Source organism: Panthera tigris, chromosome A2 (assembly GCF_018350195.1).
Source record: "Panthera tigris isolate Pti1 chromosome A2, P.tigris_Pti1_mat1.1, whole genome shotgun sequence".
Classification (NCBI taxonomy): domain Eukaryota; kingdom Metazoa; phylum Chordata; class Mammalia; order Carnivora; family Felidae; genus Panthera; species Panthera tigris.
In genome coordinates, this window is record NC_056661.1 from 72,113,515 (window position 1) to 72,257,693 (window position 144,179).

Genomic DNA, 144,179 nt, shown 5'->3' on the forward strand with positions numbered 1-144,179 from the left:
TGTGGAAAACTCAGAGAAGCACCAAAAACCAGCCTGGCAAGGACAGGACGTGGTTGAGGGAGTGAGGGCAGCAGTGATAAGGCAAACTAGAAGATGAAGGATGGGCAGTGTTAACCAAAAGCAGAGGGAGGCCAGAGACCAGAGGACATCCTCAGAGGTCTGCACATGTGGCAGGGAGGACACTGGCAAAAGAGCTAAGGTAACGAAAGGGGCTTTTCACGAAGCGCTTGGGAAACCTCACGAGACCCAGTATTTACCGCAGGCTATTCTAATGCACAATAACCCCACGAAACGTTCCAGAAAAGAAGAGGGGTGCTGGAGTTCAAATAAGTTTGGAATACAGCTGGTATTGATCATACACACTACAGCTGTGCACAAGGAAATCGGCTCAGGCCTTCTGGGACACTCCCCTTGCCCACGGCCGTCCTAATGTTAACATTCTCTGGAAGTCCTTGAGAAATGCAAAGACAGTCTTCAGAGGGCACTGATGTAACAACTAGATATTTCTAGACAGCATCTGTATTCTGAAACGGTAAATACCTGTGTGTATTTTTGTCAAAAGTGTCCAAAGAACTGGAGTCACCAGTGATGCTGCATAAGGTCCTCGTGCCAGGTGCTCCCCACAAGTACCGAATCCGAATCCCCGGGGCTGAGTTCCCAGCTTTGGGATTTTCCAGTAAGCTTCCCAGGTGTTTCCTGGGTTCGCGGGTTTGAGGCGCACGGACCAATTCCGGTGTCTGGAGGCGGGAGCACGCAGCGAGAACTGGCCAGGGCCCACGCGCAGTGGCGATGCATTCACACCACCGGGCACAGCCACTCCTCCCTGGCAACCAGCACCTCGCCACACAGGTGTCCCTCCCGCCAGAGATGCCGCGTGACACAGGGTCACACTCCCACTCCCGAATCTGCCTTTTCTTTCCACTTCCTGCGGAGTTGGTTCTGGGTGTCAGCCCACTGCACGTGGCACTTTATGACAGCCTCTGTGACAGCAGGCACCATTCCCTGGGCCCCAGTGTTCCTCCCATCCTCACGTGCCCACTGTTCCCTTTTGGCTCCCGGGCTCGGATTGGGCACCACCCCTGCCCTCACGGAGTGGAGTTTATCTTGTCCCTTGTTTCATGGTTCACCATCATCGCCAGCCTGAGCAAAGCCTTCTCTGGTTTATTTATTTTTCCTCTGTGTTCCTCAGCCACGTCCAACCCCGACTCACAGCTCCTGCCCAGGCACCCTCTCTGCTGCATGTGGCCTTTAGTTTTTGTGTGTATTTTTGAAACACATATGCTGTTCTTTTTCATGAATGTATTATTAATGTGCACAAGTGATACTGTGTATAAACGGAAATCTACTTTCTACCTTTTCGCCGATATGGAGGTTTTCATGCTTGTTCCACGGTACTGTGTGTAGATTTCATTCTTTCCTGCTGCTTTGCCTTACGATACCACATTTAGTCACTTATTCCAAAGGGACAGTGTAACTGGAAACTTATTCTCTCAGTCACGTGGGTTCTCAGAGGCTCAAACACCCAGGTCTGAGTTTATCAGATCTGAACAAGATGGAAAAGGAATAACAGCTCCTTAGGCGTGAAACACACTTTTTAATTAATATGTACCACAATTGATAAAACTTGTTAATATCTGAACCATGAGTGAAATTACCCAGGAAGTGGGGATCTGTTTGTGATGTCACCAAGGGGCTGGGATGAGGGATGACACCGTGTGTCTAAAGGTCAGAGATCAGAAAGAAATATAGCTGTTTCCTGATGGTACTGTACCAAGTTCACCCTATGTGGTAACCTAATTATAGGTCTGGTGGTCTATAAGTATGCACCATGGCCAATATCACATCTTTTATTTATTGCTCTGACATTATGGTGTATCTTAATATCTGGTGGGATACAACATAGACCTTATCCTTTCAGATAAAATTTAAAATGAGCTTGTCAAACCCTCTTTCTATTCCCCCAATATCCTGCTGAAATTGTGCCTGGAATGTCACTGAATTTATGGATTAATTTGGTGGTTTTCAATTGACTCTTCCAATGGGAAGGCCTCCTATTCATAAATATTTATTGGGGTTTTCTTTTAGATCTGCTCGTAGACTTATGGAAATGTCTCCACAAAGGACTTTAGTAAATCTTGGTAGATTAATTCCTAGATGTTCTGTAGATATTGATCTCATTTTAAATGATGTGCTATTTTTTGTCATACATTCTAGTTAGCTATGCTTATGTCTCTACCTCTTCTTCCCCTAGACTGGATGAGGTGATGTATCTGTGTTCATATTTTACCCTTGGTAAAACCCCATTATAGAAGTGATCACATGGGATGGGACACGCTTCCTGTTTAAGGTGTCTACTTACCTGACTAGACTGTGAACTTTTTGAGGGCAGGGATGTTCTCTTGTTCACTTTTGTACCCTCAGCAGCAAACACAGATATACACAGTTTTCAGTGTGTTTTGAATGTGCATACAAATGCATACAACCATTATGTTACGGTGATATGACTAAAAATGGAAATGCCATGCCCACTCTGGGATTCATCTGCTAGGTATGCAGTTCTGAGGTAGGCATTAATATCTATCTCTCCTTGTTTCTTTCTTCCTTTTATTCTGTTTGAAGGATTCTGTCAGGACAGTTCACTCTACTGTCTGGTCTTTGTCCTACTAGATAGGGGAGAATTAATCAGTCACTCTCTCTTTTTCTTTCTCACCCTCCATCCCTATGTCATTACTGGAAGACAACATGTGGTTCCAGAGACAGCTTCCTTATGGTGGATAAATAAAAGGCATCTTGTTATAGAAATGGCCCAAGATGTCTTCCAGTCCTAAGGGATAACACGAAAAGTCATACTCCTATATTCTCTGCTTCTACGACACCCCCCTTCTCAATATAGTCTAGTAGTTGTCTAAATCCAAGTATTACTATTTTCCCATCAGCAAATCCAAATCAAGAAGTCAGAGTTATAGGAAGCCATTGGTAAAAATAACCCATTTTGTAGATTTTAACTGATGTTGCTCCTTGCATAGTCATTTGGCCATATGTTTCTCATTATATCCTAGTTTTGTATATCCTAATTTCAAATTTGATGATGGTCCAGGATTCTGTATGTAATTAATTAAAATTTACAGAGTGAGGTATCAGGAAATAAATGAGCAAAGGGGAGGTAGGAAAGCACATAACAGTAATTGAGGAGGGCAAGCCTCTGATTTAATAAAATCTAGCTTCAGATCTCAGGTCTCCTAGGGATACTCCCAGCTGTCATAATTCTTAGGTCACTACCCTTGAGGAGAAACCAGACTGAGACCTTGAGTAAAAGGTCTAAAAAAACACAACAAGGAAACAAACAACAACAAAACAGTCCCATGGGGACAGTCATCAACAGCAAGAATAGAAGGAAATTGCCCTTGTCTACTCACCCCACTTTACCACTAGGAGCCTCTCATCATTACCTCTTCCTTTGGCCACCGCCTCTGATCTTTCTGTCCCTAGTAGGGAAACATGCAAATAGAAAAGAATTCAGACATCTGGAAATGTTTTCGTTATCACAAATTTCAGTAACTTTTCAAAAAGAAACATAAAATTGAGTGAAAAGTCAAACAAAGATTTTGGCTCACTAGAGGGGTAAGAACTTTCCTCCTATGACCTGGTTCATCACTCATTTAGTTGATGGGATTTCCCAGGAAATACATTGCTATTTTGATTTTAAATTGCTCTAAAATACGTGACTACATTAATGCAATCCAGAGTGAATCTCTGCAGAAAAAAAGTTTGGTAAGGATGACTATTTTATCCCATTTATTCATTCTCTTTTTGTTCCTTGCATATGCCATGGAAATCCATCCATCAGTATTATCATTTTGGGAAACCATTCTTGAACATGCTATTTGAAGTATCCATTAAGCCTTGGGTAATCTGGCTGTCACATGTGGGCTAACAAACCAAGTTCTAATATCACCCACCAGCCCAATTTTTGCCAAAATTACTAAAATAAATGAGTGTTCACACTGCGTTCCCTTTTCTTGAAACTTAATACGTATGGTATAATTTTCTGGATTTAAGCCTAGTCTCCTAGCCACCAACATGCCTGTACACAGAAGCTTCTCATGCATGAAGTCTTCTGGGTCCAGTTTTACTCCTAACTAGCTGGCTGACACTGAGCCTCCATTTTCTTTTCTCCAAAAATAATGGTAACAAAAGAAATAATGATACTTAACTCCTAGGTTTATTATGAACAGGAAATGAAAGAAAACAGAAAAGTAATTAACCCAGGTCCTAGCATCTGCTATAACAATAGTTGATAGAACTGAAGAGATTTTCAAGAGCATCTAGTCCAAAGACTATAGTATTTTTAAGTAGAGAGTCCACAAATAATTCCCAGAGGAGTTTGAAACTCTAAAAACTTAAGAACCATCCGTCAATCTTCTCATGGACTTAACCTACATACTCAATTTATTTGCTAAAATAGAAACCTGGGCCTGGAGGTGGAAAGTCATTACCCAAAACAACACAGCTCCTTAGTGTAGAATAAGAATTAGAGGTCACATGGGGGCCTGGGTGGCTCAGTGGATTAAGCATCTGACTTAGGCTCAGGTCATGATCTCACGGTCTATGGGTTCGAGCCCCATGTAAGACTCTGTGCTGATATCTCAGAGCCTGCAGCCCACTTTGAATTCTGTGACTCCCTTGCCCTCTGTGCCTCCCTGACTCACTCTCTCTCAAAAAATAAACATTAAAAAAAAAAAAAGGAATTAGAGGTCACGTTTCCCAGTGCTATGCCCAATACTCTATTCTATAATTGTAATTGTCAAAAAAAAAAAATCAATGAGAGAGAATGAAGAGAGAAGAGCATTGGTGAGCATCTATGGGGGTATAGCACAAAGTAAATGCCCCTAGCTCAAGGATCCTTTGAACGAATTTTAATAAGATAAAAAGCAAAGTCCCTGCCTCCCTCTCTTGTCCAGATAGCACTAATACAAGTCAGACAGCAGGTGAATTGTTCTCACAGAGGCACAGAGGGTGAAGGGGAAATAGGAGAGGGTGACATTCGTTCCTACTGGAGAGGTGGGCTTTTCTACTGTGGTTGCATGGGAAGAAGATAGAAACATCTTTCAATGTACCATCTTGGTCCCTGGATTATTATGATGACTGCTTTCCAATGCCATAAAGGCATCCAATTTAGGGTAAAGGAAAAAAAATTCAATGTAATGTCCTCATTTCTTGTCAGTTCTCCCCAGGTGCTCTTCCCTATTAGCATAGAAAACAATTAGTACTGATGTGGTCTCAGCTTCTCCCTTGATTCCTGTTGGCTTTGGAATTTCTCTTCAGAGAAACCTGCACACCATTAACCATTATGTATCCTTTTCAGGCCCTAAACTGTTTTCAGGGAAAGGTCCTTTCAGGAATGTTCTAGTGCATGTCATGTTATAAGAAAGGGTTGAGATTATGATCAATAAATTTGACCATGAAAAAGTATAATAGTAAATGGCCTCTAAGATGACATTTATATCTAAAGTAATTATCACAGTAAATATAAGAAAGTTCTAAGGAAGGAAACATCATAAGCCAGTGACACACACAGTGGCCATGAGTTTGGATGCATTCCACTGAGTGTGGGCAAGCAGCACCTGTATCCTGTCTCCCAGCAGAGCAGACCTGGCTGGATCTTCAAACAGTGGCATAGATAAATCCCAAGAAGGGTGAGAGATCTGAATTAATTGCCCTCCACCAAATTTAAAACTATAATGTCTGATTATTATGTGAATGCTTTAATGACTTTTCTGGAAATAAGAGGGATCAAATGACTTTTTGGCAGAAACTTAGAGTTTTTCCATCTCAGAACCAGACTCAAAATCCCATTTCTCTACAAAGATTTCTTTACTAATCTGTTGACCTTTTCCATGATACAGATAAGCAGTCTTTCTCTGAACTCTAAGAACTAATGCAGACCTTCGTAGCATTGGCCAGAAGCTGGAAGTTGGGCTCCTGATACCATGCTACTCCCACCTGACCATGTATCTGCCAGACAATGGGCTTCCTCTACTAGACCTCTGTTTCTCATGTCTGCAACCAAGAGCAGAATGCAAAGTTCCTCTCGGCACTAAGATACCATGATTTCCTAGATGTTTCCCTAATAATTAATGGACCATCTCTTTTTATTTTTTTTGTAAGTTTCATTGAGTTGTCTCCAGAGAGTTTTGTTGATATGTGAAAAACAGGTGTGGTAAGCAGAAAAATGGCCCTCCAAGATGTTCACATCTTAATCACTGGAACCTGTGAATCTGTTACCTTATCTGGCAAAAGAGACTTTGCAGATGTGATTAAGTTAAGGACTTGAGTTGAGATTGTCCTGGATTACCCAGGTGGGCCCAGTGTAATCACAAGGGTTCTTATAAGGGAAAAAGGGAGTCAGGAGAGCCTTTCAGAGAAGGGGATGTGATGACAGAAGCAGAGGTCAGTGATGTGATTGCTGGCCGGAGGCCATGATCCAAGGAATGTGGCTGCTTCTAGAAGCTGGATAACAGGGGATTCACTTACATTTTCTTCTGTTTGTTTTTTTTTTTAATGTGATATTCAAAATCTTTTGTTAACACTTTTTATTTGTAAAATCTGCGTCCTCAGGAAGGAACATATTCCTGAAAAGCACTACCCCCCAAAATATTGCGTGTGTGTGCCCATATGCATGCATGCACATGGTGTGTGTGTGTGCATGTGTGTGTGTAATAATCTTAAGAAACCAGTTTTATTACCTTCCCCGTAAAATGAGAATACTACTTTAGGTTTAGCTCAGGAACATGGCAAATTAATTGCTCAAACTATAGACACTGTGAATAATGACAAGGATGTGGATGAAGACAGTGATGGAGGAGGTGAGGAAGTTGGTCACAACATTGGAGAAACTGAGAAATCCCTCACCCTCCTCCCTCATCTTTCTGCCTTGAGGAAAAAGCAAAACCTTTGAGCCTCCTCCAAAAGAGAACCCAAATGTGATTGTGCGCAAAGTTCTGGCATCTGCCAAGGCTTGCCAATTCTTTCAGAGAAGGAAAAAGCAGTGTCCTATTGTTTTTCCTGGCTCCTGTTACCGATATTCTCAGGGCGATTTTGTGTCCTCCTCTGTCTTTATCTCTGTGAAGAAAAACCTAGGCCTGGAAATCTCTTAAAGAAAGAGAGAAAGGAAAAGAGAACCTTAGGCTTTTGAGTAATGGTTATTATGTGGCTCCCATTTGCTGTCCCCCATCAGGCCAGGCAAGACCACAGTAATCCTTACAACACTTTTTAATGAAAAGTCCCTTGTTAAAAGGACTAAAAGTGATCTATCATTTCATCTGCCCCAACACGTGGTAATACGTGAATGTATTTTGCTTACTTTCACTGAAGATCGTATTGTACTTTCTCTCTCCATTTCAAGAGTGTTAAAGACCTATCTGCTCAGAAGAAAACCGTGCCAGTCATCAGTAGGCTTGCAAAGAACAGAAATATGCCTAATAACCATCTTCCAAAATGGCTGATGCTCATGTGAATATCCCTAGTGACTCAATCCAGCAAAGCAGAGACGGTTGTGTGTGTGTTTTTCTTTACAACTGTCGTTGTAGAAAGCATGCTATAAACTGAGACCAGCTATAAAATAGGAATAAGCACACTGCAAACATGAAGTGCCACACAAATAATTTAAATAGTAAGTAGCCCCCTGGCTAGTGTACAGCATGGTTCATAAGTCTATTGGTAAGACACAGTTGCCAGGGGAGATTGCAGAATGTAAGAAACAAACAGACCTGGGTTCAAATCCTGACTAATCCTGTCTGATTAGCCTTTGAACCTTGAATGCATTGCTTAATCTCCCTGACCTTCACGTTTCTTGTGGGTAAAAGTGGTGCTAAACAATACCTGTCCTGTAAGATTACTGTGAATCTCAAATTAACTAGTTGTCTACTCGGTACTTGGCATATAGGGTGGCAAGTTGAAGGTGCCCTGAAATGCAAGTCTCCTCTCCCACAGGCTAGATGACAAAAATTACTGTCTAAGAACTCTTGAGAAAGAAATTTAAGGGAAAAAAGGTCAAAGAAAAAGCAGAAAGAAAAGGGGAAATAATTAAGAAATTGATACAAAGACCATGATCATACTTGCACACTAATGGGTGAGATGGGTCTTAAGATCTTGACTTCACCCAAAAGTCACCTTTAGGCTAGAAAATTGACTTTCTTTTCTTGTGAATATGTTCTAGGATATACTCTCTGACCACTACCCCAAATGCATCTTCTTTATTTTTGCTTCAAAATTTTTATTAAAAAGCATTAAAAGTCTTCGAAATTCCACTGCAGCCCCACCTAATCCATTCTCTTCCCACCCCAGAGAAAGCTACCAACCTGAAGCTCTCATGTACCCTTCTCCTTTAGGACTTTTAGCTTTTACACATACACAATATATGCATAATTCATATATGTATTCATACATATATGTTCATACATAATATATAACATAATGCAATTTAAAGATACTTATATTCATGGTATATTATGAGTAGCCTGTCACAGATTTTTGTCCATGTAACCTATTTTCAAGTTTTATTCATGTTGATATACATAGATTAATCTTTTTATTTTGAATGCTACACATCAGCTTTCTTAATAAGCACAATGTATTTTCCTCATGCCTCTATGAGTGAAGATTTAGTTGTTTCTGGTTTTTGTTATATATGTTATATATGTTATAGAAGATTGTCCTTGGATATGCCCTTTCCACACGTGTGCTAGAACTTTTTAGGAAGTGGCAATGCTGAGTTGTATGGTCTGCACATCTGTAACTTGACCAGATATGCCAAATGACCACCTGAAAAGACTAAAGCAACTGACACCTCCACTAGAAATGCATCTGTGTTTCCTCGCCCTATGTTCTCATCCTCACTTTGTATTACCAGACTTTTAGATGTTTGACTAAAGTTTAGATGACAGACAGGGTGGGTGATAACAGATATATCGGTATTGTTTTACTTTGTAGGTATCTGAGCATTAGTAATGTTAAGCATCATTTCCTATGTTTGGGGACATTTGGGTTTCCTCTTCTATAAAATGCTCATATCTTTTGTCAATTTTTCTTATTCTTTAAATAATCTGGAAGACAATCACAAATTACTTTTCCTGTTTGTGTTATTGATTTTAACTTCGTTCAGGGTGTCTTTTCTAATACAGTTGTTTTCTATGTTTTTAGTCAAATTTATCAATACTTCTGCTGTGTGTTGTGTTTTATTTCTTGTTTAAGAAATATTTGCCAACCTCAAATAATAAATATATTCTCTTGCATGTTTGCTTTCTAAAATTTTAAAGTTTTGCTATTATTGAGTCTTTAAACCATTAGAATTCATTGTTGTTTGTATATGATTTATTTTTTTCCCACATGGATTGCTAATTTTTACTGTATCATTTACTGAATCTTTTGTTCCTCCCATTGTACTTTGTGATGTTACGTCTCTTAAAAACAAGTTTCTATATATAAGTAGGCTTATTTTGTGACTTTCCAATCTTTCCATTGGTATTTTGTCTATTCTTATGCAAGCTTTATAAAAATCATGATTCTGCATGGTGCATCTTCCATTATTAGTAGTATTAAGAGTCATCCTGACCTGGCACCTGCGTGGTTCAGTTGGTTATGCATCCAACTCTTGGTTTGGCTCAGGTCATGATCTCACAGTTCATGAGTTTGAGCCCCACATCAAACTCTGCCGACAGCGTGGAGCCTGCTTGGGATTCTCTCTCTCTCCCTCTCTCTCTGTCCCTCCCAAGTCTCTCTCTTTCTCAAAAAACAAAACAAAACAAAACAAAACAAAAAACGAATAAACTTAAAAAGAAGAATTATCTTGGCTCTTCTTGGCAACACTTTAATATAAATTTGAGATTCACCTGGTCAAATTTATTTTAAACTCCTATCAAAATTTTTATTAGAATTCAGTCTATTATCCATTAGAGAGAAATTTATGATACTGAGTTGTCCTTTTCATGAATATAGTATATTATTTAATTTAGTTTCTTCTGTTAGTTTCATCACAAAGTTTTATATGTATATTTTACCTATGGTCTCACACATCTCTTGTTAGTAGTCTTTATAGTATTGTTGATAATTAGTTAGGTATTTCTATATACCTTATACATTTTGTAAATATTTGTGAATTACAACACTTATAAATGTTGAAATTACTATTTCTATATAGAATAGTATATATATAGTATATATATAGAAATAGTATATATATTATTAAAGCATAAATTATTAAAGTATAAATAGTATATATATAGAAATTACTATTTCTAATTGTTTTTATTGGTATCTATTAAAACAACTGATTTTTGTATATTGATATTATACCCCAAAAGTTTACTGAAATTTTGTTAGTTTTAATTGCATATTTATAGATTTTTATTTTTTTTCTGCTATTTCAATAACATTAAGTAACTACAAAATTAAGTGATTTACAATGCAATTACAGAATTCAGAATGCCTAAAGCCAGAAGACAGGAAAAGGCTTGGAGCTTAACAGACCTGGGTTCAAATTCTGGCTAGTTCTGCCTCTGATTTAGCAGGTATCTTCGAAGTGCATCACTTAAAATATCTGAGCCTCAGATTTCTTATATATAAAATGGAATAAACTCTATCTCTATCTTACAGAGTTTCTATCAATCTTAAATTAACTAGTAATAATAATTAATGTTAACACTAATAATACCTAAAACGCATGCCCTGTGCCAAGTCTGCCAAATACTTAGCATAGAGGCTGGCACATTGAAGGTACCCTAGTATCTTCTTTTCTTTTTCTATCTCTGTCTCCCGACACACACACACACACGCATGCGCGCACGCACACACACACACACACACACACACACACACACACACACCATTTATGCTGGCGAAATGTGCTAGAGGAAAACAGACAAATATCAAATATCATTCCCCAAGGGTTTGGTGGGAAGAGAGGGCTGCTAGGGAGGTTAATACTCAGAAAATGATTCAGGTTCAAGATTTCTAATCCTACCTTAGCCTTGTTTGGCTCTAGTAACAGTGTGGATCTCTGAAAATTCCAGGAAATACTCACCAAATCCTTAACCCATCCCCACCTCCAGCTTACCAAAAGCAGTCTCTTGAGGCCCTCTTTTGTCCTTGGAGGAGGTTAAACCATCAGGCCCCATGTGAACACAACTGAACTTTACCTCACATGGAAACTCTCTGCATATAAGGTGAAAACAATTCGGTGGAACTAAGAGGAGTCCCAGCATTGACTCAAGCAGCTTTCAATTCATTTGTGGAGGGGACCCAAACTTTAACATCATTATTAATGAATGAGGAGTTATGAAGAAAGATAGAGGAGGGATTGAAAAGGGAAAACATTTCTGAATTTCAAAAACGATGTCAAAAATCTATGTTTGCAAAAGGACAAACATTCAACAAAATGGTGGTAGTGTGTTTGTAGTATATTTAGGGTGATAGTGACCATGCGGAAAGTAAAAGTGAGTAAGTCTGATTTCCACCTGGGCTCTTGATGTATCGGCATGATCAATACCTGTCATTTATCTCCTCAGGAGCATTTAGCAGACAACAGCCCTGGGCTTGGTTTGGGGGGTTCTTCCTCCTTACTCTGACCTTCCCACTTGGGCAAGTCTGTAGTCTGGGTTGAGAGGTGGGACTGACAGCTGAGACTACCCTGACCACAGAGGCTGTTATGGTGGTCACATGATGACTTTGACTGCTTCAGAGCAAGTCCCTGAACTTCTGTGGAAACACGGAGAAGACTCTCTGTCCCTCAGCGCAGTTGTGATAATGTGACCCTGTGGCTGCTGCAGCCAAATCTATTGTATTAGTTTCCAGTGTCTGCTGTAACCAATTACCACAAACTCTGTGACATAAAACAACAGAAGTCTATTTTTCCACCGTTCCAGAGGCCAAATTGAGATGTCAGTAGGCCTGCGCTCCCCCTAAAGGCTCAAGGGGAGGGTCCTTTCTTGCCTCTTCCCCAGCTTCTTCTTGGCTTGTGGCTACATCACTCCAATCTCTGCTCCCATCTTTACATGGCCCTCTCCTATCTGTATCTTTTCCCTCTTCTGACTCTTATAAGAAAACTTGTCATTGGATTTAGGGCTTACTTGGAGTGATCCAGAATGGCTTCATCTCAAGGTCCTTAATTATATCTCCAAAGAACCCTTTTCCAAACAAGGTGCCACTTGCAGGTTCTAGGAATTTTGATGTGACATATCTTTTGGGGTGCTACCATTAAACTCACTACTGCCACCATAAAGGGAGTCTATTCTGAGAAAGTAGCCAACTCAGAGGAAGTAGGGCCAAGAGATGGAGAGAGGAATCTTGGGGCCTGTCACCCACGTAAAGACCTGAAATCAACCCTTCCCCTGTGGTGTGAGCTGTCGGATTCAATTACTTTTCCCTTAAGTTGGTTTCAATTGGGTTTTTTTGTTCATATCCTAAAGAGTCCTCACAAAACAGCAGACTAAAGAGAATATTTCCCATCGGGAGACCTATTTTTGCTCTTTCGAGCAGAAGGAATATCTGTGGGATTCTACGTAATTGAGGAAGATTCAGAAAGTTTCCCTTTGGTGACACACTCTGAATGTGCTCCTTCATTCCCCTGCCTTCTGCCTGTATGGATATGCACACCCCAAAAACAAGCCCCTACTGCTCTGGGGCTGACCTGGGGCAGGATGTGAAGTTTCAACTGGGTATTGAAAAAGAGAGAGAGAGAGAGGAGACAGAGGGAGAGAGAGAGAGAGAGAGAGAGATGCTCTTATCTCAAAAAGGCAGGGTGGGATGGTGAGAAGGTGAAGATTTTGGTACCAAAATAACCTGAACTGGAATCCAGTTCTGCTGGCTGCTGGCTGTGCTGTGTGACAGGGTTTGAGCCTTATATTCCAAAAGTATAAAATGAGGACCTTCTTAACTGCATCACACAGTGATTCTGAGAAGCAGAGATACACACATATAAGAAGAAGAGAGGACGCCCCAGGTATTCTCCTTGCCTCTTGACTGTTGACCCAGGGTGTCCTGGAGGGACAAGCAGCTGGTGAAGGTCTCCTGAGTGCCTTGGAGGTGCCAAGCTGTGGGCTTTGCTCTCCACTAACGTGCTCAAGTAGGAGGTAATCGCTGCATCCCATAGATGAGAAACCTGAAGCTCTGAGCATTATGTAACATTCCCAGTTCACACGGGTAGTAAGTGGCCAAGCTGGAGTTTGAACTCAGGTTGGTCTGACTTCAAAGTCTGCACTGTTTACATTACTCCACCCTCTCTCATGATACCTAAGGAGGAGACAGTGAGGGCAGAGAAAACACTAACATCAAGCAGAGAAACAAAACTAACACTTACATAAGCTTACTATGAGCCAGGAGCTCTGCTAAATGCTTTTTTAAATTTGAATGTTTATAAAAATAGCTAATGTTTATCGAATGCATGCTATATGTCAGGCTGTGCTGTGAGAGCTTTATATGCAGGATTGTATTTAAACGTCCTAACAGCCCTTGGAGAAAGGCATTGTTGTTGCTGTTGTTATTGCTGTTGTTGTTATTCTTAGCTCCACGTTACAGATAAAGAGAGGCCCAGAGAGGCTGAATAAAGTGGCACATGCTAGTAGGGAGCAGGGCTGGGCCCCCGGCAATGGCCTGCAGAACTGTTCTTTGCAGGTGCAGGACACTTTGTCAAGGGGCCTGGGACTTCGTCTCTCATAGGCATTTGCATCCTATAAGGCGGACGGCTTGCACAGGCTGTGTGTTAGAAAGGCCGCACCACCCTTCCCCAGCCTTCCCTGCACTGCACCCGCATTCAGCCCTCCTAAGGAGCACGGCATGGCTGCCTCCACCTTCCGCCAGCCAGGTGCACACCCTGGGCCCTGGGTGGTGGGACGGCAGAGCTTATCCTCTGTGGCTTGGTGAGTGGGAGTGGAAGTTTCTGCCCACAAAGAGTTAAAAACGTTAGGAAGGAGGTGAAAACGCCTCATTTGCTCAGGGCTGGGGATTTTTGTTGTTCTAACACTGGAACATACAAAATGTTCAGCCAGTTAAGTCCATTTTAGAACACAGGGGTCCTGCGTGAGTTTTAGAAGAAAGCCTGTTAACACCTTTGAAGTATCTAGGTTCGGGCTTCCAGATATGAACGACACTACACTTCTTTTGAATATTATTTAGGGAAATCCTTGGCACAATAAATGAGACTTGCTTGTACTATTAGCTTTATTATGGATATCACCATCACGATCATGGTTTGATATTAGAACAAACCCTGCATGGGATAAACTATTGGCCCAATGTGAGGGCTGATCCTATTTATTTTTCTCGTTGAGGCCAGGCCTTATCTGAGCACATTGGACATCATGCAGTGATGAGAGCTGAAAACTGGGGCAGACCTCAGGGATTAGGCCCACCCCATGTGGCCCCAGATCTGTGTATCACGTGGTTTGCTGGTGGGTGGGGTTTGTACTGTGGCCATGACAGGAAGCTCTCACTTGTCTGCTTTAAGCTCTGTATCTGATGCTATTGGAATTGTTTTTAAAAAAATCATACTTTACAGGAATCCTTGGAGAGTCCTAGAAAACTTTCAAAATAAAGTAATTTCACTTATTTTATATTAAGTGAAAACTACAAGATAATATGGACATGCTCATTTTAACAAAATGGACACAAATCATGCCTGTAGGATCAGAATGTGATTTAAATTAATGTAAAGAGTTGGTGCGGCACCTGGGTGGCTCAGTCAGTTAAGTGTCTGACTCTTGATTTTGGCTCAGGTCTTGATTGAGCCCCATGTCAGGCTTTGCCCTGGATATGGAGCCTGCTTGGGATTCATTCTCTCTGTCTCTCTCTGTCTCTCTCTGTCTCTCTCTCTCTCTCTCTCTCTCTGCCCCTCCCTTGCTAGCACTCTGTCTTTCAAATAAATAAATAAATAATTGATGTAAAGAGATGGGATTTAATGGATTACAGACCCAAATGTGAGGGCTGAAATCATAAATATTCTAGAAGAGAACACAGGCAATAATTTCTCTGACATTGTCCACAGCAACATTTTTCTAGATCTGTCTTCTGAGGCAAAGAAAACAAAAGTAATAATAAACTACTGGGACTACATAAAATTAGAAGCTTCTACACAATGAAGGAAACAATCAACAAAACAAAAAGACAACCTACTGAATGGGCAAAGATATTTGCAAATGACATATCTGCTAAAGGTCTAGGATCCAAACTATATAAAGAACTTACACAACTCAACTCCAAAAAACACAAATAATACAATTAAAAATGGGCAGAAGACATGAACAGACATTTCTCTGAAGAAGACATACAGATGGCCAATAGACACATGAAAATATGCTCAACATCAGTCATCATCAGGGAAATGCAAATCTAAACTACAATGAGATACCACCTCACACCTGTTGCAATGTCTAAAATGAAAAACAAGGAACAAGTGCTGGCAAGGAACGCTTTTCCACTGTTGGGAAGAATGTAAACTGGTGCAGTCACTTTGGAAAACACAATGGAGGTTCCTAAAAATTAAAAATTAAAAAAAAAATTAAATTACCAATATTATCCAGTAATTCCACTACTGGGTATTTACCCAAGGAATATGAAAAATAATTTGAAAAGATACATGCACCCCTATGTTTATTGCAGCATTATTTACAACAGCCAAATTATGGAAGCAACACAAGTGTCCACTAATAGATAAACAGGTAAAGAAGGAGTGGAATATTCGATGGAATACTATTTAGCCATAAAAAAGGAATGAAATCTTGCCATTTGGAACAATATGGATGGATGTAGAGGGTTTAATTCTAAGTGAAATAAGTCAGTTAGATAAAGACAGATACCATACAATTTCACTCAAATGTGGAATTTAAGAAATAAAATAAATGAACAAAGATAAAAAGAGACAAATGAAAAAAGACTCTTAAATATAAAGAACAAGCAGAGGGAAGGTGAGTGTGGGGGCTGGGTGAAACAGGTGAAGGGGACTAAGAGTACATTTACTGTGATGAGCACTGAGTAATGTATAGAATTGCTGAATCACTATATTGTACATCTGAAGCAAATATAACACTGTATATTTGTTATACTGGAATTAAAGAAAAATTACACTAAATAGGGGCGCCTGGGTGGCTCAGTCGGTTAAGCGTCCGACTTCGGCTCAGGTCATGATCTCATGGTCCGTGAGTTTGAGCCCCGCATTGGGCTCTGTGCTGACAGCTCGGAGCCTGGAGCCCGTTTCAGATTCTGTGTCTCCCTCTCTCTCTGCCCCTCCCCTGTTCATGCTCTGTCTCTCTCTGTTTCAAAAATAAATAAAACGTTAAAAAAAAACAAAAAATTAAACTAAATAAAAGAGTTGGGATTTTAAGTTTAATACACCATTTTCTATTTTGTTTAAATAAAGTACAATTTATAAAAGAACAATAATAGATACCATAAAAATGTTTAAATTATCATCATACTATTATTTTTAATGTGCCAATGATGATCAGTTTACAGAAACCATGTAAGTATTTTGGTCAACATGGAATATATATGGTGAATGACTGGCCAACAATCAAAGGATTCATTTAGTGTATGTTGATAAACACAAATATTAGATAATCTGGATCAAACTAATGGTTTCAGTTTTTTCAATGATCTGTTGTTGTGAGTGATGACTCAAGGTCTCTTCGTAAAATGGCCTAAGACAGGCATCCTGTAGGATGGAGGAGAGAGCTGGGTACCAGTGCTGTGAATTCATTATGTAACCCTGGGTGAGTTTCTGCACCGATGCAACCTCAGGGCCTGAGTGTCAGCATCACTCAAGAGAACCAACGATGTCAACTTTTGGGATCTAAATTGCTTCTCTGTTTGCACATGTGCTTTATCAGAATGTCTTATCCAATCAATATTCCCCTATAAGCAGATATGAATGAGAAAAAGTCATTTCTTGATTTCTGCCCCCCTTGTGTCAACTGTGGACTTTATTCTATCCTCTCATTCAGGACTGCTATTTTGTGAACTTAAACTAGGAGTCCTTTTTTTTGTGGAAAAGGGACTCATCATCGTTCTTTCCTATAAAATCCCTGTAGAATGGTGTGATAAACTTCACGATAAACCTTATCTGAAAAATCTCTGTTCTCTTATAAAAACGGCTGTCTCCTCATGACTGTATATGCTTCCCAGGGCTCCCCCTTAAGCCCCAGTGCATCATGTTGATGTCTCTTGAAAGCCCTATCTAATAGGTCACCATTTCTCATTTAAAATGGTTTCTTTTAAATTTCCAATTTAGTCTTGCCTTACAGTCCCTTTTACAATTATTTTCAGATTGGGTGAGTCAGAGCTCCATGACATGTCAGTGAAAACCTCTCTGGGTCTTCCTAGGAGGAAATATTTCTAGAATGGGAAGACAGGAGGACGGTAGAGGAACCCTCATGCATCAGTATCATTTATTCAAAAGACAAGTTTGGAAAATGTCGGCTAAGGTGACAAATATAGCTTGTCACTGAGAGGTCAAGAAACACAGATGGTGTTCAAAAGTGATGGCAGAGGAAATACATGGAGAAGATTGATCAAGTCTATGTAATTCACGTGCTGCTGGGGCTGGGGAGAGGTCGTCACAAACTGGAGGACAGCTGGAAGCAAACCCATAGAACAGTACTTTTGGGCCAGCACGGTATTATTTTAGATCCAATTCAGAGGCTTTAATTAAAAAGGCAGAATATTCCTGGTGGAGCATATATTCTTTCATCAACTAAAAGTTATGCTATTTGTTACTGTCTCGTATCTACACAATGCATAACACATATCTAAATTTCTTGACTGGCCCCATTAGGATACAGGTTAGCAGATCCTATGACTTTGACAGCTGATTTCTGAAATCAGATATGAAAATGATCTTGCAAAATAATTGTACAAAGTGATTCCACTTATTCTCTTATGTTCAACCACAGAATGTTACTCAAGTGCAGAGGAAGAGAACTACATCTCATGGATTCTGGCAGGACTTAGAGGTTGTCCCTCAAGGCTGCGGCTCAGAATCCATAGAAAGCTCTGGAAATACCATAGAGAACAATGTTGAATTGTGTTGGTCAGCTGTTCTATGGACTTAGAGGTTGAGGACTTCTGAATGGCTTTAGTGATGGCAGTTGGTCCCAGGGAGAAGTGATCAGATGGACTGCAATGCTGTTTGAAAATGTTCCCTCCCTGGAGACACAGTGTTGGAGGCCCAGGGATGACGCTGACCCCCCTCAGGGTTCCTCCAGGAACTCACAGGGTGGGAAGAGGCTATAAAGCGTTGTTTGATCTGGCACGGTACATCATGTCATCATTACAGGTTGGGCTTGCCAAGACTGTTACAGGCTCTCCATTGAAATACTGGCCTATACATAAGGTCTGACTGGCTGAGTTTGTGCTGTTCTGGAACCCAGCCCTTTTTGTGAAAAACTATTTGCAAGTTCACCTAGTTGCATGGCATCGCAAGCTAGAAAGACATGCTAGGAATAACTACGGAAGTCATTCAAGGTAACACTACCAGATACAATGCAGGTCTTTTTTGCCCAACCACCCTACTTGACCTTTTTGATTTGCTCATATACTATAATTCGTGGCAATCGATTTCTCTAAGTCAGAATACACCGTATACGACCAATGGAACGAGAAGGGGCTAAAGCACCCAGGGTGGGGGTGATCTCCACGCGCCATGTCATGCCAAGTAGTTCATGATCTGGCTCCCTGCCTCCTTCACACCCTCTTCTTTTACTGCTCTCTGCTTTATATTTTAGGTTCCAGCCACACCATGATGTGGGAGTTCTACACGTGAGCCATGCTACTCCTTGACTCCTGACTCTTACTCATGCTGTCTGCTTGGAACACCTGGCTTGCCTCCTCTTTAACTCTTAGGAATCCTATAGGACAAACCACAGGTACCACCTCTTTCAGAAAGTTTTCCTGATCTCCCCCATCAAGGGCCTAGTTACACACACCTTATCTCTGTCCCTTTACCTTCTGCTAATTTCTATCACTTCTATTTAGCATATTATACTTACCAGTTTATGTGTATCTTTCTCAAAATTATGAACTAATTCAGGACAGGTGTTGTGTCTTCATCTTTGTACTGCAATGCCTGGCATAGGACACACAATTAGCACTAAATCGGTAATTGCAGACGAAATGAGTGATGAGGGCATTTGAGAACCAACATGCAGCCATCATCTACTATGTGCAAAATACTACGTCAGATGTGATATGTCATATAATCTTTACAAAAATATGCAAAGTGGTCATAATTATCCAAACTCCCCAAATGAGGAAAATGAGGCTAATAGAACAGAAATACCTCTATAGGTCCCATAAATAGTTGAGTGACAGAAGCATCTTTTGAATCAAAACCCTCAGGACTTGAAAGTCTGTGCTCTCTCCACGATACCATCACCCACTCACTGCTGGCCATGATCTGAAGTGCCCAGGATGGGTGTACCAGAGTTGGGTAGGGGAGGCCAGGATAACAAGACTCTTTTTAGATAGGGTCTTTTGCTTTTGACTACCTATGTCTGACCACTGCATGGATATGGTTGGGAGAATTAGTGCCTCCTGTAGCCAATCTCCTTGGAAGAATTGCCCAGGAGTCAGGTTCCCCTCTTCACCCCTGTATGACCTCGGGGTTATTGCCTCAAATTTTTTTATAACTTCACTTCCTACAGATAGCATTTAGCTTTTATAAAACCCACCCAATTCGTTATCTGCTCACATTTCTCCAGATGTTTCACCTCCCACTCCTGTCTTTCTTAATGACTCTAGAGGGTTGATTACCATCAGGGTTAAAGCTGTCAAATTATTCTTGGCTCTATTCCACTTCTCTCTCTCTCTCTTTTAAATCCATCTCCAAAGTTCAATTAAAAATCTTCACCAATGGATCAATAATCTTTTTTTCTAATTTTAGTCAATTCATAATACTAGAGCCATACAATGAAGAACAGTTTAATTTTCCTGTGATTCTACTCATCCTAAAGATTTTGCTGTTGACTTTGCTTCTGGGCTCACTTTCCTCTCCCTGCTGGTCCCACAGAACTAGAGGGCTGGAAAGGAGAGAAGAGGCTGATCTCCCTTGGGGAGCATCTTTATATACCAGCCTAGGCTTCTTTGGTCTCAGCCTCTTTGGCAGGGGAGGGGAAAGGATATCCCTGGTATATTCCAGCAAATCTATATCCCTTGATATATATAAAGTGGACAGTGAAGGCAAATATCTTTATTCATGAAATAGATTTAATGGGGCTGGCAGCTTCCCTTTGTTCTACATGCCACAGTCTATCCACATAGCTATACAGAAACATGACAAATAAAATGGAACTCGAGGTTCACAGAATCATCATGAAACCTCACTGAATCCAAACCCCAGAGGCTGGCCATTCATCCCAGCTAGAGCCTACCCAGAATTCCTCCTGTCACTGGGACAAGACTAGATAGTTCTGGAATGAATCCTGATTTTAATCTCAAGACTCACTTCTATTAACAAAACTGATGATGGGAAGCAGAGGATGTGGCTTTCTCTCCACTCGGATTTTATTGTCTCTAAGGTTCTGGATCTATTTTAGAGGGAGTGGTTTCTTGGAGTAGCAGTAAAGGGACATTGAAGCAAATCTTAATTTTAAGGCCTCAGGAGGGGTCCCCAATTGATCCCTTGTTACATACTAATGGAGATTTGCAACTCTCTCCTCTGTTCAGAGACCCTGAGTCTTAGAATAACCTCTAGGATACCCCACAGCACAGCATTATCTAAAATATTTAAATAATTATATATTGATATAGCACTTAACGTTTCACAAAGCACATTTTCATTTAGTATTTCTTTTGTGCAATTGCAAAACCCTGCACTGAGTCAGAGCTAGACCTGCAACATATGATGAAGCTGTATATTGTTTTCTTTTGAATATTTTTATATATTTTCATACATATAAAGTTAGAGGCCACCATATGAATTGTGTATTCACAGAACAAGAAATAGTTTTGGAAGATGTGAGTAAATCTTTTTATTAAAGACCTTGCAACTTCATCTCAAGGTGACTCTTTTCATCTATACACTCTGAGGCTGAAATTAACCAAATGATATCAATTATTTTATTTTTACCTAAAGTAAACAATTATTAATGTTTTTCATGCATGGCAGCTACTTACACACACACACACACACACACACACACACACACTACAATAGTATGCTTCTTGGGATTCATTTTCGAAGACTAAAAATGTCCTATTTTGTTGATAAAGGAAAGGGGGTGAATGCACACACACACACATATTAGATAAGACTGAAAAATAAAAATTTGTTTTCTAGCAAAGGATTGTAATGAAAACTTTCTCAGGACTAATTCATTGTATATAAGACAGCTTTAGACTTGTGTTTTAAAATATACTACAGTGCTTTGGCAGACCAGCCATGTTTGTCAAAAAGGTATTTTTTATGTCAACAGTGCTTCATAGGCTGATAGGTTTTTATACATTAATTTTTTAATCTAAATATTCAAATATAAATATTGAATATACTTAATTGGATTTGACCGTATCTGTTTATTTGGCCAGAATGTTATCAGACTAGATGAAAGAAGATAAAACTGTTAGTCTAGGACCCCAACTTGTCATCTCTGATCACTCCTTCTGGTGTATATAATAAGCTGGAGCACACAGACACTTCTCATTTAGTTGAGTGAGATATCTCCTCAATACCCTTACTCAAATGTTATCCTCACATTTAAAAATCATGTATGTATTAGTTTGCTAGGGCGGCCATACAAACTACCACAGACTGGGAGGTTTAAACAACAGAAATGAACTTTCTCACAGGAAGTCCCAAATCAAGGTCAGCATGGTTGGCTTTTTCTGAGGCCTCCCTCCTTGGCTTGAAGATGGCTGCCTTCTCCCTATCTTCACAAATTCTTCTCTCTACACACATCTGTGTCCAAATTTCCTCTTCTTATAAGGGTACCGGTCATAGTGGATTAGGGCCCACCTTCATTACCTTATTTTAACTTAATTACCCCTTTAAAGATCCTATCTCCAAAAACAGTCACATTTGAGGTACCGGGGATTAGGACTCTGACATACAAATTTGGAGGGAGTGGACAGAATTCAGCCCATGACAATGTAGTTCAGGTACCCCTTTGCACAGAGAAAGGTTTTTTTTTTAATCCAAGTATCTGCACAGTCTCTAAATACTCAGATAACTAGTTACTTTGGCCCAAGGACCCCAATTAAGCAGGAGGTATAAAGCCCAGTAGTCACACTGGCTATATGGTAGCATAAAGATCAAATTGTGGGGTCTTGTGCTTTCAACCACACCAGTTCCCAAAGCAACACCAGTTCCCTCTGCTCCCAGAGGGCAGAGTTTAGGCTCAGTTAACTTGTGTCTGCAGCAAAAAGAGACAAGCTCTTGGGACAGTTAAGGTGAAGCTGGCCTCTCTTCTTTCAAGGGTGACCACTTGAAGGCTACCCACTTCCATTATGGAAATGAAATCTTATGATGACCTTCTCTCACCAAATCTAAGAACTCCCAACACTTTTCTCAGGCCTTCAGGGAATGTTTCATGGTGGTAAGATAGCAACTAAATTCTATTCAAGAGTTGAAATAGTTAACCAAAGTGGGTAACTCAGTCCTGAGAGGTAACCCCAAGAGGGGTTCAGGTGCTTCTAAATCAATCCTTGAAATGTCTCTTTGAGAATGTCTCTTTGTGGTCACTAATAATATCAAAACAAGTTACCTGTCTTCCCCACAACATCAAACTTCTGAAAGGTGGGGATTTTTTTCTATTTTCATCTCTGTGCCTGGGGTTCAGTAAATGTGGACCTCATAATTAAATTCACTCTCTTTAGTGTTGTTTTTTATACCTATGATCTACATATTTATGCTACATATTTAAGAGGATCATTTTTTTTCTAACACTTATCTTTTTGCATCTGCATTAGCTAGAATATAGGTATTGAGGTTATGAGCATTCTCTTATATTTCTTTGAGCCCCAGCACTTTATACATTCTTCATACTCAACAAGTGCAGTTTTATTTATTTATTGCTCACTGATGCAAAAAAAAAATCACATTGCAAATCCCAAGATTTAAGAATCTTCCTTTATGGCAGAATGGTAATAATTATTGAAGCTGGGTGATGGACATGTGGGGTTCATGATTCCATTGTCTCAATTTTAACGTATATTTGAAAATTTGCATCATACACAGTTGAACACATAAAAAATAAACAGTAAAGTATACCTTTTGGTGCATCCTATTTTTTTTTTATTTTTAAAATATCTAGTTTCTGCTGAATATTTCTTTATTTTACAAATACATGTTTTCAAATGTTTATTTATTTATTTTGAGAGAGAGTGAGTGCATGTGTGAGCAGGGGAGGGGAAGAGAGAGACAGAGAGACAGAATCCCTAATCAGGCTCTGCACTGTCAGAGCAGAGCCCAATGTAGGGCTTGATCCCACAAACCATGAGATCATGACCTGAGCCAAAATTGAGAGTCAGACACTTAACTGACTAAGCCACCCAGGCACCCCTATGCTGTCTATTTCTAATTTCCCCCCAGACCTCATTATTAAATTTCGTTATTTATTTAGCACCAGGAGGCTTCACAGAATTTTGATAGGCTAACAATGTTAGTAGACATAGGAAGGATACTTTTCCACAAAGTTATACTTTGGTAACTCAAAGGAACAAATCATTCTTCCTGACTTTGGAAGAGACTGTAGAAAGGGAAGGTAAGTGTGTGAAAGGGACACATATCTGGGCTCCTATTACAATGCATGCAGGAGAAAACAAAGGCAGTCTGCAGTAAACATGTGCTATAGCTCTCCACCCTTGTCCCATCCCCCAAGGACTGGCAGTCAGATGACCAAAGGGAGTAAAATATCTAGATTTGCTCTTGAAGGGATGGGACAACCCAGCAATGTTTTGAGTGGCCTGGCAAAACATCTTGAATTGCTTCTTAAACCTTTAGGACTTGGCAAAATTCAAAACACGTTTTGCCAGGCACTTTTTCCCTTAATTTTTAAGCCCCTGTGTATTTCAAGGGAAATTTAATCCGTATGTTTCTGATTCATTTACACTTAACTCACCAAAATGCTGTTTTGTAGGAGTTATTTGATGTCTAAGATGCTGTATGAGCGCTTCGTATGCCTTTTCTTTTCTTTTCTTTTCTTTTCTTTTCTTTTCTTTTCTTTTCTTTTCTTTTCTTTTCTTTTCTTTTCAACCATAAAGTTGCTCTTTGCCAGCAGTGAGAAGAACTTCAACCATTGGAGACTTAATCTCAATTTTTAAGGACCCACTAAATACAAATGTCTTTAAAGTTCCCTAAACATTTCTCTTGCTGCTACATGCCAGTGCATGGCTTGTCAAAGAGGACTATCACCAGCCACTCAAGAAACATACAGGACTAACACCGCTTTCCTTGAAACAGTGATGTTATTTTCAATTAAAGGACGTCTGTTCTGCAAGATCTTTCACAACCTTCTTCAAGTAACTCAGTATGACCTCCATATTCTTAGAACTTTGGTATCAGCCTCTATTGTAGCACTGGTTAAATACTTGATTGCAATAATTTCTGTATGAATTTGCCTTCTCTCTTAGACTGAGTATTTGTTAGGAGTTTTGGTGGCAAACAACAGAAACCAACCTTGCAGAGGAAAATGAAATGGAGAATTTACTGAGGGGATATTAGGTAGCACCGGAATGTATTAAAGGAAAAAGACCTAGGACTACTACATAGACAGTTCCAGGCATCCAAGAACTGCCAAGGGAAATGAGTGGCTCTTTTCCATTCTTGTGTCATAAGCCTCAAGAGTCAGAAAAAAAGGGTTCAATTGGCTCAATTTGCTTCATGTTCATACACTCCTGGTAGATGGGGGGCAGAGCATCTAACTGTCTATCTTAGCCAAAAAGTTCACAGTGACAGAAGGTGGTTCCTCAAAAGGAAATAGGAAAGGGGAACTGAATGCTTATAAGTTTTTCCAGGGTGGAGACTTTTCTTCATCTTTATATCCCTAGAGTTTAGGATAAGGCTTGGCATGTGGTATATGCTTTTCAAGTCCAAATTAATCATAAGGAACCATTCCTTAAAAGAGTTTAATATATTTGTATGACTGACAAATACATTAAAATATAATTGAGGGGTTTATGATCAGATAATATGGAGTAAACATACTCCACCCTGTCCACTCCCTGTATATAATACATAAAGCAGCTATTTAAGACTTCTTGAAAGTAAAGAGAAGCAGACAAATTGAGAAGAAGTCCATAACTCAAAATACCATCAAGCCAATGATAAGTTTATAATTTATATTTCTCCCAATATTCCTAATCTGCAGCAATGTGAGTCTATAGGAGTCAAAACTGAAGAAAGAGCACCTTCATCTCCATTCAGAGGAGCTGTGATTCCAGCACTGTGGAGCCAATCTCTTTTGTCTTTATTCTCTCTGTCCTCTTGCCACTTGGCCCCTGAATATGGGTACAGTAGTAGGAATACATAGTAGAGCAGGGTAACTAAAACCCTAACTTTCTGGCTGCAGGTCCAGAAAAAGAAGCATCAGGGAAGCAAATGTTATAGGGATATTGCAGAGAGAGAAGAACCAGGGAAAGAAACACTATACAGGTGTTTGTGAACCCCTGGGCTCGACATGGATCTGATCTAATTCATTACCCCGAAGACTCTGAGAACTGAATTAATAGACCACAGTCTGCATCTCAAACTGCCTGCTGGGTGGCACACACATGGGACAGATCATGTGTTGCAAAGGCTCTGACAACCAAACTGACATTGGATCCACAGCCTATAGCACCTATGTTGGAATTTGCAGCCTGAGCTTACAACATTTTTCATAGGATAGATAAGATCAAGAGTTTCATAATATTCAAAATGTCTAGAACATAATACACAATTTATCAGCTTTATATATATATATCAGCTTATATATATATATATATATATATATGTATCAGCTTTTATTATAATAAAGCAGCTATTATACACATGATCTAGAGAGCAACGGCCAACTTTCTTAAAACCAATGGAAAAATTAAAATATCAACAAAGGAAAGAGATATGAAAAAGAAACAAAATTTTTAGAGTTGGGAAACAAAATAACAAACTTAAAAACTCACTGGGTGGCTCAAATGCAGAGAGGAGGTATAAGAGGAAATAAATTGGTAAACTTTAGTATAGGTCAATAGAAAATATCCAGCCTGAACAACAGAGAGAAAAAGATTGCCAAAAAAATGTACAGAGCCTCAGGAACCTGTGGGTCAATAACTGAAGATTTAATATCTGTATCATTAAGAAGGAAAGGAGAAAAGAAGCAGCAATTAAAAAAAAAAAAAAACGCTTGAAGAAATAATGGCTGAAAATTCTCCACATTTGACAAAGACAACAACTACAAAAAAGAAATGGGAAACAGAACTAAAAACAGAAAGAATAGAAAAGAAATAAGATGGTAAAACTAAATCCAAATATATCAATAATTAAATACAAATGGCCTAAATGCATCAATTAAAAGACATAGATAGGAAAGATGAATTTTAAAAAATAGATAACTATAAAAATCTCATTTCAATAAAATATAGTGACACAGGTAGGTTAAAAGTAAAAGGATGAAAAAAGATGTGCCATGCACTATACCAAGCACTAGTTAAATAAAAGCAAAGTGGCTCTACTAAATCAGATTAGACTTCAGAACAAAGAAAACTGCCAAGGAAAAAGAGGACTGTCACATAATGACAAAACAGCTCAATTCACTAAGTAGACAAAACAACCATAGACGTATATGTACTTAACAACAGAGCTTCAAAACAAATGATGAAGCAAAACCTGACAGAATTGAAAAAAAATAGATAAATCCATAATTACTGTTAATTAAACTTTAATACTCTTCTCTCAGTAATGAACAGAAATTCCAAGGAAATTAGAAAATATTTTGAACTGAACAAATAAAAATATAACATATCCAAATTTATGAGATGCAGTTAAAACAGTGCCTTGAGGAACATTTATAGCAGTAATTTTTATATTTGAAAAGAAAAATATTTCAAACCAGTGATCTAATCTTACACTTTTAAAAAGTAGAAAAAGGGGAGCAAACACACTGAAAACAAGCAGAAGAAAAAAGTACTAAAGATAAAAATAGGAATCAATGAAATCAAAAATAGGAAAAGAGAACATTAATAAAATAAAAGCTGGCTCTTTGAAAAGATCAAAAGAACTGGTAAAGCACCAATGAGAATGGCAAAGGAAGAAGTGAGAAACACAAACTACCAATATCAAAAATGAAAGAAAAGATATCACTACACACCCCACAGACATTAAAAGGGTGAAAAAGGAACACTTTAAACAATTCTATGCACCCAAATTTGATCTTAGGCCAAATGGACCAATTCCTTGAAAATCAAAAACTCCCAAATCTAGCCCAATATAAAGTAAATAACATTAATAGGCCTAGAACTCTATATTTTTGCAAATATATGCAAATAATGAACCTAGATGTACACTTTACACTTTATACAGAAACTGACTCAAAATGGATTATAGTGTAAAACATAAAGCTGAAAGGTTTTTAGAAGAAAATAAGAGAGAAAATCTTTGGGACCTGGAGTCAGGCAAGGAGTTCTTAGACATCTTAGACATGACACCAACAGCACGTTCCATTAAAAAAAAAGTTATTTTTATAACTTTATAAAAATAAGGTATTTTTCTCTCTTCAAGATACCACTAAGAGAAAGATAAACAAGGCATAGCTTGGGGGAAAAAAATCTGCAAATCAAATATTTGGCAAAGGACCTTTAATCTTATATATCTATTAAAAAACTCAGAAACTAACAGTAAGAAAATAAACACCCAATTAAAAATGGGTAAAAGACTTAAAAGACATTTCAGTAAAGATGGCAACAAATAAGTACAAGAAAATATGTTGAGCATCGTTGACCATTATAAGAATTCAAATTAAAACCATGCTGGAAACAAAACAAAGTAAAACGAAACACCTAAATATCCTGGGATACCACTGCTCATGTATCAGAAGATACAACATTGAAAAGACCAAGGGATGGACTGCTGGCAGATAAAAGTACATAAAGTCATCTGACAGTCTAAGTGTCCTAAAGGAAATGAGATTTTACTTTAATTGATCTCAATAGACACTCTGTAGGGAAATGAAATAGTCATTGAGTCATTCCTCCTCTAGACCCAGATGAATACAGTACTGATGCTTATTGAAGGTGAGTAGGAACTTAGGAACTACTCATAAGAAAAGTAATCCACTCAAATACTTAAAGCTTAAAAGCTTAACCACATTTTGTATTTCAGTTAAGGCATGGATGCCTGCATTCAGGCTGGTGCATTATAATTAGGTTGTATCTGTCATCTTCATACATAAAACCAATGTGTTTCAACTCTTCATGATATAAATATGATGGTATAGTTTCAAAGTAGTGTGTTTGGGAAGGAGTAGTAGGAAAGGGAGGCCATCAGAGAGAATGGACAGACAATTCAGGCATCATTCTGAAAAGAAGAATTAAATGTGAGCCCTCTTAGGTTTTAGTCATGCCCAAGTCTGAGGATAAACAAAAGAATGCTAAACATAAAAAAGCAAATGCAATAGCTTGGGGTGTGGCTTAGAAAACAAATCAATACATAAAGTTAATTTATGTACATGAAAATATTTCATCGACACCAAAGAAGGCAAAATATGCTGGCAGAAACTGACATACAAATTAGCTAACACAAAAGCCACAAACATCCATAGTGCAATGTGGCTAAAGACAATACCTTATAGAGAATGAATAATAGACACTGGAGTTCATTGTGCCTGACTTCTGTCCTGGCTTCAACACCTACTTCCTGTGCCAATTATTTAATCACTCTGAGGATCAGTTTCATCATCTGTGAAATGGCATTCTAAAAGTACCTACTGACTTTGTTCATTGGGGGTTAAATGAAAAAAATGCATGCAAAGCACTTAAAATAGCTCCTGGCACATAGCAACAACTAGAAAGATATTAGCCACTATTATTTTGTCATCATCATTATAGAAGAGGCATGTTGGTGTCCTTCCAAAATCCAAGCATTAGGAAAGGTGCACACTTTGCAGAACCTCAAACCGCTAAAAGAGAACATACAAATCACTGTTCAGTTGCTCAGTTTGGCTCTCAAAGGGAAGGGTCCACTTCTCTGTGACATTGTGCACAGAACCCTACCCAGGTGTTAGGGGATTTGGATTCTTGGTCTGGTTTTGTCACCAGTTGGCCAGGTTACCTTGAATTAGTCACCTGATCCTTCTGTGTTTCAGTTCATGCCTGTGAATGGTTAAGTTGGCCCCAGTCCTCTGTCACATCCTTTCAGATTTTATGAGATCTGCATGATGTGCCCTGGGGTTTGTGTGGTCATCCTACCACCTCCTAACCCGTCCCTCATTAGTATATATTATACATGAGTCAACTCAAGGGAGTGGGCTGTGCAGTGCAGACCCACTCTGCCTTTGTCTTCCTCAGTAGAAAACAGAAGAAACCTGACATCTTGCGTCCCCAGATTGATGACACTCCTGGGGGCTGTCTGCAAGAGTCCTCCAGGTGCTCTGCCGGCTGGTCTTTTGTGCTGGTAATGCTTTTAGTATGACAATGTCTTTACTTTTGTTTCTGGCAAGAATTAATAAATTACTTATGATATTTAATAAGAAGCAGATGCTCCCAATGAGAATGGGGCCTGGCTGCCTATTAATTCTAGTTGGATTTTTCTTGCCGTGGTGAATGGAAGCAGACAGAGTAGGTGATCCACACGATATTTTGCAAGACCAAAGTCGTCTGCAGACAGTAGAGCTGAGAACAATTGCTCTGGATAATTCAAAATGGATGGAACAATGATACGATGTTTAAAATTAGAAAAAGCATTTGGTTTGTATAGTTAAAAGCTAATAAGCCCTATGGCTCTGAAGCTGTTCCAGATGCTAGGAAGTGACTTGCCATAACTGAGATGGTATAGGTAATGAGTCAATAGTTACTGAAAAGCTGCTATGAACAAGACATTATCTTAGGGTTATAGATGGTAGAATGTGAAAAGAATAACATTTATTAGGTACCAACACTGTGTCAGGCACACATTCAAAACAATACACCTATGGGCTTTGACTCACATACATTGAATAATTTATCAAATATCCCATACCTCGTTTAGTTTGATTCTGGTGTTTTAATTCTTATAGTTTAATAATCTCTGTGTGAATATTTTTGTGGTTTTTGTTTTGTTTTGTTTTTGGTTTGCTTTGTTCCATAAAACCTTAACTTTTAGGGGTGCCTGCATGGCTCAGTTAGTTAAGCATCCAACTTCAGCTCAGGTCATGATCTCAGGGATAGTGAGTTCGAGCCCTGAATAGGGCTCTGTGCTGACAGCTCGGAGCAGGGAGTCTGCTTCAGATTCTGTGTCTCCCTCTCTCTCTGCCTCTTCCCCGCTTGCACTTTGTCTCTCAAAAATGAATAAACATTAACAAAAATTGAAAAACAGAACAAAAAATAAAAAAAACCTTAACCTCTAGGGATGTTATAATCTAGTTAGACAAATGACACAGGTGAAGATTTACAATTTTACCTACAACTATTTAAGTAGTATATGGTATACAGAAGCCACTGTGGCAGATTACGTGAGCATTTTTGAACAGAGATCCCCATACCTTCATAACAGGATACTTCCCTCCTCTGTGGACCTTTAGCTACATGGCATGGTTTGGCCTCTTGGTAGGTAGAGTGTACCCACCCACTTTGCTGAATCTTGATTTTGGGCGTAGCCATTTGACTTGTTTTCACTAACGGAACTTTAGCAGAGGTGTTAACCATCAGAGACCTGAAATGTGCTTGTGTAGTTGGGCTCCTCTTCTTGTGCCTCTGCTGCTGCCGCAGAATATTTGTGTCCCTTCAGCCTGGGCCCCAGAATGGGCACATGTGAAGCAGACTTGAGCCCAGCCCAGAGCAAGGAGGCAAGCCCAGTTGGACCTGAAGCTTGAAACGGAGATGTCCAACCTCACCTGAATGAGAATAAATGATTGCTGTGTAGAGCCATTAAGTTTAGGGGTGGTTATTTTATAGCAATAACCTTTATAATCACCATGAAGGGAAGCTTTGAAATAATGGGCAATAGGGTTGTTCTCTGCCCCAACTATAAAACCAGTGCAGACTGAGTTAGAGCAGAAATTTTCAAAGTTCCCATGATGGAAAGAATGGCCTTCAAACAAGATCAGTACTTGACAAATGGAACTGATCTAAGGAAATCAGAAGGGGACAGGTTAAGTATGAAAGCCCCAAGAAAAGATTCAGAGAAGCATGAGTTGGCAGAGTTCATCCCAACTCAATCAAGAGGAGGAGAGATCTAACCCACAGATCTTACTTTCTATAGGAACTCCATCTTTTGGAACGAATGTACAAAGACATCACAGGCTAGGATGATTTGACAATGGAAATATAATACCAATATTGTTTTTCTGGTTCAGGCCTCACCAAACTTTCTTCATCCTGCTGACGATGATACAGCTTTTCCTGAATATCTACTAACAAGGAGAGGATGTATTCAGATGTGTGTGATAGTTGTATTGTCAGTGTGAATTAACATACTGGCATTCAGGATTATGTAGCAGTCTCTAAATCTAGTGTGAGTCTTGACTTTAAAAAGCACATTTGTTCTCTGTGTGCTAACAAAGTCATGTTTCAGAGACAAAAAAGGAGTAACCAAAATCTACCTGGGGAGACCTATTGTTAGGCATCAGTCTCTTCTGGGGATACTCTGACCTCACCAGTGTAGTACTTTCCCATAAAGCTTCTATTACATCTAGGAAGAAGAAATATCCATTTAAATTCTTTCTAATTTTGAGACTCCATGATTCTTGAATACAATTATTTCAAAATAAATGGTGTAGTTAATAAGGGCCAAACTAATTTAGAAAAGGGAAGACTATGATATCCAGAGGAATGGAAGAAGGTCATTTTTGGGCTAAAAAATGTAATAATAAGATAGTAGATTTAACATCATGGAGAAAAGTGTGAACACAGAATCTGCTTTCTTGGTACATACCTAATGGCAAAGTAATCCTAATAATTGGAAATGGAAGTGTCTATGGGAAGACAGAAAATCATGTAGGAACTGACAGTGAAATGTAAAAGCTATAAGATCATGAAATGTATATAATATACATAAAGCTTTTCAGAGCACAGATAAGAACACAAGGGAATAAATATTCTAGGAAGAAACAACTGCAGGTGTTCTAAGTGTATATCAGTGTTAGTGGAAGGTGGATGTTTATAAAACATTTCTTAGAACTACTATTTTTAAATATGCATTTGGTTGAGAGAAAAGGAAGATCATAGGGTTGCACCAGATTGGTTAATAAATGAACAAATGTATAAATACATTTGGGGACTCAATCCCCATCATTTAAAACAGACTTTTACAGTTACATGACACAATTAATACTACAATGTTTCTCTGAGAACCTATGAAATAATTTAACATCTATTCCTTCATCTTGCCTTCATCAAAATGGGCACACCTAAGACTGTTTTCATTTTAGAGGTGTAAAACCCAAATATGAAAGAATGACATACTCAGGATTTCTCAGATAAACTGATAAGTGCTGTGCTGGAACCAGCTCATGGGAGTCATCAATTGTGTGCATCTTTCCCCAATTCTACATCCAGCCATGTCACATTGATGCCTTGAGACTGGTCACTGTGGGAATGGGAATATTTATATATGGAAATAGGCAAACCAACAGTACATACAAATCAGGGATTCTCCCCCCCCCCCCGCCCATCCACCTCCTCCGCCACCCTGAGAGGTGGTTGTTCAACATTTTACCACATCATTGATTAGAACACAGGTCCTGTAGAACCCCTGTCTAGACAAGATCATTGGTTCGCCAAATCAGGACTCTGTTGATAGTCCTGACCCTCTCCCATGGGTGCAGTTACAGAAGCCCACAAATGCACAAGCAGACACCTCTAGGCTTGTCTCTAACTCTTTACAGAAATTTAATGTTAATACCGTTCTGCTAATGATAATGAGGACAGCCTCTTGGGGCAGAAAGAAAACATTTGGACTTTAATTTAATACAAGCCAAATACTTTGTGTAATTCTAACTTCCAATCTTTGATGGCTTACAAAGGATAATAAACTTTAGCACATTTAAATCCTGGAGTTGATTACCAAGTAATTTAGCCTGGTAAAAAGATAAGCATATTATGTTTGGATATTGAGTAATAATAATTTTATTCATGTATCCTTGTAGGGAAATCATTATATTGAGAATATTAATATCACTGTACTATAAACCAATGTTTTTCAAATACTTTTAAGTATTTTACTTTTACTTGTATAATTAAAAAAACTGTAGAATGAATATGATTCTTCAAAGTACTTAACACAAATGCACATGGCTTTCTGATAGAATAAAGATTTGGATTATTATTTTCTTCTGATATCCAACCACCCAATCTTTAATTGACCATGCCTCTTTCTTCTAAAGACCTTATGTAGCCAAGAAGAGTCAACAAAAACACCAGCAGTACCAAAAAATATGAAAGGAAGCCAGTAAGAAAAGCAGATTGCAGTAGGAATAGAAAAATCTGGAAGTCACAATAATTACATTTTCACGTTAACTTAGTTGGTGCTGAAGAAAACAATTTTGCCTGGCCTGGCTGCAAAGCTCACTATATTTTACACTAAAGTTGGAAGACAGAGGATTTCCTTTTTAAGCATTGGTCCAAAGAGTATACCATTATGACAAGAATTACTTTACGCTCAAAGAATTTAGGAGAAGGGACCCATAAAGTATATGCCCCTAAAGAGAAGCCAATTCTACACAAAATGGAAATGAGTGAAGCCTATGCAGTTTGTTCAATGAACATTCTCTCAAAGCTTCAAATGATTCTATGTTTTTGTTTTGTTTTGTTTTGTTTTTTCCCACTGTGCCACCCCCACATCTTTCTTGTCCATCAGTCTGACTGACCTCTACACAACTAAAGATACTTGTGAGCCTGGTCTCCATTCTAGAATGCCATTCTTTAAACTCTGAAACCTGTATCAGGCAAATGAGAGTAAACCCAGGAGCTACTCTGCTGTGTAGGGTCTTATCAGGCCTTCTAAGATGGGCCGTGGGAGTTTTAATTAGCCTCTTGGATGAGGTGGAATTGAAGCTCATTTTGAGTAGCAGCTGTTTAGATGATTACTCACTGGAGGTGAGTGCATTCCTTCATGGCCAGAAAGATGGGAGTCAATGATTTAGATGTTTTCATCTCAAAATTACCTTCCTCCTATGAATAAATTGCCTATGAATAAATCATGAACCTAGTAGAACCATATCCTCTCTTCAGGATAGGAAGGGAGGGCTAAGAGAGAAAGAAGTGAGGAAAAGGGAAAAAGGAAGGAGGCAGAAAGGAAAAAGAAATGAAGGAAAGAGGATAAATTGCATTATGTTTTTTCCTGTGCTGGGTAACTAACCACACCCTAACAAGGGAGGAGCCAGCTCAAATGAGGGGGTTTTCTTCCTTTTATAAGACTTCGCCTGGGTACTTTAACTTTAACTATATTTTTATGGCCAATTATTGGCAACATCAGCAAGTAATATCTACTTATAAGCATCCTTGGATTGTTTAGGGGATATAAGTGTGGACCATTATTTAAATTCTTGTAGTAGGTGACCTTAATAGATGAGGTATAATCTGGTTATTGCACAAAGTAAAAATTAGAGACTATTCTTTCTTCTCAAGCCAGACTCCTCTCCAACTGAAAAGAAATAAGGTAAAGTCATTTCCAACCTTTGACACTAGTTCAGAGGTCCAAAGTGGTGAGGGAAAAAGAAAAAAAAAGGAATTTAGCTGAGCTCCAGTAGAAAATGCATCCCAGGGACCATGAACAAAAACAAGGGAGAGAAGAAAAAACTATCTTTTGATACTATAGCTTTAGTTAATTTTACTTTGCTAAGTGATCTGTTTTCATACAAATTAGCTTGTTCTTTTAGCTGAAGCTCACTTAAAAAAAAAACAAAAAGCAAGATAGTAAAATGTACAACATTTATTGTGCATGCGGCACATCCAGAATTCATGACTTGGAACTCCAAATCAGAACGAGGAATTTGGAACACAAAATATAGAACGTGCAGCATGGCATTACATGGAGCCCAGCAGCGAGAATGCACAGAAACTAAGTACAGTTGGCACTTTATAATTACAAGTGGCACAACACTGCAGTAGAGAACTAGTTGTTGTTTTTTTTTTTTTTTTGTTTTTTTGTTTTTTTTTTTTTTTAATGCATGTGACTCAATATGGAATGTTTTTGTTCATGATGTGTACCTACTGCCACGGACAGCTGTCCAGGTGCTGTATGGGTACTGGATTAACACCTGCTGGGGACAAACCTTCATAAGCAATGTACAGACACACCTAGCATGGCCAAACAAGATGAGATGTTGTGATATAGATTTGGATTGGTATACGTACACACACACACACACACACACACTCAATTTCACAAAGACAGATATATACACACACAGATTATAAATGTATATTTTAAAAAATACATTTGTTAAGATTAATATTTCATGCAGCAAACAGGGCTTAATTGAAAACTTCCTTTGACAGCTATATGGAATTAGGCAATTGAATAAGGAAATAGCTGTCATCTTATCTTCTGCCTTTTTTTCCTCCCTTCCCCTCACCTTAGTCCCAGGTTCTTGTAAAACAGGTAACTGAGTGAATGTTAGGATTACATAGGCAAAATATGAAGGCATGTCTCTCCCAGTTCTTTTAAGGTTAATTTACCCAGTACAGTGAGGCCCCAGATTACTGCATATTTGTATTTCTGTAATTTTGAGGCTTCCTAGGTATCAATTGTGAGCACAAAATGAATCAGGATAAAACATTCAGGCTATGTTATTTAGTAATCATAATAGGAATTTTGCAGCACGTTCAGTAATTTCTAAATTTTTTAAACAAATTATTTATGTTTATTTATTCTTGAGACAGACAGAGTGCAAACAGGGGAGGTGCAGAGGGAGAGGGAGGCACAGAATCTGAAGCAGGCTCCAGGCTCTGAGCTATTAGCACAGAGCCAGAGACAGGGCCCGAACCCATGAACCGTGAGATCATGACCTGAGCCCAAGTCGGATGCTTACCCAACTGAGCCACCTAGGTGCCCAATAATTTCTAAATTTTAATTCAGCTACTGTCATGAACTCATTGTATGGCAATTGTATTCTAAAATTTGCATGAGTGACCATTGTCATTCTGCTCAGTCAGAGTCAATTTCCTGCCACCAACACTGCTGTGTGCACCTCTTTAAAACTAGGATTGTCTTTTATGGGCATTGTCAGCATTGATGCTATTTAGTTTACTTCTATTTTGACTTTTAAAATTCGTGCAATTTCTTTTGTGTGTGTGTGTGTGTGTGTGTGTGTGTGTGTGTGTGTGTGTATGCAAATACATTCCTACACATGCAGAAACAATGCTGATTTGGTATTTTACTTAAGCAAAGAAAATATTTTGCATCTTGTGAAATCTCCTTATTTTACAGGTAACAATATTGGGCCCCAGCGCCCAAGCTGAATTTGTATTATCTGTATATGTAGTTTTATAATGCATGTATGTATGTATCTATCTATATATTGATATAGAAATCTCTCTGTGTTTCTCTATATATGTATGTATACGTATACACAGCATAAAATCTAAAACCCAAAAAATCATAAAAAATAAAATTAAAATAATCCCATGACATAGGGATAACTACCGCTAATTCTTCAGTGTTAGTGCAGTTACTGATTTTCTACATATCTATGTATAGAAAGAAATACAGAGAAAAGAATTATGCCAGTTTATAATAATGTTTAAATTTAATAGCACTAATGAATATTAACTATTACTATTTTTAAACCAGTAATAATTTGGTAGACCTAAATATTATCCTTTTTATTTGCATTTCTTCATGATGGCGTTTACAAGATTATTTTTTAAAAATCTGTCAATATATTCTGGCACTTGTTTATGGCCTTTGCTCTATTTTCTATCAAGGTTACAAATGCTTTTCTCATAGTAATTTTTTTATGTGATAAGGTTATGCACAAGAGCTTTAATTTAAAAAAAAATATTGGGGCACCTGGGTGGCTCAGTCAGTTAAGTGGCCGACTTCAGCTTAGGTCATGATCTCACAGTTCATGGGTTTGAGCCCCACATCGGACTCTGTACTGACAGCTTAGAGCCTGGAGCCTGCTTCAGATTCTGTGTCTCCCTCTCTCTGCCCCTCCTCCACTCACACTCTCTCTCAAATAAATAATTTAAAAAATTTTAATGTTTTATTTATTTTTGTGAGCAGGGGAGGGAAAAAGAAAGAAGGGGAGAGTGAATTCCAAGCAGGCTCCCTGCTGCCAGCACAGAGCCTGAAGTGGGGCTTGAACTCATGAACTGTGAGATCGTAACTTGAGCTGAAACCAAGAGTCAGATGCTTAACCAACTGAGCCACCCAGACACCCAAAAAGCCTTAATTTTTATAGTGAAATGTATGACTTGTCTTATTTGTTCCATCACTTTTCTGTTGAAAAATCTCTCACCCACTCCACAATTATTCAAGTATTCTTTTATAGTTGCTTCAACATTTATATTTTATTAATGAAATTTTAACCATTAATTCTTTAGGACTTTATTTTGGTGTGTGACATTAGATGAGATCTCATATGATTTATTTTTTTTAAGTTTATTTATTTATTTTGAGAGAGATGGAGATAGCACAAGTTGGGGAGGGGCAGAGAAAGGAAAGAGAGAGAATCCCAAGCAGGCTCCATGCTGACAGCACAGAGCCTGATGTGGGGCTTGAACTCACAAACTGGGAGATCATGACCTGAGCAAAACCAGGAGTCAGATGTTTAACCAACTGAGCCACCCAGGAGCCCCTGATTTTTTTTTTTTAATTTTTTAATTTTAGTTTTTCTCAACACCATTTGATACCTGATCCAGTATTATCTTCTCATTAAATTTTGTTGTGTCCTTTAGTATATATTTAACTTTTTTATTAGTGACTTCTAAATTATGTTTCATCCATTTACTATCACTCCTTTCCATTCAACATTTTGGTGATTAGGCCTCTGTAGTACATTTCCGTATCTATATACGCTATTCCCATTTCTCTATCCAAACATTTTTATAGACAACATTCTCATTTATTTGTCCTTTCAGATGAATCTTGAGACTCACTAGGTCAAGTAAAAGTAGTGGAACTGTGTTTGGGTTTGAGTGAAACCCATAAACTAATTTTGGAACACTATATTCAGAATATATAAAAATTTTATGATTTTGTGGGTCTAGGTCCTTCACATTTCTTCTGAACGTTATTCCTTCTATTGCACTATTACATATTTACCACCTGCAATGTATTGTCCGCATAGTTAGTGTCGATCTGGAAGAAATACGTGGTCTTTCATGCAGTGTTTTCTTAAACCCAGCTGCATGATAAACGCTGAGGAATTTTGCAGTGAAGTATTTATTCTTCTCCTTTTTTGTTACCTGCCTCAATGGCCAGAATTCAGAACAATGCTAAATAACAATGCGGATAGTAGACATCCTTTATGCGATCTTATTTCAAAAGAAGTATTTCCAATATTTCACTGAAATATGCTGGTGGTTTAATATAGATGTTCTTTATCACATGAGACAAGTATCTTTCTAATCGTAGCTGCTATTTTTTTTCTCCAATCTGTAATGGACATTTAGTTTTATTAAATGCCGTTAAAGTATCTGCTGAGATGATAAATGTGGATTTTGTAACTGGATCTTTGCTATGCTGTATTATATAAGAGATGTCCTCATGTCTATTTACTCCCACTGAATCCTGCATGTAACACTGTTGGTGGAGGCACAGTTTTCTTTTACTAGATAGAGTCAAATTTGGTTTGTTAATATTTTATGGTCTGTAATTTTCTTGTGCTATTTCTGTCAGGTTTTGTTTTTACTTTAGTTTATAAAATGATCTGGACAGCTTTCAAACTCTTTCTTTCTATGTTCTGGAACAATATATTAAAGCTGCCCCTTGAAAACTTAGACTATAAGTCCTGGAGCCTTTTGTGGAAATAATTATTTGATATCTTTCATTTTTTTTTATTAGGTATTCCATATATGCTGGTTTTCTAATTATGTATGAATCAATTTTCCCCACTATGGCTTCTTTAAATAAATTATCCATTCTACTAAAATTCTCAAATTTGTGAGCACACTTAGTTATAACACACTATTTTCTGTATTTTAAAAAACACTGCCTTTTGCTCCTATAGCCTGTATCAGTTCCAGGTTTTTTTTTCTATCATATTTTACCTCTGTTTTTTACAAATTAAACTCACTGAAAGCTTGTTCTTTTTTCTTCCCTTTGTCCTACAGATGTATTGATTTTTTTTTTTTTGCTTTATTATTTTCCTCCTGATTTGTTCAATTTCTTGTCATTTCTTCAACTTCTGGGATTGACTTCTTTGTTCATTCATTCGTATTCTTTCATGTTTAAGTAAGCATAATTAAGGCTATAAATTTGGGCCCACTGTGTTAGTAGACAAGATTTTAAAAATTTTCATTATGTTTCTAAATCATCATCATTCATTCATTTATAATCTACCATATGCCAAGCATTGTCTTCTTTCAGGAAAAAAAAAAACTATAAAATTACCATTTTAATTTTTTCTTAGAACAATGGATTTCAAGAAATTTTTCCTTTTAAAGTGGTTAGATTTTTGTTGGTTTTGACTGTTTAAACTTGTATTACTAAGTATTAGTCTTATTGTGTTAAACTCAGGGATATGCAAGTATTCTAGTGTTGGAAACTTTCTGTTTTTCCTTTGTGGCTTAATATATGATGAACGTTTATAAATATTTCGTGGGGAAGTGAAAAAAGGGAAACGTTTCTGCAATGTCTATTGAAATTTATTAGTTACAATAAAGTCAGACTCTCTTAGTTGCTTTGTCAAAGGTTGAGAAATCTGTTAGAACATAATTAGCAATTATGAATCTGACCAACATGCTCTTTTAAATATTTGTTACTACATTTTAACACACACACATCTTCATGACTAAATTATACTCAACAAAACAGAACAATAGTCATCATTCCACGTTTTTAACTAAAACATTTTTTTCCTAAAATTAACATCATCACATTATTTTGTTTCTATTTTCAGAAAAGTCCATGTACACCAAATTATTTTTATGTATGAATAAATAATAAGAGATAAATGAGAGATTTAGAGACAGAAACAGAACACTACCTCTATAAGGAGTTCCATGGAGTTGTCCTCTTTATTGGATTTTAATGAGCCTGTGTCTCTGAGTTAGTGGGTAATGGATAAAACTTTTTGCTTACATCATTCGGGAAGGTAGAACTGTTCTGTTTCATTACACAAAAACATAGGCAATCCATTCCTTTTTTACTCAACCCAGTTCCTTTGACCTGATTGATGGGGAATTATGCCCAGATTCTGGCATTAAGTTGCTGGCCACTCTCAGCTTTTAGTCTGGTGTTATTTCAAGTCTTCAGTGCTATTGCAGCAGGGTAGCGGTAGGAGTCGTATCAGGGACTGCTAGTCAAATGCTCTTTTAAAGCTCAGTTAGGATTAGGCTCGGGTCTTGACATGAAAACTGCATGCAATATATGCAAAATGAATGCAACATCATCTGGTTTTATTTTGATAATGTAATTTTTCTTGGTCTTGAAACAATCTGAGTTGCAATTTAAAGGGTGATGAAATCATCAGGAAGTGTTACCTGGAAAAAAACTCTCAACAGTGTGTTCTTTTCAGTTTTAGGAAACTTATTAAAATCAATGAACATAAGGATTTTCACAGGCCCCTAAGAGAAAAAAAGTAGTACATCACTTAAAAGTTTTAAAATTTATGGAAGGCAAGTAGGAAGAGATTTCATGAATAGTAGTTTGCATCCTGTCCCATAGAAACAGAAGTGTGACACAGTGATCAGAGTGACACTGGCATTCTGGCCATTTGTTAACTGCTACACAGAGTCAAAGGGCCAGCCTCTGGTCCTAAAACAGGCAAGAGAAAATGTACAATACACTGCAATTCCTTGGAGTGGTTTTTCACCTATGCTTTAAGTAGTCCTAAGTGGATCCTTCACTGAACTCTGCAGACTACAGAAATGTTAGAGTAACCCTTAGCAGCTGCAAGGGCCATGAGCTCTACTTCCCCCCATATAATTACAGAGGACTCTAAATGCTTTAGGGAGCATGGTCAGACCCCCAGAGAGCACCTATGTCCTGATGCAGAATTGTATAGGTCTCTCCATTCTCCAAGAGACTTGAATTATCTCAGAAATTAAGTAAGTTGTATGTAAGCAAAATCACAAGCCAGTAAAATCTTGGCTGGGCTTTTGGTATGTATGTGTGTGGCAAATGGGCAGGAGGTGTGTACAGAGGTGAGGCCTTTCCCTCCTCCCACCTCCTCATCCTGCACTTGGAAGTCAGGAGGAGGGAGGAAGGGGCAGAAAAAAAGAGTGGTGGAGAGAAATAAAGGACATGAAGTTCGGCAACTGGTGATGGAAAATGGCAGGCATGTGATTCAGGTATGGGTGTGCTCATGGGTTGGGTGTGTGGGGGGCACATGCTGAGGGTGCCAAATAAAGAAGTTATATGGTCTATGTGGGAGGTTCACCCACTCCAGAATATCCAGTGCTGCCAACAGGCCAAACCCCAAAGTAGAAAAATGGCCAGTTTGATTTAAATGTGGCCAATCCTAAATCAAAGCAATGAATGACGTTTCTAAGAGCATTTACTAGGGAGGGGTCTTTAGCTGGAACCCAGGAGAAATGACCCCCGTTGCAAAGAACTGTCAAAATATAGGTTCCCCACATGAGGAAAGTGAAAAGAGATAAACTTTGGTGTCCTCAGACCAAATCACAACCACTGTTCTCTATTGAGATAATAAGACTGACCTCACAGGAATTTTTGTGAAGATTCATTAAGAAACTTCCAAAAATCCTCTCTTAATAGTAATATATACAAACTACTATAAGTAAATCATTTGCTTCCAAGTTCTAGAACTGACTTAGAATCATAAATAACTATATGTTGACTTTAAAGCATTTTTTTTACTGTTTTACTACTTACAAAGATAAAATATGGCAGTTTTTAGAAAATTTAAAAATACAGAAAGAAAAAAAAAAGTCCTAAGATTCTAACCACTAAGAGTCAGCTACTGTCAAAGATTTGATGGACACCCTTCCAAGGCCTGCTCTGTAATATATGGATATATATGTATGACCATATATGTATATAATTTGCACATAAATGGGATCAAAATATACATGCTGTTTTACAAGCTGTTTTTTTCCAACAATATGCCAAAGAGATTTTTTAAGATAGTATACAGACAGATACACACACACACATGCACACAATCTTAAGAGCCATGTAGTAATCTATTGTGTAGGTTTTTCAATAGTATATTTAACCAGTTTCCTATTGATAAGCAAGTAAATTTCATCCACCTTTCATTACTGTAAACATTACTGTGGTGTCATCTCCTTGTACACACATATTACATACCTCTCTGAGTACCTCCTTTGGAAAGATTTCTAAAAATGGGATTGCTAAATCAAAGGGCAGCACATGCAAAATTTTGGTATTCCAGATTATTTCTCAATCTACTTCCTTTGGCCTTATTGATGGGGAAGTATGCCCAGACTGTGGTATTAATTTGCTGGCCACTCAGTTTTTAGTCTGGTGAGTTTCAATACAATCACAGGGGGTAAAAATATTCATTTTTATCCTTTCATTATTTCTTGAATATCTTCTTATTGACCAGACACTATTTTAAGCAGTAAGCATTCAGTGATGAAAAAAAGAAAATGGCCTCTTGACAAGTAGTTCTCTTGACATAGAAGTGAAGAGAGACTTAACATACAATGTGAGAATAGCCGTAACACAAGTGCAAACTGACGCTTGAACTTAATTTGATGGATGAATAGATATATGCCAGGTGGGAAGCAGGATCAAAATAGAACATGAAGAAATGCCAAGTGATAAATGTTCAAGTTCTTTGGAGAAGAAGAAAATTTCAACAGGGTGGGGCAGAAGGTGCCTATATGTCCACATTTTCAAAAACGTGTACCATGGTAGAGAATCTGTGAGTGATGCTTAAGGCAGAAAAGGTTCCACAAACAAATATGTTTGAATAATTCAGCATACCGCTGGTTTACAATCCCTCACCCACAATTTGAAATCTAAACAGCTCAGAAAACCGAACATGTTTTGTAATTCACTAGGCTGTAAAACCTTTACCTGAACTGATGTGAAGCTATTTATAGTCTTGATTTATCTCACTTAACGTAAACGTCCATATACGTTGGTACAGAAATGGTAAGGTGCTGGGAAGTGGTACGTAACATTTGGTACTTTTCTAAACATCTGGAAAACTCTGAATTCCAAAGACATCCTGCCATATTCTTTTTGGACCAATGACTGTGAGCCTGTATAATGTCCTTTTAGAGTCACAATGCACATTGCAAGTTTCTAAGTTCTTCAGAAAAAAAAAAAAAACCTAATTTTTTTCACCTAGTATTTCCTACATAGATTTAACTTTTCAACACTTATACCCTCCTTTTGTTTATAAAACAACTACTAACATCTTAAAGAAAATTATAATTAATATTCCAAGGAATGCATTTTAGGAATTACTATTTAGTATACGGCTAAGCAGTCAGTTGAAGTCTGTGAGTAAAAAGAAAGTGATTCTCTTATTTTCCAGGCTGAAAGTCTATTTTCAATGTGGATGATGTATACAACCGGATATGAGACTCTTATTGTAGTACAAGCAAGAAATGATATAAGCTTGAACCAAGGCATTCCAAATGGCATAGCATATATTAAAGGGGAAAGATTCAAATGTGGGAACAACTTCAAGGCTGAACCGATAGCCTCTTAGATTTGAAAACATGTAGAAAGGAAAGGAGAAGCAAGAGGCGATTGCAATTCTAGGCTTTCTAAATTGAGAAAATGTGTGAATGGCGATGCTATTAATTGGCCTAAGGGGTTTGAGAGACCCCATCAGTGCACAGGGGAAGATGACTGGGGAGGTAGTAAATTCCAGGTGCCTGGTAAAGTACAGGTGGGAAAGCAGAGATTCTCATTAGGGCAAAGGAAATCAGCCTGTACTTCCAGAGAAATATTTGGTCTAGAAATATGGAGGGTCTAAATATACAAGGGTCTAAAATGTCACCTCCAGGGAACATGCAGAATATGAAGACCAAAACCAGGACACTGATAAAATATCACCATTTATAAGAGGGAAGAAATAGGAGGAAGAGTTACTTAAGAAGAAAGAGGAGGGCTTGCAGAAGAGTTAGGAGAAGAAAAGAGCTTCACGAGTTGGCTGTGGTTCTCCACTGCACGGATCAAGGGAGAAGAGACCTGAAACCAAATTCCTGGCCCTGGGCCATTATCATGAACTGTCTCTGCAGTGTGACCACACGAGAACCAGACCCAAGTAGGCTGAGGAGTGTATTAATCTGCTCAGGCCACTGTGACAGATGTCATAGACTCGGGGCTTAAACAACAGAGATGTATTTTCTCACAGTTCTGGATGCTGAAAGTCCAAGATCAAGGTCCTTAAAGCTTTAGCTTCTGGTGAGAGTTCCCATCTTGGTTTGCAGAGAGCCACTTTCTCAGTGTGTCCTCATGTGGCCTCTCCTCAGTGTGTGTGTGTGTGTGTGTGTGTGTGTGTGGAGAAAGATCTAATTCTTCCTCTTCATGTAAGGCCACCAATCCTATCAGATTTGGGCTCCACCCTTCTGGCCTTATTTAACCTCAATTACCTCCTCAAAGCCCTGTCTCCAAATATACATTGGGAGTTAGGGTCTGACATATAAATCTGGAGGGGAGGGACACAGTTCAGTCCATGGTAAAGAGTAAGGAGGTTGAGGTAACAAGTCCTGAATATGATAATAAAGGTACTAAAGATGAGAAAGAAGAGGACATTTAAAAATCATTGTTTTAAATAATGAAGAGTTTATTATTCTTATACGGGGAAGAAAGGAGAGAATGGAAAGGAAGAAGTTGAGAAAACTCCATAGAGTCGGGGAGGCAGGAGTGTGGTACAAAGACAAGATGGGAGCTCATGTGTAAGTGGAGGGAACAGCCTTGGGAGGGAGCAGGAGCAGCTATTTCTCTGAGACGAAGGAAGAAAGTCAATGTGGGTTTTGTTCTAGTTTGGTCTAGAAGTGTAGTAGACAGAAACTGAGTGAATTTATCTCCAAGAGCATCTGTTTCCTTAAACTTGATGTTGCATTAAACCTGAATTGAATAAATCAACAATGTTGCCTTCCATGTTTTGAAGTGGCTGCCACTATTTCCAAAAAATGAAGAGGGTATGTTTCCAGTATGTGGTGGCTTTTTGACTGGGCTATGCATCCACATATTATATGTGTGTGTGTGTGTGTGTGTGTGTGTGTGTGTGTGTGTGTGTGTGTATCTTAAATATTTAAATAGACTTATCAGCTTAAAACATATAGGATTGTGCAATATTAAAAAGTTACCTCCATTGCCACCACTTTTGAGGTGAGTTGGCAAAACTAAATTTCATGGTCTCAAATCCCCCAATTATCCAAAACTTACTTCATATGTCTATGGTTGGTCACATCTGAATGGCCAGTGCCCCATCTGCCCCAATTCTCATCCCCAGAGAATGAGGAGGCTGGTGGATAACCAGTCCATCAGCAAGAACAAGTCTTGGCATAATTCTGTGCCATGGATGGAAAAACAACCAGTCAAGCTGTGTATGTTGTCATGAAAATGGGAACTTAAAGCAGAAAAGAAGGAAGGTAAAACCATTTAAAGGATTCTTTGGAACAATCCTTCCCTCCAAGTGGCTCCCTGTACAACTGGGAAACAAAGATCCATTGACTCTTCATTCTTTCATTCAGCCCACCAACCAACCAATCTGCATGGTGTACCCATGGTTTGCCAAGCACAGTGCTAGGCACTGGGAACACTTGGCAACAAGGTGGATACTGACCCAGGGCTCACAGCTCTCTTTGCAGGCAAGAATGTTGTTAAATAAGTGATCACAATAGACTGAAGTGTTGTGATAAGGATGCCTGGTATTGTGAAAGCATAGAACAGAGGGGTTTAAATGGGATATGGCATTTAGAATCCAGAGGATAAACAGCCATAATTAGATGAAGAGAAGGAGGAAGCGTTCCAGAAATACAGAAGAGCAAACAGAAGCCCAGAAGTGTGAAATAGAATAGAAAGAGTTCAATTCATCTAAGGGAGGGAGACCCAAAACCCCCAACAACAGCTGGGCCCAAATGAGAGAGAAACTGAACAAAACTGAGGCAGGACAAGTCAATGGCCAGGTCAGGGATGACTTTGTAACTCAAATTGGGGTCACTGAACCACATCCTATGGATGGTGAGACATTATCGAAGGGTTTTAAAGCATCGGTGTGTGCCTATGTGTGTGGTAGGGGCCAGTAGGGGGAGCTGATAGAATCAAATTTGGACAACAGGATTAGGAAAATCATCTACTGGCAGCATTTAGGATAGATTAGAACTGAAGAGACCAGCTCTAGGGTGACAGCAGTAGACAGCTAGGGTGATGTTGGGCTGTGATGTAGAACACTTCAGAGCAACCAAGTTTTGCCTACTTGAGTTGTACAGATCAGGGTTCAAGAGCAACGTGGATGAAGGCTCTTCTCCTACAGTCTTATTGGTTCATGGTGTGGGGAGGCAAGTCCCTAATCCTCTGTGAAGTCTAAATGACCTGCTGTTACAATATCTATCTACCTTTGCTCTTTGCACTGTGTAGTTTGGATGGATGGCTGTCAGTGTGGTTTTCTTTTTCTCCTGAAAATGCTACAATCTGCTTTGTACCACTGAGGAATTTAGTTTGACTAGTGGAGACTGACTCAAAAGCAGAGCCTGGGGAGCCACCAAGCTTAACCCACCCAGTGCTGCAGAACAGAGCCATCAATAACCTGGCCAGCCAACGGGAGGAAACACACAACCAGGGGCCTGGTTCCAAGCTGGATTCTGGTGAAGCAGAGATGACAGATGCCACTGCTTTCTGCCAAACAGCCATTCCAACCCCATTAGTGCATCATGTAAGGATGAGCGTGCAAGAATCGTGCTGGAAACAAAGGCAGCCTGGAGGGCTGCCCGCAAGCTGGAGCATGGCTGTGCATGCTGGGAGCTGGGCTGGGCAGTCTGGTCTGGCCTCACAGCCCTCCTGTCCCTCTTCTCTGAGGTATGCTGATGGCAGGGGGCCTGCAGGCGACCTGCTTCTGGTGGAGAGTATGAGGAAAATCAGGGACTTGGCCTGTGAGGCGAGCTCTGCAAATGAGTACACACCGGGAATGGGCAAACAGAGCTGCTGCAGGTATTCATATGAGCCTAGAAAAGGGAGGCCTGTCTAAATTTGCAAGTGTTTATAGAGAGATACGGAGCACATCAGGTTGCCATGAGGAATGTGCATACTGAAAGCAGCCTTACGTTTGGCCACTTTGAAATCTCCTACTGTGTATCACTGGGGCTGACTTGCTGGTGGCCAGGGACAGTGGCTTCACCACGCAGCTTATTCCCATAAAGCCTGGGTCTGGGAGTTATTAGAGGCAGAGCTGAACGCTTTCATCTTCAGCAACTGTTTATTAACACACGGTTAGCACTCTGTCGTCCACTTGCATGAACTTTCTGGTCACAAATAGAGGGCAGATGGTGTGCCACTGCTAAAAGGGACCCAGGCTTAACTTGCTGTGAGTTAAGGTAGGGATGTGGAGAGGAGTTTGCTGAGCTTTTATGGCATTGCCAAGGGGTTGCGTTGGGATGCAGTGCTGGAATTCCTACACAGCAACCTGTTGAGGGCAGGGGTCTTGATCCACACAGGCTCTCCCTGGAAGGAACTGATATTTCAGATGTACTGCCTGCTGCAGGCAACAGAAGGACCTGCCTCCTGCAGCGAGTCCAGGAGAACCCTGGCCTTGGTGCTAGGGACCACCAGCATGGCTGCCTGTGTGCAGCTGGGGGTGGGGGGTGGGGGGTGGGGGGTGGGAGCTGAGGGGTTTCCACAGGCCAGAAGTGGGTCTGCAGGGGAAGGGGGAGCCTGTGAGCCAGAGGCAGCCAGGCTGCCTGGCAAGCTGCCCACCCCATGGGCACCCCCCTGTCCTGCTACGCTCTTTCTTTCTCTTTTCTATCAGTACTGCTTTGCAGTAAGAGATACTGGAGAGAGGGCAAACCATCCGCTGATAGAAGGACAAGGACATTTGGGTCACCGGGAATTACGCAGAGGTGTGACAGCATGACCTGGGAAGGAGACTGAAAGCAGAAGAGATAACAGCCGAGTGAGCTCAGTGCGATGCCAGCAGCTCCAGCAAATGGAAAACCACGTGGGCCCAGCTGGCACCCACTTTCGCATAGAGTGGCCAGTTGGGATTTGGGGGTTTCCTAAACAGGTCAGGGCCTTGAGAGAATGCTGATAAAGGGGCCTATCACTGAGCGGCAGGGAGGGTCATTTAGTCTAGGCCTCAAATTTAGACTTTTCTTTTATCTCTGAATGTACTGATTTATTTAGTCACTGAGCCACAGTGACCAAATTGAAAGATTTTCTTTAAAACTCATTCCATTAACAGATTACATGTACCTCCTGCAGTACATATAAATTCAATATTTTTGTAAGTCCTGAGCCAACTTGTAAACAGCATAATATACTTCATTTTGTTTTTTGAAATTACCAATTGGCTAAATGTCAGCCTGTAGAATGTACAACAGTATTTACAAAACTCTTTTGGTATATTGTCATGTGCTAAGATACCTGGAGTCTCCACAAGTAGAAGTCACTGATGTTCCTCTTGAACTCGGAGAGAACCTGGTAGCTCCCCCTTCCCACTCCTCCCAAAATAAGTTAGACCTTTCTCACTGTATTCAAAATTAAGGCAATATCCACCTATACTTAGAACTAACCAACTAATACATTAGTTGTAGAATCTGAAAATACCAACTTGTGACAAGCTTAGCACGAAGCTGAACCTACCCTGTGAACCTACCTATCCCTATGGGATGAAGGGGAGACTGTTGGAAAGAAGAACAAGACACATCTGTTCTGGCCTTGGCTTTGCCAGCTCCCCAGGTGTTTGTCTAGCTGACGTTAGCACACTTCCCCAAGCCCTAGTTTTCTCACCTGCAAGGCGATGCCACTGCTACAGCCCAGGCAAGGACCACCCGAACTATGTGACAATTCCTTGCACGGGACCTGGCCCACGGATGTTGGTTCCCTCCACCCCCTTTCCGTTTCTGGAACTCAGTTTTCTTTTCTGTAAAACGAAGTCCTTCCAAACTTGAACACCCTTCTATTCTTCACAGGGAAAAGATTTTGCCTAGTTTAGTTAATACTAGAAATACTGAAAAGAAATCCATTCTCACTGATTGCAGTGACTTTTTTTCTCTGCGCCATAGATGGTGTTATCCATCCAATGTTCCCAAAAAGCAAGGGATTTCTGATCTATGAAATTATAGCCATAGTCCACAGAGCAAATGTAGAAATGATCCTGTCATAAAAGGGCAATCCCCAGAGGACTCTTCCATCAGAAAACGTGTTCCTCTCAAGGCCTCCCCTCACTCGTCCTCACCCAGCAAAGTCCTGGGAAATCTTCGAGGCCAACCCCAGAAGTTTCCTGCTGTCACTGGCCTTTGTGCTCACCCTGTTCAGAAGGGAACACGCTCCCCTTCAAATGAGTAGCAGCCTAAGGGGTACTGGTGGCTGCAAGCTCAGGTTGGTGTAGGGGAGTACCTTGGAGAAGGGACCAGGGCTCTCCTTGGTTTCTGTGACACCTTCTCCTGCCTTCCCTTCTACATTGCACACTGCTCTCCTCATCCATCCCAATTCCAAGTGTTATTGTCTCAGTGGTGCAGATCAAGAGAAATCTGTGAGCCAAAACTGAGAACCGCATATGTATTTTTGTAGCTTTATTGAGGTATGACTGACAAATAAAGTTGTGAGATATTTCAAGTGTGCATTATGGTGATTTGATACATGCACACAGTGTGGAAGGAGCCCCACCATCTAGTTAATTAACACACCCATCCCCTCACAGATTTGTCCTTTTTTCTTTCTTTTTTGGGGGGTGAGAACAATGAAGTTCTACTCTCGTAGCCAGTTTCCACTATATAACACAGTGTTATCAACTATAGTCGCCACATTTCACATTAGACCCTCAGGGCTCATTCATTCTATAACTGGCAAGTCTGTACCCTTTTACCAACTTCTCCTGATTTCCCCACCGCCCCACCCCCCAGCCCACTCTTCTACTATTTCTCTGCACTTGACTTCTTTTTTTAATAATCCACATACAAGTGATAAACATGCAGTGTTTGTCTTTTTCTGTTTGGCAACATATGTAATTTTAAACATACACACTGTCATGGAATTAGGTGGATAGAGAACGAACATGATGCAATAGCCTTTCCTTTAACAATATACAAATAACCTATTGATAGCAGGTAAAAGGGAAAGAATGTTTTATGTTTGTAGGTTCAACACAAAGGAGACCAAGATGGATTATAAACTGTACATGTATTTTTAAAAGAGTACAGGTGTTAATTAAAAGCACTGTTGCGTAAATGGTTAGAATAAATGAGACATTTCAAGTATGGAAGATATATGAGTTAAGGAGAGGCGACTGAGACTGCCACAGAGGGATATATATAATTTACTGACATAAAGGATACTCACTGAATAAAGCCAAACCTTTCCACTTTTGTGTTTATAAAAGAGGGTAGAAGCCAGAAATGGACATATGGTGTCCCTGAGGAGGAAGGGAGACAGATGCAAAATAAGTTATGTTCTTGCCACAACAGGTGATCAAGAAATTTATAATTTCTGAATTAATAACTACGACAACTCCAAGGCCAGAGAGAAAACGGTCACGGCGCTTTGAAGGCAATGGCAAAAGAAAAAAGAATATCAACGCTTATGAGAAAAAGTCAAAGTTTAACACCTGGAAAAAGCATTGCTCCCAAAACCCTAAAGGCTCAGCTGACTTTGTAGAAAGAGCCCCTTTGGGGTACACAGTCTCGTACCCCTTCCCCCAGTTCTCTAGTCAGGAGACCAGAGGCCACTCTTGTGGGACTTGAAGACCAGCCAAACTGTCATTTGACCATAGTGAAAGGGAACCAGGGAGGGTTGGGGTGAGGCCGTGGCAGGGGGAGACTGTCCCAGGGCTTAAGGAAGATTGAAAAGACAAACAAGAGAGAAGGGGCTGGGGAGAGGGGAAGAGAGCCTTTGGGAAGAGTGGGATGGATTGGGAAAGTGGAATACTTTGCTATGGAACTTCCTGGGCGTGCACAGCATGAAATAAACTAAAATAAACAAACATGGCTATGTTGTAAGTTATTTGCATTAAAAACAATACATCATGTTTGTATCAGTTGATTGACTGAAATGCATGCCGCAACCATTTTAGGGAACATCTGTAGTTTTAAAATTACTTGAGCCTGACTGACAGGTACCAGAGCCTGAGCACTGACTGCTGGACTCATCCAATCTTCAAACTAGCTTCCTGAGTGAGGACTCTTGTTTGTCCCTGTTTTCCAAATGCAAAGCAAGTTTTGTTCTTGATAGAGAAGGCCATCAAGAATTACAAGGAAAGAATTCCCAAAATCGTCCCTCTCTGGTGTTTGCAGGTAACTAGACATTGAATCAAAGCCCCAGAAATTAGTGTGACCCTGGACCCAGTCTAATTGCAGAATCTGTGTATGTGGCATGTTCCCTCTTTTGGGCTACATAACAGCCGGGCTACTGCAGGGAACTGACAGGTTATGCTCGCTTGAGTACTTTTGGGTAAAACAATCACCAATTTGAATTACAGGGAGGGAAAGGTAATGCTCAAATGTACCTTGCCCTCGTTCCTACCACTGAGAGAACAATGATGAGTAAGTGCTTCCTATCTTCCAGAGAAGTTGTTCTCTGCCTTGGTACTTTTTAAGGTTAAAACTCCAAATTCTTAGGCTTTTTTCCAGAACCTCAGGAGGACTGAGTCAGGCAGGCTAAGGCAAATAATGTATCTTCTGAAGAGCACCCTGGTGATTCTGACATTCAGCCACATTTGTGAACCAAACCTCAGTCCTAAGGACAAGCTGAGAATAACATTAACTTCGCTGAAATTAAACAACAACAAAAAGCGTTTTCTTCAACTTAGCGTGACTAACAGTATCAAAGATGAAGGTAATAGCTGGCATCTCCCAGCTGCTTAGTTTGTCTGAGGCACTGAGCTAAGCACTTTACATAGATTACTTCATTTAATCATGATGATAAATTTATGAGGTACTACAATTATTATCCCTCTTTTACTAATGATGAAACCAAGGCTTAAAAGAAATTAAGTAATTTGGCCAAGGTTAGCCATTAATTGCATTAGAAATATTCGAGGGAATATAAATCAGACTCAAAAGAAACTCGTGAACTATCTATGAAATTGAGACTGGCTGTTCCACTGATCTCTGAGTTTTTGAGGTACATTCCTGAGCTTCAGGTGTTAAATCTAACTAAGTTTGGATTCCTCTATGTGCAAAGCTGCTGTAGACTGACCTTATTCTCTGGAATAGGCTTGCCTATTGAAATGGTTCAGAAGTGCAGGGGGTTTATTTTATGGTGTTTGAAAGGCACTTATGCAAAGAGCCTGAACTGAAGTCAAGTAAATTTAATCTGAGAGCAACCTTGGTTTAAATTCAGGCAAAGAAGCAGAACATTGACCTTGTTTGGACAATTTGTTAGATAATCACACTTTGGAAATGTTTTGATGACTTTAAAAAAGAGCACCGGACCAATCGCTAGTTGACCAAATACATGTTTATCCCTTTAGATTCAAGTGGGTACTAAAGGCTTGAAAACAAATACGTCCTAGCCGAGAATGGTCCTTGGGGAGGGTTATCTTGGCAATGGGAAGATTTCTTAATGTAATCCCCAATCTGTAAAGCTGTAAATAAATCATGCCTTAATACCACCAAGACTTTGTAAAGAGCTACATAGGTGCTATTTACTGAGGACCAAATTCCTAAGCACTGACAAGTGGAACAACAGCCTCTCAATACTTGTGTGACCAGAGCCTAAGTCACAATGGCTAAGAAAGCCATCCTCCAAGGTAGGATTTGGCAAATGGAAGCCAGTCATTGAGTATTTGTCACTGAATACTTTCTGAATCCTTCAGAAAGCAAAAACCAGTCCAATAAAAAACTAAAATCAGGGGCGCCTGGGTGACTCAGTCTGACCCTTGATTTTGGCTCAGGTCATGATCTCGCAGTTTGTGAGATTGAGACTCTTGTCAGGCTCTGCACTGACAGTGTGGAGCATGTTTGGGATTCTCTCTCTCCTCTCTCTCTGCCCCTCCCCCCTTTCAAATTAAATAAACTTTAAGAAACATAAAATACAACAAAACCACTAATAATACTACTTTGGATAAGCTAAGACAGAGGAGAAGGCTTTCTGGAGTCCTAGCAGTCTGCATATGTTGACTGATCCCACAGGAGCCTGAGGATTTTTCAAAAGACATAAGCCCAAGAATAAATCCCCTGCCATGTTACCTATTCCTGTATAAATACAATAAATACACTTTTTTTTAAATTCCCGAGTTACAAACAGAAATGCCAGATATTTGATGTTAGAGACAGTGATGTTTCTGTAGCATTGTAGTAGAGAAACATGAACTTTGGGATTGAGCAAATGTTTTTCTAAGACTCCCCCCTTAAAATGTGTAAGTTTATAGCAACTCTAATCATCAGTCATTTGACCTGTGAAAGCAGAGACAATAAAATGCAGTATTGAAGGTTCTGACCCGGTGATGCCTGGGATGTGGTTACACGTTGCTGGCAATTAGTAGATGCTTAATTAACATCAGTTGCTTTCCTTGGTTTCCTGAAACGCTGCATCTTTCGTTTTAACAGTGCCGCTGCTGCCACAGCTAGATCCCACATCTGAGGGACCTGGACAAAAAGAACCACATGCGCTTCTGGGGCTTTAGAGTTATGGAAATAGTACTAGAATTAAATGAAGTGACAAATTTGAACAGGTCCTGAGCAAACATATTCTTTTGCAAAAGCTTCCATTCCAGTTTTCTCCCTTCTCAAGTTACTCAGAGTTTGCTTTGGTTAAAATATAACACTTGCAATTTTGCTTTAATGTTTAATGTTTACTCAATATTCAGCCATTTTTACATTATCTCTGGGATAAACATATTTTTCAAGTGCTTTTAAGTAAGTGTGATACTTTTGCTTCTCACAACAAATTCTAACATACGCTATTCAACTTTGCTTTCACGATTCATCATCTTCTAAGAAAAAGAAGAAAAAAATTATCTTAGGACTGAGACAAGACAGGGAAAACTTCCACTCTAGGAAATAATAATATTAGATTTGACATAAATTAGATGCTTGCCAGTAACTCAACCACACCTGTCAAATAAGACGTTAAAATATGAAATAGAATATTAACAAAAGTTGATTTTGCTAGTGATTAAGCATAAGATTTAACTGTGTTGTAACCAAAGGGAAGGGAAGTCTGAAGGCAGATCTGTTTTAGCTGAGAAGCAAATATTCATTCTATAAAGACATCTACCACCGGAATTTTCACTGTACTTTCTTTCCCCAAATAGCCTTTGGAAATAAAGAAAAAAAAAATGTATCTCATTTCTCTGCAAAAACAGTATTTAATTTATAGTACTCTTTAGCAACACCCTTCAAAAGTTATTGAGTACAAGACAAGTAAAAATACAAACAAGAGAACAATCCCAACAGAATGTGATACAGGCTTCTGTAATTGTATCAATGCTCAGGATTAGCCATCAGGGACACCTGACCCAGAACACAGTGAGAACTTCAACATTCCAGGTCATTTCCAAACGTGTATTTATGATGCTCCTCAACTTGGGTTTAACGTCCCTTGGACACACAATCCAGTGTTTCTCCAACTTTAATGTGTGTATGAATTACCTGGGGATCTTGTTAATATGCAGATTCTGATTCTGCCTGGGACCTGAGATTTTGCATTTCCAACTAGTTCCTAAGTGATGCCTATGCTTCTGGTTTCCAGACCACACTTTTGAGTGGTAAGAGTTTATAATGCTCTGCTGGCACATGCTTGCTATTAGAACCTCTCCTAGAATTTGTCCCCAAAGCCCCGAAACAGCACAGAAAACTTTCTCAGATACAGATAGACTTGTGTTTGTAAACAAGTCTTCATAATATTAACATTGGGGTAAAAATGTGCTATTCACTTATTTTTCTCTTTGTATCTGCTAATATATGACCTTCAAATATAGGAGGAAAGTTGGCCAAGGGAATTAAATTCCTTTTACCCGGATTTTTCAGTCCTTTGGGTCTTTACTTTCAAGCCAGATGTGCTATGCCTGGCACGATTTTTCTCAGCAGATTTCCCTCTTCGTGCTGGAATGACAAGCCAGATTTGCTTTAAAATATCAGGGAAAAGCTAAAGTGTTGACATTAAGAAAACACTGGGATTTACTAATATGAAGCCTCCATACCCCATTGGAAGGAGGTATATAAATAGATACAATGCTTTTAAAAAAGCAATGTGGTGATGTATCTTATAAGCCACACAATTTTTTTACCCTTTAATCATAGTAATGTGTACTAAAGAAATTCCAAAGTAGAGAAGAAAGCTTTCTACACAAAGATGTTCATCACAATGATATTGCTGATAGTAGAAATTTGGAAACATGCTGAAGTTCTAAAAACTACTTAACAGTTAAGTAAACCACACAATGACTTAGAGGGATGTTATTTGGTCTCTGAAAAATATTTTTGAAGCAGTTCTTATAAACTATCACATTAAGTAAAATGCAGTATCATATTATGAATAGTTTTTACAATTATGAGTAAAGAAGAAATGCACATGTATACAGATATATGTGATACGTGGTGCAGCAATACTGCACAATCACACAGCCAATTGATGTGGATGGCTCTTCCTGGGGTGTCACAGTGCACAACTTGCACAGCTGAGTATGGCAACCCTATTTATAACCTAGAGAGAGAAAGTCAAGAATCACTACACCAGATGTCACCAGTCTTTTGTCTTTGGAGGATGATAATATGTTTTAATTTTTTTCCTGAATTTTCCAAATTCTTCTATAATGAGCATGCTTGCTTTCATAAGTAAAAACAATTTTAAAAATATATTAAAAATTAAAGAAATAAACACATCTGACATCTGTTGTTCTCCCATCTTTTATTTGTTGGATTTCCCTTTCAAAGGATATCAAAATCTTACAGTAATGATGGCTGATGTTCATTTAAGTAAATTTGAGGGGGTTTTCCTCTTTTTCTTTTTTCCTAAAGACAGGTGGCATAGGACTGGATTTCTCTTTGGATCATGCTAAAAAAAAAAAAAATCCTTACTGAGTACTAGCTATGTGCCAGGCCCACTGCCATCAACCATGGCTGATATCTCATGTAATCTTCTCAAGCTTTGCATTATAGGTAGTAATAAAATCATAATTTTATAGACTAGGAAGAAGATCCTTACTGGCTTCACCATCCCCTCTTGGCTTCTCCATTTTATTTCCTTCAGGAAAATGGTGGGTGGAAGGCCACATTAAAAGGGTAAATGGGGTGGCTGGTAGCAATAGTAGGCTGAGGAATATCACTTGTTGTAAGAAAGTAAGATCTGTTCTGTGAAAACAAAAGGAGTTGTTTCTAGCCAGAGAGGATCAAGGAGAGCAAAATAACTGTTTGATAGGAATTGCAGCTGGAGAAAGCCTGATATTGATACTGTTGAGAGAGCTGGACAGCTAATGCAGTAGAATGGGTGGGGCAGGTGTTCCAGGTCCTTAAATAGAGGCAGCCTTAGGGAGAGGGAAAAGAGAAAGGTTTACTTTGACTAGAAGATGGGGTCAGGATCAAGGAAGGATTTTTATACAGTGAAGTAGCCCTGAGCATCTAAGAAGGAAGGAAGCAAAGGAAGAGCTTTCAGAAAGGAAGACGTGGAAGACTGTAAGCTTCCTGAGGGCAGAAATGCTTTTTGGTTCATTATGCCTTCCCATGGTCAGACAGCCTGCACCACCGGAGAGATATGTAAGTACTTGTTTAGGGAATGAAGATGGTCAAGAGGGAATCTTAGGTATTGCATGTAAGCATGACTCCTTAAAAAAACTATAAAATCATGTCTTGAAATCAAGACATATGGAAACAGGAAAAAAAAAAAGGATTAGAAGTAGTAAGGAGGAAGATCTTAACATCCTAAATGGTCACCTAAATGGTAACCAAGATGAGTTCCCTAAGAGTAGAAAGACCATGAGTCCAGAAGTCACAGATAAATTCCCTCATTTTCCTTTATTGACTGCTTGGACATTCATCTCTTCCCTGTTTGGAAGAGGCAGAAACCTTTGGCAGAATAGTCTGGAGAGAAAATTATGCTCTGTGCTACCCCCATCGAACCAGATAGCTTTGAACCTCCATTGGTCTTATTTCACAAACCTACCTCTATGTTAAAAATCTGCACTGATGTTTGGCAGGATTTCAGGAAGTGAAGGGCTAGAGCAGAAAATGGACAGAGAATACTTCTAGAAGACTTGCTTGAGCCATGGGAACTTTGGAGTGAGCCCTTGTCTCGCCCTCTCAAAGTCCTGAATGCCTCGTTCTCTTGAACGATCTTGCCTGTGTTGTTCTACACGTTCTTATTAATTGGCCACTAAGAGGAATTTCTTCTAATTTAAGATGCTTATTTTCAACTCCCTTTTATGTTTAGAGTACTGCCATAAAAATTTCCTACTCCTTTTTGCTTGAAAAGTTAAACAAAATGTTCTTTTAAAAAAGATTGCTTAAGCATTTTTTCTTTTAAAATGTCTTTTGATAATTATTTCATCATATTGACTGAAGTGATTTAAATGAAGTGATTTAACTTGTAAACCTGAATTCAAATTCATATTCAAATTCAAAACTCAGCACACCTCTGCTTTTTTATTAGCACATAGATATGTAAAATTCAAAATTTAATTTTACTTTCTTTTTCTCAGATACGCTCTTAAAAAACAGAAAATTTACTCAAGTCCATAGCTCTGCCCTTCTGATTTCTAAATTTAGCTGCCAGTTTTAGAAGAATTTGCATACTCTTGAATAAATGCCACTGAAAGGGGGAAAGTGGTTTAGTAAAACTACTTATATGCAGATCCCCTCCTAAAGTGCCCTGTGAATAGCTTTTATTAAGCAAGATTAAAATTGCTCATTATCCCAAAATAACTTCGGTGCATGTGATGTTATAAAAAAAGCATACACCGTAATCAGTTTGACATTTTTGGAATTTCGAAAGGTAATTAGGCTCTCCTTCTTGGAAAAAAAAATCTGCTATTGTGAGCATTTCCAGTGAAGTATAACCCTCTTTTTCATAGATCTTTAAGCTTGCATTAGCTTATCTCTAAAGTCAGTATCCTAGTACATGGTCAAATACAGGGGGATTTGCATTTAAAAGGCAGAGTGCAGACCCAAACCAGAAGAGTATCTGAGGAGAGGCACTGGGGAAATTCTTCTCAGGCGCCGTTCAATGGTCTATCCCAGCGGGTTGTGATTCAGTAATAGGCTTTGGAGTCTAACATTCCTGGAATCAAACCTAGTCCTCATAGTAAGGTATAGCCTCCAAAAAGCCACTTTGCTTCTCTCATCTCAGTCTTTGCCTCTGTAAAAGAAGGATGATAGCTAAAGGGAACATATGTCCCAGTTTGCCCTTCAGAATCCCTATTTATGCTTCTTGTCAGGTCTAATTATTAATAGTGAGTCCTTTCAACTCCAAAAAGTGTCCCAGTCTACATGATAAATTACTAGCTAACTCTAATGCAGACCCTGGTAGGGTTGTTAGGAAGATACACTCAGCACAAATCTTGGCACATAGTTGGCACTGAACATATCTTGTGAAATAGGGATGCCCATCCTTGCCTCACTCCTAAAACTGTGGGAGGGACCAAAATGACATTTCATACAAAAGGACTAGGATGTGGCAAATTACAAGTGCTCAATAAATATTAGTTACTATTACTCATTTTGTGGTATTTTACCTTCCTGGAAATATCCATGAGTATGGAGTTCACACATAGCTAGGAGGCAGTCAAGAAAGCCTCAAAGTGACACTATCAATGATCTTCTAGATAGCATGTCCAAGAATTCATAGGTCCAGCTGGTCTGTGGCAGATAGGCATATTTAGCTAAAGAGACTTTGTATCCATGGCCTAAACCAAATATCCGAAGATGCTTCAAATCTAAGAAAGTAAAGAAACTTTCACCTGCTGCATGTTTTTAGCAGACCTGAATGGTGAGGTGGCTACGGCCGTCTCACAGACTCAGAAGACAGCAGAGAGGGAAGCCCAGTTCTTTGGCTCTTAAGCCATGCGTTGTTACCACTGATCATCATCATGTCTGATGACCATACATTTTTTAATAACATGATTTTTTAAATTGCATTTGAAAAGTACCACATTCAGTTGTTCCGTTTCCAGTCTGGCATATAAGGAGCTTGGAAGTCACCATTCCATTCTAACAACAGATAAAACCTGAACAGCTGAAAAGTTGATCATTGTTTTTAGATCCATCAAGGAAGTCAGGTCCCAGGGCAAACCACTGCCCCCAAACTAGAGACAGACTGGAGGAAAGAGATCATCACAACTGACTGGAGCAGAAACCCATGAACAGGAATTTCCACAGGAACAAGTACTGGAGCGAAAAGGAACAGTAATTGAAGAATTGCTGGAGGCTCAGGGTGGACATTTACAAGAGTTAGGAGCACCAGTGGGAATAAATGTAAAATGCAAAAGTACAAAATTCCTAGAAGGGAAGAGGAGAAACTCTAGATGACTTTGAGATATAACACCAAAGGCACAATCCATGAGAGAAGTCATTTGTAAGCTATACTTCACTAAATTTTAGAACTTCTGCTCGGCTAAACACACTGTTGAGAGAATGAGAAGCTACAGACTGAGGGGACGTTTACAAAACACGTATCTGATAAAAGACCATTATCCAAAATATATAAAGAATGCTGAAACTCAACAATAAGATAAGACAGTAAAAGTTTTCATTTACATCTTCTCTGATGCTTTTCCTTTCTTTATGCAGATCTAACTTTCCGGTATCATCATCCTTCTCTCTGAAGAACTTCTTTCAACATTTCTTGCAGGGCGTCTATTGGCAACAAATTTTCCTTAAATTTTGTTTGTGTGAGAAAGTCTTTTTCCTCTTTTACTTGTGAATAATTTCTTAGGATGTAGAAGCCCGGGTTGCTGGGGGTTTTGGGTTGTGTTTGTTTGTTTTCTCTGAACGCTTTGTTTCCCTCCACTCTGTTCTTTCTTGCATGGTTTTTCAGGAAAAGTCAGCTGTAATTATCATTGCTCCTCTCTAGGTGTTTTCTTCCCTGGCTTCTTTCAAGGTTTTTTGTTTTTTTGTTTTTTCTTAATCATTGATATTGTGAAGTTTGGATATGACATGCCTAGGGTTTTGTTTTTTGTGTGTCCTCTGGGCTTCCTGGATCTGTGGTTTGATGTGTTGCATTTATTTGGGGAAAATTCTCAGTCATCATTGCTTCAAATATTTCTTCTCCAACTTCCTCTCTTTTTTCTCACATTACACATTATGTAGTTGTCCCACAGTTCTTAGAGATCATGTTGCATTTCCCTTTTCATTCTTTCTTCTCTTTGCTTTTCCATTTTCTAGCCCAGATATAGCAGATAAAGCAGCCTTGTTTTAGCAGATGTAGCAGAGTAAGGAAAGGACTAGGGATTCCAACTTCGGAATCCTCCACCTGGGGGTGTAGCTGAAGCCTCAGATAGTCAAGAGGAGGGTGGTGTAGGGAATTCTCCAATTGGTGGAGAGGATCACGGCAGACAGTAAAAGCATATAGTTAGAAGATCAATCAGTCTCTCCTATTCCCCTTCACCCCTCATGTATTTTTCATAATTAACTTTTGCCAAAATATATGTGGACATATCCTCACATTTATACACATAGCCCTCACCAACAGATCTGCTTAATGCTCCTCAAATATAAAATATAAATTTACCAATGTAAAATTATTTGTCTTCTCCTTTTTAAAATGTATTTTATTAATGTAGACTGGATTAGGATAACCTGAATTCTTAAGGCTATGCAATAAAAAATCTCTTTTAAAGACAAGGAAACCAAATCCTAAAGGCTAAGTTTCATGGACAAGGTCATAAAGCTGTTCATTATAGTTGGGACTAAAACTGAGGTTCCTGACCCTCAGTCCAGATATCTTTTTCCTGCACCAAAAATTGCCTTAACTCTGCACCACATATTGCCTATTGACACAACCGAAAACACTAGCACACTGTATTATCATTCAGAAAATTACATGCTAATGTGCTTAAGAATCTCATTCAACAGGCAATACTTTTTTTTTTAAGTAACAGCTGATGTAACTTATTGTAATTAGCTAATGAGTCTGAGCCTGTAATTCCTCTGTCAGGCCCTCAGGGCCGAACTGTTTGTATTTTCAAGTCTTATCACACAGACTTGTTTTGCATGAATTGTATCTTTTATGGGAGGAATGAGTTTTTGGTTTCATGTAGGGAAACTAGGCTGATTTCCTCTCTCAGAAACCCAGAAATAGATGCATGTTGCCAGGTGGGGCAGAGAGAAAGCAATGGATACAGACTTCTGGAGGCAAAACTGAAAGACTTTGAAAGACTGCATTTAGTCACCTAAGGAGAAAATCTATGTTTTACATTTTCCCATGGTTTTCAATTGTGCAGATAGTCTGGGTTGACTTTTTCTCCTGCTTCTTGGAAATCACCAATTAAGTTTATTAAGCTCTTAATTGACACCTTCAGCATTGCTAACATGTTTTGGAAGGAAAGATGTATTCTAATCTATGCATTTTCTAGTGAGTAGCTAGCTCAAGTTATAAAATGGGAAAGGTATATGATCCTTGGTCTATTACTAGCTTCTATACTCACCTTAGATGTTGTGATTCCTTTGCATCTACATGTCAGGCACCACTTGGGAGGCGAACATTATAGACCTCAACAGAGACTAAAATTGAACTCAACATCATTTCCTCCCACATCTGTTTCTTGCCTATATTTGGTATTTTAGTAACTGACATTGCCGGATACACATTTCCCAAGCCAGAAGCTTTCACTTGGCCATGACTCTCTTTCAATCCACCAATGACCAAGTCCCCTGAGTTCTTTCACATAAATAAAGCTCAATTCCATCCACTCCTCTATCTCTCCACTGCCACTCTATCCCTATAGGCCAAGAATATCTGTTCCTTGAGTTGCAAAGGGTGGAGGCCTGTGTCATTTTTAGTCTTCAGTGGTGACAATGTCGAACCTTACTTGAGCCCTGTGCTCCTGGAACACAGGATGGTTAAGACATCACGTCACTCTTTTATTTTTGAAAAATTTCCTATTCTTTTATCTTCTAAGAAACCTGAAAGGACCATGTTCTCTGCATAGTCTAACATAAGTGTGGTCTCTATCTTTCCTCAAAAATCCCCAAATGGATGATTCCTTATTTGTTTGACTATATAAAACCTCCAGCCTTCTTCCCTGTTTTTTTTTTTTTTTTTGAGAATTTCCTCATTAATGAAAGTTCTCCCTATTATAACAGCTCAAATAAAATCATCTCCCTAATTGGTGCATTTTGTCTTTCATAAGGGGTTAGAAATAGGGAGAACATAATCTCACTGACAGAAATGTAACCATGAAAGCCAGTCTCATCCTAGATGTTGCCTCACAAACATTTACTCATATATACGAACATGAAACTGCTATTCCAACTGCTTGTGGGGTTTGTGGAGCCCCAGGAATCTGTCCCTGAGGCTCCCTAAATTTTCACTTATGTAAGGATCTCCAGAAGCTGATGTGACAGTAGTCCAGTGGTAGGATCTGGTCTGGCAAGGTAGGAAAATCCTCAGGGAATTGTGGGAACACAGGTTCATCAGAGTGGGGGCCCTTCTTAGAAGGGTTTCTGGGCTGGGCTTGCTATAACCTTCAAGGCCAACCCATCTCTTTTGAACACCACTCCATCTAACTAAACCATCTAATTTGCACACCACTCATTTCAACAATGAAAATTCATTTCTAAGATTTCCTTATGCTAACTACCAAATCCTTCAGGGTAGGCCAAATAGTCTTAACGGAAGAGTTAGTGTCTTTCATATATTAATAATCTCTCAGGAGTGTGCCTTTCTGGTAAAGGCAGTTCAAATGTCAGTTAACAACACTCATAGGTTAACAGACACATAGCTCTTGGGCAAGGTGACTATTAAAGTATTTCCAAGTAAATTACAGGCAGTAGAACAATCCAGGTCCCTGCCGAAATGTTCTGAGATCCTTCTAGGATTCTAACACTTCAAGTCATTCACACTGTAGCTAGAGTAATTTTTCTAAATTGATTTTTCAAACGATCAATTTGAGTGATTATCCTGAGGATAAATCCCAAACTGTGTAAATGCTTATAAGGCCCTGCATGATTTAGCCCCGATTTATCTTTTCAAGCTAACCTCTGAACATCTCCCTTCTCTGGGCATCTCTCCATACTGTCATAACTCGCTGGCTCCCAAACTCCACCAACCCCCCAACCATCCAACCCATGCTGTTTGCCCTTAGATCTCCTTCTCACAACGGATCTCCTTCTCACAACTAAGTCTCAGTTCAACATCACCTCCTCCAAGAATTCTTTTTTGACCATCCTAATGACCCAGCTCCCTTCCAGTGACCTACTACCTCCTAGTTTGTCTTCATGGTACTTATCATTCTCTGACATGATTTTTGTTCTTTGTAAATATTACAAGTAAGCTCCAAACATATCTTAGTTAACTAATCCATCTCTTTATCTCCAGCAAACACAACAGTACCTTGTTCATAGTAGGAACTCCATGTATATTTGTTGAACAAATGAGTTAATGAATTGGCTGGCACTGTGAAAAATACTTTATATAGATTAACTCATTGTCATCTTCATAGCCACAGGTAGTGTCCCATTTCCCCGATTTAGAGACTATAAGCAGATGGCCATGTTTGAGGCCTGGTGAGGGGTGGGTTTGGGCTCCGATTCAGGATATCTAGCTGCAGAACTCGGGTGAAAACCTAGATGTTACACTGCCTCTTAACGCAATTCAATCTCTTACAAAATATTTTAAATGATAATGAATAATGAAAGTATTAACCAGATTCCAGCATGTTCTAGTAGTGTAACCAACCACACCAAGGTTACAATCAGGTGATCAGAGCTTGTCTCCACCCAGACAAATTTGAACATGATCAGGCAATGACAACTGCTTCCTTTCCCTGTGGGTCAGGCAGCTTCTTTGAATGACAGTCTTTGAACAGCACTCTCCAATTTTAGAAAAGTGAAAAATGTGGTGAAAAAACACATATACTTTGGAGGCATGGAAATATAGGCTTCAACGATGCTTTGTAAAACATAAATATATAAACATAAAATATAAAGAATCCAAGACATTGCTAAAAATAACGATCCAGGTAAGACAACAGAATTACAATTATTGCTATATAATATTGTATTATTATAAAACTGTGCATTTGACTTATTGGAAGAATAAGACATGAGGCAGTACCTTTACTTCCAATATCTTAGCCCCTCACCATCTGAGGGACAATTCATAGATACACACATTCTCTACAAGGTCATCACTCTTCAGGTATGTGCCTGAAGAAACATTAGCTAATCTTTCCTCGTTTACTTATCTCTCCAATACTTTATTTCTACCAATAGCTCACTGTAATGCTCTTCTTTTTTCAAACTTGTTTTGAATTAGGTACATTCTCAATCATTCATAAATGACATGAAGATTTTAATAACTGGAGTAAAGCTATCTAGAAAAGAAAAAGACATCTTCCCCTTTAAAATATTAATAATAGGTTTCTGGAAATGGCTCCAATAATATTTCACAACATATATTACTGTCAACAATCATCCATAGAAAATAATCTTAATTATCTTAATCTTTGATCTCAAGGAAATGCTTTTTCTATTTCTCCACACACACATTCACTGCCCAGTGAAAATTGCTCACAATGAGTATGATGAAGCAACTTTCAGAATTCTCAGAAGACAAAGAGATCCAGAAATGCAGTTCCTAAAAAAAAGTGTCCATTTGGACTGCTATAACAAAGTACCATAGTCTGGGTGGTTTATAAAGAACAAAAAAATGATTTCTCATAGCTCTGGAAGCTGGCAAGTCCAAGATCAAGGTACCACAATGGTTACATTTTGGTGAAGGGCCTCTAGAAGAATTAGCAGGCACCCTCTCATCTTATTCTTACATGGTGAAATAGGTAAGGGGTCTCTTATAAGAACACTAATCCCATTCATGAGGGCTCTACTCTCAATACCTAAGCAACTCCCAAAAGCCTCACCTCTAAATACCATCACCTTGGGCATTAGGATTTCAACATTTTAATTTTGTGGAGACATAAACATTCAGACCACAGCACTCACCCAAAGATAAAAAGTGCCATTTCGACACTCAATTTGCTTAAGAATCATCAGAGTGGCAAATCGGTTGGTTCCTCTGTCACTGCTTTCCACTTTTCTACACAATTGTACATTATTATTAATGATGGCATGTGGAGACATGTGCTTTAGTACTTAAAACTCTTAACACAAATTTCTGTGTAAACACAGAAATTAAGTATAGTTTATTTTCTCAGGCCACTGCAACGCTCAAGATTGCTGGTTCAAGTTCATTTCTGAACTATGTAAATGGAAAACACCACAAGCATGTTCACCTTCATAGAATATACCCATCAGCCAGCCAGAGTTGACATTATTCCATGGGTGTCCTCCCTAAGATGCCTGTCTTATCTTCTCACATATTTTTATAATCCTTTCCAGGGCCCTTGAATTTTCTAGAAGGCAAGTCATTAACTTCTTCTATTAGAAGATTTTTTTTAAATTAATTTTGGAGCGCCTGCATGGCTCAATTGGTTAAACGTCCAAGTCAGGTCATGATCTCATGGTTCATGGGTTTGAGCCCTGCGTCAGGCTCTGTGCTGACAGCTCAGAGCCTGGAGACTGCTTTGAGTTTGTGTCTCCCTCTCTCTCTCTGCCCCTCCCTCGCTCACACTCTGTTTCTCTCTCTCAAAAATAAACATTAAACTTTTTAAATTAATTTTAGTAATTTCCTACAAGATAGATTCACTAATCATCCCTCCCAATAATTGCCTGTGACCTCAAAAACACACCTAGGTGTGGGAGGGATATCACCACTAGGCCTTTTTTTTTTTTTTTTTTCCTAGCAGGAACAGACATGGAGAAACAGGTACAACAGGACAATGTTCTGGAATCTTCTAGTCTCCACTACATGCAAATTTGAAAGCAAAAGGTTTAATAGTTCCTTGCACAACTTTTCTTCCCCTCATTGTTCTGGGATTATCAGGATTTCCCTGCTTATCCTTTTCTTTTCTGCTTCAGCAAGCTAATGTGAGTCATGTTTATAAGGATAAAGTAACGGAGATGCATAGATATTAGGGGTGTGTGTGTTTACGTGAGTGTTGGGTACACACAAAGTTTTCATTGTCTATGAGTATGCTTCTGAAGAATACATGATAAAAGTGCACTATGCCTAGAATGAGTGAGCCATATCCTTAAGCAAAACAAAAACGCACACATTTGTTAACATCACTGTGTATGAGATACTGAAGGGAATACAAAACACATCTGTGTCTTCTATGGAGAAGAACTCAGGCTAGTATTTACAAAAATCAAGAGATTTGGTAAGGGGAAGGGGTGGCTGGTTGTTGTCACACTTCTGTCAAAAAATCCAAAGCTACCAAAACAGGGTCATACATCTATGATAATTAGCACATCCAAGAGTTGACGCCCGAGGGTGCATCCACAGGAAGTAAGATCCATCTCCCAGAAGGGCACCACTTGGAGTGTTCTCCAGTGAGGGGTCTGACTTCCTTCAGTGATTTCAAAGAAGAATGAGGAATCTCATTGTTAAAGTCACTGCCTGCAAATGGCTTTTACACTCTACAAGGCCATTTTAAGTGTACATTTTATAAATGATTTGTCTCAAAGTTGTGGGGAAATCAAAATAAAAATTTTATAGCTCGCAAGTCAATAGTTATACAGAAAAGGAAAAGAAAACAACGGGCAAATTCAGTCCTCATAAAAGCAACTTCTTTTTCAAACCATAGACACCAGTGGTAGAGAAGAGACCAGTGTTCCCTAGGGCCATAATATTAAAGCAGCGTGTGAGAGGTGGAGACAGAGTCTCCTGCCACTACATCCTCCTGAATTATATTTGATCTTCTGGAAACAAAAAATGGTACTTTCTATACCCATTCTGTCATTTAATTCTTGCATAGTCCTTGAGATAGGTGTTTTTTATTCTTATTTTACAGATGAAGAAACTGAACATAAGACAAAGTCTGCCATTTGCCCAAGATCATATTGCTAGTAAATCCTTGTGGTTTTGTAGTTAGTTCACATGGATCTTTCTTATACTCTGCCAGGATTACATGCTGAAATTATTCATCATGCACTTTTATATTTTGGATGAGGAAGACAATTGAACATCTTAATGAAGGAATCCATGGAATATATTCCCCTTTTCACCTCTTCAGAGCTTTCTGGAAGCATCTGTGCAGCACAGTGGAGGATTACTGTGGAAATGTAGGCTTCAGGGTGCAAAGTGACTCAATTTTGCTCTCTCCTTCACTGCTTCCAAATAGAATTTTAAGATAAACAGCAACTATTGAGAAATGACAAAAGGCCAGAGCTGGCTAAGCTAAGCTTTTAATTCTACATTAGGGCAGAAAGAAATGGTAAAGCATGTGAATTAAGTCAGAACTATAATATGATCTGTTTTCTGTAGGCTCTTACCAGACAGCATCTACTGTTAGGCACCCTTTACCCTCCAGTCTGAGCAGTTGTCAGACTGCTCTCCGGACATCACTTTGGGAGAAGTGCGTCTGTAGGAAGTCCTACACTCACTAAAGAACATGAGATAATGGTTTGAATTCCACTACCCACCAGACTACTAACTTCACTTCCTGTTGGCCTGGCAAAGAGAAGGTAAAGGTGGTTGCAGTCCTCAAGGAACAATTTCTGTATTGAGCTACAGTTGTGTGTGTATGTGTGTGTGTGTGTGTGTGTGTGTGTGTACACACACATGTACACACGTGTGCCTGTATGTGTGTTTCAGTGTAATTCTAAACCATTTTGTCACTGTGCTTTCTTTGTCTTAAAAAATTATCTATTTACTTTAAAAAAGTGGTTTTTTAATGTTTATTTATTTTTGAGAGACAGAACGTGAACAGGGGAGGAGCAGAGAGATAGGGAGACAGAATCAGAAGCAGGCTCCAGGCTCCAAGCTGTCAGCACAGAGCTGGACACGGGGCTCGAACTCACAAGCCACAAGATCATGAGCCAAAGCTGGACGCTTAACCAACTGAGCCACCCAGGCGCCCCAATTATCTATTTACTTTTTAAATCCAGCCCTTCACTGAACAATTAAACAATGGAAAGTGGGAATTCTTTTATGATTATTCCTGCATCTTTAAGTCTAAGATGAGACTAACAAATGTGTGTTGGAAAGGAAAAAGAGAGGTAAGAAGAAGGTAAAACAAAAATTGTTAGGAAATACACATTAGTAATAGAAGGTGACAGTCTGTAGTAAAGAAGTGTTCTAAGATTACAATATAGGATTTCGAAAGTCACTTTATTGAAACATGGTAAAATTACTTTACCATTATTTCATGCTGAAGCAGTACTGGGTATGATACAGAGTTACTGATTCACCCTATATTTTAGAGGGTCTGTAGTGTTTCAGGTACTGTTGCAAGCTCTGGGATAGAGTGGTAAGCAAGATGTAGCTCTGGCAAATTTAGGATTTAGTGAAATGACAAAGATAGTTAGGAAACATGGCAACCAACCTGGGTGATAAGTGTTCTAAAGATAATACAAAGGGTAGTGAGATAAAGGATGGGGGTTGTGGGTGGGTCATTGAGAAGTGAAGGGGCAAGGGGCTACTTTAGATAAGGTAACCAGGTAGACCTTAGGAGTTTGTGTCTTCTGAGCTGAAGCCCAAAGGCAGAGAATAAGCAACCATGGTGCTATTTGGGCAAAAAAAGTAAAGGTTCTGAGGGGCAGAGTTAAGGGATCTGAAATAGGGCAAGAGTACCTGAAACAACATAGGTGGAGGGGAAGAGGAACAGAAAATAGGACCAGATCACAGAGGGCCAAGTAGGCTGTGGCAAGTTTAGAGATTCGTTATTTACTTTGTTATTCTTTATTATTTAATTATTATTTCTCTGACCTTACAAGAAATTCTCCTTCCACATTCATGACTTATTCCACTCAAATGTTTCCCTTACTCTCTCTGAATCTTGGGGACATCTCTGGAACAGTCTTTCTGTTGATCTTCTTGACAGACACACCAAACATTCCAGTAAGTGTATTCCCCACCCTCTGCACTGGGCCACCCCGTCTTTGAGTGCTACCCAGTAACCGAGCATCTAACACTTTTGGAGCTGGACACGGAACTGCTGTTCTTATAGGATAATTAATATGCAGCCGCACACTTCCCTGGAGAGTGTTTTATGGCAATCTTTGCTGAAATGTATAAATACTAAATGCATGAAAGGGATCATGGAAATTACTTTAAGGCAAGTACCTAGCTCCCATACTAGCAATAGGAAAAATTTACGCGTGTAAGTTGAGACATTCCAATTTATTTGGAGAAAGATTATTCTAAGGGATGTTGAAAATAATAACCTTCAATAGCAGTGGAACTACTTAGAGAAGCTGCAAAGGGAACGACATATTTTAAGAATAAAGTGTATTTGATACAATATTTTTTGAAATGTCTACTTTAAGTATCTGGCAGAAGGCTCTAGAGACCGCAAACTATGCAGGAATGCTTTCAGCTACTGCCCTCCCAGCCTGACTTCTTTCAGCTGCTTTCTACAGGGGAGCCTCTCGGCTGGCTGCTGTTACCTGCTCATCACATGGACTCCATTTGGAAGCTTGGCTGGGACACTCATCATGAATAAAAAGGGTAGGGCGCACAACGGCCAGTTAGAGAGTCAGGAAGGAGATAGTGGGGGTGGGAATGGAAAATAAGAGCGGAAAATGGGCAGGTAAAATGGCCAGACTTTTTCCAACATTGACCACAGTAGGCAGTATCACAGATGTGTGAAGTTCGTGTAAAAAATAAATAAATAAGCCAAGAGTAGATGAGAGTCTCATGAGAATTAGCTCTTACTATAAAATACTTGCTGATTTTCCTTACAACATAGCTACGACACAAGCATGTCTTATAGAACATAATTTTTTGTTGTTATTTTACATGTTAGAATCACACTGCACACAGAACTCTATAATTACATTATCATTTAATGATTTATTATGATCATTCTCCCATGTCATTATTTATCTGTATTATTTTAATGATTTTATGGAATTCTATTTGTAGACAATATCTAAATTCTTATGGCTAAACATTTAGATTTTTTTCAAATTTTGCAATTATACATTATATTGTGTTGAGAATCTTGGCATACTTCTGATCATTTCATTGAAAACAGTTTTTAGGTACTGAATTTCTGGTCAGGGTTCAGTAAAAATACATTCGGAGAGTTTTCTTCCTAACTATCTAGATCAGTAAATCTCAACTGATTATACCAATAAAGTTTCAAGCTGAAGAACAGACCTATAGAGCCATAATATAGCACTGAAAGAGCAGAAAGTCCAGGTCCTGCTCTGGTGGGGGCTCACTCTTCAGTGAAGTGGCATAGATAATCAGCAATGACACACATGAACAAGATACGTAGGTATTTTATTTATTTATTTAAAAAAAAATTTTTTTTTAAGTTTATTTATTTTTGGGACAGAGAGAGACAGAGCATGAATGGGGGAGGGTCAGAGAGAGAAGGAGACACAGAATCTGAAACAGGCTCCAGGCCCCAAGCTGTCAGCACAGAGCCCGACGCGGGGCTCGAACTCACGGACCGTGAGATCATGACCTGAGCCGAAGTCAGACGCTCAACCGACTGAGCCACCCGGGCGCCCCGATACATAGGTATTTTAAAGGCACAGAAAGGATAATCTTCAGGTTCCATATTGCTTATGTCAACATACATCTATCCCAGAGGTACACAAAGATGCTCATACCTTCACATCTCTGCCCTTTCTTATTGCATTTACAATCTTCACTCACTGTTTTAATTCACATTTATTTGATTACTAATGAGGTCATTTAAAATATGTACACATAGGTTGCCTTTTGTTTTATTGATGGTTTCCTTTGCTGTGCAAAAGCTTTTTAGTTTGACTAGTCCCAATTGTTTATTTTTACTTCTCTTTCCCTTGCCTCAGGAGACAGAAAAATATTGCTAAGACCAACTGAAACTAATATAATATTGTATATCAACTATACTCCATTTAAAATAAAATTTTAGGGGTGGCTACATTTTAGGGGTGCCTGGGTGGCTCAGGCAGTTAAGCATGCAACGATTCGTGATATTGGCTCAGGTCATGATCTCACAGTTGTGAGACTGGGCCCTGCATCAGGTTCCATGCTTGGTGTGGACCCTGCTTAAGATTCTCTCTCTCCCTCTCCATCTGCCCTTCTCCTGCTTGCAGGAGGATGAGCACATGCTGTCTAAACAAATGAATGAATGAATGAATGAATGAATGAATAAAATTTTTAAAAATAAAATTTGAGAAAAAAATTATGAATATATGTGTGTGTGTGTGTGTGTGTGTGTGTGTTCATGTTTCTTTTATTGTCAATGACCTGGTTGCATCCTTGCACATTTTTGTTTTCAATATATGAAGTTTATTGTCAAATTGGTTTCCATACAACACCCAGTGCTCATCCCAAAAGGTGCCCTCCTCAATACCCATCACCCACCCTCCCCTCCCTCCCACCCCCCATCAACCCTCAGTTTGTTCTCAGTTTTTAACAGTCTCTTATGCTTTGGCTCTCTCCCACTCTAACCTCCTTTTTTTTTCCTTCCCCTGCCCCATGGGTTTCTGTTAAGTTTCTCAGGATCCACCTAAGAGTGAAAACATATGGTATCTGTCTTTCTCTGTATGGCTTATTTCACTTGGCATAACACTCTCCAGTTCCATCCATGTTGCTACAAAGGGCGATATTTCATTCTTTCTCATTGCCATGTAGTACTCCATTGTGTATATAAACCACAATTTCTTTATCCATTCATCAGTTGATGGACATTTAGGCTCTTTCCATAATTTGGCTATTGTTGAGAACTTGCACATTTTTCTATTGCGTTGACCTCTGTTACTTACTGATTAGAATAACTCTATTATTAGATTGCTAATATGCTTATTATTTCCCTTTTAATTTTAATGAGGTGTTTTGTTATGCAAAATTATATTTATGTAACAAATTCCATCAATCTCTTTTCTTTATCATTTCCTAATTTCATTTTTTTTGCTGAAAGGAGCCCATGTTACTCCCAAGATAACATAACACAAGTAAGTTTGTTTCTAGTTATTTTTTATGGTTCTATCTTAAAAAACAACTCTTTAATTCATTTTGATTATATTACTTTAATTTTACTAATTCCCAAATAGTTGACCAATTGTTCCAACATCATTTACTATGAAAAATTTTCCCTGCTGCTTTGAAGCACCACTATGATTATATTTCAGGTTAGTGTATGTACTCATGCCTAGCTGGATTTTCCACGCTGCCTTGTTGACTTGTCTGTCTGTTCTTCAGCCAGAACCACACATTGGTGTACTCTTGGTTTAGTCTAGTCTCTGTCTGGATAGTGTGCTAGAAATGGGCCTTTCAAACTGATCCCCTTATCTACCATCTTTTTCTGCCTTCCAACCTGAAGAACGGATCATGAAATGCCTACTGATTTGTTCAGAGAGGGAAAGATGGGGGAGAGTGTGAAGGAAAAGGAAAGAAATGAACACTTGTTTCAGTATTTACTTTAGGCTTTGCACAATGCTGCATATAATAAATCTCTTTAATCTCGCTAACAATAAGAATAAACACCATCATCACTATTTTGCGGATAAGAAAGATTGCCCCTTACAGAGGTTAATTAAATTGCCCAAGATCACACTGAATGAGAAGCAGAATTAGGATTTAAACTAAAATCTATTTGATTTCAACTTTCATGCAACCCACAGGTGCTAATGTAAGGCATGGGGGAGGGGAGGAGGAGCCCTGGAGCAGTCCAGGAAGGACCATAGGGATGGAATCACCACCAACAGGAGTGCCATTGCAGGGAGAGGGCTCAGAGCAATGGGGGTGCCTCCAATGCCCTTTACCCTTATATGCCAGTGTCTTGCCACATTTCACACAAAGGCAGCAAATGTACCTACCCAAATGGCAAAACTGGAGGTCATTTTCAGCAGCCCCTCCCTCATACTGTCCCCTCCCCAAATATGTGTTTTCCTTTTATTCTGCCATTGTCTTAGAAACTTCCTACTTCTGTATCTAGACTCTCATTTATGTTTAGGCTCTGTCTCATGAAATATTACGTTTTATTCGATGATGACTGGAGGGTAGAGGGAATACCTAGCAATAGGTATGTGACCTTGTTTTTTTTTTTTATGTTTATTTATTTATTTATTTTTGAAAGACAGAGAGTGAGAGCACAGGAGGGAGAGAGAGAGAGAGGGAGTGAGAAAGTCCCAAGCAGGGTCTGCACTATCAACACAAAGCCTGATGCAGGGCTCAATCTCAGGAACTGTGAGATTAAGACCTGAGCTGAAATCAAGAGCCGGATGCTTAATCAACTGAGCCACCCAAACACCCTGGTTTTTGTTGTTGTTGTTGTTTTTGTTTTTTGTCTTATCACTAAGTCTCAAGTTTTTACCTGGAAAATAGTAATAGGAATAATAGTTCCTACTTTGTGAAGATAAAAGGTATCATTAAATAAAGTGCTTGGAGCACTTTAGAGTTCAATTCATGACCATTATTATTGTTTGTTGTTACCATGAAGAATGAGAGCAAAGCTATGAAGGAACCCTGGATGGATAACTAACGTCAGTTAGAGGAAAGCACTAGAGAAATCTGGAAGCTTAAGAACAATATGGAATTGAAAGTCCTAAAGAATAGATCTAAATTATGGGTGGAGGGATTAGGAAAGAACGTGGAGGGAAATGGCCACTGGAAGCTAGATGAAATCTCTCTCCAAATTGTCCTAAGCCCAATGTGGGTCAAAACAGGAGAAGTTCTGATTACCTCCAAAAAGACCTAGCATCTTCCATTCCAGGATCCGAAAGCACTACTGTCGGCAAATAGCAGCACCAGGAGTAAGAAGCCACGTGGGGCATTCCAGGCAGGGTAGCAATCCTGCGCCAAGGCTTGGGTACAGGGGATGATCAAGGCCACTGGAGGAATTGTAAATGAAATGCAAATCGTAGTGGCTGGAAGGAGCAGCATGGGAGAAACAAGAATGACTGAAGGTGAGAATGAACACAAGTGTGCAGGGATGGCTCATGAGGGCTCCTGTGGAGCAAGCTAAGGGGTGGGTCACACACACAGTGCCCACGTGTCGTGCTCTGCTGAGAATAAGTGGCAGCAGCAGCTTTGGCGCAGTATTAGAGTTCAAGTATTTAGACTAGTACAAGGGTTTGGTCATTCTGAAGTTCTAAAATAACCTATTAATGTGTCCTGAGGAATAAGCCAGAATGACTGAACTATAGCTTGGCCCAGAGGTGAACTTGATCTAGGTTAAACAATAAAAACAATAATAAAAACAATAAAAAAAAGCAACAACACATTCTCCCTGGTATCTTTAGGGTTTGTATTAGAGCCCACCAAAGTACACTCTGATACTGCTTCAGTAAAGAGCTTGAAAATCTTTTCCCTGAAGGAAGGAAATGCCACAGATAAAAGGCAACTCAGATTTGGCCAAGCAACACATATTAATCCTATGGTTTGGAAGCCATGACCTCACTACAAAATATAACAATAATTCATCTCAGGGAATTATCTTCAGCAGAAAGTCAAGATTTCACATGTTTTCAGTAAGCACTTTTTGAAATGGGGTAGGTGGAAGAAAATAAAAATAGGAAGGAAGGAAGGAAGGAAGGAAGGAAGGAAGGAAGGAAGGAAGGAAGGAAAAGAAGGTGGGGGGAGGAAGGAACAGAAGGAGGGAGGAAGGAAGGAAGAAAGGGAGGAAGGAAAGAAGGAAGGAAGGGAGGGAGGGAAAAAGGAAAGAAGAAAGGAAGGAAAGAAGGAAAAACGGGAGGGAAGGAGGAAGGTAAGAAGGGAGGACGGGAGGAAGGAAAGGATGAAGGAATAGGAGGAATGGAGGGAGGAAGGCAAGCGGGGAGGAAGGGAGAGCCTATATGTATGCAGGTATTAAATCTTAGGGAGGTTGGCACTGAAAATTGGAGGAGCAGTTTTTGGTAATGCAAGCATAACATCTGAATGTATTCTATAATCCCTACCGAATAGGGAGTTCAACAGTTCTTTCCCACACCCGAGAGTTTAAGTGAAACCCACAAATGTCATAAGGAATCAAAGGATTCTATCCCAAAAGACTTACAGTGTTCTTCCTAATGTAGGGAGTGAAGTCTGTAACATTCAGTGGGATTCCTGTTAGGTTGGTGGGCTGGGATTATTGTAGTTATCAGGGTACCAGCCTATTAACGGACCGATATCCTCTACCAAATTCCTTTGAGTGAAAGAAGAAGTAACACATTAACAGAAAAATGTCTTGTAAATGTCTTTCGGCACAGACATGTTTCTCAAAAGGCTAATTACAAACATGTCAATGTGTGGGTTATTGACTATTCCTAAATAAATTTAATAAAAAAAATACCATTTCTCTAAAACCATCTTCTACAAAAGATGGTCACAGAAGCAACTCCTATTTTGAGCTTTTTTTGATTATAAGAAAGAGACTCACTAAAATTGCCTTAGAAAGGGAGTGTTCTCATATGGCTATGCAGGGAAATAGGATTTTGCAATCTCATCCATGTAGAACCCGGGCTTAAGAAAGGCAAACATCTAGGATCTGTGGAAGAAAAGGAATTGCAAGCGACCTGGGCCACATGTCATCAGCACCAGGTGAGCTCCTTTTGTTCTCAGGAGCCGGGGGTTACAGATAATTTTTCTAGTACTCTCCTCTTAGGGCTACCCTGAAATTCCCCTCTGTATTTCCTTACTCCTGTGTGTGTGTGTGTGTGTGTGTGTGTGTGTGTGTGTGTGTGTGTTTTAAATCTGCTTCTATGCTTGCTACCAATTCAGTAATTTACTTCATCTTTTCTTAGAGAGAAAATCTGATTTACCACTTATTTGACACAAGAATAATATGTAAAAAGTCTATGTCTGCAAGAACACTATATAGCTAAACACACACACACACACACACACACACACACACACACGCACATCAATTAGCAAAATATTCACTGGATATACTTATCAAAGTTGAAACTTCATTGGGGCGCCTGGGTGGCGCAGTCGGTTAAGCGTCCGACTTCAGCTCAGGTCACCATCTCGCGGTCCGTGAGTTCAAGCCCCGCGTCGGGCTCTGGACTGATGGCTCAGAGCCTGAAGCCTGCTTCCGATTCTGTGTCTCCCTCTCTCTCTGCCCCTCCCCCATTCATGCTCTGTCTCTCTCTGTCTCAAAAATAAATAAACATTAAAAAAAATTTTTTTTAAAAAACAAAGTTGAAACTTCACACTGGTGAGCCTCTTAAAAATTGCATAGTTTCTCCCATAAAATTCTGTAAAGACTAAGTGAACAATTGAACTGACACTTTAGAATGTTAGTGATTCCATAAAGATAGAATTGAAGTGGGGCACCTGGGTGGCTCAGTTGGTTAAGTGTCCGACTTCAGCTCAGGTCACAATATCGCGGTCCGTGATTTCAAGCCCCGCGTCGCGCTCTGGGCTGATGGCTCAGAGCCTGGAGCCTGCTTCCGATTCTGTGTCTCCCTCTGTCTCTGCCCCTCCCCCGTTCATGCTCTGTCTCTCTCTGTCTCAAAAATAAATAAAACGTTAAAAAAATTTTTTAAAAAAAGATAGAATCGAAGTTATTTTTATTTATTTGTTTTATTTACTTATTTACTTACTTATTTTTATTTATTTATTTTTTATTTTATTTCCAAGAGGAACGCAAGCAGTTTAAATCCTATGTTAAGAGTCACTACAGAAGCAATGGCAAGGAACAAGGAGAGATTCACAAAGCTGGGGGGGAAGGGTGCGGGAGTCTGGAGGCTGCTCTGGTCTGCTCACTAGACTGAAGAAAGCCTTGCCCCTGTATGCCTGGCCCTCAGAATGTGTGTCAGCCCCAACTCTAGCAAAGCACAAAGGCTTTGACTGCCATTCCTGACACCATATACTCTAGAATGTTCAAGCTTTGGAATCCCAAGGATCTGTTATGTTCCCAGTAAAATCAGCACTATAGAGATTGTTAAGGGCTAAATTGCGCTGAATTGATTTTAACTCTTATTGGATTATGGTCCCTGGGAAATCCTCACTGAGGAAGCGCTCACAGAGCCTACAAGGGAGGGTGAGATCTGAACTGGCCAAGAAGAAAAGGGAGAGTGTCGTAGAAAAAATAGTAGTGAAAATAGGTCTTATAAAAATGTTGAGTAGGGAAAAGACAACCCAGCATGGCAAAAACCTTGAATTAAAAGCGTCTTATGAAATCACATTGAAATCTGAAGAATCAGGTTGGTAAAAGGTCACTGAAAGCCAAAGAGATGAGTTTAGTCTTTCTGTGATGAGCACCAGGAGGCCATTACAGACTGCTGGGCAGCATACTGGTGTGAGGTAACGGTAAGTCACCTCACAGTTCTATGTAACGTGAGTTGCTTTACGGAATAAGCCCTGAGGTCTGGCCTAAGACTAATGTGCCCAAGTTTTTTTCCAAAATGAAGACTCTTTTACCTGCAAGCTAGAGTGACCATTATGATTTTCTGAGAGTTTGAAATTATTAAAAAGAGTCAACTTGCCCAAGAACTGTTCTACTACATTTACAGTATATTGTACCATGCCTAGCACAGTCTTATTTATGAACAGAATTCCCTGAAAGCATTTATTTTCTTGTTCTGATAGAGTACATAGATTGTAGAAATATTTATAATTGTGCTATTTGTTTGGTGTTGCTAAAAATATTTTATTGTGTTATATTTTGGGTCATATGGTATACTCTATGTATGCAATAAGATATTTAATTAGGCTGATTTCATTTTAGTTTTTTTGTTGGTGGGGGAGAGTAATAATGAAGTATTTACTATTGATATAAAGAATATAAAGGCTGCTGGGAATTAGGGGTCAGAGAAGTCCCTGGACTTTCGGGTTTGGGAAAGAACGAGATTCCTAATCTCTGCCCTGCTGATTTGAAATAATTAGAAGTTATCAGGAAGAAAAATAAAGATCTTAAAAAGGATACTACAAAAGGGATAGAGGCCGGGGCACCTAGGTGGCTCAGCCGGTTGAGCATCTGACTCTTGATTTCAGCTCAGGTCATGATCCCAGGGTTATGGGATGGAACTCCAAGTCAGGCTCTGTGCTGAGTGTAGAACCTGTTTAAGATTTTCTCTCTCTCTCTCTTAGGGCACCTAGTGGCTCAGCTGGTTAAGCGTCTGACTCCTGGTTTTGGCTCAGGTCATGATCCCATGGTTCGAGAGTTCAAGTCCCATATCGGGCTCTGCACTGATAGCACAGAACCTGCTTATGATTCTCTCTCCCCTTCTCTCTCTGCCCCTTCCCACCCTCTAAATAAATAAATAAACTTAAAAAAAAATAAGATTCTCTTTTTCTCCTCCTCTGACCCTCTTCGTTTGCACATGCACGTGCTCTCTTTCCCTCTCTCTCTCTCTCAAAAAAAAAGAAAAAGGAATAGTCTATTTCTAAAAATTTTTTATTAAAAAGGGATAGAGGCCTAGACACAATTTGGCTTCTGTCTGAGCCTTATGGCCAAGAGACAGAATGGCTTTGGAAGCTGATTGTGACCCTGTGCTCTTGGAGTCTAGCTGGGCTCTGAGGAAGTAACTACAGGAGAAGATCTGGAGACCAGTCAGCAGGGGACCCAGACCACTTTGCTGTAAAGTACCCTGGGCTGAGTGGAGGTCTAAAAAAGAGGGCTCCTTTTCCTTCACATCTGCAAGAGCCACTGAGGACTTGAGAGGGAAATACTCTGAGATCATGGCAGCAACGGGTGCCAAAAGCTCAGCTGCAAACACATGGGCTCAGAAATGTCCACTGGCAATGGCTATGATGAGTAGTGACTGAGGGGTCTTCCTTCAAATGAAAGCAAGGGTGAAAAACTTCCAGATTCAACAGGAAGTGGCGAGAGGAAACAGGACTAGGTTCTCGGTATTCTTAAACACAAAGGGCATTATTCCCTAATAATTGGGGTAGAGAGGAAAGAAGAAAGAATGAGAGCAAATGAGCTTGAACTGCTGCCAGTCAGGCCAATGGGAAGATGTTTACTTTTTCTCATGTTTACTTTTGTCACTATAGGGAGGCCACATTTTGCACCCCACAGCATTAACATGAGGCAACCCAGCCAAGAGGCAGCAAATAAACACTGATGATGTGTGCCCTAAGCCCATTTCACTGTGTCTCAAGACTCCTGGGAAGTCAGAAAGATAAACTGGCTAGAAGTCTAAATAAATGGAGATGTGATGATGTCAGTGGAGTTAACTGAATAGACTACATGATGAGAAAACAAGAACAAGTCAAAATTTGCAGAAAGGATTTGAACATTTCCCTGCATTAGTAAGACATTGAGATTATTTATCAACAACCTTAACTATTACAAATCTGTTTTACATCTTACATGCTCTCATATGATGCTAGAATTTTCCCAGGAGTATCCTATGATTTTTATTCATTTATAATGAATTGAACCATTTGCTTTTAAAAAGGCTTTTCAGAAAAATTTATAGCTAATTGTAAAATACTTAAGGGCTAATTATTCATTTTTTAATTTTTTTTTAAATTTATTTTTGAGAGCAAGAGAGACAGAGCATGAGTGGGGGAGGGGCAGAGAGAGAGGGAGACACAGAATCCAAAGCAGGCTCCAGGCTCCGAGCTGTCAGCAAAGAGCCCAACACGGGACTCGAACTCGCAGACCATAAGATCATGACCTGAGGTGGAGTCAGACACTTACCCGACTGAGCCACCCAGGTGCCCCTGCTAATTATTCATTTTGTAACAGATCCTTTCTTTCTTACATATTCATTGTTTACAACTGACCAAAAGGTGAGCAGTAGAACACTTGTTTTTTAACTTTAGTTTTTTAAGTCACTGAAGATCTTTTCACTAATGTATATTCACCGATCCCTTGCTTACCCAGTCCACCCCTTACTACCTGTAGAGACTAAACATTGTCCTGGAAAAGGGTAAAGAATCTGTATTTTAAATAAACTTCAGGTGGATTTTGACTCAGGTGCTCCCAGGACAGTGCTTGGAAAAACATACCAAAGAACTTTGATTATACATTTTTAAAAGCTCTGCTATAATGTTTAGCGAGAAAACAGGGGAAGGGATTGCTCATGCTTATATTTTTGTATAATATATGGATACCTTATTATTATTTCTAAAACCAGGTAAGAAAATTGAGGTATGAAAAAAATCAATGGTTATTAAAATAATAAAGAGATATCCTTGTGGGTAGAACAGTAGCCTGCCTTTTCTCGGGACTCCGAACCTTATACAAGATAAACTTTGCACACAGTAGGATGGCAACCAAGTATAGATCATCTTATTTTGGTTGGCTATGTTGAAGCACTGTCAGTTCTGCTCAAACATCACGTGGTCATAAATTCTCAGTAAAGATAATAGGTGCATATCTTCTATCTTGATGTCTATAACCCCTTGTTGCAGAGCATTATGAAGTGAGACTTTCTCATTTTCTGTACTACAAATGAGAAGGTTTGTTTAAAAAGAATTATAAACTGTTTAACCTGGGTGCCTGGGTGGCTCAGTCAGTTAAGCATCCAACTTTGGCGCAAATTGTGATCTCACGGTTTGTGGGTTTGAGCCCCACGTGGGCTCTGTGCTGACTCTGCCCCTCCCCTATTTGTGCTCTTTATCTCAAAATAAGTAAATAAATAAACAGAAATATAAACTGTTTAACCAATCAGACTCCCATCCTACTCCTTACCTGCAGAACTAGATCTTGTGGTTTCTAAAACATTAGTCCAAAGTTCTGTAGTTTTCACCTTTATCTAGAGATAAATGATTAGTAGAAACATGAGACTAGAACACAGTTTTAGAATTTCTGCTTACACATCAAGTGCCTCAGTACCTTGGTGGCCTCCAGTTGTATCCAGCATTTGACTTTACTCTTTTTAGCTATTTAGATACTTTCTGTGCCCATGCCGCTCAAACACTGGGCATATCAGTACTTGAATCTATTGAGGGCGTTGAATAGGCACATAAGGTAGGCCTTATGTTCTTAGGCCAGGACAGCATTGAAAAATAATTTTATTGCTTTTCATTAAATCTGGGATTACTCTTGGAGGGATATGGGCATCAGGGGTGGGCGTCATCTTTAATAAATACTAAATTTAATTTTATTTATTCATTAATTCATAAAACATGAAATAGATTTTGTTTTAACTAGCTCAGTATTCTAAATGTTTTCTCTTTAGTCATCTAAGAATCTAGAAGATTTTTGAGTCTTCAAATCGAATTATATCATCTTTTAAGCTTAATTTTAGTGAGTTGAGAGAAAGAAATTTTTCATCAGTTGATGAATTTAATGACCTTGTAACACTGTATTTTGTTATTTTGTTTAATTATTAAGATTTTCGTTGAACACTCACAAGTTAATTAAGTCACCACAGCCTGAGGTCAAATGGTATCTCATATTGCCTGTTACTTAAGCCCAATAATGCTTGGTTACTGAATAAAAGAGCTATTAGAATGAACCAAATTTGTAATATTGCAGTAAAGGCTGTATGGTATACCACTTCTATGGAAATTATGTTTTTTTTTTTCCAGGACACACAATATAGTCTTTTCCTAGGGTTGTTTGTGTGAAAAAGGAAAAAGATGTTACAGTGCACAAACTACAAACTTCCATGATTGTTTTTATATTTAGGATCAATGATTTGTGTACAAAAAGAAAAGGAGCCAGGGAACATTGAGAATCAGCATAGATTTCCCAGTGTATACCCAGGTAAATCTGGTAACCCTCCCCACAAAAACATTCCACATAAATTACTGCATATGGAATTTTGACTGAGTTCTGAGTTCACTAGAAAATAAAGGAAATCATCTGAGGCCAAAAACAAACAAAACACGGAAGCCCAAGCAGAGAGCTTTAAGTAGAGAATGGTGACTAGTAAGGAACAGGGAAGGGAGAGATTGTCCTGAAGGCACATTCCTTTATCAGACAGGGGATCCCAAGATTAAGTCTTCTGCTGGCCTCATGGTAGAAAAGCTAAACTTTAATATTTCCCATTAGGCAGAGACTTTTTAGATGATCCAGGATTAGGATTTAGATTGTTCCAGGATGATAATATTACTTGCTTCTGGGCAGAAGCATATACAAATCATATATACAATTAGGCCTCAAGATTCCCATGGATTAAGTTATATTCAATGCACACAACGAAACAAGAAGCTGTGACTGGAGCCAGCATAAATCACAATGAATCCAAATCTCCAAAACTCTGAATTGTCACATACAAAGTATAAAATTATGACAATTGCTGTAATTATAAAATAAAATATTATAAAATTGTTATGAGGAAATAATTAATGAAATAATAATTAATGAAGTTAATAATTAATGAAATGAAATAATTAATGAATTTAACAAATGAACAAGAAGCAAGAGACCATTTAACAAAAGCCCAAATACATTTGGAAACAGAAACATAAGGAAGTGTTCTAACTGAAACATAACATAAACTGGAAATAAAAACTCAACTGCTGAGTTAAATAGCAAATTAGACCTAGCTGAAAAGACGCTCATCATCATCTATCATCAAGAAAATGTAAATAAAAACTACAATGAGAAAGCACCTCATACCTGTCAGAATGGCTAAAACCAACACAAAAACAATAGGTGTTGCTGAGGATGTAGAGAAAAAGAAAATTCATGCACCGTTGGTAGAAATGCAGACTGGTGCAGCCACTCTGGAAAACAGTATGGAAGTTCCTCGAAAAGGTAAGAATAGAACTACCTTACCATCTAGCAGCTGTACTACTAGATGTAGTACATACATTCTTTGGGTAAAGAATACAAGAATACAAAAGTACTAATTCAAAGGGATACATGTACCCTGATGTTCACAGCAGCATTAGTTACAACAACCTGGACACAGAAGCAACGCAAGTATCCATCAATGGATAAATGGATAAAGAAGATTGATAAGTGGAATATTATGCAGCCATAACAAAGAATTAAATCGTGCCATTTGCAACAGCATGGATGGAGTTAGGGTTTAATGCTAAGCAAAATAAGTCGGTCGTAGAATGACAAATACCATATGATTTCACTCATATATGAAATTTGAGAAACAAAACAAACAAGGAAAGGTAAAAATTAAGAGAGAGAGACAAGTCAAGAAACAGAGTCTTAATTATAGAGAACAAACCAGGAGGGAGGGAGCTTGGGGGATGGGCTCAGTAGGTGATGGGGATTAAGTTTTGCACTTGCCGGGTGTCATATGAAGGTGTTGAATCACTATACTGTGCACCTGAAACTAATGTAACACTGTATGTTAACTAACTGGAATTAAAAGAAAAACAAACAAACAAAAATCATATGATCTCTTTTACCTTCTTCACTTTTCAACTAGTTATGGGGAGCATGGGGATTTTGATTAATTTGAGAGCTTTTAGAGCTAGTCTACATATGTATAGTATAAGAAACTTTTAAAAATACTAAGACTAAAGGTAAACTCAAACCTGGGATTTGTTCAGTTTTTCTTGACGATTTGAAAATGTCCAAATGAATGAGCATCTGATCCCTTCAGGAAGCCTGATGATAACATAGGAGAATTATTCACTCAGAACGAAAGCTCCAGAATGCGTTAGGAGCAGTTGGAAGCAGATACAATTACATCAGGTGAAGTTCTTTTATGACTGCTGGAGTTGCTCCGAGGTGAAAGAAAAAATGCAGAAACTTGGGACTCCAGATGGCAGGAGATCTATTTTTAGGCCAATAGAAACTTATATTTGGTTGGGGCACTTAATTGAATGAGTAGAAGAAATGTGTTGAAAAAGTAATTTATACCTGCATTTGAAAGAATTCAGCAAGGAGCGGATGGGAGCGGGTGCCATGGAAACAGCCCAGGTCAGCCAGCAAGTAGGGAAAAAAGGGACAAGAGCAAATACTTCAGTGACAAGATACTTTGAAATTTTGGCTTTCCCTAATCCTTGCTGAGATATTTGTAAGTAACCAATAAATATATTGGAAGTAACCAATAAATAAGAAACTTCATCCTTTACTGGAAAAAAATTAATGTAAGCCAATTATTTACAATTTAAGATTCATCATCCCATGGGGATTTTTTGTTTGTTTGTTTGTTTGAAGTTATAATGGTGGTTAGATTCTTAGGCTAGTCAACAAAAACTCCTTTAATAAACTGCTGGTCTACTTTACTGCGAGATGGAAGTTAGGTTCCAGAAAACAAGAGATTCTGGAGGAGATGAGGATGAGGAGGAAAAAGGGAAAGTCCTTTTGGTTTCCCAGGTGTTCTTTTTTTTAAATGGAAAAACCTAGAACCAACTGGGCCTCCAGGGCTACTCTCCATAGTCTGTAGAAATGGCTTCAAACGTCCCAAGACTGTCTGCGTGGCTCCCACCGCCATCTGCCTTTCATGCTTGTTCAGGTAGGTTAAGCATCCCCTCTCTGTGCCCGCCCACCGTCCCCTCCTCCCCAGCAAGAGACAGAGCTGAAGCCCCCATGGGGCACCTTGGTAGAGGCCAGACACCCTGTGATTTGTGATCAGAAGCTCCAGATCCAGCTACTGCATGTAATCCATACTAAATTTAGAACTTTGGTGCCATATCAAGTTCCATGATTCTGCTGGCACATTGAAAACAACGTTGTAAATAATTTTAACATCACAGTATTATGGCAAAAACTTAGTGGGGGGAGAAAAAGATGTAAAAGATTTAAAGGAAATTACAAGCTGGAAAACAGCCGGGTGCAAAACTTAAGTAATTTTAATGTTGTAGCCTAATTCTGTATTAAGAAAAAAAGTTAATGGAACTAAGTTATCTAAATATGTGAATTTCAAAGAGCCTCCTCTAAAGGCTATGGGGATGGATTTGTTTGATTAAAAAAAATTTTTTTAAACCAGAATAAATATCCAATTAATGGAATTTTAGGCATAGAATGAAGATGAAAAAAGAAGTTAGAGGAGAAGGTATTTTTAGCCATTGGGACCTTGCCAGGAAGTATACCACTGCGGTTACTAAATTTCTCCTTGCATAAAATTGGACTGATCATACCTGCTCTTTGCCTACCTGCCAACATTATGAGAAAAAGTTTGTAAATGTGTGTGAAAATACTTGGCACCCTTAGAATAACTGTGCTATGTTATTTCACTATTCAAGTTCATTTGACTTCAAATTTAAAGTCAGATTAAACATAAAATATGTTACTCCTCTTTAATATTACAATTTATATTTTCCATTTGACAGTGAGCATTACTGCAAAGTGTTTCTGATGGTTTACCGCTTATTTCTATGATTTAGTACTTGAACCGGGGGTAGGGCTGTCATCGAGCTGGGTAAGCACAAATTATGCTAAGTAGAGCACTTAAATTCCTGCCCACATGGGACAGGAACTATGGACACTTTATTTCCATTCTTCCTGTGCTCCTTTCCTCAGCTTAAGAAAGAAAGAAATAGGAAAATGATGGTATACTTAGGAAAACCTGGTCTCTTGTGGGAAAACAGAAAATCCAAACTGGCTTGCAAGGTAATAGAACCAAAAACTGAAGGAAAAAGAGAGAGTGATTTTCCAAGATCACTAGAAGTCTGTTTTAAAGCTAAGTTGCAACAGGAAGGAAGCTGTGATTTCAAATAGGGCTTTAAAGTTAAGGATCCAATCCAAACTCTATTACTGCGCAGATCCTATTGTGATGGTAATGACATGTTGCGTGGGAAGTAGTGGTTTTACTTGGAATGAAGAGAGAAAGAAACTTGCCATGATTGATGTACCATATGAGGGTCAAACCACAAAATCACTAACTTGCTGACTGTCTAACTAAGTGAAATTGGGTTACTTATTTTCCTAAGAATTTCAAGTTTTGTGTATATGTGTGTGTGTTTGTGGATCTACTTCATAAAATGAATACGTTTTCTTTGCAGGGAGGGGTGTTACAGTTAACATTAGAGTCGCTTTCTGTGGGTTTATGATGGGTCACTAATCCGGATTAAAATCAATCGTCCACTCACTAGTGCAATGTAAGACCACCCAAGTGGTCTTCCCTGGTTTGCACTAAGTTTCCTACATTTTAGCAACAAGCTATTGAAGGTAGCTAATGGGAGATTATGTGTCACCAATCCAAGTGTTTCACAATTTGGCTTGGGATCCAAAAGAAATAAATTTTGAGGCCTCATTATTTTCAGAGAATTTACAAGACATTACTAGAACCACCAAGAGGATTAATATATTTTTTCATATCTTATATTCATTTTAACTTTTCCAAGCAAATTAAAGTAAGGTACATTTGAAGTTGGGCCATAGCAGTAGTGAGTACTTCTGAAGGATGCTCCTGGACATCCTTTCTGAGTTAAACAGGAGACAGCTGGTGGTGGAATAAAGAGGGTACCAGCATTTTTCTAAAGAACCATCACCACCAGCCTTGCAGATCTGTAAACTCAGGTTTCTCAGTCCAAGAGGACTGAATTTTACCAGATATCTTCAAGTTCTGGTAAAATGAAAGAGCCTTCAAAGAAAAGCAAAGAAAATCAAGATCATATTCTACTTTCAGGAGAAAATGGCTAGGCTTCAATTGAAAAAGAAAAATTACTAAATATAAAATAACTTGTCTTTCCAAAAGAGGGACTTTAAATCAGATCTAAGACTCTTTTAACTTTTTCCAAAATTTTTAGGAATCCACTTTTCTTCATCAGCTCTGAAAGAACAGTTCTTTCAGAATATACTGGTCTAGACTTTCCTACGCATCATAATAATTCTTTTCAAAATAATTTAAAACAGTTAGACACCAATATAATGAATCATAATGGAATAAAAAATTAGAAGTCTTTAAAAAGCTAATATGCCTTTAGTTGATTTTAATTTCTTTAAAGTCATGAAAAAAAGTTAACGGAGAGCCTGCTATTTAGTATTTAATGAAACAAAGCAATCATCTTGAACTTTTCAATTTCCTGTTAATACGTTTCAAATTTTGAAAAGCTTGAAAACTGCTTAATAGTTTAGATCATCTTTCTAAACCAGGGTTCCTCATCTGAATCACAGATTACAGAAACTGCATTTAGTGACAATGTTCTCAATTCCATCAAGGATGGTACATACTAATAGTGTTTTCTATCAAAGGAGAGAAGTTAATTCATTACATACAGTCCATGATTTACAAGCCTTATTGCTTAATTTTTCTTGGGGTTGTATTTTAACTGCCTTTCTCATTGTGCTCTCCCATGACACCATTTTATTTCATTTTATTCTTATTTATTTAAAAATTTATTGAGGTGTAATTGACATACATTATATTAGTTTCAGGTACACCTTAATGATTCAATAATTGTATATGTTACAAAGCGACCACCACAATCAGTCTAGTTAGCATCACTCACCACAGAAGTTGCAGAACTTCTTTTTTTCTGGTAATGAGAACTTTTAAGATTTCCTTTACTAGCAACTTTAAAATATTAAGTGCAGTATTATTAACTATAGTTGTCATGCTATATATCCATGGTACCATATTAAGTGTGACATGTCATCATGATAAATTGAGGGTCATTATTTGATATGTACTTCTTTTTTTTTTTTTTAATATATGAAATTTATTGTCAAATTGGTTTCCATACAACACCCAGTGCTCATCCCAAAAGGTGCCCTCCTCAATACCCATCACCCACCCTCCTCTCCCTCCCACCCCCCATCAACCCTCAGTTTGTTCTCAGTTTTTAAGTCTCTTATGCTTTGGCTCTCTCCCACTCTAACCTCTTTTTTTTTTTTTTTTTCCTTCCCCTTCCCCATGGGTTTCTGTTAAGTTACTCAGGATCCACATAAGAGTGAATTTTTATTTTTTTATTTATTATTTTTTTTTAATTTTTTTTTAAACGTTTATTTATTTTTGAGACAGAGAGAGACAGAGCATGAACGGGGGAGGGTCAGAGAGAGAGGGAGACACAGAATCTGAAACAGGCTCCAGGCTCTGAGCGGTCAGCACAGAGCCCGACGCGGGGCTCGAACCCACATACCGCGAGATCGTGACCTGAGCCGAAGTCGGACGCTTAACCCACTGAGCCATCCAGGCGCCCCAAGAGTGAATTTTTATAACAAAACTCTCAAGTTCCACATCTAGAATGAATGTCACAAGAAAGGAGTGATATATTGTGAGTTACGAGGGCTTTGGTTATCTTACTCTTCCACCTCTTCTACTCCCAGGGATTTTCATTAATCTTCTCTCCCCATTGCCAAAAATAAACGTAAAAGTGTTAAGATTCTTTCATATGAACAATTTTGGGGGTCAATCTCATATAAAGTTCCTGAGGTCCACAGATCAATGCCGATGACCAAATAATTTAAACTCAAGTAATGGGCTTTGGCAAATTGCAAGAAACTGAGGTCCTGTCTTTCCTGTGATCAGCAATTTGTGAGAACAAATGGTTCATTAGTCACTGGTTTCCTGACACTGTAGAATTAGGTCAGCCCAGTAACAAATAATTCATTATTGTCCATACTTCTAAAATATTAATAGTCAGTTAACCACAGGAGAAAACTTCCAAACTACTGACAGATTGTATTCCAATAAAACCTGGTTTGGTTGATGAATGTCAGTCCTGGGCATTAGAGTTCTTTTTTTGGGAAGAAAGCTATGGAAACTGTAATTTGCAACATATATAACAAGAAGTCTATTGACCCTTGAACTGGGGATCTAATAAAACATATGTGCTCAAGAATCAAAATGTGAAGAGGGAAAAACTGAAGGAGAAATGGAGGATAAAGGATACGGTGTTTGAATCACAGGAATATTTTTATTTAAGATCCCACTGTGAATAGGTTTGTCCATAGATGAACAAAAATATTTTGTATGTAGTTGATTGGGGACATACATCACAAAGGAAAGTATTCTGAGGAAAATTCTAATTTGGCATCAATTTCTTAGAACCCTGGACTGTCAACAAGATGCAGCAAATCTACAGACAGAGAGGTAAACCAAAACAAAACAAAACAAAACAAAAAACCCACAACAATCCCCTATGTTAAATCTGAAATAAGAGAAAGGCTATGAATCACGCTTTAAAAATATCTGAGGAAATCATTCCAAGAAAAGTATGGGTCCTCCTTGGAAAACTAACCTCCAGAGTCAATTTGAGAAGAATCAGCCAGGAAATCCAAAGGTCAGACTAAAGTCCCATCCCCACTCCCACACTGACTACTGAAATAGCCTTGTGGATTTTCCAATACAATAGATTTCACACCCTTCCCTGTAATCACCAAAGGGGAAATCTCAGAAAGCTTGGAAGTTGTTTCACCTGAGCTTATTGAAATATTGGGTTCTTCACAAAATGACCAAGCCTTCTCTTCCCATCAGAGTAAATAATAGGCAAGAGGCCAATAATATGCATTTTTCTAGGTAAAGTTGTCTCTAAGGCAAATGTTTTATTGTACCATGCAAAGAACTGGTTAAGAGAAAGACTCCTTAACTCCAGGTGACGTCCAAATGTTTGTGTATCAGCAGTTTCTTTTATGAAGATCTGTTACTGTCTGACAAATGTAGTCCTATATCCCGGGAAGAAATAAGATACGTGATAAGTTCCACTCAGGGATCCAAGAAATATAGGTAAAATTGGACTTTCTCCTCTAGCCAAAAGTACAGAGAACTGAGAGGGAAGGGGGGCACTTTAGACAAACAACTTGACTCTATAATACCCAATGTAAAGAATTCATTCGTTCTTTTGGAGAACCAGCTAGGTTAAGAAAAGCTGTGGATGACAAAAAGAAAAACTGTAAAGAAGGCAATGGAAAGAGAGACATTATTCAAGATGCAAACAAATTTTAGGATGATCATCATAGAAACACTACTTCAACTGCACTCTCATTTTAGACAGAAATGCAGAGCTGAAAATTTTAAGTAGACATGAATTCAAAAATGAGTCTCATAGGCTTGTTTTATGTCTCATTTCATTTAAAAGACTTTGGCCAAAAAACCTCATCTAATTAGATAAAGAGTGCTACATCAGATGTTACCCTAAGGTCATTGTTATCTGCAATTCACAGAAACTGGCGAAAGCATTTACAACTTCAAAAAACATACAAAGGAATAAGTATTTTAAGTTAAGGATGGCTGCTATGAAAAACAGATGAAATGACTTTACCTAAAGAGTATGACTCTCATTTCTACAGTAGATTCTTTATATATATTCATATTCAGGCTTTAATTAAAGTAGATTAAAGTAGATTTATAGCAGAAACAGAATTGAAGAGTTAGAGGCACAGAGCTGAAAGGGACTTTGAAGATCATGAAATAATAACTATATTTGATCTCATATGATTTTTTTTCTCACAAAGGCCACTTTGAAGGATTAATATTTTAAGTAGCACGGGTTCTCTCAATTTATAGAAATTATTTATGCAATGTATTAGTTTATAGATTTCCTTATCCATCATTGCAAAAACCAAGTTATTCAAGACCATGACAGAAGGCAGACATTTGTTCACCTTCAATTTACTAGAATCTTCAGGTTGATCAAATGGGAACAACCAAGAACTAATGGTTTTGATTTCCTTTTCATTGGGTGAACCTAGAGTATGACTGGGAAGCCTAAAATTATAACACAAACTATGGAGAATGTTTAAAAAAATTATTCCCAAAAATTAATTATCGATTTCAAAGATGGATGGGCATATTACTGGAGAACATGTACATATATAATAGCAATGTAAAAGTTTATTTTGCACATTCTCACTTGCCATTCAAAGAATCAATAATTTCCTGCTTGAGTGTTTAATACTTCATAAGAATTTACTTAAAATGGTGGAATGTTTCATTACAAATTAATTAACAATAACCCCAAAATGTGAAGAGTAAGTAAGACTTTTTCTTGTCTAACTTTGTTCAAAAGCCTTGAAACTTAAAGCAAACATAAATATCTGGAGTCTGTTATTTTTGGCCTTTTAAAATTAAGCATTCAGAATTCCACTCCTTGTCTATGGCAGATTAGTTTGCATCAGACACCAGCCCTCCTGCTGAGAACAACTACAAAAACTGGACAAAATAGGTTTTTGTTTTGTAGAGAGGAGTAACTTAAAGAAAAGTTCACATGGCTGCATTCACCAAACCAGGCCACATGCTGGACCATAAAAACAAAGCTCAAAAAATTTCAAAGGACTGATATCACACAGAGTGTGTTCTTTGTCCACAATTAGAAATCAGTAACAATAAAAATATATACAGAAACTTCAACTATTGAAAATTAGACAACACTGTTCCAAATAATCCCTGAGAAAAGTAATAAATAATAAGATAGATTAGAAAATATTTTGAACTGAATAATGAAAATATAGCATATCAAAGTTTGTGGAATGCATATAAAGCAGTGCTAAGAGGGATTTTTCTTTTTTATTGCTTTTAATTGCTTTAAATGTTTATATTAGAAAAGAAGAAAAATCTAAAATCAATGGCCTAAGGATTCAATTTAAGAAAATAGAAAAAGATCAAAGTAAAGCCAAAGAAAATAAAAGAAAGGATGACAATAAAGATAAGAAATAGAAAATAGGACCAGCATATCAAAAGCAATCTTGAAAGGAAGAACAAAGTTGGAGGATTTACACTGTTTGATTTCAAGATTTATTATAAAGCTAAAATAATCAAGATGAGTGGCACTGGCATAGTGGTTGACAAATTCATCAAGCATTCTACTAGATAGCTCAGAAACACAACCATACTTAAATGGTCACTTGATTTTTGATAATGACAACAGGCAATCTGATGGGGGAAAGGAAAGTGTTTTCAACAAATGGTGTGAGACTAAGTGGACATGCATGAGGAAAACTTGAGCCTTAATTTCTACTTCATACCATACATACAAATAACTTAAGATGGATCACAGACCTAAGCACAAAAGCCAAAACCACATGCTTTTAAGGGAAAACATATGCAAATATTTTGGTCACTTAGAGATAAACAAATATTTCTTAGGTGACAGAAATCAATACCTACAAAAAAAAGATAAATTAGGTTTCATCAAAATTAAAATTAAGCTAAATTAAAACGATCTGCTTATCAAAAGTAAGCAAGCCATAGACAGGAGATAATATTTGTACTATATATAGCAGAGAAAGGACTATATAAAGACTATATAAAGAATTCTGATAACCCAATAATAAAAAGGCAAATATCACAGTCAAAAAAAAATTGACCAATGATTTTATGCATACATTTAACCAAGGAAGAACATAAATGGCCCATAAGCAAAAGAAAAAGTATGCAATATCACTCGTCATCATGGAAAAGCAAATTAAAACCATGAGATACTATAATATATCCACCAGAATGGCTAAAAAATAAAGGGAATGATAATACTAAATGTTGGTGAGGCTGAAGAGGGCCTGGAACTCTTAAACATTGCTGGCTGGTATGTAAAATGGTACAGCAATTTTTGAAAAATTTTGGAAGATTTTTTTGTAAAAGTAAGTATACATAATTCTACTCCTAGGTGTTTGGCTCAAGAACAATGAAAATACACGTTCATAAAACAAGACTTGTGCAAGACTGCTTATGGCAGTTAGATTTATAATAGTCCAGAAGTAGACAAGTCCCATGTCCATCAACAGAAGAACAGATCAACAGACTATGGCACACTCATACAGTAAGACATTACTGAGCAATACAAAAGGACAGTACACACAAAAAAACATGGAGTCTCAAAAGTAGTAGGCTGAGTGAAAGGAGTCTTACACAAAAAGACATGAATTCTAGAAGAGACAAAACTAATCTATGGTAGAAAAATCAGAACAGCAGTTCACTCTGGGAGGGAAGGGACAGGGGCTGACTCAGAAGAAGGGAATTTTCTTTGCATTACACATGTGTACGTATTTGTCAAAATGCGGTGAATTTACACTTAAGATTTAGTGGTTCATTGCATGTAAATTTTACATCAAAAGAAAATATAAATCATAATGTGTGCAGTGTACTTTTAAATGCACCAAGGGGCATCTGGGTGGCTCCATTGGTTAAGCGCCCAACTTTGGCTCAGGTCATGATCTCACGGTCCGTGGGTTCAAGCCCTGCATCAGGCTCTATGCTAACAGCTCAGAGCCTGGAGTCTGCTTCGGAGTCTGTGTCTCCCTCTCTCTCTGCCCCTCCCCTGCTTGTACTCGCTCTCTCAAAAATAAACATTTTTTAAAAATTTAAAAAAATAAACAAATTCACCAACAAAATGGATTAGTGGATAGATAAGGATGTAAATAAACAGACATGTGATATTAATAAAGCACATATAGTACAATATTCATACACACATTTGCACTATAAAATTCTTTCAACTTTGCTAGATAATTGAAAAAAATTATAATAAAATGTTAGAAAAAATAAAGGTAAATTAAAGTCATTTTCTCTCTCTCTCTCTCTCTCTCTCTCTCACACACACACACACACACACACACACACACACACACACGTGCACGCATGAGCAACTTCACCACCAACTAAATTAATTCACTAAATAGATTAGTAAAAAGAATTCTGGCATAGAAATAGAAAAAAACTGATCCAAGTTGGAAGCATGGAAATTGAGGAAGGACAGAAGTGTAACTAACAGAAAGGGTCAATATATGGATAAATGTGAACTATCATTGACTGAGTAAACAATATATGTAGAATTAAAAGATATAAAACAACAACATTAAAGGCATAACTGGGGTGAGTGTAGTTAAAATGCTCTAAGATCCTTTCATACATTTGGTAACAGCACCAATTTATGTTGGACTAAGTCAAAGTTACATTTCACAACATCTTGGGTAAACACTGTATTAGTTTCCTAGGACTGCCATAACAAATTACCACAAACTGGGTGGCTTAAAACAACAGAAATTTATTCTCTCACAATTCTGGGAGCTAGAAGACCAAAATAAGGTGTTGGCAGGGTCATGTTCCCTTTGAAGGCTCTAGGGGAGAATCCTTCCTTGTCTCTTCCAGCTTCTTGTGGCTCTTGGCAAACCTTGATGTCTCTTGGCTTATAGCTGCATCACTCCAATATGTGCCTCCAATTGTCATATGGTGTTATTTCCTTGTATTTCTCTGTGTCTTCTCCTCTTCTTATAAGGACACCAACCATTGGATTTAGGGTCCACCCTGATCCAGTATGACCTCATGTTAACAAATTACAACTGCAGAGACACTCTATTCAAATAAGGCCACATTCTGAGGTCCTGGGTGCACATGAAATTTGAGGGAACACTATACATCCCACTTCAAGCACTAAAAGAAAAGGAGAATAATGCATAACAAATAAGCTAATAAAGAGGGAAATGTAAAATATAAGATCTATGCTAATCCAAAAGAAGTAAAGAGGGGAAGATTAAAAGAAATATTGAACAAATGGATAAACAGGAAACAAATAGTGAGAAACGGAATTTAAACCCAAATGTATCAGTAATTGCATTAAATAAAAATTGAGTAAACACTCTCATTGAAATACAAAGATTTTCAGACTAGGGAATAACTCAATTACATGCAGAATTAAAGTACATGAAACCACCGTATTAAGGACTGAACTGTGATCAATAGAATTACATGAAAATATAGGAATACAGAGTGTTTGACGGTAAAAGGAAAAGCTAAATATTATGTAAACACTAAGCGGAGGAAAGCTAATGTAGCTATCCTATGAGCAGACCGAGCAGCCTATAAGACAAGAAGTATTATTAAAGATGAAGATATAATTCATGGTGATTCAAGGATCAAGTCACCAGGAAGATATAAATGTATGGCATATAATTCTAAATGTATGGGCATATAATAACATTCTAAATTCTAAATGTCTCAGTAACTGATAAGAAAAAAAAAGAAAAACAAGCCAGTGATGATACAGAAGATTTGAAGAACACAATTAACAAACTTAAACAAATTGACATTTATAAAACAATGGTTTTATAATGGTTGACAACAAATGGTTGACATTTATGGCAACCAATGGTGGCACTCTTTTCAAGTACACCTGCAACATTCACTAAAATTTACCAATTGTAGGATCATAGAAGATTTCAAAGGAATTGAACTCATCTATGAAATGTTATTTGAATACAATGAAATTCAATGAGATATCAATATAAAAATAACTAGAAAATTCCTAATGTTTGGAAATTAGACAATAAAATTATAAATGATCCATAATTCAAAAAAGAAATCCAAGTGGAAGTTAAGTTATATTTTAAAATGAAGTGAATGATAATGCAACCATGACACAAAATTTGTGAAATACTGCTAACACGTTCTTAGAAGGAAATGTATACCTTGCTTATTGCCATATATTAGTCCATTAAAAACTTAAATCAAGAAAGAAGAAAGGAGAGAGGAAAAAAATAGAAGGAAGAAAGAAACAGAAATTAATAAACTACAAAATATTCAATGGAGAATACCCAAAGGTTAGTAGATTAATAAAATTTATAAAACTATGGCAAGATTGAGAAAAAGAGAGAGAAAATACAAATTACCAACATCAGAAATAAAAGGATGGACATTACTAGTTCCTATTGACATTACAAAGATCAGAAGAGGATATTCTTTTTTTTTGCCAATAAATTTGAAAAGTGGAAAAAAATGGCCAAATTCCTAGAAAAACACAACTCTGTGAAATGGTCACAAAAAAGAAAATCTGTATAATTCTGTATCTATTAAAGAAATGAAATCTGTAATTTAAAACTTCCCTACAAACAAATTTAAGGTCCAGATGGCCTCACCGGTGAATTTATCCAAAGTTTACAAAAAAAGGGAAATAGAAAAAGAGAGAACACTTCCAATTCATTTTAGAAGACCAACATAACCTTGATATAAAAACCTGAAACACATTTACAAGAGAGAAAAATGTGGTCCAAGGTCTATCACGAACAGAGTTGCAAAATCTCACCAAAAATATTAGTGAGATGGTGAACCTACTATACATAAACAGAGAAATAGATCATGATTCAGAAGTTTTATTCTGGCAATATGAGGTTCATCTAATATATAGTCAATTGATGAACTCAGCACATTCAGAACATAATGTGATCATATAAGTGGATCAAACTCAATAACCATTCATGATTTAGTTGGAAAAAAGTTTCTGAGCAGTCTAGAAACAGAAGGGAACTTCTGTAATTGTTTTTCTTTAATCTACAAAAACCCTACAGCAAATATTAAACTTAACAGTAAAATATTCAAAGTCTTCCCCTAGGACTAAAATAGAACAAGGATACTCTACCATTTCTATTCAACATTTTCCTAAATATTTTGTTAGTGTGAGAAGGGAAGACAAACAAAATAAAAGGTATAATAATTGGAAAGATAACTATTATTTTTAGACAAACGTGAATATCAAAAATCTAGGTAAATTATTTTATTTAGTAAGCAAATGCTGCAAGCTTGCTTGACACAATATTCAAAACTTAGTAATATTTTAAAATAAACAATTCCTTAAAAATTGTTTTTAAAATTAATTTATTTATTTTGAGAGAGAGAGAGAATGAAGGAGGGTCAGAGACAGAGGGAGAGAGAATCCCAAGCAGGCTCCCCACTGTCAGCATGGAGCCCAACGCTGGGCTCAAACTCAGGAACCATGAAATAATAAACTGAGCTGAAATCAGGAGTTAGATGCTTAACTGACTAAACCACCCAGGCACCCCTAAAATAAACAATTCCTCAACAAGCAATTAGAAAATTTAATTCAAAGACAAAATTAACACTGACATGGCATCATTAAACATCAACTATTAGGAATAAATTTAACAAAGATATGAAAAACCTCCACATAGTAAATCACAAAACATTATTGAGAGATAGGAAAAGAACACCTAAATAAATGGAATTAATGTACTCTTGCTGCATCTGAAGAGCTGTTATCTTGAAGATATCAATTGTCCCCAAACTGATAAACAGATTCAATGTGATCCTTATCAAAAATCTCAGCAGCTTTTTATTTCAATGAAAATTAACAAATTAATTCTAATATGCATGTGGAAATGTAGTAGAGTGGCAAATATTAGACCAAGATTAGCCCACACATTCTAGAAAAAAGTCCAATTAAAGGACTTACACTAACACATATTAAAATTATTATAAAGAAATAATAATTAAAACAGTGTGGTACTGGTACAAGGTTAGGAAAGTAGACTGATGGAATCGAATAGAGAATCTAGGGGACCTACCTACATATAGATACCTGGTTTATGATAAAGGAGGCATTACAGAGTGAAAGAACAGTCTTTTAAATAAATGGTACTTGGTCGACTGGATTTCCAAATGGAAAACAAACAAACAAACAATGATTCTTGATAACTACCTCCAAATCATAAATAAAAAGATCAATTACAATCAGACTGCTTGTTGAAATGTGAAAGGTAAAACAATGCAGCTTCTGGAAAATAACACAGATTATTGTATAGTCTCAGAAAAGTAGAGTTTTCTTAAATAGAGTATTAAAAAAGCAGTACATAAAAGAAAACAATTCCTTACAGAAAACTGTAAGAACCACTATTAACAAGAACTATTATTTATCAAAAGATACACCTAGGTAAGTAAAATGTCAAACCATGGATGGCTAGAGAATATCTGTAATGTGTATATATAACAGACTACTATCTAGTATTTCCATGAAGAACTATAAAAGAATAAGAAAAATACAAACAACACAAATTCTAAAATGTACTAATTAATGAACAACACTGACTTCTTAAAGAAAAAAAAAAGGCACTAAGAAGGAACAGGAATATTCTCTTCTCAAAAGGAGATACCTAATTTGCCAATTTTCTGAAGAAGACATCCAGATAAATATCTTCAGAAGTGTTCAATTTCAAACATAAGGGAAAAATAAAGCCATGATAAGATGACACTACATCACTATCAGAATGGCTAAAATTAAAACACTTAAACCAAAATGTTGAGGAGGAGCAATTAGAATTCTCATAAACTGCTATCCATAGTGTAAACTGTTGTAATCACTTAGAAAATTGAAAGTATCTACTAAGGTTAAATATGCAACCCAACAATTCCATGTATAGATATATACCCAACAGAAATCCTTAAGTATGCACCAAAATAATCATGCAGAAGAATGGTCTTGATGGAACTACTCGTAACAGCCAAATGCTAGAAAAAAAATGCACCAGCTGTAGGGTGCCTGTGTGGTTCAGTTGGTTAAGTGTCCAACTCTTGATTTCAGCTCGGGTCGTGATCTCACAGTTCCTGGGTTTGAGCCCCACACTGGACTCTGTTTTGACAGTGCAGAGCCTGGTTGGGATTCTCTCTCTCCCTTTCTCTCTGCCCCTCCTCCACTTCCACACACTCTGTCTCTCTCTCAAAATAAATAAACTTTAAAACAAATGCACCAGTCATGAAAAAATAGAATGGAAAAATAAATTGTGGAATTCATATAATGAAATACTCAACAACCATGAAAACCAATAAATTACCACTACACCTAACAATGTGTATGAATTTCATAAACATAATGTTAGGGAGAAATGCCAGATACAAAAGACTATATAATAAATGACTTCATTTATATAAATGTCTAAAAGAGGAAGAACTAACCTATGGCATGAGAAGGAAAGATAATGGTTGTTTGGAGAGGAGAGGGTATAGTGACTGGAAGGATTTCATGAATGATAGCGGTGTTCAATTCCTTGCCTTGAGTGGTGCTTACTCAGCTATATTCATTTTTTGAAAATTCACAAGCTGTATACGTTGAGCTGTATAACTTCCTGAATATATTTCATACTTCAAAAAAAGAGTATTTAAAAAATAAAAATTAAATCCACAAATAATGCTTTTTTTTTTTTTTTTCCATACCTTTCTATCACTTTCCTAAGTCATGAAACTGCTTGGAGACAAACAGACCTGTTTTGTTTTGTTTCTTTTATTCATTATTCAAAAAGTTCCTTTTGGTCTTAGAGCAAATATATCATCTTCGAAATTTGAAAATGAAAGTTAACATCATTTGCACAGTTGTTGAGGAATCACTTAATCTACTTAAAAACGAAACGAAGCCTTCTCATTTGGTTTTACTTTCCCATCTTTAATTAATACTCAAGGGTTTATCCCATGTTAGCTATTCACTATTCTCCCAGTTCCATTCCCACAGCCCAGTTAGACATTTTGTTTCAGTTGAAGCTTGACTCTGTCCTATCCCATGTAGACTAACCTTACTGAATATGCCTGCAATCCTTGACAGAGGAAGCTGAAAGCTAATGTCATTTGCCCTGGGTTTATTTGTATCTTTCTTAGGTGCATGACAGACAAGTTTGGTAATGAAAAGGGGTGGTTGGCTTTTAAAGAAGTTTCAGGTCTAGGCTAGTCCACTATCAAGGACTAAACAGGCTTAATTAATGTCTGAAACATATTGTATTGTATTAAAAGAATATGGCCTGTACAGTTATTTTCTAGAACTGTATTCTCTAACTTTTTGGTCTCAGAAACTCTTTATACTCTTAAAAATTATAGAGGATCCCTAAGGAATTTTGGTTTATGTGGTTTATATCTATCAATATTTATAATATTAGAAACTGAGAAATTTTAAATATATATATATTATTTTAAAATAGCAATAATATACTCATGACATCTTAATGTATACAACACATTTTGATGGAAAATGGTGGTTTTTCAAAACAAAAATTAAGTAGCATTTTTGCAAATCTCTTAACTTCTGGTTCAATAGAAGACAGCTGGATTCTCATGTCTGCTTCTGCATTCAATCTGTTAAGATGTAATATATCATGAAGCTTTTGGAAAACTTCACTGCATCCACATGAGAGACTGAGAGTGAACAAAGCGAATACAGTCATATATTATTATGAAAATAGGTTTGGCCTCAAGGACCCCCCCAAAGGGTCTTCTGGAACTCCCCCCCAAGGATCCACAGACCCACTTGATCTAGGAAATTTTTAAGATTTCTTTTTTGTCTACTATATTTAGTCCATTTTTGTACATTCAATGTGTTCTCAGACAAAACAAGGTAGGAAATTATAACTGTAATGTAATTAATACAAGTGTAACATCAATTATTTAAATATGATATAACATGCATGAGGCCCTTCATATAAATATAAACCCAGGGTTAGCAAACTATGACCTGTTTTTGGATGGTCTAATTATGCCTTTTACACTTTTAAAGGATTCTTAAAGCACACACACAGACAGAAGATTATGCAAGAAAGACTGTACGTGGCATGAAAAACCTAAAATATTTACTATCTGGCTTTTACAGAGAAAAGCTTTCTGATCCCTAAACAACCAACCAATTGTACAACTTATATTAGATACAACCATATATATTTCTCTTATGCTTCCGAAATAACTAATGATGTTTGTTAAAAGTCTCCCAGTATGAATATGAGTTTTATGGCAGTTTGGGAAGTTTTGAGTTTCATGTTTTGACAAGTAGTTTTTTCCACTTTTAGTCTGTCTTTGAATTTTATTTGTTCTGGTTTTAATATTGCCACTTAAGTTTTTTTTTTTTATATTCCTCAATTGTTTCTAATGTGTCTCCTTATAAATGTTGTCGGATTGTATTTTTTAATATTATCTGAGAGTGTCTGACTTTAAGCAGGTTAACTTGGTTCGTTTGCATTTGTTGTATTAGTAATATTTTCTCTTTCTGCAGTCATCTTAATATATGTCATACTTTTTTTTCTTAATTTATTTTCTAACATTGGCCATCAGCAATGCAAGTTCTTTGATATTCTTAATCATCTACTAATTTACAAGGCACATGGCCCATTGTAATACAATTAGTGGTTACTAATATCCATGCAAATATTTAAAGCAACAATGTGAAGAATGAAGTATCTATTCAAAAAACTGGAGTAAATGAGAAATAAAAATAGCAAGAGCTTCCATTTATTGTGTAGAGTTAAGTGCAAATCATTTGCATAAATCAGCTCATTTAATCCTCACAAAAGTCTTCTGAGTAGGTAAGAGCTCATGGGGCTTAAAGAAATTGTCCCCAGTCACCCTGCCAATGAGTGGGGGGTATGAAAGTTAAACTGCTGGCTGGTGATTACAGTCACCTCATTAACCAAGGAGCTATACTTTGGACTCTCAGAAGCTATGCAGTCTGTCCCAGAGAGCCGGGGCAGGTTCTTCCCTTTCTGCAATCTCTTCTCCCATCCTACCCATTCTAGAAGGAGCTGTGGTGAATTGTGTCTGAGAGATCCATCACTCCCACAGAAGCACTGTGGATTCCTTACAGGTGTTGAATGGGTTTGCTGAAGTTCCAAGAGAACCTGAGAGGAAGCACTAAGCTTTTAGGTCTGGTGGGAGCCAGTAAGGGTGGTTATTCTCAGCTCCCAATTCACAACTGTCCCCTGAAGTCCAAATTCAAGCTATACACACCTGTGTGGCTCTGGCCACCATACTGGCCCATTTTAAGAGGGACTTATTGACCCTCTTAGAACTACGCTTTTCAAATTTGCAGTATCTACTTTAGTCCAAAGTCTTTGTTTCTCACTTTTGTATTTGATTTATAATGTATGGTCTTCCTGTCTTTCTCTTTTAGACCATAACCTCCTCAGGACTCAGATGTGCCTTAAAACAAAACAAAACAAAACAAAACAAAACAAAACAAAAACAAAAACAAGACAAAAAAACCTTCACAGCATTCTAAATTGATGTGGATCCAATCTATAAATGTTCTTGTCTGATTATACCTTACAATTTTTTTTTAATTTTTTTTTTAACGTTTATTTACTTTTGGGACAGAGACAGACAGAGCATGAACAGGGAGGGTCAGAGAGAGAGGGAGACACAGAATCTGAAACAGGCTCCAGGCTCTGAGCTGTCAGCACAGAGCCCGACACGGGGCTCGAACTCATGAGCCGTGAGATCATGACCTGAGCCGAAGTTGGATGCTTAACCGACTGAGCCACCCAGGCGCCCCTACCTTACAATTTTTTAAGTAATGAGAAATAAATGTTGTTAACATATAGTTTGAATTTTGTCATAAAAGCAACCCAAAAGATGAAGGGACAAATTGTGTCATTTATATTCTTTGTCATCCACTTGAATCATACAGAACTTTTTGAAACAGCCTACGCTGTGTTGATCCTTGCACAAACCTTAGAGGGATAGGGATGGAAGAAAAGGCACCTGAGAGGTGCTGACTCACATGCTGGCTCCCAGCAGCAGGTCAGTATGACCCAGCAGGTTGGAGATGGAAGGCCCTGGCCACCAGGCAGGAGGAGGGCCTGGGCTCCCAAGTGCCTGCTTAGTCTAGGAAGTCTGCGTTCTGCCAGATGTCCAGGCAGCCTTGCCTCTCGTATGAACACAGCAATGGGAGCCTTCTGGCTAGTAGTCTCTTCAAGGCTCTAGCTCTCTTTGCTCTGAGGAGAGTGAAATTTGAGGCCTGCCTGTACAAAAGAGTAGGGAACTTTAGATGCCATATTGTGGCTACAAACTTGACCGTATTTCAAAAGTCACAGCAAGGGCTAATGGAAAAGAGCTCCAGGGTGGGGATGGCTTTAGTCCTATTTCTGTCACTTATTAGCTGTGACATACCTCTGTGTCACAGTTTCTCCATTTATAAAATGGAGTAGTAATAGTACCTCCCTTATAGGCATATTTTGAGGACTGAATGGGCTAATAAATGTAAATTCCTTTGTGCCAGCAGTGAAGCCAACATTTAGTGCAAAGTAGCCACATCACTATCTTCATTTCTATTATACTTCTACTGCTTCTTCACGTCTCCCTTCCTTTCCTCCTCCTGCCTGACCCTTTTGCCTGATTTTCTATTACTTAATTTTTAATGTTATCTTTATAAGCAGTTTCATATCTTTTGAGAACAAGATGGTTACAGAAATACAGCTTTATGATAAATAAGGAGATGGAAGGAAGGGGGAAGGAAGGGAGAGAGGAAGGGAAGGAGAGAGGGAAGAAGAGGAAAGAATTGTATATGGAATTATTCAGGGCAGACCTTTCACTTACTGTTTAAGTTCACCTGCTCTTTAGCTTTCTTATCTAAACTCTCCAGGCTCACAATCTCTTCTGAAAAGAGTGTGGTCCTCAGAATCACAGAACTGGGCCTCCTGGACATCTGTCCTGTGTCTGGCTATGGCACCCTGTCTTTGCCTGTCCCTCAAGGCCACACTTGGTGGATACAAAGTCACTCCTCCGTCTCTAACTGACCAAGATTTCTTTCCTGCTCTCAGAATCATCCTCAGCACGGCATTGGGCGGTCACCAGAGTCAGCTTGTGAGATGGAACAAGCACACTGTTGCTGGCTTTCCATTTGGGTCAAGTCCTCAGTATCACAGGAATCCTCCCCTCCTCTGGGCTTCCCTCACGGTTTTAACATATTAAACCCTCTGGGAAGGTGGCTCATGATTGTCTTTGTCCATTTGGCTAAAGCAGAGTATGGCTGCAGTAGGGTTAAAGTGCACACATCACCTGGAAGTAGCTCCTCAGACCCAATGAATTAAATGTTTCGGTAAGTATTTATGCCTGGCTTCTTTCCACAAAGGACTTAAGGACACTGGTTAATTATTACTGAGAAAGCTTTGGAAACTAGCATAATATTTCCCCAAAATGGGCATATATATAATCATTTTGCCTTTGAAAATGGGAGTCCTGGAATAAAGAAGGTAAAATGCACTAATAAAAATAATACAATTGAAAACCTTGACATACTCCAGATTGTACACTCCATGTAGTTTTGGAGGCACGAGTACCAAAAGCCTGGGATTAAGAGTTCACTTGGTTTTAGAAGCCAGTCATCACACTAGGGAGCAAGCATCACACTAGGGACAATCTGATGTGGGTATCTGACGTTTAAGGCTGGGGAAAGAGGCACAGGGCTCAGGCAGGAGCTGCTTTTCCCTTGCTGTGGGGGACACTTAGCCAGTCATTTAATCTTTCTACTCAGAGTCTTCTTTTCTGTAAAAGGAAGGAGCTATTCAAAGAAATCACTAAGAAACCTTCCTTTCTGTGATTTGACCCTTATAAATCCCACATTACAATTTAATCATACATCTGTTGAATTGATTGACATTGTTTAAAGAGATACTTGAAACTTTTTTTGAGCACCTCTTCCCTCCTTCCCTTAATTTCCAACTCTGTAACAGCTTTAACTCTAAGAATAGAACATGGCATTGAAATGAGCTGTATACTTCTGCATTTACATGGAAGGATTCTTACAGTGGCTTTATTTGCCTGTGTGGCTAAATATTTAGCCTTTTAATTTTGATGCAACACTTCATCCATTATATTCAACAAGGAGACAAGTGTGTTTCTGATTTTTTAATTACAGTCACAAGAGACACCATTCCAACTGAGCTCCGCTTCCTACTGAGAGGCCATGTTCATTTTCCTCTCAAGATTATAGGTGAACAATGGTTACTGAAATAAGTGAACTCATAAAGTCCCTAAAAATAGATGCAGGTATGTTTCTTTCTATTTGCATCTAATCTACAGAGTAGCAATTCATTTTACAGGCATTAGCTCAGGGTGGTGTTTGGTCCTTTGAAGAGGTTCTTGATTTGGTTGTCCTTTTAAATTTTCCTCAGGAGAAAATCCCAGAGATCCCTAAAGGCTGCAGAATTAACTCTAGCATAGTATCTCTCTTTCTCCTCCAGTAACTGCCATTTGCTAACTTCCCAATTAATTCTTCCCACCCGCCCTCCGCCCACCTACACCTTTGCATACGATCTGTCTTAGTCATTTGACACTATCTACTAGAATCGGTATAGTAGCACCTTGATTAGTATTCACAGTAATTGCTATTTCACATCCTTAGTAGAATGTACTTATTTTCTTCCAGCAAAATTTTAGGTTCCTTAAGGTCAAGTCCACTTCAGTGCAGGAGGAGGTATTCAATAAACACCTTATCCTAAGATACTTAAATAATTATTTGCTCTGTCAAGGTTTGATTTAATTCTTCAAATTGTCTTCTATGTGGAAGGGCCACATAAAGGGGATCATTGTTTAAAAGGTGCAAGATGAGTTCGTGAAAAAAGAAAAACTGGGAAGGAGTTGATAATCAGCAAAGAAAATTCCAGCTTCCCTGCTGGAAAGGTCTGATTCTCCATTAGTGAATGACAAGAGATTTGGGAGGAATTACTTTTTCCAGTGGGTTCCAGTTCTGTACTTTAATCTAGAGGATCACAACAAAGCACAAATAAATGTGTGAATATGCATTCATAATCACATACATAGCAGTAACTCTGAACTACAACAAATATGTCCATAGAATAGCTCTATGTTTTGATATATTAGGTAGCAAACATTTTAAAGATAGGGATTGTACTTTATTTAACTTTCTGTGTCCAGCTTCTATCATGGTGTCTAGAAATGTTGGTCAATGAATGAATGTTATTGACCAAGTAAATAATAATAAGTAAGCATTTCAATCACTTTCCATTACTTCACTTAATATAATACTCACTAAAGTGCTACAGAGAATATACATTTAGTATTCTTATTTTATGGAAAAGGTAACATATTTAAAATAATAATTTACTTATCTGAGGTCTGTCCTCAGAGCTCCTGATCACTAGGACCACTAAGTCTGCCTGTTAAGGTACTGTCATGAAAACTTTCTATTCACATTTTCCAAAAGATTTTCTTCTAGTCATTAGAAATTGATGGCTTTTGCCATTCTCATTTTAAAGGTCTGGCTATAGACGCAAAAGAATAGCTAAATAAACTCCCTACACAACATGCAGAAGAGTATAATTTTATAAGTTTTGTCTCAATGCTGATACCACAGAATTTGAATACAAATAGTCTTTCCAGCCATTGCACTTAATATTCTACTAGTAATTGCTGTAGGCTCAACTGGATCATTGGCCTTGCCAGATTTTGGATCTTACCTTGTCTTTGCTGGTCCTCATTTTGAGCCTGGATCTCTGCTTAACATGATTTCAACTCAGGAGGCAGTACTTTGCTATCTTTTAGGAAGATCACAATAAAGGCAATAACAAGCATGATATGTCACAGAGTGGCACCAATAGCTGCCTTCCCACCTTCTGTATTAGCCACCTTACTGCATTTCCTGTGTTGACAGTCAAAACCCAAAAGGGTCAGCCTTTACAAACTTATATTTACTGTTCCATCACAGTTTATAAAAAGGGTTATTCCTGAAGAATTCAATCTAAAAACCGGAGCAAAACTGGAGGTAAAAGACTACCCCTAGGGAAGTAGGCTGCCTGATTTAGTTACACATTACATAGAGAAAAGAAACCAAATATCCTTTGAAACTTCACTCTAAAAGTCAGTTCTTTTATTTCTAGAAATAAAAATCTGTAGCATGTTCTTTCTGGGAATTCTATAGATTTGCACCATTCAAAAGTGATACTTTGTTTCACCTGCAGAGATTTGTAAATTACTCTAATTTCTGGTTCCAAATTCACTTGTGAATGAATTTTCTTTTCATTAAATACTTTTCTGATTATAAGTAATTATATTCTCATTCTAGAAAATATGGAAAGTGCAAAGCAGAATAAAGATGTAGCAAAAAAGAATAAAGATGTAGGAAAAGAAATAGGTTATAATTCCTTCACTTGGCCAGACTATTTAAAATTAAACCTCAGATTGCTTCAATCTGACGAATTCTGAAAATAAAGGCGTGGATACTTATTTTATCTGGAGAGGTGGAGGAACCAAATAAGTAAGCAGAATTCAAAGAAATCAACAGTCAGAGGGTGAGGGAATAAATGTCATGACATACAGTAGAGTTACGGGGGGTTTTGCAGAGTCCAGGCCCCCACTCTTGGCCACTGACATCAGTGACAGGGAACTGGTCAGAACCAACAATGTGTTGGCAATGCCTATATTTCACCCTCATAACAATGCTGTGAAATGGAATTTATTATCCTTTTTCTAGAGATAAGAACATGGAGTCTCAGAGAGATTAATTGGCTTGACTAAAGCCACAGACCAATACATGATAAAATCAGGATTACAAACTAAGTCTTCTGACCCCTAAACTAGTGTTTATTCTGTCTGATTGGCTGCTTCCATGCAAGGATGATGATGACAATCACAATCATGATAAAGCTAACATTTACTGAGCTCTTATTATGTGCTTGGCAGTGTTCTCAATGCTTTGCATACATTAATTCATTTAATAACATGATGTAATAATCCCCAAAAAGTTCACAGTATAAAATTTTTTCTGCGTTTGCAAATATGTAATTCCCTTTGGCATTGTGCAAAGTTATCACCTTCACGGTTCTGGAATCCAGAGAATTTATGCTAGATTGTGTGAAATGCTAGACACAAGCATGGAAGAAGCAGATGGCCACCCTCAGGCCTAGAAAGGAGAAAATGGACCCTGACTAGGGACAGAAATCAGTATTATTTCATATAATAAAAAAGGCTGATACCATTTCCCTGACTCAAACATTCCAAACAAAATAAACCTAGGATTTTTCTCAGCTTTTTTTCCAATTTGCTACTATCAGGAAGTATAGTTGTCCTTTTATTTTGATTACTGATAGAGTCAGGTTGCAGAGAACACATGATGCTTCATTACTTTTAAATTCTGGTTCAGCTGTTTCTATGCAAAGCATTTACTGGGTAGTATGTGAGTTTTGTTTCAGAAAAAGATAGCAAAATTTAGTTTTAGTCATATATATATATATATATATATATACACATATATATACACACACACACACACACACATATATATATACACACATACATATATATAATTTTTTTCAATTTATTTATTATATTTATTAAATTTAAATAAATTTATTAAATTTAAATAAATTATATAAATTTCTTCAATTTTTTGGGGGGGGGTTCCTGGCCCAGAGATTGTCACACAACTCTTAAAAGTAGGTTCACCACCTGTATTAGATATTTGTTGTGCCCTGTTTCACATCCTTTCAGCCAACCTTTCTTCCATCCCTCGCTATGGAAGCCAGAAGCAAACAGGTGTATCTGACAGAATCAAGTTGTTGCTGCACCACACACCTCTCACTTTTTGCCCTGGAACTTTGTGACAACAGCACAGATGCTTGTGGGAAACTTCCCAGCACCCACAAGTCAGCACCCTGGGTATGCGAGGTAGTCAACGCTCTTGACCACTGGGTAAAAAGGTGTGGATACATGCTGTCCTCTTCTGCCATTCAGGTGGGCAATTCTCAGGTGAATTCTGCAAGGCTTCTCTGAGGGTGCTGATGGAAGGGTGCCCTTAGAGCAACCGACAGGAGAGCACTCTTCTATACTGGTCTGAACCCCTTCCTTGTTTCACTGTCTGCGACCCCCATTTCTTCTCCCTAGAATCGCCTCCTAAAATAAACTAGCTATACACAATCCCTGGCTCACACTCTGTTCTCTGGGATCTTTCTGAGGGGAACTCAGAGAAGAATAGCCAGTTTTGCAAGTGGAAAAAATGGGGCTTGGATTGAGATCTCTTCCCAGTTCGATGATGGTGATAAAGGCTGCGTTGCTGATCCAGACCTCCTGGGGATACTCCTGGCGGCAGTAAGCAACATAATTCCTAAGATTCTCAGGGTGGGGGAGGGGGAGAAGATACAGTGAGTAGGTGAAGGCTTGGCCTACGGCACTTGAACCATGCTAGAGCAGAGATCACATGAAGACTGTGGAGTGGCTGGTTTTATTTTATAAAGAAAATGACCAAGAATCATCAACTCAAAATATGCTGTCAAGTCAGAAGTCCTCCATGCTAGCATTTTAAGATATCTTAATTTTTGTAGCTACAAGGCAGTCTGTTGAAAATCAAGCTGAGGATTTAATTATAAGAGTAGGAGAACCAAAAGGAGACTGAATTTACTTCTTTAAGAGGTCACCTATGCGAAATCAGGACTTAGGAGCCCCGAGAGGAAAAGAGTGTGACCCTAAGATGTAGGATGGGGACACTTGCATGGATGAGCCCGACCAAACTAAACTTCCAGATTCTAGGCCAACAGAAGCAGCTTTCTTCTTCCTAGAGAACAACAGCCTTCTCTTGCCCAGAGACGCTAAGAAGACTCAGCTGGGCCAGTTGTTTGTCTTCCTCAAGGTCTCCTGATTCTTCTCTTTGGTTCTCATAGGTGGCAGCACAGCCCCGGGCTGAGAAATAGAGTTCCTTCTCTGGGAGAAACTTGCAGACACCCAAGAACTGCAAGACTCAATTAATATTTAGTAGTAGGGACCAGGGAAACATATATAGGAATGGGTCTTCCGGGCATTAAAATGGGAAAGAATCAACTAGAATACTTTATTTTAAAAAAGGCATTATGACATGGGGGTGCTGTCCTGTGACTTGGGGTTTAAAATCCCAGCAAGGACACCTGGACTTGCTTCTAACATGGAGATGGAATGGCTCTTCAAGTCTGGACATATTGATGGCCTAGAGAAAACGTGGTATAAAATGGTAGAACTGTCTTGTAGATTATTGACAAAGGGGTCAGAAGGCTCAGGAATAGGGAAATATTAGAATACAGTTATTATGTGAGACAGAGAAGCTACTCTTGGGTTCTTTCATAAGTTTAGTTGTGGCTCTTTATAGGCCAGAGTTAAAGGTAGGTAGGTGATGCTTAGTTTCAATGGAGAGGTCAAGATTCTGGAAAGACAAAGGCCAGCTGGTGGCATACAACCAAAAGAGGTTAAGATGGGCATAACCATCACCGTGGGCACCAAGAAATTCACCTGCATAATGGCAGTAATTTTCTTGGACCATGGTGTTCTGAGAGGCAAGATAGATGAGGAGCTGACTAGTATAATGGAAATAAAACGATGAGATTTAAAGGGGAGAAGGTGCATGCTGAACATGCACTGCAATGGAAATGTAGAATCTCCTGCCCAGTTTCCAGATTGAAGGCAGTTCACAGACCCAGAGCCCCTAGCTTCAAGGGAAGTTAAGTCCCCTTGAGAAAGGCCTCTGCCATGATATGAAAATTATACACAATAAATATAGTCACAAGTTTTCCAAAGAGAACTGTGTTCCTAGAATACATTACTTGGGACTCAAGGACTCAAGGGGTAGAAGCAGGATTGGTCTCTCTCACTGTGACATCTCCACCTGTGTCCCACCTGTGGAATGCGTGCTCCCACCTCTGCTACCTTAGGGTCGGTAGGATCAGAGAGGAAACTTCCACTTGGTGACACAGTAAGGGGTCTACTCACCTAAGGTTATAATGGTTGCCTGGTTATTTGGGGCTCATCAAGCCAACAAAGCAGCAGATCAAGAAAGGAATTGCCGTACTGGGGCGGGGGTGGGGTGGGGTGGGTAAGTGACCCTATTACCATGAACAGCAAGAGCACAGGGAAACAGCACACATAGAATCCAGGGCAGTGGCCCACAATGCCTCTCACTGCTTCCAGGGCTTCAATAATTGTAATTGGGCAATCACTGCAACCTTGGGCAGGCTTAGCAACTGACTTAGGGATAAAGGTCTGTGTCTCCCCACCTGAAAAGCAACCTAGATAAGCTGACTGTTGGGCAAGAGCAAAGGAAATACAACAAGCAGTAGTGTGGGGAGACAGTGGTTATTAATCAAAGTTTCAGGATTAGTTATAGCCAGTTAGATGTGGCTTGCTGCATTAACCTTCCTGACTTAAGGTTTTTTTGCAGAATGTGGCTGGCTGCCACCTGGAAGACCTGATAATGGTCCAGTCTTAGTGGAGAGCACAAGTAGGTCAGAGCAGTGCAAAGTATGGCCAACATTGGCCCCTCAGGTGCCCAAGGGCCCCCTGTCTTCAAGGCTCATTTCTCACTCTCACCACTGCCCTGGCAACCAACTTCACACAGACACAACATGTCAGCAGCCCACCTCAGCTACACCTTATACTTCTAGCTTTCTACCTGGAGCTTCTCTGAGGCTATGAGGTGGGACTTCTGGCAACGGGAGGGGGGAATCTCTCCAGCACTGACACATCCACACCCTGGGACTGAAAGAGTTAATGCTGCAAAGGACAACCCTGATAAGTGGGAAGAGCAAGCAATGGATCAATGCTCTGCCCTTCCCTCTCCTGAACAGAGAGTTCTGAGACAGATTTCAATGGCTGCCTCAGGAAGTCTTGATGGGATCAAGCCCTTGTTGACCTCAGTGGTTGCTGATCTGAGAACAGTCCCTTGTACTGACCTTACTCTCTTCCTTATTTTATCCTTCCCTGTGCCTCACTCCTAATCCCTGGAATCACTTCCCTAAAAACCAACTACCTGCACACAAGCCCTATCTAGTCTCAGTGAAGGGAAATCCAAACTAAGACACCACTTAATATATTGCTATGGGGGCGCCTGGGTGGTTCAGTCGGTTAAGCGTCCGACTTCGGCTCAGGTCATGATCTGGCGGTTCGTGAGTTCAAGCCCCGCGTCAGGCTCTGTGCTGACAGCTTAGAGCCTGGAGCCTATTTCAGATTCTGTGCCTCCCTCTCTCTCTCTGACCCTCCCCCGTTCATGCTCTGTCTCTCTCTGTCTCAAAAATAAATAAACGTTAAAAAATTAAAAAAATATATATATTGCTATGTCCTGTGTCAGATAATATCATCCCAGAGATAAATGAAATATGCTTATGTCACAAAGATTTTCTGATAGTGAGCACCCACTCACACACTGTCCTTGAATCACACTCCCACAGTGTCTTTGATGATTTTTCATTTTACATTATAAATGGGAATCTTTTAAATGGGTTTCAGTGAGTATAAGAACCAAAGGTTAACGTGCTCCCTGTTGATAACATGTAGAGACTTATACTTTGAATCACTAACAGGTCTGAGATAATCAGGTGTGTGAGACTGTCTTTCGTCTGCTAAATATACCTAGCCCTCCTTTGTGAAATACTAGGGTTTACTGACTAAACCTGACATGGCTTGGAATCTGCTATGTGAGGGTCATATAATTTCACAGTTGAGCTTGCAATCACTGTAAAAGGGAATAACATAGGAACGTATGGCTTTTGTTTTATATTCTGCATAGGATTGCTTAAAAATTTTTCTATGCAATAAAACAGGGTAGGTAAGAACAGGTGTGCTAAGATGGGAGCAAAGCAAAAAAATGCTGGGGCAATTAAGTCTTTTTATTATTATTGTTGTTTGTTGTTGTTGTTGTTATATTCAGGGCTTAGAGTAAATTGGCAGCATAATGAGATAGCTCATGAATGCCCACATATTGTGGTGGCTTGTTTTTACTTTTGAGAAATTTCTCTTAATGGTTACTAAAAAGGAGAAAGAATAGTTTTCTCCTCAGATTTTGCCTTTTTAGAACGTACTTTCTGACATAACATCAAACAGGCGAAACATATTTTGTTTATAACTTCCCTCCCCATTCAGAACTCTCATGACTGTGACCTTATGCCATCTCCTAGAATGTGCTGGAGGTGCTGGTGTAGACCACATAATAGAATCAATAGCTAGTTATTTGTCTTTAGGTTATTCGAGGTAAGTTTACTTGAGACATGATGGTAATTAATGATTCAGTATAGGTCAGGAAGGAGAATTAGCTGAAATTGAACTTGTCCATCATGAACAAAAGCAAGTACTGGATTATAATCAAAATTTATGAACTGAAGTATTAGTTGGCTATTAGTTTGCCAGGACTATCATAACAACACATCACAAACTGAGGGGCATAGAACAACACACATTTATTCTCTCACAGGTCTGGAATCCAGATGTCTAATCAAGGTGTTGACAGGGCCATGCTTTTTCTGAAACCACTAGGGGAGGAGTCTTCCTTGACTCTTCTAGTTTCTGGTAGCCTCAAGTGCTCCTTGGCTGTGGTAGCATCACTGCCATCTCTGCCTCAGTCATCACTTAGCTGTCTTCTCCCTGTGTGTCTGCATCACCTTCCCTCTGTGCATGTCTACCTGTCCGTGAATGCCCTGCTATAAGGACACTGGTCACACTGGATTTAAACCCAGCCTAATGACCTCATCTTAAGTAATTACATCTGCAATGATCCCATTTCTAAATAAAGTCACATTTTGAGTTACTGAGGGTTAGGGCGTCAATATACCTTCTGAGGGGACACAATTTAACTCATAAAAGCCACAGTCTTTGTGGTCTTAAAATCTTTGCAATTTGAAGTTCTCACAATGAGCTCCTCTCAAATTGCAAGGACTCCACCATTCACATGAGAAGCTCTATGGAAGGATACTCAAAAAGTCATGGGAATGCCAGATATTAGGGTACCATGATTGTCCTTTGTCATGAGTTCATGTACTGCCTGGCATCTCTATCCAATGGAACAGACCATTCTACTGATACAATAGCTTGTGTCGTATTGCCAGAAAACAAATATTACTACAAATTTACTTCAAATTCCTCATTTCTTGTCTTTCATGTGGCTTCTAAATCAGCTACACTTTACTACCAGTGGATCTGATGACAGAAAGAAATCACTGACCATATGGTGGCACTCCAAAGAGAAGAAAATATCCAAGCCAGTAGCTGCATCAGGACAGAAGAGTGTCAAAGTGAACTGAGGACATTAGTACCCCATGGGCAAAGACAGTTACCAGAATGTAAGCAAATTCAGATTTTTAAAAAAAGAATTTCAGTGAAAAAGAAAGAAAACTTGAAACATCTTATTGATATAAATTATAATAATATTTGTGCTTATGATACTGTTATGCTTTTTTCTCCTTGCATTGGACCTTGTTCACAATGAGTTTCTTGTGGTATAAGGATTAGTAGATGCTCACTCTGGGATAGCAGGTTTCTAATATAGATCACAGAGGTCTTTGGTAGAATGTGCTAGGTACACAGTCATAGTAGAAAGAAAGAAGTCTGCACCAAATCCTAACTTGGTTTTAACCTTAAACAAGTGAGATGAACCAACATTAGAAAATTTGTTGAAATATTTCTCAACAACCCAAACCCATGCTTGAAATGTAGTGGAAATTAGAAACATCAACATCACAAATTTTATAAAAAGGACACTTAAGGCAGCCAACAGAATGAGATATTTGCAAACGACATATCTGATAAAGGGTTAGCATCCAAAATCTATAAAGAACTTATAAAATTTAACACCCAAAAAACAAATAACCCAGTTAAGAAATGGGCAGAAGACATGAATAGACACTTTATCACAGAAGACATCCATATGGCTAACAGACACCTCAAAAGATACTCAACATCACTCATCAACAGGGAAATACAAATCAAAACCACAATGAGATATTACATCACATCTGTCAGAATGGCTAAAATTAACAACACAAGAAACAACAGGTGTTGGCAAGGATGTGGAGAAAGGGGAACTCTCTTGTACTGTTGGTGGAAATGCAAACTGATGCAGCCACCCTGGAGAAAAGTACGGAGGTTCCTCAAAAAACTAAAATTAGGACTACACTATGATCCAGCAATTGCACTATTAGGTATTCACCCAAAAGATACAAGAATACAGATTGAAGGGGTACATGCACCCCAATGGTTATAGTAGCATTATCAACAATGGCCAAACTATGGAGAGAGCCCAAATGTCCACAAATTGATGAATAGATAAAGAAGATGTGGTATACATATACCATGGAATATAACTCAACCATCAAAAAGAATGAAATCTTGCCATTTTCAATGACATGGGTGAAGCTAGAATGTATTAGTGAAATAAGTCAATCCGAGAAAGACAAAAACCAGATGATTTCACTAATACGTGGAATTTAAGAAACAAAACAGATGAACATATGGGAAGTGGAGGAAAAATAGAAGAGAGGGAAACAAACTACAAGAGACTCTTAATGATAGAGAACAAACTGAGGGTTGACAGCAGAGGTGGGTGGAGGGTGGGCTAGTTGGGCAATAGGTATTAAGGAGGGCATTTGTTGTGATGAGCACTGAGTGTTGTATGTAAGTGATGAATCACTGAATTCTACTCCTGAAACCAATATTGCACTGTATGTTAAGTAAAATTAAAAAAAAGGGGGGGGGGAGGACACTTCAAATATAGATAAACAGATGATATACACATATACATATATGTATTGGCGCATACATGTACATATTATATACATATACACATTACACACACACACACACACACACACACACACACACACACACACACACACACTAATCTATGGGGTTGTGAGATGCCAATTCCCAGAAAATATGCAAAGGGGTCAGGATTTATTCTTTTCTTTCATAGTGTTTTCGTAACTTGTTTGTCTGTTTCTAGAGTTGAATGGATCTTGGTATATTTTCTGAGAAGTCTCCTGAGATGGGGCAAGTAACATTAGGGGATCTGGATATCCTTGAGAAGAATTATTTACTAAAGCACAACTGAAACCTCCTGAATGTACCAGGAAACCATGAATAGAAACTGCTCTGAGATGTTGTCATATACACTCATCCTCTGATTCAACTTCCTAGGGAAGCAGGGTAAGCAGGCTGACTAGACTTCCCAGGGCAGTTTGCTCTGGGCAGCCCCAGTTTTGGCTTGTTGTCCTGGCTTGATTACCAAGAACAACACATTTTACCTCTAAAAGTGTACTAGCCTGGACAATAAATTATCGGTTCCCCAATAGAAACGGAATCTGAAAACGAAGTGCTAGAATTAAAATTCCACCTCACCTACACATCAAATAGGTCAGCGAAACTCTAAACCTCAGCTCCCTCATCTGTCAAACAGAAATACTCATAATATCTATATCTATATCTACATCTGTATCTATCTATATCTATATCTATATCTATATCTATATCTATATCTAATCTATATCTAATCTGTATCTATATCTATATCTATATCTATATCTATATCTATATCTATATCTATATCTATATCTATATCTGTATCTCCTGGGGTTGTTGTAAGGATTATTAGACATTGATTAATTAATAAAGTACTTAGCACACTGCTTGGTTCACAGTTACTGCCCAGTAAATATTAGCCTTTATTTTTCTTATCACTGTATGATGCTTTCCTGACTTAAAACAGGTAGCAAAAGAGCCTATTTCCCATCCAAAGCTACAACTTGGAGATCCACCTCTGCTCATCCCCTCCACATGCAGTCACTCTAGTCCCCCTCTTAGGGTGTCCCCAAAGAATTTATAACCTGGATCTCTTTCCTTTGTCAGAAGTGCAGCCACTTGGCTTCTCTTCCAGATCTAGTTCCAAGCATGCCACTTTGCAAACAAACCCCATCATTGCCCACGAGTTTTAAACTGAATTTTTGAAAATAGCTTATCATTAGATTTCACAGGAAGTCACATCCGTCACTCTGGGGCTGCCAAGAAGGAGGGTGCTGGAACTATTCCTAATCTGTCTTCTGTTCTTTTCTGAGTGGGTGTTCATACTTGTACGGTCTGCATCTCGGCCAGGAAGGCTTAGCTCTGGTGGGAAGGTTAGGTGGGAAAGCAGTGAAACTGTAGCCGGGAGCAGATGCCAGTGTGGTGGTGGCACGATGGCCCACAATATCAGAGTTCCTGCTGAGAGAGATGGCAGTGACGCTTTAATTGTCCTCGACACTGCAGCTCAGTTCATGGAGAACAGAAAATTATTATTTAAACAGATGGCAAGCCTGCCCATCCATAACCAGGCATTTAATGAGATAAAACAGAGCGGCCAGGGCTGTAGGTGTGTGAGCCCAGACCATTTTGGAAGACATCAATTTAATTGCTCTTCTATTTTTGTGAAAGCTGTTCCCAAATGCCTACCTTGCCCTCTATTCTACCTTCCTTCTTCCTCTTTATTTTTATCTTTCTTGCCTTTCTAGTGTTTGGATCACAATCAGATGGACGGCTTCCTTCCCTGGCTCCCAGTGCCACTCTTTTTAAATTGTGAATATAAAATTGGGGCAACCTGGTAAAGCTAAAAGCATATGGAATCATGCTAGAGAGACATGGTTGTGAATCTCTGCTCATCTATTAAGTGGAAGCTTTTTCCATGAAATGGTCATAATAATCTCTATTTCATCGCACTTTTGTGAAGTCTGAAAAATGTAATGAAAGTCTGAATAAAATGTCAAGTATGGTTCCTAACTCTTAGTGGTACTCAATTAAAAAAAAAAATCCAAAACAGTGTGGTCATTATTATTACGGCCAACTTTTCTTGCATGATATTGAATGTAGGCTCTCCTCAGTTACTCTTCTCAGTTAACTTTCGGCCATCAGCATAATACAAGGATCATGTTCAAGGAAATATAATTACATGGTAGAGTCATGACCACTTAATTACTTGCACTCATCACCCCATCTAAATTTCCCCTGCTCTCACATTACCCTTTGTACTGCCTCAGGGGGTAGAAGACCCACTAGTTGATACCAATCAGTGACTAAGTTTTATATATGCAATTCAAATCAATGAGGTTCAATTCTACGAATGCCTACATGTGTAAAAACCAAATGCTACAGGTGCAGTGAGTTATGCATAAATCATGGCCCCTGCCTTGTAGGTGTCCCATCAAGCAGTTATACCTGAAAAAGTGTACCAAAGTGATCCTCTCTCGCATAAATTGTCCTGTTGCTATTCTGTCTTTGAATGTTTTATAGTCCCAATGGTACCCTGATGTTTCTGAAGTATTCTAGCATTATTTCTGAAATATTCTGGTATCATTTCTTAAGTATTATAGTATCATTTCTGAAGTATTCCAGTGTCATTTCTGAAGTATTCTGGTATTATTTCTTAAGTATTTTAGTATCAATCTTTGGAGAAGATCTTCCATCATGGAGCTTTAGTACAGATAAGAACAGAATAACTAGGTATAACCTATTTCCCAACACATAAAAATAAAATTTATACAATCAACAAGAAGTTGGTAACGCATGACAGTTAGCAGGGTGCCCACCTGGGAAGAGCGAGGCTAAAAATGGAGCACAGGCCAAGGTCAGGAATCAGCAGGCTAACATGGGTCACCAAAGCAAAGCCTGAGCCCAAGGAAGGGAAAGAGGAAGGGACGGGTCCCCATGAGTATCTCCATACGTGCAGGTTCCATGGTTCTGTATCCCCCAGGAAGGCAAGTTGGGTGCAGAGACTCCCCCTGGGCAGGTGAGACAGCAACAGGAGGGGAGAATACAACACGGGTGCCAGATCAGCACTGTGTGGTTTGGGCATTGGGCTGCTGTAGGGGCTCCTTTTTGAACATCCATTCACTGAGCTGGTGGGTGTGCCTTGCTGGTCTTCATTAGGTGCTACTCACAAGTGACATCCAGCCAAGAAAGAGCTCCACTCCTTGTGAATGTGGCCTCTCACTCCACTGGGTTAGCCCTATCTTTAATTAGCAAAGCAGAACCCTACGGCAAAGTTCTGATTTGTTAAAAACAAAACAACAGGCCCCAAATGAAGTCTGTTACGGTAGGCCCTACATCATCAAACCAAGACTTAATTACAGTTTTGGCTCTCCCAGAAATGGAATCTTAAACCAGTCAATCGGGAATCACCTAGTCAGCACTCGTTAGGTAATCTGCCTCCTAGACTCCTGCCATCCCCTAAAAGAAAGTAACCTTGTAATAACCAACTGGCTTTTTTGTCTAGTATAACTTCCTTGTTCCAGCTCCCTTCTGCCTCTAAGTCTTTCCTTTTGGATAGCTCCTCAGAGCTCCTTGCTATCTGCTAGATTAGGTGCTGCCCAACTCATGAATCATTGAATAAAGCCAATAAGATATTTAAAATTTACTCAGTCGAATTTTTGTTTTTTAACAGATTTAAGAAAAGACTTCATTTAGCAATAGTGAGTGCTGTAGACAAAATATTGATTAAAAAGCCTTATGATTTTATTAACACTTTAGGAGTTCAAAGAATTATACCTTTTAATATCTAGATTTTTTTTATCTTTTATGTTTCATTACAGGGAAGGGATTTGTATGTATGTTCTATGTCCTCTCTTTCCAAATCCTAATCTAAACCAAACCACAAAATTTTCCTTATTCTAATTAGCTATAGCATTATCTTAACAGTTTTAGGCTAAGCTGAGTTCTCTGTGAAATGGAGCAGTTTTTTGCCCTAAGACAGACAGGAACTTGCAAGGCACCAGACCCAAATGGGAATGCTTTTCAGACAGCAACGTAATTGGTAGAGTTTAAGGCAACAGGGAAGAGTAGAGCTGGTGGCCGAACATGGGAATTCTGGCCCTACTTAAGGAGATTCAAGTGCAATTCTTTCTTTTAAACATGGAAAGTAAAACTCTTCTGCAGGCTGAATTTGGTCAAAGACTTTCATTTGCAAACCTTCCTTAAATGATTCAATATATTGCTTACAATCTTAAATTTTATTGTTAGGCATTTTAAGCTTTGTTTATAAAACACAACCTGCTGGTTCCTTGTCAAAATTTTGTTCCCACAGATCTAACTTAACTTCTATAAATTAAGAGTAATTTTTGCAAACCTCTATATGGTCCCTTTTTTTTTTTTTCCACTGTTTTTTTTTTTTCATACCAGAATGCTGGGTGCAGCCTATTGAGTACAAGTGCAATAGGCTCACAGACAACTTGTTTGATTACATATGTTCAAGTATTTATAATTTACTTGAGAGTATAAGGTACGCATCTCAACATTAAGCAAACTCATTCATTAAATTGTTACTTTCCTATTAACTTTTTTCTTTTTTTAATGTTTATTTATTTTTGAGAGAGAGAGAGAACACAAGTGGGAAAGGGGCAGAGAGAGAGAGAGGGAGACATAGAATCCAAAGCAGGCTCCAGGCTCTGAGCTGTTAGGTCAGAATCTGACACAGGGCTCGAACCCATGAACTGTGAGATCCTGACCTGAGCCACAGTCAGATGCTCACCTGACGGAGCCATCCAGGAGTCCCTCTATTAACTCTTAATTCGCCAAAAACCTCCTGTGAGAGGGTCACTGATTGTATAGATAGATCTTTTAGACTATGAAATAAACTATGAAATAGACTTTCAGACTATGAAATACAATGTGACATGTTCTATAAAGAAAGAGCAAATAATTTGATCTGATTAAAGAAGAGATGTTTTATCTAGGGGCACTGAGAAAGTCTGAACTGAACAAATGAGAACTCAAAATTAACCTTAAAGGAGGAGGAGTTTGCCAGGCTGCTACGTGGGACAAAAATATTCAGACATCTACAGAAAATATATCAAAACAATGGGTATAAAATTGGGTTCATCTCTTGGTCTGCATGTATAACTCTTGTTTGTAATGAAAATTGGTGCTATGGTTTCCAAGGCTGATCGGTTAGTAGAACTTCAGAAGTTAGACACTACTTTTGGAATCATCATATAATGTCCCACCTAGAAAGATACCTAACACGTGGTAAATATTCAGTCAGTATTTGTTGAATAAGTAGTTAAATGCATTATTCAAGGTTCAGGTATCAGGACTGGAGGGCTTGGTCTTGTATTTGACACATAGAGTCCCTGAAAATATTTGGCTTATCCTATACTAAATGTGCAGTTGTTGGTGTTCGGTAACAAGAGATACATGGTATAAACCATGTTACATGGTATAGTTAAAAAGCACATAATTATGGGTCACAGGCTGTTAAGAGATAGTTTAGATTTCAAAAATTCAGTCCTGACCTCCTCATAATATTAATATTAGTTATCATTAATTAAGCAGGGGCTTCATCTGTACTGCCTTTATGGTCATGTAAAGATGTAATAACTGATATACAAAGAGAAAAGTAGGGGGTGTCTGGGTGGCTCAGTTGGTTGAGTGACTGACTTTGGCTCAGGTCATGATCTCATGGTCTGTGAGTTCGAGCCCACATCGGGTTCTGTGTTGACAGCTCAGAACCTGGAGCCTGCTTTGAGTTTTGAGTTTCTATGTCTCCCTCTCTTTCTGCCCCTCCCCTGCTTGAGCTCTGTTTCTCTCTCAAAAAAATAAACATTAAAAAAAATTTTTAAAAAAAAAGGTAAATAGCCTTGGCTCAAATTGAAAACCAAGTGTCAAAGTCCTTGTGGACACTTGCGCTCCACTGATTTTGTGCTTTGGTTTTGAGTCCAGAAATTATGGTTACTCTGTACTTCATTTACTAAGACTTACTCTATCACAAATAATTACAGCTATATAAAAGGTATAAAATAAAACAGAAGTTAAGAAACAAAAGCACACGAAGATTCCACCATGGTCCTCCACTTTCACACATGCTGTTCCCTCTTCTTGGAGCGCTGTTTCTTTCATCATCACCACCCTTCCATAACATGTCAGTCTAAATTAGGTCCTCTTATTCTTCCTTGGCACTCTGCTATTTTTCTTCATAGCACTTTCTAATTTTATTTCATATTTAATTTGCAATTTGCATTTATTTTATTAATGTCCATTTCTCCCACAAAGATAGGAGCCACATTTGTTCATGTCTTCGTCAGCTTGGGCTGCTATAACAAAATGTCATTGACTGGGTGGCTTAAACAACTGAAATTTACTTTGCACAATTCTGGGGCTAGGAAGTCAGATGAGAGTGCCAGGATGGGTGTGGGTTCTGGTGATCTCTCTTTTTGTGGCTTACAGAAGGCTGCCTTCTTACCATGTCCTCATGTGGCAAAGACAGAGAGCTTGTGAAAGCACAGGAAAGGAGGGAGGAAGGGAGAGACAGGAAAACAGAGACAGAGAGACAGAGAAAGTGAGTTCACGGAGTTCTTCTTACAAGGACACTAATCCTACCATGATGATCCCACCCTCACAACCTCATCTAACCCTAATACCTCCCCAGAGCCTCATCTCCAAATATCATCACACTGGGAATTAGGGCTTCAACATATGAATTCTGAGAGGACACAATTCAGTCTAAGCAGTTCAATAGAAGAGTGCTTAGTATATTGCAATGAATGAATGAATGAATGGGTGGATGGATACAAAATGCCCAGAGATCTCTATGTCCCTTTGGGAGTTGCTAACCTATAACAAGAATAAAGGGAGTACTCCAGCATCAAAATAAGCATGGCCCCATAAGCCAAGAGATTAGAAACTCAGAAACTGCTAAAAAATCAAGGCTATAAATGAAGGAGACAGCAGAGTGCTGGCTACAGACCCTGAAATGACACAGAAGCTGGGTACAGCCCATTTCTGGGCCACCACAGTGAAGCACTGACTTTTCATTCTCCTTTTCTCTCAAGCAGGGCCAGCTTCATGATTTGAGGGGCTTAGTGCAAAATGCAAATGCAGGACTCCTTCTTTAAAAAACAGGAAAAGGCGCCTGGGTGGCTCAAGTCACTTAAGCGTCCGACTTTGGCTCAGGTCATGATCTCACAGTTTGTGAGTTCGAGCCCCGCATCAGGCTCTGTGCTGACAGCTCAGAGCCTGGAGCCTACATCGGATTCTGTGTCTCATTCTCTCTCTGCCCCTCCCCCACTTGTGTTCTGTCTCTCTCTGTCTCTCAAAAATAAATAAAAATGTAAAAAAATTTGTAAAAATCAGGAAAAGATACCATTAAAATTACTAAAATACAAAGCCTTTTCCTTTTTTCCATGGTCTCTCTCAACTTGTATTGCTTTTATTTGCTATTTAATGTTGTTCTAAAGTAAGGAAAAATTAAAAATTATAATTACTAGCACGAATTTTACTATTGGGCAATGAGGGTTTCAGCAGCAAATGTAAGAGCATTTAACTCCTACATGAAATCACCAAAATTACACAATTCATAATCCATACCTCATGCGTGCATATGTATTTCATTCTTACCAGAACAGTGGAAATGCTGCACAAAATAAATTCACTTAAGTTCATTTTATTTCTTGATATGTGCACATTTTACAAACACTTTCTGCCTCTGGTCTGTTGATGAGGAAGGAAAGACAGGAAGGAAGATCTATAGGGGGTTCTGTTTTCCCTCTCCTATCACCATTCTCAGAGGTTGGTTACTACAGGAAAGTACCAGGAATAAGAAAGGATATAGTAGGGTTCCTTGGTTGGTTTTGTCTTAAAACGTCATTGCTTTCTTTCTGGTTTCAACAGAAAGCTTGGCCTCTGGGGCTGTCAGTGCCTCCACTTAGTCGTGAACATCACTCTTACCTCGTCCTTACGATGAGACTCATCAAACTCCTGCACATTGTGGGTTCACTGGAATCCTATACTTGTGGGGCATCTGAAGGCTACAAGAAAATGGGTGGGAAAGGAACTCACCATCATTCTCTACTGTCCCACTAGACTTCCAAAACAGAAGCTCATTATGGTCAACAATGGCAAGAGGGAGAAGAGCCTGAAGAAGACGATGGAGAGGTGGAGAGGTGGGGGAGGATCCAGATGAAGTCAGCTGTCTGAAATTCCATTTATTCTTTCTTCTTTGTCTCTATTTTTCCCCTATTGTTTTTCATTTTTTTGTGGAGATAGAGAGCATTCTGTTTCTATTTACTCCCTCAATCTCTCTGTTCAAAAACAGCCTGCAATGGCCTGGAGAAACGGCTACCTTTTGCCTACTTTTCTATCTAAGATCAATAAAGCAGCCAGTGGTCACCAGGACAGAGCACCCAGGAGCTGGCTCTCCCCACGGTCACATACACAAAACTTTTGCCCTTTGTAGAGCCAAACATCTTCACTTAATGATTTAAAATGTTTTTAAAATTTAAACTGCTCAGGTCACATGAATTTAGGCATTAAATTGTTAGATTAGTAAACATCAGGAACTTTCTTTTTGCTAACAACAATGAAAGGCTCTCCTAGTTAACACCCTTAAATAAAGAGGTATTTTAAATTAAATATATATAATTTAAAAATTCTGCCTATAAATAGTAATTGTTGATAATGATTCCTCACCAGAACCAGAAGAAATAGTTTCATTGTTTAAATATTATATATTTTTTAAATACGTAAAAAAATTATTCCACTATACATCACATAAAAATGTAAGGTAGCATGTGTGAACTGTTTAAAGAGCTTGTTAAAGATTCTTATAACAAGAAAAGCTGGGAAAAGTAGAGTCATATCTTATCAAACCATCTAAGAAATCTTAAGAATGCTGCTTTTCTAGTAATACATAAATATACACGAACATGAGCAAGAATCCAAGTAAAGAAACAGTTCTTATTCATAGGATTGACAGTTTTATTATTACACCAGCCTGAAATAACATATAATGGTGTGTGAGTGTGCACTGGAGTTTCTAAAAGCAGCTTTTAAGATAGGCTTAATGTGAGAAGGGTTCAACTTTCTTCTTTGAATTCTGGAGAATGGGGTCTCCTGGGGATAAAGGGGAAAAGGGGAGATAAACTTTTAATGTAATCTCCATTCTTGCCACAATTTGTTGTATTTATTTGTTCAGCTATATTTATTGTGTGGCTGCCATATGCCAGGATCTGTGAATACAGTGAGAGCCTTGACAAATACATGTTCTGCCTTCAGGAATCTCAGAGTACAGGCAAGAAACAAAGTATTAGCATGGAGGAATATCACAGGGAAGTACAGGTATTTTGTAACACTTTTGTGTTGATGTCAGCGAAATCATACAGGGGGAAGAGACATCAAAACTGAGGATCCAGGGATCCGTAAGACACAACCAGGCAGGCGTGGGGAAGTGGAGAATGCTGAGTCAGTAGGAACCTTGAGAAATTCCTCCTGGATCTGGCTTCCTCACTTTTTTTTAACCGTGAGCTCCTTTTAGATGATCAGCATAGGACTGGCTAAATTAGTAAAAATTCCTAGAACTAAAACAATCAAGTGTTTATTATGATATTGTGTTGGTTTGGATTTATGAATGCATAAATAATGGATGAAGCTGAATCAAAGAGAGAAGCCAGTTGGGCACACTTAGTAGGGACCAATAGGGACAATAGTTCTGCCCAGAAATCCACATGAAAAGGAAGTGCAGTGCTTCTTCTCTGGGCCATGTCTTCTGGCTCTAAGGAACTCCCTTTTCTGGGTGAGGGAGCTGGTGATAAAAGAAGCTTATGAGCTGGACCTAAATGTGTGTGTGAGTATCTCTTGGTGTTGTATACAACTAAAGAAACCTATGATACTCTGTGCTGAGATATGTGACTATATTAGGGTTCTCCAGAGAAAGAGAACTAATAGGATATATAGATATAGATTTATTATGGGAATTGGTTCTCAAAGTTATGAAAGCTGAGAAGTTCCATGATCTGCCATCTGTAAGCTGGAGAACCAGGAAATCCAGTAGTATAATTCAGTCCCAGCCTAAAGGTATGAGAACCAGGGCTGCTGGAGGTATAAGTCTCAGTCTAAATCCAAAGACCTAAAAACCAGAAATGCCTATGTCCAAGGGTCAGAGAAGAAGGATGTCTCACCAAAGAGCAAATATACCCTTCCTTAGCTTTCTTGTTCTGTTCAGGCCCTTAACCAACTGGATGATGCCCACCCACATAAGGGAGGGTATGTTTCTTCATTCAGTCTACTGATGTAAATGCTAATCTCTTAGGAAATGCCCCACAGACACTCCCAGAGATAACATCTTACCAGCTATCTGGGCATCACTTAGACCAGTCAAGTTAACACATAAGATTAGCCATCACAATGACCCAAGTGCCAACCCTTGGCCATCACAATAGTGTGTGCAAGGCAGAGGGAAGAGCACATGAAAAGAACCAGGGCTAAGAGGCACCAGCATCTTTATGTGACAGGAAGTACATAAATAAGGGTGGGACCAAGTATAAGGGGGTGATAGTGAAGGAGTGGGTCAGAGGTAAGCCAGTAAGATTTTAAGTGTGTTGAGATTTTCAAACACGGTAAATGGAAATTCAGTCAATATTTTAAGCAGGGAAATGATTATTTGTATTTTCAAAAGAATACCCTGGCTGTAGTATAGAGGACAGACTCTAGGGAGAACAATGCCAGAAGTAAGAAAAGTAATCTAAGAAGGAGAAGATAGTGGCCCAAGGTTGAAGAGTGGCAGCGGGGACGATGAGATCTTGGCCCAATTCACCTTGGTATTTACCTGTGTGTGTGTGTGTGTGTGTGTGTGTGTGTGTGTGTGTGTTTGTCTATGTTTGCATGTGTGTTTACAGTAAAAATGAAAGAGAGGTGAAGTTGACTCCTGTGTTTTCTGTTATGAGGACTGGGTTAAAGGCCCGTGCGGTCACAGGAAAAACATACAGAAAGAGAAACTGATGTGTGTAGGGTTATTCCAGAGGTTACAACAACCTGACATGTCCAATTGTATGTGACACAGGACGGAGTGTTGCCAGAATAATGAGCATAGTCACTTGAGGAAAGTGTTTTGGAAAATAAAAACATTTGTAAGGGAGAAGGCACTCAGAGATTTTTATAGCTAGAAGTGACCTTGACCCTGACTTTAGTCCTTCCCATTACCAACAGCCATTCCCAATCCCACCCATCTCAATCTTGTCCTTCCTTTCTGAGCTCTAGGCTAGGTCTGAAACAAACTGTTATGAAACAGGGTAGGACTTTTTGAATGGAGATGGCTACTTCCCTCCCCAGTATAAAACATAGTGAAACTCTAAGATAATAAAATTGAAAGGGACCTAAGACAAAGATTAAGGTTCAACCAAAACTAATTTTGTTAGTATTTTTTAAAGCAACTTGCAAGAGAGTAGTGTCATAACAACACTAATAATGATGATGATAATTTTATCTGCCTTTATTTATTGTCTACTATGTGCTAGTTACTTCATAAACATTATTTCTGGACTTTACATAAACCCTACAGGTTTATTATCTCCATTTGCTAGATGAGCAACATAAGTTCAAAATTAAGTGTACCACAAAGAGAACACAGATCTTCACTTTGGCCTCCTTCCTATGTCTGAGCAACTGATCTATGTCTATAGTAACAGCATGTTTCAGGAAAAAAAGTCAATTGAAGTAAATAGATGTGTGCAGTGCTTTTGGTTTTGTCTTAATCTTTCCTTTAAACTTGGGACTTTCTACATAAAAGCCTATTGTTTAGGTACAGAGATACGACAATTTGTTTTTCATTCACCTGTTGATGTACAGTGGGAATGATCTATTGACACAAAAAATAACATATTAAATATTCATCCCATTTTATTAGTGAATCAGATCCCATTGTATGGATATGCCACAGTTTCTTGGTCAGTAGGCAGCTTTCTTGCGACCAGTGAGGCTCAAGTCTTTTCATTTTGAAGCTCCATAAAATGTGCCAGGGTGTGATGCCTATCCACACAATTGGCAAGCAGGTGAAGAGAATGGAGATCCGTGGTCACCTTGGTCTAGAAGTAACCCTTTCACAGACACATACTCCATGTGGCCTCACCTTGATGCAAGCATGTTGGAAAATGCACCTTGATAGGCAGCTGTTTCCAAGTGATCATTCTATATTATGCAAAAAGTGGCTGAGATTGATGTCACTGAGTTAGGGGTCACTGTCATGATCGTTTAACCCATCAGTCTTTTCCTCTGTAGTCTGTAGCCTTGGAGTCAGACTCAAAAAATAGTTCTTAACTTGGAGATTAGAGAAATATTCACCAATATTTTTCTGACATTTACAAATCTTCTCAATTTATGATGGAGTTAGATCCTAAGTTGAAAAGGTATTTAATACACCTAATCTACCAAACATTATAGCTTAGCCTAGCCTACCTTACACATGCTCAGAACACTTACATTAGGCAACAGTTGGGTAAAATCACCTTACAAAAAGCCTATTTTATAAAAAAAAATATATATATATTGAATAGTGCAGGTAATTTATTGTCTATTATACTGTACTGTACTACTGTGCTGAAAGTGGAAAATAGAATGGCTGTATGGGTACAAAATGGTTGTACGTGTATCAGTTGTTTACTCCCATGGTAGCATGGCAGACTAGGACTGCCCTACCCAGCATCACGAGAGGATCACCCCAAATATCGCTAGCCCTGGGAAAAAGTTCAAATTTAAAATTCGAAGTATGGTTTCTATTGAGTGCATATTGTTTTCGCACCATTGTAAAGTCAAAATATCTTTAAATTGAACCACTGTAAGTCAGGGACTGTTTATACATGATGTTATTATTTTTTAATCAGGTAAACAAACCTTAACACTGTCCGTATGAATAAAACATTATTTCTCCCCACCAATTTGAGAGACCGCTTTAATCAAATACTAAAAGGACACTAACATACAAATACACTTTCTGAACGTTGTTGTTATTCTATTTCTCTTTTGTCCTGGGCTCATATCAGCACTAGAATAATTTCATTATAACAGTTCTAAACTTAGGGGTGCCTGGATGGCTCAGTAAGTTGAGCATCTGTCCGACTTTGGCTCAGGTCATGATCTCATGGTTCATGGGTTCGAGCCCTGTGATGCACTGTATGCCGACAGCTCAGAGCCTGGAGCCTGCTTGGGATTCTGTGTCTTCCTCTCTCTCTGCCCCTCCCCTGCTCACGCTTAGTCTCTCTCTCTCTCTCTCTCTCTCTCTCTCTCTCAAAAATAAATGAACATTAATTTAAAAAATGTATATAAAAATAAAATAAAAGTTCTAAAATTAAAAAAAAAAGATATACATATATATATATATACATATATATATATGTATATCTGTAGGGGCGCCTAGGTGGCTCAGTCAGTTAAGCAGCCGAATTCAGCTCAGGTCTGTGAGCTCTCACAGTCTGTGAGTTCAAGCCCCACGTCAGGCTCTGCACTGACAGCTCAGAGCCTGAAGCCTGCTTTGGATTCTGTGTCTCACTGTCTCTCTGCATCTCCTCCCCCTCAAAAATAAATAAACATTAAAAATTTTCTTTTAAATATCTGTGCCCCCCTCTAAAATTAGTCTTATTGTTTCAAAATCTTTCCCATTACCTTCATTTATTCTTCTACATAAATCACTCTCCAAATCTCTACCTCACCCTAAGATAATGTAATACTCTAAGAATTGTATTAGAGTTTAATTAGTAGGTAGATAGATAGATAGATAGATAGACAGACAGACAGACAGAAGTGATAGAGATTTGGGGAACTGATATATTTTCAATGCTAATTTTCCCATTTAAAAGCCTGGTGTTTGTTTTTACAAACGTTCTTATGTGTCCTTCAATTATGTTCCCAATGTTGGAAACTTGGTCAGCATTAAATAAATATTTGCTGAATGGATATTATTATATTGTGCATATTGTGCATACTTTGCATGAAATGTATTCCTAGATATTTTATTTTATACTTTTGTTGCTTAATAAAAATATCTTTCGTTATTCTGGTTTTAAACTGGTACCTGCTGGTAAATGAGAGGGTTAATTACTTACTTTAGAGCGTATGGTTTGCAACTACTTAGAAGAAATGCATTACTCTGTAAAACCTTCACGACTGGGGATGTGTTGCTGTTGCTTTCATACATGATAGTTTCAATGAAGGTAGAATTCTAGGTTCAGAGTATTTCTTTTCACTGAGGAATGCGGGAGTGACTCCTACTATCTGACAGCCCTTAATGTTACCGAGATGTCTGGTGGTAACCCTACATTTTCTTCCTTTTGTTTAGCAACTTATTTTTTCTTTCTCTGTTGAATGCTCATAGAATTCTTACATTACCATAAAGTAAAATATTTCACCCAAATATGTTTATGTCCAATTCTCTTCATTGATTTTCTTTCTTCTGATATATCCTAAAATAAAATTTTCAACTCAGGAACTTTTTTTCAATTATTTAATAATTTGCCCCTTTTCCATATGCCTTGTTAATAATACAGTTTTCTATTATAAATATGCTTCTTTCCTAGGTATTTCCTCCTTATCCCTTATCTTTTCACTATCTTAATTATCTTATACTTTTCCTCTAAATTACAAAAAAATTTTGAGCGCTGGACTTCTATTTCACTAGTTTATTTTCCTAAAGTGTTAAATCTACTCTTCAGCGTCTTTGTTGCATTTTAATTTGGGTAATTTAAAAAGTCTGAAGGCAAGTTTTATTTTATGTAATTGATGCAGTTAAGCAACAATTAAGAAAACAACTAGATACATTAAAAAAAAAAAACATTTTCCTGTCAATATTTTAGTAGGTTTACTTTGTAGGGGATATTTGCTCTAACTTCCTTAGATTGGTGCCTGTGCTTGGAATTAATAAATGTCTCATAAGAACAATGTTTTTATAACTGAAATTTTGCACCCTTTTACCAAACTCTGCGTATTTCCCCCACCCTTCAGTCCCTGGCAACCACTGTTCTACTCTTTTTCTATGAGGTCATTAAATGATACCATGCAGTATTTGTCTCTCTGAGGATCTAATGCATAACATGGTGACTATAGTTGATAATACTGTTTGTATAATTGAAATTTCCTAAGGAAGTAGAATTTAAATGTTCTCACCAAAAGAAAAAAAAGTAAATATCTGGGGTGATGGATGTGTTAATTAATTCAATGGTGGGCAAATGGTTCACAATGAATATATATCAAATCATGTTGTACACTTTAAATATCTTACAACTTTGTTAACTATATCTCTGTAAAGCTGGGAGTAAAAAAAGAATGCTATTTTTCTTGCACTTTACTCATCCTTAACATGACAATCCATGTTTGTTTAGTTCTGCTAAAATGAGTTGTACCAGAAGTCGTCCCAGTATACAACATACAGTCCCTAACAAAAGCAGAGGGTTTACTTTTGACAGCTTAACTTTATTCAAAGTCCATTTTCCACTTGTGATTGGTGGTGAGGGAGCCATAACCAGAAGGATCCACAGCTGCAACTTGTTTATGGTGCAGAACTGGGGTTCACACGCACCTCCCATTTCTCTGATATGGCTGTCTTAGTGAACAGACCCTGTAGTAAGCTCCTACATCACTCAACAGACTTTCCTCACCAAATGAGAGGCAGAACTGCCACTTCCTCAAGTCCTGGCTAAAGGAAAGTTACCCTAATAGATGTATGTATTTTTGTAGTCAAGCCTCTTGTGGCAGCCCAAAGATAGCAGGGCATTGCTCCCTGTCCCTAACTGTAAACAACAGCTTTCAAGTGGAGCCCACTGTCTCAATGGTCTCACTGTAGTTAGAACACCGTCCAGGCAAAGCAGAGGGCTGGTTGATGACCACAGCCTACAGTTCTGGGTACAGCAACCGTGAAGTCAGAAGTTCCCTCTGTCCCTCCCTAGTCTATGATCACCTCTGGCTCCTTCCTCTCTAATGCTAGAAATTTCTTCCTTATCCATGACTTTCTCTCCTTTCGATAAGTCTAGGCTTTTCCTTTTCAAGGGATAAGTCAAGTTGGTTCATTTTCACCTATGTTAGGTCTCATGTGGATTTCACATTCCTGAATTCCGTCCAAATTGCTCTTTTGTGAACAGTGGTTTTTTTTTCCTTTTTGTTTCCTTGAGTGCCTAATCCAATCTTTCTATTTTTTTTTTTTTAATTTCTTTGGCCATTTCAATGGAGATGTCAGAGAAGAGGATGTTAAATGTGTGAGATCAAATTACTATCTTGAACTGAAGTCTACATTTCTGTATTAGTTTTAATATCCTAGTCCCATGAGCTTTAAATAAGAGCATAATTTTATACTCTAATAATCTAAAGAAAATAAAGAAAAAGAGAAGAAAGAAAAGATGAGGAAAGGAAGGAAGGAAAGGGGGAGAGAAAGTAGGAAGGTGGGGAGGGAGGGAGGCAGAAAGGAAGGAAGACATACCTAGATAGCAAACCTATCAAAACACCACAGTTAACAGGCACATTTATGATTAACTTTTCCAACCAACAACAGCCTGATAGCCAATAAAAGCAGTGGTGGACACCTCGTAATATGAAAACAGTGTGAAGGAGAAGTTACAGTAAAAAGAAATGTACTAACGCATGTCTGGTTTCACTACTCAAAATAAACCCTTCAATCTGCCCAATTCATCCTCTGGATTTACAACAAACCAAAGTCAACGCTGACCTTTGAGTAACCTCACGTTGACGTCTTTGGTCTTTGTGGAAAACACTGGAGTAGCTTTAATTTAAAGGTTTCTCATTCCACAGCATGACAACTTGCTAAGGTGTTGCAGACCAAGTCAATCCCTCCAGCTTCACAATGCAATCTTTTAGATTACAAAGCTGCAGTTAGAAAGAGACTGAGCAACTCCGGGCACTCTTGCTCAGCTCCATGGCCTGTTGGCAGGAGAACTCTTGGAAGACAGATTGGTGTCCTGCAGCAGTTCCCTGTGCTGGACTTGAATGCTCCCCGGCACTAGCTCCAGCCGTCCTCCCTTCACACATGGCTACCTGGCCCTGCCCCCGGAGCTCTGCCTGCATCCCCAGTTACCTGGAATACCCTTTAGTCACTTGCCTCTTAAAGAATTCCCACTTAAAACAGTCAAACGACATAAATGTTCTCACAGTTTACTTGTAAGCAAACAACAGCATGAAAAATTAAGTTCCATATAGTTTACGAAATACTATGATGTAGCCACCAAAACTGCCTATGAAAAGTTTTTTAAGGTAAAATGGTGATACGGGAAAATTCTGTAACATAAAACAAAAATAGAGAATATACAGGGAAGGATATAATATCACCTGTAGAAAAGGAAAAGGCATTCAAACAAGAGTGAAAGACAATATTAAAATCCGAATAGTTGCTGCCTCACGATGGTAGTATTATGCATGTTTATCTTTTCAATTAAATGTCTCCAAATTTCTATAAAATGCATTTTCTTAGATAATTTATATTTTTAAATATTTTAAGAACATCTAATCCTTAATTACTTGGAATGTCAAGGAGATCACTGCACATTATAAAATTCTCTACATAGTATGATTTAACTAAATAATGTAGAGTTAAGGGACGATGAAAATATGGGAAAATATTAATAGGCATTCTCTCCTCTAGGTGACATAATGAGTGATTGCTATTTTCATTTAATTTCAAAATACACTTCTATATTTAGACCTTGCACGTTAATGATATATTAATTTTGTATCAGAAAATAATGGTTACATAAGACAGAGGAGAAACCAGAAAACCCCTATGTTCCTAATAAACCAGTGTGCCCGAAATACTCTGGATAAAAATTACAGCATTGTCTTCAGAAATTATAAATCTTCACTTCACATATCACAAGATAACTTATTTCACACTCCCTAATTCACAAGTGGCAAATAGTTTCTCAAAAATATTTTCATCCTAATGTGAGGTCAGCCAAAATGAGATAAAATCCTGTGAGAAAAGAGAAAAAAGAAAAGTCTAGCCAATGGCTCATCATATACAAGAATCCTGGGGCACCTGGGTGGCTCAGTCGGTTAAGCGTCTGACTTCGGCTCAGGTCATGATTTCACTGTTAGTGAGTTCAAGCCCTGTGTAGGGCCCTGTGCTGACAGCTCAGAGCCTGGAGCCTGCTTCAGATTCTTCCTCTCTCTCTGCCCATCCCCCACTAGCATGCTCACTTGCTCTCTTGTTCTCTCTCTCTCTCTCAAAAATAAGCATTAAAAAAATTAAAAACAAAACAAAACAAAATAAGGATCCTGCTTGGACTTGGATGAAACGGAACCCTTGCTATCACACACAGCCTACACACTTAAAATCCATGCCACTTGAAGAAATTGTCATCTATTCTGCCTAAGTTAGAAAACTTAGTATGCTTTCATTTTTTTTCAAATTTGAGAAATAAATGGAAGATATATTATGAAACATTAAGTGTACCACAGAGTGATTTTTATCACCCAAATAATCTGTTCATTTACTTCAAAATTGAAATTCAATTTTCAGCTAAAGGTCTTAACACAACTAAAGGTTGCTTTTCTCATTTACATTTCTTACCAAAATCAGGGGAGAGGAGGACCCAAAACAAAATAAAACCATGAAAGCTTCAATTTTTTAAAGCTGAAATTTCAGCCTACTGTTTATTTTTCTTTGTGCTCCCACTGAGCTAATTAAACAAAGAGCTTGATATTCAAAGCTGGTTTGGGAAAAGAAAGAGGGTGCATAGCCAGTTGGGATTTGGCCCAACTAGCAATAAATATGGAAGACAATAGTCATCATAACAGCTTTCATCATGACTTTATATTCATTCACTAAACTTTTCAAGACAATAAAAATGGATTAATGGGGAAGGAGAAAAAAAGAAAATCTCATAATTATCTCACTTCATATTTAGAGAAAATATACCTATTTAAAGCAAAAATTCAAAATGATTACATTTCAAAATCCATTTGTTTCCAAAGAGGGATCTTCATTTATGGTTTATTTTCAAAGTGAATTCTACTGCTGTATATTTTTTCTTTATATTCTTATTTTTCTACTTTATATCTCACCCCCCCCAAAATCATAAATATACTCAAATAAATGATGTAGGAAGCTTTTTATCTCTTTCTAATATTATATTTAAAAGAGTTTTTGCTAAATTTATATAAATATTATAATATTTGTGAGATATTTCATCAAGGTACACATTTTCCAACTCCCTTTTAGTTCTATAATTTGTTTTCATATTTTAAAATAAAATACTGAATTTAAAAAATTAATATATTATTAATATTTAAACACTCAAAGAATCCAGTTTAAAAAGATTCCAGTCCCTCATTTCTTCTCCCTTCAAATCTAAGAGTTAGGTATGTGCCTTTCCATATCTCTTTTTATAAGATACACATACACACAGTGATAAGGGTGTTTACTTTTACAGGTAATGCTCTATATGATTCCATAACTTAATTTCTTTATTTCTTCTTTTACCCTTTCATGTGGATGTACTTCTATATGAGAATAAACAGATCAGTTCTATTCTTCTCAATGGAAGCCAACTATTCCATTTTATAACTGCACCATAATTTATGAAACCAAACCCTTATTGAAGAGAGTGTCAATTTTGGTTTTAAATGAGAACATGCACACATTTAAAAGTTCAAACCACAAGGAATAGTCTAAAACACAAGTTAAGCCCTCCTTATCTAAAAGATAATCAGTTTTAATCAGTTTCTGTATTTTTAAAGACTTCTGATGGTTAAGATTATAATATTTAAAAATAAATGTGTGTTACTTGACACAGTGTTAATTTTCTTTCATTAAAATGGAAAATTTAGCATATTTACAACTACCTCTTGCCTTGTTTCCCCTTTGTCTTCATTTTATTATCTTTTATGTTGTTAAATTTTATAACTTTTATATTATTTTGATAAATATAATGATCCCTGATCAGTGTGTAAAGGGATTCTAAGATCCCAAAGACAGTAAGACAGCATCCCTGGTATTTTGATTGGGTTTGGATTGTTTGCTGCAGAGCCATATGGGGTGATGAGCCTTTAAGAACACAGTCATAGGTATATGCCCACAATTTCCCTAAACACTGAGGCCCAAAGGATTCTTCTCTAAATTTGTTTTAGCTTTTATAGCTGAATTCATGTTTAATTGAAGAATAACAAGGTATTATCACTGAAATATAGGCCCAGCCCTGCAGCTCAGAAGCTATGTGGCCACAGCCAGGCCCTTCCATTTTCTGGCCCACACTCTTCTCGTTTGTAGACTGAGAAATAAACCAGTCAGTCTCTGCTCGCCTCAGCATTTTAATATTCTAAATTATTATTATTTTTTAAGTTTGTTTATTTATTTTGAGAGAGAGCATGCACAAGCAGGGGAGGAGCAGAGAGAGAGGGAGAATCCCAAGCAGGGGTGAGGCTTGAATCCACGAACTGTGAGATCATGACCTGAGCCAAAATCAAGTGTCAGATGCTTATTCGACTGAGCCACCCAGGCGCCCCTAATATCCTAAATTATTGGCTATTACACAGACATGTGTTGCAGGTATAAGAACACTGCCGTCTAAGAAGCAGAATTCTAACAATCCTTATCTCCAACTCCACTTTTCTAAATGACCGTGAATGTGTAAGGCTTATTCTCCTTAATGCCTTCATCATTTTTGGTACTTGTAAATACTATGAAAATATGAGGCAACCATCATTGATAGCTTTATAGGTTGCTTTTGTTTGCAGCAAAGAAAAACACTCTTATTTAAATCCTAGCATGTGCATTTTAAAATGTAAAATGATCATTCACCCCTCTCCACAATAATCAGAGCTAACAATTTGGATAAAGCCGGGATAGAGGAATATATTGTACTAAATAGAGCAAACGGTATTTTCTTCTAAACTTTGCCTCCCAGAACCTAAAACCATTTTCATTTTTCTCCTTCTTCTAATGGTTGTAGAGATGGAGATGTTGAGATGTTGATCCAAAAGGCTGGATTCGGGCACACAAAGCAGAAAGTCCTATGTAACTCAACCAGGACCTGTAAGCAGGGCCTTGCAGCCATTCCATCAGGTCAGAAAACATTCCTGGTAGATCTACCAGAGCCAATATGCTCTCGATATTTCCCTCTCTCTCTTTTCTTACCAGAGGGGACCAACCCAACACTTTGGCCTTATCAGCCCCCGCAGATGCTGCTCAGTGTCTCTTCCTGCCAGTTTTGGCTCAGCTCGGTGTCTCCCAGGCCCACTGACTGTCGGTTGCCATAACAACATTGGGCAGAGGAGGAAGGCCTGGCGGAGCAGTGGTTGGGCCAGGTGGAGAGGAGGAGGTAGAACAGAGAGCTGAGCCACACAGAGTCTCGAATCCCGAGTCCCAGCAAGAATGATCAGCAGGCAGGTGGCCATAGGAAATGAGGAAGATCCTGCAAGGGCAGGGGTGATGTGGAGGCTGAACCAGTTATTGTGAATCAGCAGGGTCTGGCCTCACATGCTGTTGAAGTTAGAGAGGGAGGAAGAAACTGGTGAGGAAAAGAGGAAGGAGAAAATAAAAAGGTTAAAAAAAACATTATAGAGAAAGCATTAAAAAAAAGTGGAAACCAAAAAGAGACATTTCTGCAACTGGAAAAATTTCATCCTCAGAAATTGTAAATATAGTAAAAACATCCTTCTCCATGGCCCATTTGTGCTTGGACTAACATTATTTTGACATGAAGTTAGAGAAAAGGGAGAGACCAACTTCAGGACAGAAACAAAATGCACTAGTCTTGGTTATGACACACTACTGGTTCAGGCCTTATTTAAATGTGTAAACTGGGGTTGAAAATACATATTTTGCCTTCCTCCCTGAATTGTTAATGACTTCAATGAATTTTTCAATATTCAAATGCTTGGTAAACCCTAAAAAACATTCTACCAATACAGGCACTCATCATCTTCTCTTGATTTTATCATTATCAGTATTTAATACGCTTCTCTTTCACTTTCCCAATCTCCTTTGAACTACCTCTGGAAGATTTTTTTTCATTAATTATAGGATATTTGATCTCGTATATGTTTCTTATAAGAGCAATTGGCAATTATAATCAAATAAAGCCAGATAACTTTTATCTGCCATAGTTACTATCAATAAATTTGGAATCCTATTCAATTCCAATATCTCTCTCTACTACATTTAACCAAAAAATTCTTTATGTTGTATATCTTTGATGGATTTCTTTTTCTCTGAACCAAAGTACCAAGAAATACAAAAAGCAAAATAAGGAAAGATAAAATATATATATTGTATAAACGTGAAAGTGACTTTAGGGATCAACTAGTACAATGCTCCTTAAAGTTTAACTTGAAATGGGTCATCTAGTGATCTTGTTAAAATACAGATTCTAATTTGGAAGGTCCATTGTGAGGCAAGACTGCAGTACTCACAAGTCCCCAGATTGCTAATACTGTATGTAGGTCCTTGAGAAGGAAGGATCTATTACAGTGCTAGTCAGTGCTTGAGTTACCGATGGCTTTCTTTTAATAAAATCCTCTAAAACAACTAAAAGCACATCTGTGCACATTGAAGCAATGGTGGAGAGCCCAGAGACCTATCTTCTCACAGTTCCGGGGGACTGTGGAATCATTTTCTAGACCCTTCCACAGAAAATTTTAGTCTGTGCAACATGATATGAAACACACAGTCTTCTTTTAGGGGCGCCTGGGTGACTCAGGAGCCTGCTTTGGATTCTGTGTCTCCCTCTCTCTCTGCCCCTCTACCGCTTACACTCTCTCTCTCTGAAAAATAAATGAAAACATTAAAAAATAATAATAATAACTTCTTTTAATCATAAGGAAACAGGGACTCAGAAGAGTTTAAATATCAATAAATGAATTCTTAATATTCTATATCCATACACATATACCTAATACGCATACATTTAAAACATTCACACAAAGACATTTGTGTATGCACTGTAGACAGCAGTTGCTGCTTTCAGCATCCAAGCTCTATTTGGGAGGAAGCCAACCAAAAGTTTAAAGCATAAAGACAGTCTCTCTCTCTATGGCAGGTAAGCTGAGAGAGCAAGTGGCCTACGCTAACCCAATGAAAAGCTCATTCCAGGGACTTCAGACCTATATGGAATGAAGCTAAAATTCAGGGACAGCCAGGTATCATTCATGGTGGTGAAATGGAAGCAAGAATTATTATTAAGAATATTGGTTTGAGGAGTTACTACTCCAGTTAATCATGGGAAATAATTTTAAGAAAAACACAGTGGCCAACATGATAGAAGTAAAGAGACATTCAAATGGAATAAATAGACTATAAAAAAGTGGGAGAGCAGAAGAGCTTAAGATAATTGGAGAAAAGGTTTCACACTGGTAAGTACACAGGAATGAGACACACATTTGGGTTGTGTGGGCTAGCCCAGCTGCTACAGGGGCTTAAACAATAACTTGGCACATTACTTTGGATCATCTCTAAATTCCATGAGGTCTGGATTTTATCTCCAATCCTAGGCAAAAGGTGAGCCTTTTATATCTACCAAATGAATGATGGATAGATAAATGTCTAAACAAACATATAGTTAGCATTTCTCATAGGTGCCCTTTGGAAACATGATGGACAAGTAGAAGTTCACAGGTGAGATTACAACACTGACTAAAAGATCATCATGAACTTCAAAAGTAAAAAGAAACGGAAGTCAGCAAAATCCTTCCTAAAATGACTTTTTGACTGCTGCTGGTAGTACTAAAGATAATGTAACTAGAATTATGGAGAAATATGGAATGGGGATATATTGTTTCCTTCAGGAAGCTTTCCAAATAAAAGGAAATATAAAAGGTATCAAATTTGAAATAAAGACAAATCGTTGTAAGGATAATTCCTTTAATAGGAACAAAAGGGGTAAGAAGAGCGAGTTAGGGCCAGGAGAAAAAATTCACTGTACTGTAGGCACACATTTATTTACTTACGATTTTCAGTTTTAAAGATGTCATGGAAAAAAATTTTGCTTCTTCATTTTCTTATTTGTATGCCTTCAGATTTGTTTCTTATGTATCCAAATTTTGTTTCTTTTACTTATTTTTTGGAAATCATTTTTCCAACTAATGGTTAATTTACATGTAAAATACCTTTTTATTTCTTTAATTCTATCTATATATATCACGTCAAAAATAAAATACATAAATTTGAGAACCCCCATCACACACATATAACATGAATAATTTTGTAAGCAGTAATTCACACTCCTATTCTAAGACTTTGTTGGTGTAATTTTGGATTTCTTATCCAGAATACTATCATTTTTAAACATTTTTTGTTTCTTTTGAAAGAATTACTCAAACTTTTTCCTATTGTTTTTAACCTCTCACTGTATTAACAACAGTGATTTAAATATTGATTCTTTGTTTAGTTTTAATTACCATACTTCCCATTAGGACAATAATCCTGATTATTTGTTTTTTTAGTTTGATTCATTCCTCATTCAGCTGGAATACTTTTTAAATTTTCTTAATCTTTTTTTTTCCAGAAAAGGAATGTTGGTAAAAACATTTGGACTCCTTTTGTGTCTATTAATATCTCTCTATTACTCCAAATATGAATGATAGCCTGTCTGACTATAACATTCTTGGGTTTCAATATATTTCTCTCAAGAGTCTTGTGTTCATTTCTCTTCCATATTTTTCAAATTGTGGAGAGTCTGATATCAACTTGATTTTTTTTTTCCTTTTATAAACAAACTTTTTCCCTGTCATCTTAGTGCTTTAAATGTTTTGTTTTTAATTCAGGACTTTTATCATATTTTTAGATAAGCAATTTTTCCTGGGTTTAAGTCCCCACCAAGAAAATACTCTTCCATTATTCCTTTGGGAATTGCTTTTCCTGTGAATAGTCTGTCTTCTGCTGTATGCATCATTGGCTAGTTAGGGTTTTTATCAATGCCCTTTATATTTCTGATTGTACATTTATGTCATTTTCTACTCTAAATTCTGGGACAATTCCTCAATCTGGTCCATAATTCACTGGTTCAGATTTCTAAAATATTCAACATAAATTTTCTGCCTTCATGCCATTACAAACTTTGTTAACCACCCTTTTCATCTAAAAGCTACTTTTTTTTTATAGGTGTCTTGTTCACACACAAAATAGCTCCCTGAGTCAGATACTGTTAAATATTGTCTCTCATTCCTTGCGTTTAAATGTGTCGCATGGACTTTCAGAAGCATTTGTTTTTCACAGGTTTTCTTCTTTTGAACTACTGTGTGTTTCACATATCTGGTCATGTTTCTCTGTTCACCTTTACAGAGTGATTGGTCTATTTAGATATTACTACTTTGTTTTGTTTTTCAGTACTGAGAGAATAAGATGTTAATCATGAAATACATTGTGCTACTCTTTTACGCAGAATTAGTAGGAGAAGAAAAATTTAGGTTTGTAGTAGATGTATGTTGTCACCTCAGATTTTCTCTTGACAGTGTGAGAAAGGAAGGCTCAATAACAGAGGTCAAGCCAGGTCGACAGTGGCCATCGACCCTATTCCACAAGATTCAGTCACTGACTCATTTGAGCCCTTTCGTCTAAGTTGCATGACCACAATTCATTAGGCAGAGGCAACAGCATGTGTTACAAAGCATGATGTCAATGCCACACGTTTCTGAGCAAGAACACCACACTTTCTCAGGGGTGTCAGTACTGCTACCCGTTGGCTTTCCAATGGCCCACCTTTGCTTCTGGCACCTGTTGTAACTGTGGGGTTATCCTCTTATCTCAAATTCTTATTCTTCAGGCAAACTTTTCTATTGCATCTGTTGACTCATATAGCTTGATCAGTCGGATCTCAATCCTGTCTCCCCATACCATGTTTTATAAAATTCCTCCAAGCATCTGACATAAAAATGTTATCCTCCTGTCACTGTTAGGTCTTTACGATTTTATATTTTATATATCTTTATACATATCTCATTTTATATATCATTTTCATCACTTTAATGGTAAATGGACGACTTATATAGTGGGTGAAAATCACCATCTTTACCTTAGTTTCTTATTTTTTTTTTCTTAACTTTCTTTTCTACACATTTCTGGCAGTATGAAAACAAACTAACGATGTTTTTTAAAGCTGATTAGTGAACTTTTGAGATTAAACTGAGATCCTGGAATCTCGAGATTAGCTCTGTCCAGTGGAACTCTCTGCAATAAAAGAAATGTTCTTCTGAGGTGTTCATTTGGCTCATGTGGTTTTTAAGGACTCGAAATATGGTTCACACAACAGGAAAACTAAAAATTAAATTTTATTTAATTTAAATTTAAATAGTTACCTGTGCCTAGTGGTTAGGGTATTGGACATTACAGTTTTAGATAAACATCCTGTCAGTTCCAACATCTTTGAAAATGGAAGTCCCTACTCCCCTCACCCTAAATTTATAAAATCATAGTCCTACGTGTGTTGGCATTGAGTAAGGGGTTGCATTTTTAAAAAGCTGTCTCCATGATTCTTAATGTACACTAAGATGATCTTAAATGGTTGGTTTTGTACCAGGAAATAATGGAAACGAGGCCGTGATGCATAATGACCTAGTGTTCTACTGAGCTTTAATGCAAACTAAGTAACCATGTATCCTATACATTGCAAGAAATCTGACTGGAAAATGATGAACCAATGCCACCATCACCCTCCCTTGTCTGAGGCAGACATCCCTGTCAATCACTGTGTACTTTTCTACCCAACCCCAAAGCAGAATCTTTATCAAACAGGGACCTAGTAATCCCTGAGGATCAATCCCAGAGAGGAAACAATTTGTATCTATATCAAATGTCAACAAACTTTTTCTGTAAAGAGCCAGATAGTAAACCTTTTAGGTGTTGTGGTTCATATGCTCTTCGATGCAACTACTCAGTCTGCCCATCAGGTCATGAAATCTGTAATAGACGATACACAAATGAACGGGTGCCACTGTATTCTAATAAAACTTTATTTGTGGACATTGAAACTTGAATTTCATATAATTTTTTCTATATAATATAAAGTTTTTCAACCATTTAAAAATGTAGAAACTATTATGTCTTGGGTATAAATAAACACGCATTGGGCTAGATTTGGTCCCAGGTGGTAGTTTGCCAACCCCCGTGTAAATGACAACTAAGGTCTCTTCCATTTTTAATATTTTGTGAGCCAAAGACTTTTTGCTCTACATTTCTTGGAGTAGGACATTAATATATGCTTTGTCTCTTTATGTCTCCTTATAATATCAGAATCTGAGTAATTCAGCATGTAAAGCGCAGACATAATAGTGATAATTTTCCTGAGGTAAAATCTGTATAACATGAGTGGTTAATGTGTATATAGGTATAAAGCCAATTACAAAAACCTGTTTGTCTTTCAATCACTTAAAACATTTTTAAAGGCTTTCAAATAAATTTCTATTGAATTTCATTTCAACAAAATAGATCAACAAAACTTTTAATCTGAAAGTATTCTAGCCATGCCATTTTTACAAAAGAACCAAGATTCTATTTATATCTAAATTGCAATTATGTTCTATGTTAGAACAATATTTATTTCCACAACTCTACTACTAATTTTAGTTAACATTTAACTTCCTTCTATGCGTATTAAAGTGGATGAAGAAACAACGAAAGCAAAAGCTTCTGTGAAAATAAATAAAGGAAACTTCATTTAAAATGGAGTCGGGGAAGCCCTGAAGGGGGCTGCTCTCATGCACACATCACTCCTTGCAGCTTACACACCCCACAGAAAGGAAGATAAGAATTACCTCGACAAAAGGAGGACATATTTCACATCAAAAAGCAGGAATTTCATCTTCTGCTTTTAAGAGAGAGAAGGAGGATCCCTCCCTGCCCCAGCAACAACACCCTAACCACCACATGCAACCAACAAGAAACTGCATAATTTTGATATCTTGTCCTTCTCCAATGAACTTTTGTTTGAAACAACCCTTCCCAATAACCTCCTGAAACCTAACAGAAACTGACCTTGCATGTTCAGAATTGCAATTTCTCTGCTATTCCTAATAAACTCATTTTGCTAGTAAAATATAACTGGCTGTCTTTAAGGTTGATACTTATAGATGTGCTGAGACAGATCCTTGTGAGGATTCCCCCAAACATCAGCTGCCATTACCCAGTAACCCCCACTCTCCACCTTACCCCCCCCATGTCATTCACATTTCTAGGTCAGAATATATCATTGTGACTGAGCATCAGTCTCAGCAAGGCTCTGACATACACTCTTCCATTTCCCCAACACCTATGCTTTGGTTATTTGCCTACCATTATTATTTTTCCTCCACCTACATTTTATACTATTTTTTTCTTTTTTTTATTTGAGAGTGAGAGAGCATGCATACAAGCAGGGGAGAGGGGCAGAGAGAGAGAGAGAGAGAGAAAGAGAGAGAATTCCAAGCAGGCTCCACCCTCAGCACAGAGCCCCACACGGGGCTGGATACCACAAACCTAGGATCATGACCTAAGTCTAAATCAAGACCTGGATGCTCAACCCACTGAGCCACCCAGACACTCTACCCTCTCTTCATATTTCATTTACTACATAGGCAAGGTAAGAGAAGATAGTCAAATGTCAATACACGAATTTTATTCACTCAAATTTTTTAAATAAGGGCATTCTACTCTTCTTCAACTACTATCACAGATTTTTAAATTTTGTTTTGTTTTAATTTCTCTAACGACTTGAAACACATTCTCATACACATTGGGAGGTTGAAAATAGTCTTTCTATAAAGGTTGTCTTCTCTTGGAAACTATTTTTGTAACTTCTAAACTTGAATTTTAATTTTATTTTGCTCATTTCCTTTCTTCATATACTATTATGTTGAATGCAATTTCACAATTATTCTCTACCTAATACTCATGATTCCAACTTACTTAATAAAATTTCCTTCCCAAATAAATGGGAAATTACTAGCAACCTCTGACT